Source organism: Polypterus senegalus, chromosome 16 (genome assembly GCF_016835505.1).
Source record: "Polypterus senegalus isolate Bchr_013 chromosome 16, ASM1683550v1, whole genome shotgun sequence".
Classification (NCBI taxonomy): Eukaryota; Metazoa; Chordata; class Cladistia; order Polypteriformes; family Polypteridae; genus Polypterus; species Polypterus senegalus.
This window is the reverse complement of record NC_053169.1, coordinates 93142601-93286779: the sequence shown is the minus strand read 5'-3', so window position 1 is coordinate 93286779 and position 144179 is coordinate 93142601. Positions and strand designations below refer to the sequence as shown.

Below are 144179 nucleotides of genomic sequence, written 5' to 3'. Positions count from 1 at the left end.
GTCTCATCTCATGGGATGTGAGTTCTTGATATTTTTTAGTTTATAATTTAAAAATGTAAATGAAAATCTAACAACATAACATAAAGTTCAATAAATTCTGAAAAGAATGATACCAAACATATATATGTAGGTTTTAAAATAAGCCCGATTTAAAGTGTGACAAAAAACGTGACATAAAAACATCACATAAAATCGTTGCACTTTTCGGCTTAGGATTATAAAAGGATATATATATATATATATAATCTTCATTTGGATCTTGATCTTTGTTTGTCTGTGAATGAATTAGAAGAAGAAGCACTAGATGGCAGTAGAGAGACAGCTAAAACATAGGCATTGCATTAAGAATCTCCTCCAGGCTTATACTACTGAAGACTGTAGTACTCCAGTCACACCTCAAAACACAGACATTCAAACTAAACAAATTGTTGTGCTTTAAATTAACTAAAGAGATCTTCATTTAGATCTTGATCTTTGATTGTCCGCGAATTCCATGCATGTGTAGACCACCTTCCAGTTTAGTACGTTGTTGTTACTCACGGATGACAACAATGTGCTGGAATAACGAAAGGGGTGGTGGACAGTGTTACACTGGTTAGCTCCTGAGGCCTGGTTAGAGAATGAGATTGCCGAAGATAAAAGGTACGTGCCTACGTAACATATGAATGAAAGAAAGACACTGGGTAAAATGAATGGTAACGTAACGGCACGTTCCGGAAATTATTATTGTTACGTTGTAGCCGGCGAGTGCTGCGCGTCTCACAGTTGTACTGTGGCTTGCTCATATGTCAGTGAAGTAATCCTTATTTATGCTTTAAAGAGCCTGGATACCTATGTGTCCCCGTTTTATAACCATTGCTCCGTGTATATTGCCTTACTCTTTGGATTGCCACAAAGCAACCTGCGAGATTAGAGAAAAGTTGAGAAGACATCGTGAGAGGAAACGATAGAATCGTGAAAATGAGACGGACTGTGAACGGACAGAAGCAGAAATGCTCCTACACCACCACATAATTATGATTCGAACAGTGATTCTGAGTAGGCCGTTCCTATTGAATCAATGTCCAAGGGTTTTCTTTTTTTAATTTTGTTTCCCTTATAAAAAAACATAATGCTGTGCGACGAAGGGCCCAGTTCACGACTGGCAGCCGCGTTTAAACAGGGAGCCCTTCACAGACAACTTTAACACGCACAACATAGTTGGGCGTACATGGCTAGTATATATATATATATATATAGTACTATATATATATATATAGTAGATAAGAAGCACGGGGCGGCACGGTGCCGCAGTGGTAGCGCTGCTGCCTCGCAGTTAGGAGACCCGGGTTCGCTTCCCGGGTCCTCCCTGCGTGGAGTTTGCATGTTCTCCCCGTGTCTGCGTGAGTTTCCTCCCACAATCCAAAGACATGCAGGTTAGGTGGATTGGCGATTCTAAATTGGCCCTAGTGTGTGGTGGGTGTGTTTGTGTGTTTCCTGCGGTGGGTTGGCACCCTGCCCAGTATTGGTTCCTGCCTTGTTGGCTGGGATTGGCTCCAGCAGACCCCCGTGACCCTGTATTTGGATTCAGCGGGTTAGAAAATGGATGGATGGATAAGAAGCACAGAAGATAAAGAGTTGCAGGTATTTCTGTAGAGAAACATCTTTTCAGGTGCGAGTGAGTCCATTGACTGACGAGATGCTGAAGCGCTGGCCTATTTAAGTGCTCCCATGGCGGAAGGGGTGGGTCCAAATCGTGACATCATTGGTCATCATGCCGACAGTCTTCAGGTCTGAGGGGAAAAAGGAACAGGTGAGGCAGTAAGTGGCAGCGCCAACCTGTGGTCCGGGGTGGAATTCCCAACAGATGAGCCCTGAAGTTTCCTTCCGATCCTTAGTGTGTGACACTGAATTGAATTTATGTTTATTATACAGGGAGATTCACTTGAAAGAGGCCCCGAATATTCTGTTGTAACTCCTGATGAAGAAATCTGAACCAAAAAAAAATACGCGATAACCCTTCACGCATGTGTAACCGATTGCATTATGTGTGATGACGGAAGTGGTTTCTGTTTTCTGCATATTTTAATCTTTCTAGTTAGCCAATCAAAGGGGTCATTTTTGCTTCACTTCTCACTAATATGTGAACAAGACAGAAAAATGTAGGCTACCTAGCAGGAGGCTAACAGATCAAGAAAACCCAAACTTAGCCTGTGCTATTGTGGATAGTAAGATCGGCTACCATCTATTCGTCGTTATTTATGGAACTTGTTGCAGGTCTAAATAAAAGGTTCTTGAGGAAGATTCATTTGCGAACCAAAAATGGTTCCCCGATGGCAGGGGTGGCCCACTCTGATCCTGGAGGGCTGCGGTGGCTTCAGGTTTTCATTCTAACCCTTTTCTTAATTAGTGACCAGCTTGTGCTGCTAATTAACATCATTTAATTAACTCTTTGAGGGATGAATATTATTTCCATAAATGCAGTTTTCTGAAAAGCAATGGTTTCACACATAAATCAGCATAAAATGTCTGTTGCTGCATGCCGTGGCTGCTGTCGGTGTTTGCTCGGCGTCTCTAACAGCAGCGAATGCACAGCAGGAATGCATGGCGGGCCGGCTGCCTGGCTGTCATCACTGGGCAGGTGGGTGGTGGTGACAGCCACACTGCGACACAACCTGGTTTGTACCTCTTGTCATCGTAAGTGGTGGTCATGTAGTTGGCACACCAGCTACGCAAATGTGTTCAGCGCCACAATCAGCTGGGAACTGATCAGCTGATGCTGGTACCTCACCTTCGTTTTCAATCTCCATCTCCAGATCCCATGCATCCAAATTGGAGTCCGACAAGTCAGAGTGTGATTTGGGAAATCGAGATCAAATCAATGAAGCTAACCTTCCTTCTAGCACAGAGAGTCAAACTAAAATGTAATGGCGACTTTTATCGCAGTTTACAGCGCATTATCATCCTCTACCCCCGAATTTTGACAAAAGTCAACATCTGCCTGGAAAGAGTTAAGACTCAGACCCTTTAAATCAGGGCTGATCAACGTCAGTCCTGGAGGGCCGCAGTGGCTGCAGGCTTTCATACTAACCCTTTTTTTTAAAGGTGGCACAGTGGTAGAGCTGCTATCTTGCATTAAGGAAACCAGGGTTCCCGTCTCTGGTCCTCCCTGCCTGGAGTTTGCATGCCGTGTCTGTGTGGGTTTCATCCTGGAGGTCCAGTTTCCTCCCACAGAGTGAACTGGTGATGCAAAATTGACCCTAGTGAGTGGGTGTGTGTGTGCCCTGTGATAGACTGGCACCCTGTCCAGGGTTTGCCCCCTGCTTTGTGCCATATGGTAGCTGGGATAGGCTCCAGCAGACCCCCCATCATGACCCTGTTCAGGTCACAGTGGGTTACTAAATGACTGCCCCCTATTTTAATTAGTGACTAGTTTTTGCTGCTAATTAACTTCATTGAATTGATTTCCTATATTTTAGACCCTTTAAATGAGGGCTGAACAATGTCGGGCTCTGGAGGGCAGCAGTGGCTGCAGGTTTTTGCGCCAACTCCGACAAGTCATTTATTGCTGATGAAGCACATATTGCTCAAGTGCTTCATTTTAGTCGTCTCGCTTGTTAACATTTCTGAACCTTTAATTGCTTATTAAGGTCTTAAACAGCTGCATTTGCTGTTTTTATTGACTCCTTATTAGCGATATGATGCAAATAACAAAGGAACCCGCTGTTGTCCATCTAGTGTGTCTCCATTTACAGTCAGTCACTCATTGTCCAACCCGCTATATCCTAACACACGGGGGTCTGCTAGAGCCAATCCCAGCCAACACAGGGCACAAGGCAGGAAACAAACCCTGGGCAGGGTGCCACACACCAAGCACAATTTAGGATCGCCAATGCACCAAACCTGCATGTCTTTGGGAGGAACGGGGAGAAGATGGAAACTTCATGCATGCAGGGAGGACCCAGGAAGCAAACCCGGGTCTCCTAACTGCGAGGCAGCAGCGCTACCCACTGTGCCACCGTGCCGTCCTGTCTCCATTTACACCTGTGGGCAATCATCGCAATAATAATAAAGCACTCCAAAGCAAACCGAAAAGAAAATGAAGAACTGAACAAACTCATCCGTTTGAGGCTTCAGATCACTTGGAAGGTATCATTAAAAAGAAAAAAAAAACCCTGCAATGTAAAAATAACCTGAACTTGGCAGACTGAAAACACTAACGAATAAGTAAGGATATTAAATAAAACCTGTTCTTGGGAAGAATTGTTACCTAATAAAGCAACTGGCCTGAAATCTGAAAATCCTTCAGGACTGGAGTTGGGCATCCCTGCCCTTTGGCATCGCTCTGAAGATCCGCTTTGGTTTCTTGTTTCCTGAGAACAGAGGCGGACTGGCCATTAGGGCATTTGGGCAATGCCCGGTGGGCCGCAGACTCTGGTTTGGTCATTGGCCGGCCGTTTCATGAAATACATTAAATGTATTTGTTACTGTTTGACATTAAAATTAATTTTCTAAACTACTAAACATTATCTGCGATTTATATATTCCTATAAAATATATCGCATTACGTCGTCAAATTGTTTTAGTTGTCAGTACACAACGTCGCAGCGAAAAATTCGGTCAAAACTGCCTTTTGCTGGTTTCAGTACCGCTACATTTCGGTTAGCATATACATTATTGCAATTTATTTTATCTCATATCTAGCATTTAAAGCACTTTGAGCTACTGTTTGTATGAAAATGTGCTATATAAATAAATGTTGTTGTTGTTGTTAAATTCTTCGGTACTAATAATTCGTTTGGAATTATGTATTATGCATTTTATTGTTCTCTGGTCGTCGGCGTGACCGATAATTAATGGTTTTCAGCTGCGATTAATAGTATGATGATATAAAATTATAAAGCACAGGATAGGAATTTGTCATATTAGGACGGAACATTTATAGTTTATCGTTAAGTTTCAATCGTGTGAGGTTTTCATTATAACCTCGGTTATAATTTATTCCATTGTAAATGAGCAGCTACTAGAGTAATGACACTTGGACATGATATTAACATTTGACATGTACTCTAATAACGTGTGAGCCGTGTTACTAAATTTTTATTTTTCATTACATTTTATTTCTAAGCATGTCGTCAAATTTAACGTTGTGTCTCTAAACAATGGTGTACAGATTAAATTTTGCAACAGTTTAGACAGAGTTCATATCATAGGCTCATGGCAAGTAGCGAGCCGGGTACTCATCACCAATTTTAAGAAAATGACTATGAATAACGGGCCGAGTGGGTCGACCTCGTCACCTCACTCGGTTTTGAGACCCAGTCCGCTTCTGCCTGCAGAGTGTTGGGTTTACAAAAGTGGGCCACATTTTTTTTTTGCCCAATCTGGACCCCCAGTGGAGAATCGGAGAGTCCCACCCAACATGGAGTAAACCCGTAGCCTCCACACTGGGTGGCACAACACGTCACACCCTTTATAAGTATAAAAATATCTGTAAGATGAAGTAAATCGAGAAGGTCGCGCTTAACAAGTTGTAATATCATCTTGTTTACGTTCACCTTCGGAAATGAACGGTCCGATGAGCTGCAGCCAACCTGACCAGCCGCTTTTATTTTTTTATCTTTTGATCTGCGCCATGGCACCGCTAAGCGCGTGCGTTGGGTGACCACGTGCCCCGCCTGCCCGCACTTTGTTATCTTTATTCAGTTAATTGCCGCTTTCTCGCTAAAATTCCCCCTCGACATGGCACTTGATCCAACGCGGTGACGACTTGATGGTTGCTTTCTTGTTCGGGCGCAGAAGTCCAACTTTTAATGTTCAAAAAAAAAAAAAGAAGCACGTCGATCATGGTACTCACCCCGCAGGTCTCTCACTCGGCGCTTAAGAGGGGCATGAGGACGGAACCCAGACTGTGATTGAATGGGGGGCATAAACAACTCTCCGCCAGGATTACGGTTGGTGTGTGGACTTCATTTTCATACACACTTGTCTTGGGAGCGTGTGGTGTGAGGGGGCTCGTGGTTTTCGCAGCAGCGCAGGAGGAAGCCGCAGATACGTGAATGAGCATCTACAAGTACTTGCACTGCAGGGTGTGTAAAAATGTGTTACGCTAACTCACGTGTTCTTTACAGAACTGAGGATTTAGAAAAGTAGAGAGAGATAGACAGAGACTGCGCTTTATGTTAAGCTTAGGCATCAATTATTACTAAGACATCGTATGGAGAGAGTGAGAGAGAGAGAATGTATTGACTAATTGAAATATTGCACGCTAAGTAATGCTTATTTCAAAAAGCGCATCATGTCAGTGCCTGATCAAAGTTTGATAGATTACGTGATTTCATGAATCACTACCATAGTATAAAAAATGTATTTTTCAAACATCGATCAATTAGAGGGGCACTATGCACCATAGATAGAAATCAAAGCGGTACCTATGATGAACGGGCATCTAAAGGGCACCGAAGACACTCCGTTTATAGATAAATGACATGTTTATGGGACTCGCATTCAAGGGTCGCATTTCTAGGTCACACACGCACAACTCTATGTAGAGGATGCACTTAAGTCAGTCGGGTGCTGGCTATTGTATTTTGTTCCATGTTTTCTCGCTCCCTATTGTATTTTATCACTGAGGTCGTTTTCTGCTGACAGGGTTCAAACGGGATTATGGGCAGACCACATGTCCTCCGCTTTTGTTTTTGGCTTTTTGCTGTGTTTTTTTTTTTTGTCCCGCCTGAGTAAAATGGTTAAGGCTTCAGTGATAAAAAGAGAAATATGCATGGACAAGGGCTTTCAACAGCAAAGGGTCATTTGGAGCCGCGGAATCAGAGGCGAGTTTGCCTGATGCCAGCAGATTGGCAATGAAGGGCAGGCCTCTCCAAAATAATTGCTTGTGGACAGCTGCTGCCAAGCCATGTCTTTAAACTACATCAAGAATTTTTATGAAGGATGTGTAAGTATGAGATTACTGAAAAAAAAAGAAAGAAAGTGTCAGCTACACTGTTGATCAGCAGGTTATTGTTTTAATAAAAAAAAAACAAAAAAAAAAGGGAGGAGAACACTTTAATTGTGCAGTTAATCCTGCTTAATGGATGAATGTGTGCAGACGCTACTAAACATTCCATTTGATCCTTCAGGTTTGTATTTTAGTGCTCTTCTGTTATTTGCTGAATATTTCATTGTATTTGTTTTGAAAAGCTCACATTCAGGTAAATTATGTGTCATATTTGTGAAGAAATGTGTTTTGTTTTAACATTTTTAGTATTGTAACAGTTTTGTCTCATTTTATTATATTCTACCCTTTTGTAGTTCATCTTTTATAACCTGCGTTGTACACTGTGAAAAAAAAATCCAATCAAAATACATTATATCAACTTTTAACAGATAAAATAAAACGTTAGCATAATTAATAGCTTAAATAATGATGAAGATCTATCTATCTATCTATCTATCTATCTATCTATCTATCTATCTATCTATCTATCTATCTATCATATAGTGCCTTTCATTTCTATCTATCTATCTATCTATCTATCTATCTATCTATCTATCTATCTATCTATCTATCTATCTATCTATCTATCTATCATATAGTGCCTTTCATATCTATCTATCTATCTATCTATCTATCTATCTATCTATCTATCTATCTATCTATCTATCATATAGTGCCTTTCATATCTATCTATCTATCTATCTATCTATCTATCTATCTATCTATCTATCTATCTATCTATAGTGCCTTTCATATCTATCTATCTATCTATCTATCTATCTATCTATCTATTATATAGTGCCTTTCATATCTATCTATCTATCTATCTATCTATCTATCTATCTATCTATCTGTTAAATGGGTAAACACATGTAAGTTGTAAATGTATAAAGTGCTTTAGCTCAGCGTTTCTCAACCTTTAAGTATTTGCAACCCGAGTTTTCATAACAGTTTTAATTGCGCCCCCCTAACATTATTTTGAAATGTAGATATATATTTTATTATACCTACTTACCTTTTATCAACATTTATCTAACTCTATATTTATTGTTCTAGTATCAGAATGTAGTTTAAGTTAATTTGTTTTGGTTTCAACAGATTTTTTTTTTTTTTCACATTTTTGATTCTTGTTTTCTTTTTTTCACATCTTCACGCCCCCCTAGCAGGGCCCGCCCCACAGGTTGAGAACCACTGCTTTAGCTGTCACTATCAATTGTTTCAATGTGCAAAACTATTTGATGAATAATTCTTGCGTTGCAGTAAACTCATAATGGTACGGAATTCTAAATTTGCATAAAGTGAGTATATTTGCATAAGGGAACACCCACTCTTCAGCAAAACTGTAAATTTCTCTGTATAACTCTGTTATTCTTGCACCGTGAGCAAAAATGAATTAATGATGGTTAGCAACAATATTTTTGCATGTTTTGAATGTTTTTTTGAGATTATGAAAGCTGACTTAGGCTGTGTTATTTTTGATAAACTGGTGAAACTGTATGTGAAATGTATGTGTGTATGTGAAACTGAAACCCTACATCAGAGAGGCAACTCTTCCTTCTCCAATGAACAACATAAAATTGCATTGCATCCAATGACTATAGTAAAAATGTACTTATAAATAATAATAATAATAATAATAACATTACTATTACTATTATCCATCCATCATCCAACCCTCTATAACCTAACACAGGGTCACGGGGGTCTGCTGGAGCCAATCCCAGCCAGCACAGGGCACAGGGCAGGAACAAACCCCGGGCAGGGCGCCAGCCCACCACAGGGCACACCCACACCCACACACCAAGCACACACCAGGGACAATTTAGAATCACCAATGCACCTAACCTTCATGTCTTTGGACTGTGGGTGGAAACCCACGCAGACACGGGGAGAACATGCAAACTCCACGCAGGGAGGTCCCGGGAAATTAACTCAGGTCTCCTTACTGCGAGGCAGCAGCACTACCACTGTGCCACCGTGTATTATTATTATTATTATTAGTAGCATTATTAATAATAATAATAATAAAAATAATAATAATAAGAAGAAGATGATGTAGGCAGTCAATTAGTACAGTATATTTTGGTGTTGTTAAGTGATGTCAATCTCATGTTGGTAATAGGCCGATGTTTGGGTCTATTTTCAATTAAATTGTTTAACTTGAGATGGTTTGGTTTGGTAAAATGGTAAGATATAAATTAAAAACAAAATGAAACCATTGAACTCACAATGTAAGAGTGATAATTGTTGGCTGCGTTCATTTCACATTCATTTCATGCTCCTTGATGGTTCAACGACAGGCGGGCGGCTCCTCTTTGTTTCTTTTCACTGAAGCTTTGCGGTAGCTTCTGTAGTCAGGTGACACTTCAGAGTCATTACTTTTGTGAAACTCGTTCACTAAGATACGCTTAATTAATCTCTTTTGATGTCCTTGTTTGTGTCGATGCTACAGAGGAATATTCAAATTCTGTCAGTCTGGACCCACCTATAAATGTTCATGTTTTTGATACAAATGGATGTCTTTTAACTTGATTTAAAATGACATTACTAGTGCTAATGGCCATTACTGCTTGAAATGCGTTGATTTGTCATTTATTATTCACGCTTGACCACAAAGCCCCACTTTCATTCCTTCAGCGTCCTAACGGTCAGCTCCCTTAGCTTATCCTCTGTGTTTGCCCCCCGATGGACTGGCACCCTGTGATAGGCTTCAGTACCCCCTGCCCGAGACCCTAGTCTGGATCAAATGACTTACCATGAATAGAAGTCTTCTGTGCTACAGGTGATCAAGAAACTGAAGATTTCGTACCATGGCGTCCATTGCTGTCTTGAGACAAGAGGCAGAAGGGCAAGGCCCAGATACACAACTGCACAAGAGGAGAAGCACATCTGAGTGTGTGGCGTGAGAAACAAACTCCTTTATGGCAGAATCATCCTAACAGCATTATAGGCCTCCGGGCAAAGCAGTGCACTGGCAGAAATAGAAATGTAAGTGGTCGATAAAATGAAACATATATTTATGGTATTGGTACTTCCAACAAAATCATTAAAAACATGCTGAACATCAAAGATTAATCAACAGAAACATTTCAGCCTTCAACATATGAAGAACACTCAATTGGTAAACCATACAGACGGAGATGACCCAGTATGAAATGACTATGAAATATTTATTATGAATCAAATGTTCAACACAAACATTTGTGAAATTTCTTTGCAGAAAACCGAGTTGAAGTGCCGTTAACATGTACGCTTTGACGTGATGTCGTGCGTGAGATCCGTACACATACAGGCACGTGAGGTGACAGAGGTGACCGTGATACTAAATCAGAGGCGAATGTCCACTTGTAATACAATAACAAATATCTATAGTTTAGTAGAGTATTTTACTTATTTATTCACAGCAAGTCACACCATACATAGATTGGCGTGGGGCCCCCAGGCAACTGCCCAGCATGCCCATGCGTTAAGACAGCCCAGCCTTATGGGTCCTCAGTTGACTTCTTCCTTAAATACACGCCAAACTCCATTGCCATCTACAATGCAGAAGGAGGGGACTCCTGGACGCTGACCATGATACGCTTTTCCAATGTCTGTGTTCGTTTGCCCATTTTCAATTCTCTCTTTATTTGCCAGTTTTAGAAATGGCATTTTCTTTGACACTCTGCCTGGCAGAACCTGCATTCCGAAATCATCTCCTGTTGTCACTCGTATTTGGTGGGCATTTAAAAGAAGAAGCCAACTGAGGACCTTTAAGGTGTCTGTTTCTCAAAGCTACCGACTCTAAAGGTGCCATAACGGAGCGGTTCTTCAGAGAGAGATGACGTAGGGGAACCATTGTGGGCTCCCGAGAGACACATCCACATAAAGGTTCAAGAAAGACCCTGCATTAATTTCCATCTATACAGTAAATAACCCAGAAGAGAAGGCAACAGACTTGTGAAATACCAGTGGATCACAGTTTTCAACGCATACATCAACACGGGCCAGCCCCAGGTTTCTTTAACTCTTTGAGGGCTGAATATTTTTTCCAAAAAAACATTTTCTGAAAAGCAAAGGTTTCACACAGAAATCAACATAAAACATCTGCTGCTGCATGCTGTGGCTGCCAGGCTGTGTTTGCGTGGCTGGGTCAAAGTCACAGTGCAAACATAGATAGATAGATAGATAGATAGATAGATAGATAGATAGATAGATAGATAGATAGATAGATAGATAGGCACTATAGATAGATAGATAGATAGATAGATAGATAGATAGATAGATAGATAGATAGATAGATGAAAGGCACTATATTATAGATAGATAGATAGATATATCACTACTAAAAGATAGATAGATAGATAGATAGATAGATAGAGATAGATAGATAGATAGATATGAAAGGCACTATATATAGATAGATAGATAGATAGATAGATAGATAGATAGATAGATAGATAGATAGATATGAAAGGCACTATAGATAGATAGATAGATAGATAGATAGATAGATAGATAGATAGATAGATAGATAGATAGATAGATAGATAGATAGATAGATAGATAGATAGATAGATAGATAGATACTTTATTAATCCCAAGGGGAAATTCACACACTCCAGCAGCAGCATACTGATTAAAAAGAAATTAAATTAAAGAGTGATAACAATGCAGGTATAACAGACAATAACTTTGTATAATGTTAACGTTTACCCCTCCGGGTGGAACTGAACAGTCGCATAGTGTGGGGTCTCCTCAGTCTGTCAGTGGAGCAGGATGGTGACAGCAGTCTGTCACTGAACCTGCTCCTCTGTCTGGAGATGATCCTGTTCAGTGGATGCAGTGGATTCTCCATGATGGACAGGAGTCTGCTCAGCGCCCGTCGCTCTGCCACGCATGTCAAACTGTCCAGCTCTGTGCCTACAACAGAGCCTACCTTTCTCACCAGTTTGACCAGGTGTGAGACGTCCCTCTACTTTATGCTGCCTCCCCAGCACACCACCGTGTAGAAGAGGGCTCTCACCACAACCGTCTGATAGAACATCTGCGGCATCTTACTGCAGATGTTGAAGGACGCCAGCCTTCTAAGAAGTATAGTCGGCTCTGACCTTTCTTACACAGAGCATCAGTATTGGCAGTGCAGTCCAGTTTATCATCCAGCTGCACTCCCAGGTATTTATAGATCTGCACAGTCACCTCTGATGATCACAGGGTCCATGAGGGGCTTGGGCCTCCTAAAATCCACCGCCAGCTCCTTGGTTTTGCTGGTTTCTACCTGTTATCATTGTTAAATGGGAGTCCTCCCTGGCGAACATTGTCAGTACAACGATTAGGTGGGGACTAATCCGCTGAAGCTGGAACCTCACATTCATTTTCAGTCACTTGTATCAAAATCTGAATTCGACAAGTCATAGTCCAGTTCAGAGATAACAGGCAAAACGTCATCCATGGAGTGTTTTGCTTTACGCATTCACTTTGATCTCTCACCAAATGTCAGTGCCATTTTTGCCATTTTTGCGCCTTGCCACTCACACGAGCGCAGGAAATCTCAGTCAAACCAATGAATCAAACTTTTCTTCTAGCAACAAGAGTCCAATTAAAACAGAACGGTTGGTTTTGTCAAAGTTTACGGTCGATTACCATCGTCATCTCCTCCATTTGACAAAAGTCGACATCAGCCCTGAAAGAGTTCATCTCTTAGTGTCCTTCTAGGTAGCCCATCATACATTAAAGATTTCAATTTGTTTGAAGCATATTAGGAAATTTTTCAAAGCACAAAGAACCAACTTCCTATGCAAAGAAGCCATCCCAGAATGAAATGATGCTTTATCACCCAAATGGTTCCATGAGGATCCACACAACCCAGTAAAGAACCATCAAGTGCTCATTACAGAGCCAGCACCAAGGGTGTACCTGACCTCTCGTGCAGCTAAGCTTCATTTTCAATCCTGGTTAGATCTACTTGGTCGCCATCTCTCAAGACAGTAAAAGGAATGACATCTTCAGTTTCTTGACCATCTGTCCCATGGAATAGCCATCATTAAGATAAGAGATAGACGGACATGCTTCTTGAGAAAGTTGTTTCACTTTGGCCATTTGAACTTTAGGTAATGCCTTTGAACTCAAGTCGCATTAGCACTGCTGTTCACTACAGAGGTTTATCTAATAACCAACGAGCGTATTTATATGACATGTTAAAGATGAGCTAAGGGAGCTGACCATTAGACCTTGAAGGATGGCTGCTGAAAATGGGGCTTTGCAGTCAAACGTGAGTAATAAATTTAAAATCGTTTAGCAACACTAGGAATGCTTTGGCTGTATACAGTATTTAAATCGGTAATAAAACAAAGATGCCGCTTTGTATCAAAAATGCGTTTCTGGGTGTGCCCAGACTTTTCACTGGTAGTGCATTTAAATAAAGCAATACAAGAATAATATAATATTCTCAAACCCGCTAATCCAGTTTGTGGTTACAAAGTGACCAGCAGCATTTGTTGATTGGCAAGAAAAACAGCCCTGGACAGGATGCCAGTCTATCACAGGACCTACACACACACAGGGGAGAACCTGCAGAGCCCACAACATCCAGATGTCGCATTTAAATTCAGCACCCTGGATTGATGAGCTGGCAGTGGAGTCTAGAAATGTGAAAGTTAATTCCAGGCAGAAGAATAAAAGAAATGCATAGGTTTATCAGTGTGTCCGCCAATTTTATTTTTCAGAATGCTATTGACCTAAATTCATTTTTTTCCCTTGTTTCAGATAAGCCTGTTTTTGTTTCTGTGGGTATAAAGTTTATATAGGAAGAGAAAAAGCCTACTTCAGAGTAGGCAGCACAAGTATACTTGTGCTAAGAATAATATCTGTATGCCTTCTCGTCTGATTGGCACAGTGGCCTGGTTGTGTTGCTGCTCTCATTAGTTTGACTGCACCTTAATTGCCAGCTGCGTGGGCTGGACTTCAGGACCACTCAGTTTATCACTTGTCATCTCAAGATGTATAGCAGCATACATGACATAATGTGACGGAGTGAGTGAGTGAGTCTTGTCATGGGAAAGTGCCCCTTCTTGGATTGGGTCTGAGCCTGTGCCCGGTGTTCTTTGACTGGGCACCAGCCCTTTAGCACCTTACTCTAGATATGTCTGCTTAAGACGTGCATGCATTGAAGGGCTTTGTGGCCTTGGATGAGTCACTTTCTAAGACGGAATAATAATATGTGTAGTATGTGGGTCATTTCATAGAAACAATGATGTACATAGAATGTCAGCCGTGTACTTTTTATGAATTGGAATTTGGATGTCTGCTGCCTTAAAAAATCAACTGTTCAGAATTCTGAAGACATGTATAATGCATAGTTAACTTCACTATTTTCTTTATGATATCATGTTATTTTAGGAAAACCTATATCTTGCAACAAAATAAATATATATGTCTTTCCTCCTCTTTCAGCTCAGGCCTCCAACAGTGATTGGTCAGTTTCACACCCTCTTCTTTGGCTCTGTGCGCATGTTCTTTCTTGGGGTTCTGGGATTTGCAGTTTATGGCAATGAGGCTTTACACTTCAGCTGTGATCCTGATAAGAGAGAGTTAAACCTCTTCTGTTACAACCAATTCAGGCCGATAACACCTCAGGTAAAACTGTAACATTGTGTGAATGGGGGGGGGGCACTTGAGTTGGGGTTTGTCTTCTTTTGTTACATACTTCATGGGAGACACAGAGAGAGGGGGGGTATCTTTCTGACTATAGAGGGCCTTCCATGTCTGTCTGTCTATCTATCTAATCCTGCCAACTACGCTATCTATCTATCTATCTATCTATCTATCTATCTATCTATCTATCTATCTATCTATCTATCTAATCCTGCCAACTACGCTATCTATCTATCTATCTATCTATCTATCTATCTATCTATCTATCTATCTATCTATCTATCTATCTATCTATCTATCTATCTATCTTTGTCATATAGTGCCTTCCATATCTATCTATCTATCTATCTATCTATCTATCTATCTATCTATCTATCTATCTATCTATCTTTGTCATATAGTGCCTTTCATATCTATCTATCTATCTATCTATCTATCTATCTATCTATCTATCTATCTATCTATCTATCTGTCTTTGTCATATAGTGCCTTTCTTATCTATCTATCTATCTATCTATCTATCTATCTATCTATCTATCTATCTATCTATCTATGTCATATAGTGCCTTTCATATCTATCTATCTATCTATCTATCTATCTATCTATCTATCTATCTATCTATCTATCTATCTATCTATCTTTGTCATATAGTGCCTTTCTTATCTATCTATCTATCTATCTATCTATCTATCTATCTATCTATCTATCTATCTATCTATCTATCTTTGTCATATAGTGCCTTCCATATCTATCTATCTATCTATCTATCTATCTATCTATCTATCTATCTATCTATCTATCTATCTATCTATCTATCTATCTATCTATCTAGTGCCTTTCATATTATCTATCTATCTATCTATCTATCTATCTATCTATCTATCTATCTATCTATCTATCTATCTTTGTCATATAGTGCCTTCCATATCTATCTATCTATCTATCTATCTATCTATCTATCTATCTATCTATCTATCTATCTATCTTTGTCATATAGTGCCTTTCATATCTATCTATCTATCTATCTATCTATCTATCTATCTATCTATCTATCTATCTATCTATCTATCTATAAACTGCAGATTGTTTTAAGGATCTTTGTAATGTTGAAGGAGGAAGGTTCAATTTGTTAACTTAAAATGTGTTAAGAATTTCTATTAAAAAATGTGTACAGTGTTTTGTTTAAGGAAAAAAGTTAACTCCAGGTATTATATTATATTATATTATATTATATTATATTATATTATATTATCAAACCTGATTAATCCAGTTCAGGGGCAGAAAGCAGGAAAAATTCCTGGATAGGGTAGCAGTTCAGTGAATTATAATATAATATAATATAATATAATATAATATAATATAATATAAATCCATTATCCAACCCGCTATATCCTAACACAGGGTCACGGGGTCTGCTGGAGCCAATCCCAGCCAACACAGGGCACAAGGCAGGAACAAATCCCTGGGCAGGGCGCCAGCCCACTGCAGATAATATAATATAATATAATATAATATAATATAATATAATATAATATAATATAATATAATATAATATAATATCCATTTTTCAAACCTGCTTATCTTTGACAGAGTTGCAGGTCACATCATGTATTGGGCAAAAGACAGAAACAACACCAGGATAGGGTGGCAGTCCTTTCAGGGTTACAAGGCAGGAGACATCCCTGGACAGAGTACCAGTCCAGCTCGTATTATTATTATTATTATTATTATTATTATTATTATTATGTTAGATTGTTGCGTGTTGTCTTCAGGACAAAAAACAACCCAAATACTCCTTGGCAGTCAGTTTTACTTTATTCGTGAACTTGGAGAGGCGTCAGCTAACCTCTTAAGAATGACCCGGTGCAGAGGATGTGGGTCCACCTGTGCTTGCTGCCCCACTGGCTTTCGTAAGAAGACACCTTAAGGTGATACCTTATCTTAGCCATATCTTAGCCTATGAGTCCTATTAATCTTTGTCTCGAGAAAACACCTCCAGATAGACAATGTTTTTAGTGAAAACTTCAAGCCTCGCCTTCCATTGCTGAGGTGATTCACTTGTATGTTGTTCATCTGTGGCGCTCGCTTCATTCTGACGTTGTGTCTCTTCGTCTTTGTTGTCCGACAGCGTTTGCTGGACACAGGTCTGTTGTAGTGAGTGATGAATTTCACCAAATGCAAGTCACACTTGTGTAAGCTTGTACATAATCTGTAGAATTCACACCAACTTCTGTGGCTGTGGTTAGACGTGAGCAGAGTGGACTACTCCAAATACACACACACACACACACACACACACACACACACAGGTCTTTCATTTATATATGTCTAATTATATTATAGGAAATGTAAGCAGTACAATGAGGTGTACTGTACAACCTGGTTGGATTCATTCAGAGGCCTAGCTAGGGTTTTCAGTGCCCAGGGACAACTGAAGATTTCGTGCCCCCTCCTGTTTGCCAAAATGCAATGGGGAAGCAAAAGAAATAAAAAAAAAATGTATTTAAAATAATAGTATTTTAATAAAAAAAATTCATATAAGTCTCCGAAAATGATAACGCCAACCGTGTTCTTTAAAATCTAAATCTGTCATTAGTTTATGTAGGAAAAAATTTGTTTTCCGCATTTAAAAATGATTTTAAAGAAAGTATATAGCAAATTATAAAGCAAAATAATTATATATTTATAAAAACTGCATTACTTACAATTTATTCATAGGAAAATATGATGGGGAAACGTCTAGACTTGCAGCCATCTACTAGAATACTTCACCACAGCCCAATCAATTTTCTATCAAACACATAAACACAAATCACTTGGCACAACTTAGACAACGATACACTAATGCCTCATGTCAGTCGTGCGACCTTTTTAATAACGTCAAAAATGTTTCTGGGTGGGAGTCAAGCATGTTAGAGTAGTGGAGGGGATAAATTATTATCTGTTGGGTATACAGAACTAATACGTGCTTCGAAATCAGAAAGAGTCAAACAGCACAGGAAAAAGATCTCCTCATACTGATGGAGTGACGGACTGAGTATGCAAATGTTTTTTATTTACTTTTTAGTGCATTTAAGAATGGAAAACATTTCATTCTAAAATTTTGTAACATCAATTTGGTGCCCCCTGGATGCTGCGCCCAGAGACAGATGCCCCCCTTGCCTCCCCCTAGCTATGCCACTGGGTTCATTCAGTCTTCATTCAGTCCCAGATGACAGTTCCCAGATGGCCCAGTTCCTTAGTTACAGATTATAAGTCCTTAATTGAAAAATGAAAAGAAGGAGCTCCTTTAACTAAATAGCAACAGATGGCCAGCTCCATTAAGCTGACAGCATCAGAAAAGCAACTAAAAGCTCCGTTTTTGGAGCATGGTGGCACTGAACCGAGAGAGATCTTTTTGAAAACAGTTCTAGTAAAACATAGCCACTTTCCTTGCCACTTCTTGCCCTAATAAAGCGCACACACACCCAGGTTTCTTTCCACTAACAGAGCAGTCAAACTTGATTTCCATGGGAATCAAAGGGTACTCGAAGCTGCTAACAGATTAGTTATACAAAACTAACCTTTTAGCAGCGGTAAGCTGCTGCTATCTCGGTGTCTGATTTAAAGTCCTCTCTAATTATTTTTGAGAATAGTTCAGCTATGAATTTCACTGGGTTTGGACTTTCATGATTCTCAGGTAGACCTTCGATTCTAATATTATTCCTTGTGCATCCATCTTCCAGAGCAGCAAGTCTGTCTGAGTTTTATGCATTCGGAATTCGCAGCTGTTGCTTTTCCATCTGCGGTGGATGACAAATGTTTGGCTGTTTCAATTTGAGTCGTGAATGCTTTAGCTTTAGATTTTGTTTCTTTCTGAACCCCTTTCTTGACGCTCATGTTTATATATGCTTGCATATACTGTAATAAAACCTCCTCGGGTTGGGTAGATATAGGATACCTCGGGATAATAAGAAATAAGAGAAAAAATAACACCGCTGCTAACGGAGCTCCACTTCAGACATCCATCTCCCATAATGGAGTATGCAAGTATGCATTTAATTACTACAAATGTTTGTGATGAGCCATCTGTTGGAATGACAAATACAATGCATTTAATTACTATGAATGTTTGTGATGTGCCATCTGTTGGAATGACAAATGTAGTGCATTTAATTACTATGAATGTTTGTGATGCGCCATCCGTTGAAATGACAAATGCAATGCATTTAATTACTATAAATGTTTGTGATGCGCCATCCGTTGGAATGACAAATACAATGCATTTAATTACTATGAATGTTTGTGATGCGCCATCCGTTGGAATGACAAATGCAGTGCATTTAATTACTATAAATGTTTGTGATGCGCCATCTGTTGGAATGACAAATGTAGTGCATTTAATTACTACAATTGTTTGTGATGTGCCACCTGTTGTTATGACAGAGACACAGCAACCGAATGGACACACAGATACTCAGGTAAACAGACACTTGTTTTGTTAAGGTGGAAGGGCTCGCTGGGATCGTGACATTCTGCTCTACAGGTTGCCACTACTTACATTTATTTATTCCAGAACATATCCAGTCAAGCTTTAAGACTAAGTTCAAAGTTTTGGCCCCATTAGTTTGTGAGTAATGGCATTATAGATGGACAGACATTAGAATTATATATATATATACTAGCAAAATACCCGCGCTTCGCAGCGGCAAAGTACTGCTTTTAAATTTTTATTAAGAAGAAAAGTAAACCTTTTTAAACTGAGGGAAAATATACCAATAATTATTTGTTAAGGATCTCTTTGTATACCACGTTTTCAGCTTGGCACACCGGTTGTAATATGACCAAGCTTACTCTTGAGCATGCAACGTATAGTTGGCCATGTGAAAAGCAATCTTGCCTCAAATCAATGGCAACCTTTTGTAGGTTCTGTCCCTGAGACTTATTAATTGTCATTGCGAAGCAGAGCCTTACTGGAAATTGGAGGAATTTGAATTGAAATGGGAGATCAGAGGGTATAACAGGAATGCGAGGAATAAAAACTCTCTCCTCTAAGCAAGTGCCAGTAAAAATAGTTGCCTTAATTAGGTTCTTTTGCAGACACGTGACCTGAAGTCTTGTGCCATTACAAAGTTTCGGTGGCTGTAAGTTTTTCAGTAACATTATTGGTGCCCCAACCTTCAAAATTAGATTATGCTCAGGAGTGCCTGGAGGATTCAGAGTGTGGAGAAACTCTAGCGACAGCGTGTCTATTCACTTGTGGATTTTTCTGTGAGTATTTGGCGACAGCGTCACAAAGTTGTTTCCGCAAGACCGCGTTAGCTGCGGAGCTCAGCTCGGAGCGAAATGAGGTAAATGAAATGAGGTGAATGGGAGGGGAGATGATGACGTGACTCCCCCACCCGCCTTAACTCTCCAGCCCTCCACAAACACAGATTCTTGAATCTCAACTCTCCTTTATATAAATCAGTAAAGGAGAGAGGAGTAAACACTAAGGAAAAAGAATGGCAAGACCGCGTCAGCTGTGGAGCTCATCTCGGAGCGAAATGAAGTGAATGAAATGAGGTGAATGGGAGGGGAGATGATGATGTGACTCCCCCACCCGCCTTAACTGTCCATCCCTCCACAAACACAGTCTCTCGGCATGACAAATGGCAGCGGCAGCGTGTCTATGAACTTAATTTAAAGATATGCTTTACACCTTGCTTTACTATTCGTTTGCATAAGCACAGTCCTTCACCAGCAATTTTAACTCCGTTACAAAGTGATCAAAAGTCTCGTTTATACCCTGCGTCTTCTCATTAAACTTGTATCTCGCGAATATCGTATTCGTCTTAGGCATGACAAACGACAGCGGCAGCGAGTCTATGAACTTAATTTAAACTTAAGCTTTACACTTTGCTTTCCTATTGATATGTCCTCAAAGGCTTGTTCAGATTCAGAGGGTTGTTCCTTTCTTACTGCATCAATAAACAGCTCGTCTTCCTCTTTATCTCAGACATCACACCCTGCATGCACGGGTTTACCTTTCCCGGTCCTGCAAACTTTAGCGAAGTGGTTCAATTTGCCACATTTTTTACACTGTCTTCCTTTAGCTGGACATTGACTTTTTCCACCGTGTGCTTTGTTTCCACAGTAGCTGCACTGATGAATATGCGTGTATGCGTCACCCGCTTCATATTCTTTTGCTGCCTTCTCAATTGTGTAATGCGTTTTTTTGTTCAGCGCTCTTTGGAGCTCTTACTTGTTCTCTGCATACTGCATTCAAATTCAGTTCACGTGAGCCGCTCGGAGTACATGCATCAAAGGTTCTCAGCTGTGCTTGTGCTATCTCGTGCGATCTTGCGATGTCCTCGGCTTTATTTAATGTTAGCTCAGACCCGGCACTTAAAAGTTTCTCACGTACTTTTGCTGAGTTTGTGCCAAACACTAGTCTATCCCTGACCATCTCATCTTCGTTTGCATAGGCACAGTCCTTCACCCGCGAATATTTAGCGGCAATGTGTCTATTGGATTGCTGCTGACGGACGACCTTATATGGGCAGGCACTCAATTATGTGGGAGGCGTGACGATGAGGGACGTAACTCCGCCTCACACAGCGACCGAGCTGCAGGCTATGGCCGTATATATGTATGTAAGTAGGTTCCAGTTATGACCGTTATGCGTAGAATTTCGAAATGAAACCTGCCTAACTTTTGTAAGTAAGCTTTAAGGAATGAGCCTGCCAAATTTCAGCCTTCTACCTACACGGGAAGTTAGAGAATTAGTGATGAGTGAGTCAGTGAGTCAGTCAGTCAGTGAGTAGTGAGTAGATCAACTGATTAACTAAAAGCTTTGTCCTTACACTCTGCTCCCAATTCACCACCATGGACCAGTACAAGACCCCCCAGTACAGCCATAGCCACTCCATTATGGTTGCTGACCTCGAGTTACACGAACAATATTCTGAGATACCTGAGTTCCTCCACTAAAGGGTTAGCTGATCCTCCCCTCACCTGGAGAGAGCGCTCTACCCTCTTCTGAGAGAGAGATCCATGACCTTGGAGGTGCTGATTCTCATCTCCTTGAGCGCTTGCTGATCAAAGAGGGAGAACATCTTCTGCGTAGGTCAACGATGCCATCCCCTAGCCTCCCCAACTGGCCGCCATCACGTCCTCGGCAGCTATGCTGTCCATGAAAACCTCCACAGGCACTGTAGAATATCTCAGCTGCTCTTTTCATGTAGAATTAACACCAAGTATTGTGGACTACCTCCCGAATAACATGGCTTGTATTTGTTGAATTCCTTTTCAGGTATTCTGGGCACTACAGCTGGTCACTGTGTTGGTTCCCGGAGCTGTGTTTCATCTCTATGCTGCTTGTAAGAATATCGATCAAGAAGAAATCCTCCAGCGACCCATCTACACTGTGTTTTATATCATTTCTGTACTGTTAAGAATCATTCTGGAAGTCATAGCGTTTTGGCTTCAGAGTCACCTTTTTGGCTTTCAGGTTCACCCAATTTACATGTGCGATGCCAGCGCCCTGGAGAAAAAGTTCAACGTCACCAAGTGCATGGTGCCCGAACATTTCGAGAAGACCATCTTCCTCAGCGCCATGTACACGTTCACTGTCATCACGGTGGTGCTGTGTGTCGCAGAGATATTTGAGATTCTCTGCAGAAGACTGGGATATTTGACAAGTCAATGACGGCAACCAGTAGTCAGAGCAAAGTTTTAGACAAATTCAATTATTTTTTTTTTGTAATCTAGGCTTTAAAAAAATGTTACGAAAGACCGCATGTGAAATACCGCTGTTCTTCTTCTTCATCTGGGGGTATATTCTGGCCATTTTCTTTTCTAGCATTTTAAATAGTTTTGGTAGTACAGTTGGGCATCTCATGTTTTGGTTTACCTTTTTTATTAGTTTATTTCTTTCTTTCTTTCTTTTCTCATTTTTTTCTTTCCCACATTAGGGTAAGGAGTCCTGAATATCAATACAGTCAAACGCTTTTATCACCATGGAGGCAGATGCAGAATAGTAAATGTACGAGAACGCACAGCCTTGTCGTTTGCCAGGCACCTCCACAGGAAAAAAAAAAAAGAAAGAAATTGGTAACTTTCCATATAAATGCATAAAGTTTCATTTTCCATCTGGCGCAGATATTGAAAAGTTGAAAGGAAAATGAAGAGAAAAAATAGAGAGAGAGAGAGAGAGAGCAAAAGGAGCTTTACCGTTATGTGTGAGCCATCTTGAAAAGAATAATACGGGCTTATCCTAATGAGAGTGTGCTTTTCTTAATTTCTATCGGGAAATACTCCTCGACTGAATCTTTAGCTGGTATATAATTATTTAAAGGGTAGAAAAATAACCTTAAACTGTGCACAGAGGCTGCAGAATTACAACGGTACCCCTCGGTTTACTTAGCAAACCCACCGTCCTGCTTGAAAGGTCACGGCAGCATCCTGGTTATTATTATGGAAGAATAGGCAAAGTTCATCAAATGTCACATATAAAAAGGTAAATAAATACAGTTCACGTTTAACATTTAACGTTCTGATTGTTTATCAGCTCCTCGTTATAATGGACAGCTGCAGTGCATCATCCTCATCATCTCTCTCCTTCAGAGAAACTCGCTTCATTCTACCCAGCTTGCTGTCCTTTTCTTGGAGCTGTTAATTCTCTTTACGTTCATACAGGCAGGAGCAAAATTATATTTGGAAAAGGACACATTCATTTGTTTTTGTAATAATAAGTCAGTCAGTCAGTCATTTTCCAACCCGCTATAACTTAACACAGGGTCACGGGGGGTCTGCTGGAGCCAATCTCAGCTAACACAGGGCACAAGGCAGGAACAAACCCACCGCAGGGCACACACACACCCAGCACAATTTAGGATCGCCAATCCACCTAACCTGCATGTCTTCGGACTGTGGGAGGAAACCCACGCAGACACGGTGAGAACATGCAAACTCCACGTAGGGAGGACCTGGGAAAGCGAACTCAGCGCTCCTTACTGCGAGGCAGCAGCGCTACCCACTGTGCCACCGTGCCGCCCGTTTTTATAATAATGTTAAAAAAAAAACTAGAGGGGACTGAGTGAGACATTTATATGGAGATGTGCGTTTTGAAAACTGTGTAAAAACTATAGCTTTCCTTTTTATTATTTACCTGCTTATATTTTGATAGCTAGATAGACTCGTCATAAAAGACGGTGCAAGTTATAATATTGTACAGCCCACACTCGATATGTCATACTACAAGTTTCCAAATGCAAAATCATTTTTTCCCTCTTTAAGGAAAAAAAAAAAACAAAAACTAAACACATGAAGTCACACTTACACTGCAATTTCCAAAAGAGAAAACAAAACACTTTTCCTTTCAATAGTTTAGCTAACGATGTTTACGCATTACAATGGCCTGCCGCTTAAGCTATTTAGCTCAGAACAATTGATGCGTTAGTTTTCAATGTACTCAGAAAGAATTCCAGGGAGTATTGTGTTGGAATGACAACTGTGTTTATTTGACCTTGTTCTTTAAAACTCATCCACACAAAACACTATTGTAACAAAAGAGTGATGAACCAGTCACCGTGTGGTGGCCAATACCAAAACAAATACCTCTGCCATTTTGTTTCGCAGTATCTGTAAGGAACTATCAACCATCCATCCAACTTTTTTCTATGGCTCTCAGCTAAGTGTATCATCTCAGGTACAATATGCCTTATTATGTGCAGGTACATCTGAAGTCAGATCACCTGGCGTGTGTTTTTGGATTCTAATTCTGGTGCTCACTTATTTGTATGTATCTCCTTGTTTTTAGGATCACATTTCATCAAGTTTACACGTTTATATTTGTCACTCAATAATAGTTACAATAAAATGATTCTTTATTACGATGTTGTAGCATGTTCCTGAGTCATTGTATCATTTCTCTAGATGTGGACAAGGCTGACTGCTTGTGAAATACTGACGCAGCAGAGACATCGGGGTCTCCAATGACATGTTCAGATGTGGCATGTTGTGCAATCAGATCGTCTGGGAGGAGAGATGGTGATCATCAGTCCGAGCGTCTGTCTATCTATCTGTCTGTCTGTTATATTGTCTTTCCTATCTGTCTATTATATAGAGCCTTCCACATCTATTTATCTGCCTATCTATCTATCATAATGTCCTTCCTATCTATTATATAGTGCCTTCCAAATCTATCTATCTATCTATCTACAGTGCATCCGGAAAGTATTCACAGCGCATCACTTTTTCCACATTCTGTTATGTTACAGCCTTATTCCAAAATGGATTAAATTCATTTTTTTCCTCAGAATTCTACACACAACACCCCATAATGACAACGTGAAAAAAAGTTTACTGGAGGATTTTGCAAATTAATTAAAAATAAAAAAAACTGAGAAATCCCATGTCCATAAGTATTCACAGCCTTTGCTCAATACTTTGTCGATGTACCTTTGGCAGCAATTCCAGCCTCAAGTCTTTCTGAATATGATGCCACAAGCTTGGCACACCTATCCTTGGCCAGTTTCGCCCATTGCTCTTTGCAGCACCTCTCAAGCTCCATCAGGTTGGATGGGAAGTGTCGGTGCACAGCCATTTTAAGATCTCTCCAGAGATGTTCAATCGGATTCAAGTCTGGGCTCTGGCTGGGCCACTCAAGGACATTCACAGAGTTGTCCTGAAGTCACTCCTTTGATATCTTGGCTGTGTGCTTAGGGTCGTTGTCCTGCTGAAAGATGAACTGTCGCCCCAGTCTGAGGTCAAGAGCGCTCTGGAGCAGGTTTTCATCCAGGATGTCTCTGTACATTACTGCAGTCATCTTTCCCTTTATCCTGACTAGTCTCCCAGTTCCTGCCACTGAAAAACATCCCCACAGCATGATGCTGCCACCACCATGCTTCACTGTAGGGATGGTATTGGCCTGGTGATGAGCGGTGCCTGGTTTCCTCCAAACGTGACGCCTGGCATTCACACCAAAGAGTTCAATCTTTGTCTCATCAGACCAGAGAATTTTGTTTCTCATGGTCTGAGAGTCCTTCAGGTGCCTTTTGGCAAACTCCAGGTGGACTGCCATGGGCCTTTTACTAAGGAGTGGCTTCCGTCTGGCCACTCTACCATACAGGCCTGATTGGTGGATTGCTGCAGAGATGGTTGTCCTTCTGGAAGGTTCTCCTCTCTCCACAGAGGACCTCTGGAGCTCTGACAGGGTGACCATAGGGTTCTTAGTCACCTCCCTGACTAAGGCCCTTCTCCCCCGATTGCTCAGTTTAGATGGCCGGCCAGCTCTAGGAAGAGTCCTGATGGTTTTGAACTTCTTCCACTTACGGATGATGGAGGCCACTGTCCTCACTGGGACCTTCAAGGCAGCTGAAATTTTTCTGTAACCTTCCCCAGATTTGTACCTGGAGACAATCCTGTCTCAGAGGTCTACAGACAATTCCTTTGACTTCATGCTTGGTTTGTGCTCTGACATGAACTGTCAACTGTGGGACCTTCTATAGACAGGTGTGTGCCTTTCCAAATCAGGTCCAGTCAACTGAATTTACCACAAGTGGACTCCAATGAAGCTGCAGAAACATCTCAAGGATGATCAGGGGAAACAGGATGCACCTGAGCTCAATTTGGAGCTTCATGGCAAAGGCTGTGAATACTTAGTGTATGTACATGTGCTTTCTCAATTTTTTTATTAATAAATTTGCAAAAACCTCAACTAAACTTTTTTCACGTCATTATGGGGTGTTGTGTGTAGAATTTTGAGGAAAAAAATGAATTTAATCCATTTTGGAATAAGGCTGTAACATAACAAAATGTGGAAAAAGTGATGTCACACACACACAGACATATACAGTATATACTCACACATAGTCTGTTTTTTTTTTTTTCAGCATTAGGAAGTGATGTCCAAATTTACAAAGTAAGTTAGTTGGCCCTTTTCCTGATTTTTTTAGAAGCATTTCTTGTTTATCATGGCATCGTTCTTCCATCAAATATAACAGTGCCACCTAGTGTAAAAAACTGAGCATACAGCAGACGCATCATTACAGTTCAAGTATACATTAAAAAGGTTATGGTCCAGAGTCAGAGTAACTGACATCTAAAATCAGTAATCTGCACCATTCCGTTATTTTTCTGCAGGTAATTTTTGAGAAAGTGGATTTTAATGAAATACGATGATTTTCCTTAAGCTTTAATATTTTTAAACATCATTTGAATAAAACTAAAATGTGGCTGAAAACAGGGCAGTGCTCAGTTTATATTGTTTGGATATCTAGAGATTCTTATTGCTGTCCACTTTCGCTCTTAATGTCAAATGTCACCGCGAACAATGACAATCGCAAAGTGGCCGTCGCTATAGTCACAGAGCAAGCTTCCAAGTGCTAATCTTTTCCACCTAACAAACCTTAATGGAGGTCTCACCTCTGACTAAAGCCGCGACGATAAAAAATGTCTCTTTCGCGATTAAAGTGGAACTTTCAACTTAAATCTCGCAGTTTATTTTTGTCATCAAAGTAGATCGCCGTAAACGTCATCTTAAAGCCGACCCACTTGTTATTCGCTACGTGCTGCCGGCAGAACACATGAATTTATGAATCCTATACTTGATATCACTTTAACACACTTAATAAGTGTGTTAAAACATGTCCAATATGTTAAATTGTACAGGTAAATCGTTAACTTAATTTAAATAATTAATACTGTGGGGGCAGCGCGGTGGCGGAGTGGTAGCACTGCTTCCTCGCATGGAGTCCTGTCTCAGGTGTCCCCTGCTTGGAGCTTTCTGGTGTTGTTCCACAGTGTGCTCCGGCTTCCTTCCAAAGACATGCAGGTTTTGGGGATGCTAAAATGACACTAGTGTGTGTGTGTGTGTGTGTGTGTGTGTGTGCGCGTGCTTGTTGTTCAGCTTGCAATGAGCTGATGTCCCGTCCAGGGATTGTTTCTGCCACCCGCCCGATGATTGCTCGAATGGGCGCCTCCCTGGATTGATGGATGTAACCGTTAAACACCCATCCTATTCAGAGATAATGTGGCGTGGTGTCCTGGGATTCTACTGGATGGATGTTTGAGGCAATTCACAACACAGCGGAGCCGAACGTTGTTTTCTCACCGTGATGATGTCTCGCACTGCCACCTGGTGGAATCCTCCAGATTTACGTAAAGTACGCGCGCAAGTACAAACAGTACAGCGCTAGCGCAGCAGTAGAGTCCGTGTCGCGTGAAGTATAAACCCGGCCTTATTCTTTTCAGCACACAAGTCATAGACAAAATATAGGCAATACTGGAGTTTTTGTAATGGACGCACACGGAAGAAAGAACTTGTCACACAACACCTTATGATAGGTGGCACCATCTGTCAGATTGTTTTATACATGTGGGCGCAGTGTGGTTGCTGTAACAGGTAAAATTTCACAGCTGCCATCCATCCATACACCCCCTCGACTTTGACAGGTAAAACTAGCAGCGTTCACTTCAAGGCGTGTTGTGTTCCTAAGAATTCACTTCAGTAGTTTTCATCCAGTGCATCTTGTTCCACCGGTATGAGCAAACCTGCACATATGATAATACAATACCATTTGAATCATCTTGATGTTTCGTTATGCAGAATGTTGTGTTTTTTGGGGTTTCCCCCCTATTTTTGGCATCTAGACCTGAAACATTCATCCATCCATCCATTATCCAACCCGCTATATCCTAACTACAGGGTCACGGGGGTCTGCTGGAGCCAATCCCAGCCAATACAGGGCGCAAGGCAGGAAATAAATCGCGGGCATTGCGCACACACACACTAGGGACAATTTAAAATCGCCAATGCACCTAACCTTCATGTCTTTGGACTGTGGGAGGAAACCCATGCAGACGAGGGGAGAACATGCAAACTCCATGCAGGGAGGATCGGAGAAGCGAACCCAGGTCTCCTTACTGCGAGGCAGCAGCGCTACCCACTGCACCTCCGTGCTGCCCTAGACCTGAAACAACTCCACATTTTTAGGTCATTTTTGGACCATATTTTGTGCCGGAAACTATACTGCTCAAAAGAATTAAAGGAACACTTTTTAATCAGAGTATAGCATAAAGTCAATGAAACTTATGGGATATTAATCTGGTCAGTTAAGTAGCAGAAGGGGTTGTTAATCACTTTCAGCTGCTGTGGTGTTAATGAAATTAACAACAGATGCACTAGAGGGGCAACAATGAGATGACCCCCAAAACAGGAATGGTTTAACAGGTGGAGGCCACTGACATTTTTCCCTCCTCATCTTTTCTGACTGTTTCTTCACTAGTTTTGCATTTGGCTACAGTCAGTGTCACTACTGGTAGCATGAGGCGATACCTGGACCCTACAGAGGTTGCACAGGTAGTCCAACTTCTCCAGGATGGCACATCAATACGTGTCATTGCCAGAAGGTTTGCTGTGTCTCCCTGCACAGTCTCAAGGGCATGGAGGAGATTCTAGGAGACAAGCAGTTACTCTAGGAGAGCTGGAGAGGGCCATAGAAGGTCCATAACCCATCAGCAGGACCAGTATCTGCTCCTTTGGGCAAGGAGGAACAGGATGAGCACTGCCAGAGCCCTACAAAATGACCTCCAGCAGGCCACTGGTTTGAATGTCTCTGACCAAACAACCAGAAAGACTTCATGAGGGTGACCCAAGGGCCCCATGTCCTCTAATGGGCCCTGAGCTCACTGCCCAGCAGCATGCAGCTCGATTGGCATTCGCCATAGAATATCAGAATTGGCAGATGCACCACTGGTGCCCTGTGCTTTTTACAGATGAGAGCAGGTTCACCCTGAGCACGTGACAGAAGTGAAAGGGTCTGGAGAAGTCATGGAGAACATTATGCTGCCTGTAACATCATTCAGCATGAGCAGTTTGGTGGTGGGTTAATGATTGTCTGGGGAGGCATATCCATGGAGGGTCACACAGACCGCTACAGGCTTGACAAAGGCACCTTGGCTGCCATTAGGTATCAGGATGAAATCCTTGGACCCATTGTCAGACCCTATGCTGGTACAGTGGCTCCTGGTGCACGACAATTCCTGGCCTCATGTGGTGAGAGTATGCAGGCAGTTCCTGGAGGATGAAGGAATTGATACCATTGACTGGCCACCACACTTTCCTGACCTAAATCCAATAGAACACCTCTGGGACATTATGTTTTGGTCCATCCAATGCCACCAGGTTGCACCTCAGACATGCCCTGGTCCAGATCTGGGAGGAGATCCCCCACAACACCATCTGTCATCTCATTAGAAGCATGCACCGATGTTGTCAGGCATGTATACAAGAACACAGGGGCCATACAAAGTGCTGCGTACAATTTGGAGTTGCTGCAATTAAATTTTGGCAAAATGGACTAGCCTGCCACATAATTTTTTCACTCTGATTTTTGGGGCGTCTTTGAATTCAGGGCTCTGTAGGTTGATCATTTTCATTTCCATCAAACGATGTGGCATCCTTTCGTTCCTAACACATTACCCAGTCTATATCAGTATAGATATCCAGGAGGATTTCTTTTTCCCATTGAGATCTGATGTGTTTTCAAAGTGTTCCTTTAATTTTTTTGAGCAGTTTATGTACACCCTCATGATAAAGAATTGTCTGATAGGTGACTTCAGATAAAATGATCGGAACGACTTGACGTTGTGAAAGCCACATCAAACGAACCCAGGGCATCACCCCCTAATGGGATTTAAGGGGTATCACTGTTATTCTTTTTCAAAAAACATTTACATAACTTAGAAGAAATGGGAATGGTACTATAGGCATGCGTAGTGTCATTTTATTTTACTTTGAGGTTGCTCATCATGAATATGAAAAGATTTGTATATCTGATTCTTTACCGATGATCCTACACCTCTAACAGCTACAAGATTAAAAATCACAAATTTCAAACATAAGAGTGTGGGGTATCGTTTTAGACTATTTCAAGGTCAGTGATTATGGAAATGATGTTATTTTGATTTTCGACCCTTTGCTAGAGAGCTCTAGCCCTCCTTGGACCTTTATCAGAGGGTAAAAATGACAATTTGTCAATTTACTTATTAATTTATTGACATACTATGAGTGAAGTTTATCCTTCACCTTAACTAACCATCTTTATCATAATAAGAAAGAACCAGGTATAACTCACATAAAACATACGAATAAGGAAAAGTGAATATAAATAACCTGAATAAAAACGAACTCAAGCTCATGCGCTGATGGCTGATGGCTGATAGCTGATAGCGCACCGCCGCACCCACCTGGATTGGGACCTGAGTGCTCATGAAATATAAAATAAATTATTTAGGGGTAAAGGAACAATTAAATAGCCATGTAAGAGCAAAAATCCTTTAAGTTAATGTTAATAGTAAATTTTCCTTAGTCTGCTTAGTTTGAACTTGAATATTAAATATATACGAGGTAGGCAAAAGTAGGTTTACAGAGTTTATTGTTATTTATGTATTTATTATTGTATTATTTATTTGTATTATTCATCTTCTTCTTCTTAAAGCTATTGAGTTAATAAAGCTATTGTAATAATCATAATCTGCATGTCTTTTTTCACATGAACAACTATAAACGTATTTTTGCCCACCCCATATAGCCATCCATCCATTATCCAACCCGCCATATCCTATAACTACAGGGTCACGGGGATCTTCTGGAGCCAATCCCAGCCAACACAGGGCGCAAGGCAGGAAACAAACCCCGGGTAGGGTGCCAGCCCAGCACACCCCATATATATGATTTATTAAAGTCACAAGATAAAAAAAATCAAATACCTTCAGTTTTAGCAAATATTTCTCCAGGAAAATGATGTCAAAAAAATTTCGAGTAAAAAAAGATTTCAGCATTCTGATCTCAATAGTACAATTGAAGCGTCCAATGTCTATAGCTTGTAGACCACTATGCTTACAATGTTTCATTTTCTGTATATATTTTTTTATCCACCAAATAAATTAACTTGATTTAATTATTTGAGCAGTTTTCATTTTTGTGAAATAGCTAACGAGTGACCTGGATTGATACATCTGAAGAGTCGTTCCGATTTTGTTAAATACACTCGACGTAATATTAAGCCTAGAGTTAAATTAATAAAATGTGCTTTAAATAGTTAACCTTTCACTTAAATCCCTGTCTTTGATCATTTGTATTCCCAGATATTTTACCGTGGAAAGAATCGATTAATTAGCATTCATAAACTGGCATGAGTTCACATTTCTTAAGAGTTAAAGTTAGACTAGATGGTTTTCAGAAAAATTAATGGAAGTATTTAAAGGGGACTGCGGTGGGTGCCTTGTGCCCTGTGTTGGCTGGGATTGACTCCAGCAGACCCCCGTGACCCTGTCTTCGGATTTAGCGGGTTGGAAAATGGATGGATGGATGGATTTAAAGGGGAGAAAAAAAAATCCAACCCACGCGCATGCGCTCTGTTAATACTGGTCCTACTTGGTTGCTCCGCCTTGCCACTAGATGGCAATAGACGGATCTTCGTGCAGACCCAGTCATGTCCAGGAAGCGGAAGAGCACCCTGTCATTGTGTTTTGGCGTTGCTCTGTAATTGTTGTATACCGGTAGGTGGACAAAACCAAAGCAGTTTTGGAGATATTGGTCAGCAAGTATGGCAGCAGCTATCCCGGCGCCGCTTAAAGCCATTCAGCACCACCTGCGGACCGCTCAAGAACTTGAGAAACGCGACCCCGTAGTCGCTTATTACTGTAAGTCTCTTGGGCTTTTGTTATATTTAGAGGCATTCCAGGTGTGTAATGGGCGGCAGGGTGGCACTAGCCGCAGAATTGAGACGTTTCCAGGATGTCTGCATAAGACCTAACAGTTGTCACGAGTCTTCCAGCTTTGTTTTTGTACAGAGCCTTCTTTTAGTTTCTTTGAAGTTTGAGTATAAAGGTGTCCTGTCCTGTGATGTTGATTGTACTTCAATGTCAAACGTACAGTACGACTTATTTATCAGCTCGATTTTTGTGATGGTGTCATCGAGGAAATGAAGTAAAGACGCTTTTTATACATTTAATTCCAGGGATTTCTAATATTAAGCGATTTTCACAGTAGGGTGTCTTTATATATTAATTTGCCCATCTGCACAATTTTGAAAAACATTTGGTTTCAAACTCTGATTTACATAATGGAAAAACTTATTAAGTGTTGCGAGAAAGCTAATTTGTTTTGTTACAAGGAAGTTTGGCTCGAATGCATGAGCGAGCGTGTCTTGTCGTCATTGAAACTCGTGTGCAGATCAAAGCTGGCATTGTGTTCGGGAGTGCCCAGCCTATGCCAACAACACTGATTATGATAAAGAACGTTTTCATACAGAGGATGCCTCAACAAACAAAATATAAATAACTAGAAATGAACAACAAGTTAGAATTGGATAAAAATGAGAATTATTAAATGGCATACCAGAACTAGTAGATAAAAGTAAATTAGGTCCAATTTACCTAACCTATAGGTTAATAGAAAAATTAGAGACCACCTTTACAGATTCGTTTTTAAGTCTCTAAACATAAGTCTGAAGTTAGGGATCTTCCAATCAGGTTTTATAAGAGCTGATCACTGATTTCATGTTGCTAGAATTGGCTTATTGTTCAGTGACCATAGAAAAACATACTAAAATGAGTACAATATCCTTAAAGCAAAGCATGAAGCATGTATTAAAGCATGTGCAGAAGCATGTATCCACAATATACATACCGTAAAGGACAATATACATTTTTGCCATTATGACAAGCCACAATTCAAATAAAATGTACATGTTTATCAAGACAATACTTGGCTACCATGCTTATTAATATGCTTACACACAAAATGAACACATTTGACTCTTAAGCTAGCAGGTCTGTTGTTTACGAAGCAGCGAGGGTAACTTCTTCTTTATCTGTTCTTGTACTAATTAGAAATGTGGGCTGTTGTACTAAACACAAGCTCGAGCAACAAGGAGTGTCCATTTAAATTACAAAACGAAAAGGTCTGAACCACGGGCAGCGTCAGTATTGCGCCCTCCTCTTTGGACCACCCTAATAATAATAATAATAATAACTTTATAAAGAACCTTATTATTCGTTTGCATCCACACACAATGGCCTTTCCACAGATTAATCAACAAAAACAAAGATAGATCACATTTACTTGGATTGTTATAATTAATTATTACTATGATAATTTCTAATAAATGTAAGTATACTAAATATAAAATCATCCAGGTATTGTTAAGAAAAATGTAATCTCTAAAGTGCAAAATAAATCTTCACTATTATCAGAAAGATTTTCTTTTTTTTTCTTTATTTTTTATTAATTTTATTACAATCCATACAAAGCAATCAAGTTTTTACAAAGAGAAAAATATTTTCTAATTAAAATATTTATACATTAAGGTTGGCAATTGAACAACCAGATCTAATTAAAATATATATATAAAATAAATATATACAGTATGTATCTCCATTTTACCAATATTGTTATATTTATTATATTATTATTATATTATATATAGTATGATTAAGGTCGACAGTAGAACAACCAGATCTAATTAATATATATATATAAAATAAATATATACAGTATATATGTACATTTTGCTAATATTGTTATATATTATTATTATATGTATATTATATGATTAAGGTTGGCAATAGAACAACCAGATGTAATTAATATATTCATCTATTATCCAACCCGCTGAATCCGAACACAGGGTCACAGGGGTCTGCTGGAGCCAATCCCAGCCAACACAGGGCACAAGGCAGGAACCAATCCTGGGCAAGGTGCCAACCCACCGCAGTAATTAATATATATAAAAAATAAATATATACAGTATAAATCTACATTTTACCTATATTGTTATATTATTTATTATATTATTTTACCTATAACTAAGGTTTTTTTTTTCTTTTTCTTCTTTAAATGAAAATTCAAACAATCTAAGCAAGAATAGTCCATTCAGCCCTACAAAGCTCATCAGTCCTTTCCACGTAAATCCGCCAACATAACATCAAGTCTAATTTTGAAGGTCCTTCAAGTCCTGCTGTCTACCACAATACTTGGTCACTTATTCCGTGTGTCTCTGTGTGTAAAGAAGAACTTGTTAATGTTCCCTAATGTTCACAAGTTACCAACTGTGTCGCCGTGTTTGTTGTTGATCTCATTTTAAAGACAGTGTCTTGATCCACTGGACTAATTCCTTTCATAATGTTAAACACTTCAGTCAGGTCTCCTCTTAATCTTCTTTTGCTTAAACTGCAATGCAAACTCAACCGAAATGACCCCTTCTATTGGCTAACTGGACGGATGACATTATGCAGGCTTTCAAGGTAGCTCAGGCCTCGTCTTCAGGCAGTCTTCTTAAACTGAGAAGGCGCCGCTCTTTTAGTCTTTCCTCATAACTCATCCCCTGCAGTCCTAGAATCGGCAGAGTTGCTCTTCTCTGGACCTTTTCTAGTACTGCTTTGCCCTTTTTTGTAGCCTGGAGACCAAAACTGCACCCAGGACTCCAGAGGAGGTGTTAACAAGTTTGGTTTACCTGTTGTAGGCCATTGCCTAATTGACGTGTATTCAACAATCCTCACCCTGCTTAACATTTCAGTGGAACCTGTAGCAGCCTAGATCAAATTAATATTAAAAGAGAGAGAGAAACAGATTTAATGCAAATGATATGTGATACCTAATTGCCAGCTTTAACTGTTCAGTTATATAATTCAACTAAAACATAAGTAATAAAGAAAGTACTATTCTTTTAAAAATTCAGCAGGGAGGACACAGATATCTTCACGGTTATCTCTCTTTCTTTCAGATCTCATTGGGTTTTTATTTAGATTTTCTGCTCAAACTTTTGTCACAGCCGGGACTTTTCCTGCTCAGCGGGTGTTTACATCTTATGAAAAAGACGATTTCATTTTGTGTCTATTAATCCCTAACACATAAGGCTAAAATACATATCTAGTTCTATTTTCACATCCATTTGTCGTAATTTTTATACTTATTATGGGAAAACATTATTATAATTAATCAGTTAATTATTTCAGAGTATTATACTTGAGCAATAAAACCACTTTGTTCAAGAGTTCAGTTTTTCGCTCAACTTGGAGCATAATAACTGAGTAATAAAACCACTTGGGTCTAAAGTTCAACTTTCTGCACAGCACTTAGTAGAGGAATTGTTGTTTTGTGTTTTCTATCTTGTAAACTAATCCCTGTTTTCAGCTCATTGCCTAATTTTTTAAAACAATTTCCAACGTAAATCAGGGCTTTACATGCCAGTCTCAAATTTTTTGATATCTGAGCTCCTTCAGTCACTTTTTGACCAGATTTGGTTTTTAGGCTGTGCTTCCTCAGGTGGGCCAGAGGGGTCTGTTTTCTCGACGGTAGAACTAGAACTGGTTTTCTGCCTACTTGGTATGCTAATATTTTTAATGCCTTCTTCTATCATATCAACTGGGACATTATTAGTAGGTTAATGTCCCATGTTTGGTTTACATCTCACGTCACTCATGGCATTAAGAATTGAAGGTTCCCCAGTCTACATGTCTTGTTTCCCGTCATCAGTGCAGTGTAACCTGAGAACACCTTTTCAGAACATATGCGGCTCATCTCCAAACTGACCCTTCTACAAGACAGCATTACAGTAATCATCCCAGCCAGTGCCAATTATATACATACAGTATTATCTGAATTTTGGTGGGAGTCCTTATTTCCAGCAGGAGGCGATAGCTCTTTGGTCGGAATAAGTTCTTTTGTAATTGTGTCAATTTTAAGTAACCCGAAACTATATAGTGTAAAAGACTAAGCAAGAGGCAACAAAAAGGTTTGGGGTTTTCCGGCCCCTTATATTGTCGACACTCCAGAATTCAGATAAATAACTCAAACGGTCAGACATAAACAATATTCAATTCAGCCGGAAGTGCAGGAATGCTGGGAAGGAGAGTGATGGATGATGGGAGTAATGACGTCATCAAAGATGGCGGAGGGAGGGCGGAAGTAGTCGTACTGCGGGCAAGGTCTTTATGGCGGAGTGTCTTTGGGTCTGGAAAACAAAGAAATAAGGTTAGTACCCGCCATTCCCCGCCGGCGAACATCCTTCGATTTGTTTTAGGATCCGTCCGCGATCTCCTACTCGCGCATGCGTGACAATAGATATAATGTAAAAAGGCGATATCCCTCCCATAGTGATATGGCGGTCAGAAAGCCGAACCCAGTTCGGGAGTGGGGGCCCAATGTGTAGAGTCTGCCATTTCCGTCGCTGGGCTGGAAGGATTTTCAGGATTGGATGACGTTCTCTCCCATCCATCCGTCGGCTTCAAAGGTGTGCCGGGCAATGTTCCAAGGCTTTATTTTAGACCTTTTCTCCTTGTGCAGACCCCTGCTTGGGTAAATCATGCCATTCCAAACAAGGCAAAGAGAGGATTCAATTTCATGTCACGCAGAAATAGTAGAATGCCCATTTTCTTAGTTGTCTCTTTCTCTCTTCAAATGCTTGCCTAGCAGTTCTAAATGCTGAGCCCCTCTGTGCTAAATCTGGCCTGTACATGTGAGTGGATTTATAAAATAATTTTTGTACTGAACTTCTATTCTGATTACAGTTTTTTAAATGTAGAGCTGAACGGCTTCACTTGACATTGCCGAAGCTGACAATCCCCCAAGGAATTTTTAAAGACACATATAATTTTCTTCTTTTTAAGTAGTTGTAAGAATGATTTCATTCATATGTTTTTGGACTCTTGATTTCAGTTTCACTCTACACTTTAGATTCGGCTGTTAGTCACTCAGGGATGTTAGAATCTGAAACAGTATTAGGATTGAGCACAGGTAGCGTCTGTTTATCATATAGCTTCTTTGATGGTAGTTTGTGACAGCTGGACTCGTTTAATTTAGTTGTCAGACACTAATTTATCCAATGAATATTCAAGACATGCATTATGCCGCCACTTTCTTTAGATGGCTTACCTTGAAGCTAATGAAAATGTAATTAATAAACAGGTGACTTGGAGCCTGGGACCTGTTTCATCCACACTCTAGGCCAGTGTTTCTTAAATGTTTTTTTTTTCTTGTAACCCAGTCTTGCCCTTCTTAGTGTCTTTGAGACCCAGTCCATGACGACCATCAGACCAAGAGGGGGTTTGGGGTGTCCCCCTCTAAAAATTTTATCCCATTGTTTCAGAAGCTATGTTCTAGGGCAGTGTCTCTTAATCTCGCTGCTGACAGCTGACCCGGGTGTATGTGGTCTTTGTCTCCATGACAGATCGCCGCCGACAGTCATCCCCAATGTTGGTTTAATCTCCCTTGGTGTATCGCCACAGGCAGTCCTCCCCGTGGCCCCTTGAATAGTAGCGGAGCAATGGCATTTGCTTAAACGGCCTGTGGCGACCCATCGCAAAACACTCTGCAAACCCTTTTCCGTTGAGAAGTATGGTGAATCAAGACCCCGCGCAACCCAAATTCAGACAACACTTGGGTCGTGTCACATAGTTTAAGAACCAATGCTCTAGGCTAATGTAATGCTCAAGTGTGTTTACAATGAAAGATGATCAGGTTAGATCAGGTCAGGTCAGGGAACATGCACTGGTACAGCGTATTGTCACACCCACCACACGATGAAACCACTTGGTTGACAACGAACGGGCGGACACGTGGTCCAGTCTCACCCTCTGGAAATGACTCTCTATCTGCCGCAACCAGCCTGGTTCTAAATAGTAGCTGTTAACAAGAAAATCGTGCTGGCAAAAGGAGCAATTTAGATCAAATTCTGTTCAGAAGCTGTTATGTTGTGTTTTACCCACCTGTTCACTCAACAGCAAGAATAGATGTAAATGTGCAGAATATGTAAAGATAATTGCAAAAGAAAACACTTAAAAGTATGATTACAGACTGTAAATAAATAACCAAATAAGAAAATTTACAAACCCTTTAAAGCACGGGTTTCAAACTCCAGTCCTGGAGGGCTGCAGTGGCTGCAGGTTTACATTCTAACCATCTTCTTCATTAGTGACGTGTTTTTGCTGCTAATTAACCTCTTTTGCTTTAGTTTTAATTAACTTGACTCGGGCCTCTTAGTTGTTTCTTTTTTCTTAATTAGCAGCCAAACAACGAGACACAAAACAAGGCAGTTCCCCTGTACCCATCATACAATATATGAAAAGTGAAGGTCTCAGTAATGTCTCAGGTCACCCAAACATCTTGACGGTGTTCTTAGAAAAAACAGAAAAATCAACAGTTTTGGAAATGTCTGCTGTAGCAGAATGAGAGAAGCAACAGGCCAAGGAATTGAATGACAGGCTTAATTAACAGCAAGAATCGGCTTCTCATTAAGAGATTGGTTGGAGTGAAATTGGTTTAGCTGGTCACCTGTTGGCTTGTTTTACGCCTCATTTCTGTTTGGCTGCCATTTCAGGAAGAATGGAATCAATTCAGGGGACTGAATCCTTAAAAACTGGGCTATTAAAATGAAGGGGAAAGGAGTTAATTAGCAGTGAAAACTGATTAGGAAAAGGGTTCGAATGAAAACCTGCAGCCACTCTGGCCCTCCAGGCCTGGAGCTCGACACCCCTGCTGTAAAGAATGGGTGTCCAAAAGAGTGGTTTACAAGGACTGAGTTTGGGAATCGGTGAACCCCACAACACCTCCAAAAAAATAAAGAAAAGAAAAAGCTCAAACTCTAGAAAGAAAACTGGCTTCTGTGGAATCCTGACACTTTTTCTTTATGTTAACATTCAAGTGTATCCTCTACCTGCTTTCCTGCATTGCTTCAGACATCCTTGGTAGCAGACAGAGGTTAGACCCTCCCGATTGTTAGTAAAAATTACAAGAATAAGTCAAGGAGTATGTACAGTACATTTATTAAAATTGGATCACCGAACAGTACAAAACATGGGCACAGTTGTTTTTCATTGCTTCTAACACACTCCCTAGTTTCCACGCACCTTTTGACCAGGTAGCATACACAGTTTCATTCAACGGATGACAATCGGTGAAACAGTGCTTATTAAAATTTGTTAGAGAGGGCTGGTTCTTGCACCCTGTTTGTTACTGCTGAAATATGCTGTGGCTTTCTGTCTCCCCTAAATATGCAAATAGTTGATATAAAAATGTCCTGAATGGAAAGGTGAATGAGACGTAGCAGATTCCTTCCATCACCAAAATCCTCATATGTCAGCATTGTTGTAAAGAATTATGCATGATGGTAATCCATACAGTATCAGTGATGCATGTTGTAATAGCTAGCCTGGCCACCGCAATGGCCACAACTCACATGTTTATTACACTACTGTTTACAGACAACTATTTACAGTTTGCTCAGTCCTTCGGGCCGCCTCCACTCCCCTCTCGCAAGCTCTGTCCACTTCCACCCGACTCCGGCTCCCCGAATGGAGTGAGGTGGCCCCTTTTATAATGCCCCGGATGTGCTCCAGGTGCTTGATGATGAACTTCCGGCAGCACTCCCCAGTGTGTGCGGAAGTGCTGCCCTTGCACCCGGAAGCACTCCGGGCATACACCATCCCTGGTCTGTCAGCACTTCCTGGTGCACCGGAAGCGCTGTCCCCCAGGGATCAACGACCGTCCAGGTGCCCAGGGAAGGGAAGTGCCGCTCTCCCGGTCCCTCCTTCCCCCAGGTGTCCTGGCGGGGCAGTTCCTGGCCGTCTATCACAATTTATAAAAATGAATAAAGAAAGAAATTATAAGCATACACAGTTCAAGCTTTTTAGTTCGGCTTCTGTATGCCGTCAGATGATAAGAAGGAGTTAAGCTGAGCCGTAAGCCAAGTATACCCTGCTTCCTTCATGACCTTCTCAATGGTGACTCAGCGACCTCTTAAAGTGTCTTCAAGTAGATCAAAATGGTGGTAGTCTAAAGGAGTGGTGCCTGAACTGTGCAGAGGATGCTCTAAAACAGCGATTCTTAACTTTCTTTGAGTCACGGACCTCCTGATGAAAGCTATGGACTCCTTTCCCCAGAAATATTCACATGAACAGTGAATGTAATGTACTTTATTTATCGAGATTTGATTGTTTCATACATATATGATATACACAAAGTATCATTAAACATTAAAGTAAAATTAACACTTCCTTTTTTATGCAAAAAGTAATGGCCACTCATTATAATTATGAAATACAATCCACTTGTGCAAATTAAAACAGATCTTACTGCTACTACGTTTTGTACAGCCATTACTACTACAACATCTACTCTAAATCAACAGTACCGGGCTGTATAGTAAATATATTTATATATATATTTTTTTTTTATCTGACACTCATGGACACCCTGAAACCCCTCCATGAACCCCCTAGGGGTCTGTGGACCTCAGGTTAAGAACCCCTGCTCTAAAATCTCAAACTTCAGTTTTTGAGGAGTTTCAAAAGCCTCTGGATTGCTGTATGTGGTTATGTGTTATCCTGCAACAACACTACGCCTTTATCTGCATTGTCTGGCATGAGTTTGTCCTGCAGTATCTCAAAGTAGCGGACTCTGTTGTCTTTTGAACCTCTCTTGACATCGTTTTCCATTCTCCGGTCCTAGGAGTTAAAACGAAAGTTCACTTTTCCTGCTGTCAGTTGTGTCCTGAATTCTTCCTTGACATGTATTATAAGCTACTTCCATCCCAGGCCTTGGTATTTGTTCTCTGAAATTTACTTGAGGAGCCATGTTGTCTCCCCAGTAATGATGTGTCTCAAATTCATCACAAAAGTGCTTCAAAAGGTGCTGAAAGCTTTCCAAGTAATGTTGTCTGAGTCCATTTATTAGCCGTATTGCAATCTTATGGAAAAAGATCAGTTCTTCCCAAACTCGATCCTGGGGCCCCACTGTGGCTGCAGGTTTTTGTTCCAACGATATTCATAATTGATGACAACACCTGTTAACACTGAGCTCATTTAATTTGTTTTTATTTTTCTCTTATTCTACATTCAGAAAAGCACAGCAGCATGATTTTTACGTTATACAACATTTACAAATACAGAGGGTCCTCGGGTTATGACGCAGTTCCGTTCCTACAACAGTTGACGTAACCCGAATTTTGGTGTAAGTCAAAAAACACCCTAGCCCAGTCTTGGCACATTTGCAAAATCATAATCTAGAACATAAAAACACCACTAAGCCGCAGAAAAAGGAAAAGGACATAAATATACTGTACTGTACACTGCCCTGTAGAAACAGAAAAAATGACAAAAAATTAGTGTAAAAATAAAAATTACTTACCTTTATTCCTTCTGATCTCTTTACAATGTCTAATTTCACTTCCATTGTGATGGCTTTCTTCTTTTTCGAAGCAGTACCATCTGAAAACTCTAGACTTTCCTTTAGAAGGCCATGATAAGGGCCAAAAAGTCGCCAAACAAAGCAACACAAATGGAACACTTGTGCCACGCGCAACCAAATTAGTTTGCCAACTCCCTCACTCATACGCCACGTTACTGCGTATTCTTCCGCTGTGCTCAACCAAACTAGTTTGCCAACTCCCTCACTCATACGCCGCATTACTGCGTATTCTTCAGCTGCGCTCAACCAAACTAGTTTGCCAACTCCCTCACTCATACGCCGCATTACTGCGTATTCTTCTGCTGCGTATAACCAAATTAGTTCGCCAACTCCCTCACTCATACGCCGTGTTACTGCGTATTCTACCACTGCGCGCAACCAAACTAGTTCGCCCACGTAGTCTGTAAGTACGACGCTAACAGTGTAAGCCGAAACACTCGCATCTCAATTTTTTAAAAGTTTTTATGGGAGTGAGCGTTGTAAACTCGAAACGTAATATGACAAGACGTTGTAACCCGAGGACCCCCTGTATTTCTACTTTTGCTACAGATTTAAATGCTTTCTTTTGTTAATTTCATTATATTTTGCCCTTTCTCTGTGCAGTTTTTCCCCTTCGTTGTATCTTATTAATGATAATTAAAAACGATCAGAGCAGACACCCAGGCAGACAACACTGAATAATCAGAGGCTGCAACTACTTTAGCGTCAGACCCACTAATTAGTAAAAAAATTGGATTAAATAAACAGAACACTTGGAAAAAATTAATGAAAATCAAGATGAAAATATTGTTAAGGAGAAAAAAAATATTCCCATATAATACTTGGTACATTTTAATATATATTTTTTTTTATTTAACCAAACTTTCTAATTTCTATATTGTTCCCAAAACACAGAACTTGGGAAATAACACATCACTTAATAAGCCCAGGAGTTCAATTAAAAACAGAAGCTGGTTGGAACAAAAACCAGCAGCCACAGTGGGTCCCGAGGGCTGACTTTGGGAATCCCTGTTCTGGATAATTTTCTAATCAGAAATGTGACCAATTTGCAAATGGGACAGTACTTCATCAGTGACTACACATCTGTTTGCTGAATCAATGTCGCAGACACGTTCAATATATTGTTAGCAGTAGCACATAGAGGGGGCCACATTATGCTTCACCTGTGCCACTTGCACAGCCATTCTTGAATGTTTTTCATTCCATTTGTAGACACTTTGCTGAGGCAAAGAGTTGTCCCCGTACAATGCCAAAAAGGTCGATGATGGATCTTTCTCTGCTCAGATATACCTACGGTCCTCAACAAAGTCTGTTTTTCTATCAAAAATGGAAGTAGCCATCTTAACAACCTTATAACCTGCCAGCAATTAACCCGGTAAGTTTGGGTATGTGTCACATAAACTTGTAGCGGTCCGGTGCCGCTAAGATTCACTCCGTCAAGAAGATGGTGATTTATTTATTTTTATGGAGGAGATCCCAGGGACGCTTTTAATATATGACATACCTTATGGAAACAGTAGTATTTCAGCAGTGACATTAAGTTTATTGGATTAACAGAAAATATGCAATATGCATCATAACAAAATTAGACAGGTGCATAAATGTGGGCACCCCAACAGAGATATGACATCAATACTTAGCTGAGCCTCCTTTTGCTCCTTTGAGCCTCTAGACGCTGTCCTCCTATAGCCTTTGATGAGTGTCTGGATTCTGGATGGAGGTATTTTTGACTATTCTTCATACAAAATCTCTCCAGTTCCATTGGATGGCTGCCGAGCATGGACAGCCTACTTCAAATCATCCCATACATTTTTGATGATATTCAAGTCAGGGTACTGTGACGGCCGTTCCAGAACATTGTACTTCTCCCTCTGCATGAATGCCTTTGTAGATTTCGAACTGTGTTTTGGGTCATTGTCTTGTTGGAATATCTAACCCCTGCATAAGTAACTTCAACTTTGTGACTGATGCTTGAACATTATCCTGAAGAATTTGTTGATATAGTGTTGAATTCAACCGACCCTCGACTTTAACAAGGGCCCCAGTCCTTGAACTAGCCACACAGCCCCACAGCCCCACAGCATGATGGAACCTCCACCAAATTTGACAGTATGTAACAAGTGTTTTTCTTGGAATGCGGTGTTCTTCCGCCATGCAAAGCTCTTTTTGTTTTGACCATATAACTCAATTTTTGTCTCATCAGTCCAAAGCACTTTGTTCCAGAATGACTCTGTCTTGTCTAAATGAGAATTTGCATACAACAAGCAACTCTGTGGCATGAGTGCAGAAAGGGCTTCTTTCTCATCACCCTGCCATACAGATGTTCTTTGTGCAAATTGCGCTGAATTGTAAAATCTGCAGTGAAATGTTCTTGCAGGTCTTTGGAGGTGATCTGTGGGTTGTCTGTAACCATTCTCACAATCCTGCTCATATGCCGCACCTGTATTTTTCTTGGCCTGCCAGACCTGCTGGGTTTAACAGCAACTGTGCCTGTGGCCTTCCATTTCCTGATTCGATTCCTTACAGTTGACACTGACAGTTTAAACATCTGAGATAGCTTTTTGTAGCCTTCCCCTAAACCAGGAGACTCAACAATCTTTGTTTTCCGATCTTTTGAGAGTTGCTTTGAGGATCCCATGCTGTCTGTCACTCTTCAGAGGAGAGTCAAAGGGAAGCACAACTTGCAACTGACCACCTTAAATACCTTTTACCACTTATGATTGGACACTCCTGTCTATGAAGTTCAAGCCTTAACGAGCTCATCCAGTCAATTTGATGTTGCAAGTAATCAGCATTGAGCAGTGACAGGCATTCAAATCAGCAAAATGACAAGGGGACCCACATTTTTGCTCAGCCAGTTTTTCACATTTGATTTAATTTCATACAACTAAATACTGATTCACTAAAAATCTATGTTCGGAAAACACCCCCCAGTACTTGGACGTTCCTAGGAAAAGAAAGACACACCGCTGTTATCTTTTTTTTGTTGAAAGGAGAGTCGATTATTATGCAGGCTGAGAGGGGTTCCCAAACTTTTTCATATGACTGTATATGGAAAATCATTTCAAAGTCCTAATATTAGCTTGCATTAGCTGTATTATTATACATTTTTTCAGAGCAGAAAATTGTATGAACAGATCAATTCATTTAATTTGTGGTGGCAACAGCTACTTCATGAAGTTAAAAAAAAGTTCCAAAATGTCAAACACAACAGTAACTCTTATGCACAAGTAATACACTTATTGATATTGTCAGTTATTACATCATCCCCTCTTGTCTTTGAGTGTTTGGAAAGCATGCAGTGGCCTGCAGAAAGTTGCTCAATTTCACCCTTCAGCATTTCATGCCTAAGAGGAGGTGTGGTTGTTGGCTGAGTGTATATATCAGATGCCGTATTCATTTAAAATATTAAAGAATCAGTTTCCAGAAATGTATTGTAAGTTACTGATCACACCAGTGAATACAGTATCAGTTTGCAAATGTGAAAGAAGAAAAAAAAGACGACTTCCAAGCTACGAAGGGTTAAAAGCTGTTTTGCTCTAATGGCAGGTTATTCATACAGACAGGGTGCAGTAAGCTGAGCCAGGACAATTTCCAGTTTCTTTAGGAATGCATCTATTTGACACAGGAATGATGACCTTTCTTTCTTTAGGGTCAATTTGACAAGTAAAAAAAAAAAAACGCTTAAGTAAATATGTTTTTTTTTTATAAATAAGGGGAAGGGGGAAGAAGGAGAAATTATAAAAAGCCAATTGAAAAATTGAACTTTGCTCTTCTGCCTTGCAGCACAGTATCCATGTGCTCATCTGTGACTGAATAAAAATCTTAATTGGTTGAACTATTCCGGTCTTCCTCGGGTTTTCTTCCACACTGACATTAGTCCTTTAAGTATAGGATCCACTAAACTCCGCATTCATGCAGGTTCATTTTAATTGATGGCATTCCCACTTAGGACTCATTTATACTTCACACTCAGAATGCATATGTGCTTGCATCATGGATGCCACACTTTCCCAGCATTCATTTGACGCGTCCTCTGAGCAGGTCCTCAGAAATTAACGCGACGCGTGCGCGAGTTGTAGTATCAGCAAAAAGTCGGGAGGGACAGTGTGATTAAAGTTGTAATGTGACGTCAGAGTCTCTGTTTGCTATCTACATGTGACAGAAAGCTGCTATGCGGATCCTATGAGGTCGATGTGCCCGCTTCAGTGTTTCATGAATGGTTCGATGTGGTGAAGCAAAATACAGATGCATTCGTGGTGCTTTTATATTCAAGCGTCGCACATTCCCGATCGTAATGACACGACGCATTTTAAAAGTCTCACCATCTTGTGTGCCGTCTTCTTTTTTCTGGGGGTTCCTCCTGACCTGAGAGCAGCGGCAAACAGCAATAGATCACCACACAGAACACATTAAATTTATGATTTTCCAACTTTCTGCACATTTAGAATCCTTAGATTTACACTTGAAAATCACTTTCATGATGAAATCCGTTAAAGTATATATGTTACATTTTACAGATAAATCGTTAATTTTGTTTAAATAATGAACACTGTTAATAATTACCCACATGGGGGTGACACGGTGGCGGAGCAGTACCACTGCTGTCTCGCAGGGACACATCCCTGGTATTCCCTGCCTGGAGTTTACATGTTTTCCTGCTGGGTTTCCACGGTGTGCTCCGGGTTTCCTTCCAAAGATATGCAGATGTGGTGACACTAAAATGACAGCAGTGTATGTGAGTGCTTCTGTTCACCTTGCGATGAACTGATGCCCCATCTAGAGATCGTTTCTGCCTCGTGCCCAATGCTTGCTGGAATGGGCACATCCCTGGATTGATGGATGTAATCATTAAACATCCTTTTCAGGGATATTTCGGTAAGGTGTCATCGGAATTTAATGGGTGTTCGAGTAGTACTAGGGTGTTGTACCATGTTAGCCGTTATGAATGTAGTGAAAAGTCAATCAAAATGACACCTTTTATTGGTTTCCATGTAGTAGCAGTACATTTCGGTGTCTTGTATTTTGCTTGACTTTTCACTACACGGGTGTTCCAGGCAATTCTCAACACAGTGAAGCCGAACCTGTTCTCACCGTGAGAATATCTCGCACTGCCACCTGGTGGATTCTTCCAGATTTATGTAAAGTACGCGTGCAAGTATAAATAATAAAACACATTTGCTTAGCAGGAGCGTCCGCTGGAGCACGCGTCCTGTCTCATGAAGTATATACCTGGCCTTACAATCCAAGGCAAATAAGCAGGAATCCAAGAAGGTGCACAAAAAGTCTTTAACTGCCAGTTTTTAAATGGGTATGTCAGCATTAATGGATAAATGATGCATTTATTATTTTTAGTTATTTACTTATGGTTTTTTTTTTGCAAACATGTCACAAAGTCCTTTTTCACACAAAGCAGCAAGAATCCAAATGCATTTTTAATGTCTCCGACTGGTAACTGCCATACTTCCTCCCTCATACGTCTCAAGTTTAAGTTTATTGTCACGTGTACAGAATGCAGAAAATTGGCTCCAGTAGCACCACAGGACATTACTCCATTTGCCTGAAGGAAAGCACTTAATTTAGAGGCGAATGTTCTCTTCAATCTGTTCATTGTTTTGAATTTTACACTCTCTCATATTTTGTGATGGCTTTAAGAATGCTGACATAAGCAAACAAAATAAGAATCCTCGAAACAGTCAAGTTATTTTTGCAGAGTTTTACATTGCACAGCTTTCTCATAATTGGCTCACTTCTGCTTTACAGGTTAGGTAGGTAGTATTTTGCTTGTCCCAAGAGGGAAAGTTAACTTTTAACAGAATCTCAGAAAATATAGTGACAATAACCCCCCTCAAACACAAACAATAATCACAAAAAGAAGAAAACTAATGACTTGGCTAAAGTTATGAGAACAGTCACAGTGTGGCATTATAAAGGCATACGGCTGCAGGTATAACGGATCCCTATTAGTACTTTCCTGACACACTTTTGCTAAATAATTCATTGACTGAAAATGCTTAATGACAATGCTTTACCACTTTAAAGGTCTCCACGATTAATCTTGGTGGTCTCCAGCTTTTTTTGTGAATATTTTTACTTAAAACTCTCCCAACAGTTATGCTAAGTCTTGATTTGGAAAACTGAGAAGCCAAGTTTCCCAGAATCCTTCATTCTTATGTTGGTCACACATGCCATCAATCTTTTTCCAAAGAATACATATACACCAAGGCATTGAAATCATTTATTTTTAATTATAATTGCAAGAGATCACTTGTTTTTCACTTAAATAAATGGTTATCTATATTTTTTTCTTCTTTCATTTTAGGCTTTACACCAACAAAAGATGAAAAGTGTGCGCACCTTTGTGCATTTTGAATAGCCAAGTGTTCTGATTTGCCTTGAAGCAAATCTGAATGAGAGAAACATCTGAAATAACAAAACGTCCTCAGTGCTTTAGTGCTTATGAAGGACACTTTTATGTATTTATATTTTATTTTTTTATTTAAATAAACTGTCATTTTCCTTTCTTCCTCAAACACCTGAAGGCATTTTCATACATTTGTAAAGGTGGCCCTTTGTGTTTTTCCAGCATGAATGCTTTCAGGATTTTATTTGGCCAGAAGTACAAAAATAAGATACAGCTTTGCTTTTTCTGTTAAATTCTAGATTGTGAGCATTCGTCTTTAACATCGTTAGTCAGTTTTCAGTTTAATTAGGGGTTTCTGTGATTTATTAGACAAGCCGGGAGAAAGCTTGCTAAGTTATTAGGGCACCTGTGTTCTAAAAAGAGAGATTTAGATTTTATACTCCAGGATTGCTTCAGTTTTCTTTTTTTTTTTTCCTCTCCTATAGTAATGGCCATTGTAAGCTGCGCACTTGTGTAATGTTGGTACTAAAATGATTTATTAAATTTCTGTTTAGAAGTAAATCTGTATTCATCGTGATTAGTGAGTATGCTATTTTATTTTGTGCTGTACATAGACATGGCTGAAATATGAAGAAACGTTATATTAAAATTACAATAATTTATTCTGTGTCTCCGATCAGATTAATCAAGTGGTATTAGATAGTTTTTAACTGATAAAACCGTCACAAGGTGCTTTATTGTACATTTTTTTTTATTTTTTCCAATTAAAAAAAAAAAACATACTATAAGTTGTTATCTTCATTGTAAAGTTTCACCTTAACCCGGTGTCACCTTACACATTAGTTCTAGTCAGTGGGACAGTCAAACTTGATCATTGTGGTTGCTGATCTTGTTGTCTGAAAATGTCAGATTATGTAGAAATCGCTGGCCATGGCAAATTATGAACTTTGTGATGACTTTCTAGTAGTTTCACATTTCTGAAATATCAGGAACGCACCTCTTTTTCTGATAACCAGTAACACGCGACCTGACAGTGCTGGTGCTCTCTGAATGTTTTCTAGGTATGGTGAGTTTGGCCACGATCTCTGGCCTTACTTTTCCCTTTATTCCACTCCTGGTACATATAACTCAAGGCATCAGCCAGATAAGCCATTCTTCTGTTTGCAAGGTCCAAAATACCCATATTCCTTGTTCTTCATAGCTGCATTAAATGCATTGTACTTAAATGTTATTATGGTATACTCATTGATTATTGTCTTTTTCATACACAAAGCCTTCTGCTACAACTTAAGATAATATCAAACATATTTGGCAGAATGATAAGGATGATTTGCAGAGGATGTCATATATATATATATATATATATATATATATATATATATATATATATATATATATATATATATATATATATATATATATATAAAATAAATAAATAATATAATAAATATATACATATTTTTATTAGATATGTATGTGTGTGTATATATATATATATATATATATATATATATATATATATATATATATATAAAGGAAATCTTGGGATGAGACGTGGTTTTCTTGGAAAGATACTTTGACGTTTCACAAGGACTTTTAACATGAGATTCTTTCAAGTCCCGCCCTACTTACAGACAATTTTAAATAAGATCACAAACATCCTTGGAAATAGGAACAAATCGCAGGGTGCAAGGTCCAGGGAGTTTTAGGAAACTGTTGACATCTCGTTTTTTCATGAGAAACTGCCGCACACTCAATGCTGTGTTGTCCTAATGCAGAAGCCATAGAATTCATCCATCCATCCATTTTCTAACCCGCTGAATCCGAATACAGGGTCACGGGGGTCTGCTGGAGCCAATCCCAGCCAACACAGGGCACAAGGCAGGAACCAATCCTGGGCAGGGTGCCAACCCACCGCAGGACACACACAAACACACCAACACACCAAGCACACACTAGGGCCAATTTAGAACCGCCAATCCACCTAACCTGCATGTCTTTGGATTGTGGGAGGAAACCGGAGCGCCCGGAGGAAACCCACGCAGACACGGGGAGAACATGCAAACTCCACGCAGGGAGGACCGGGAAGCGAACCCGGATCTCCTAACTGCGAGGCAGCAGCGCTACCACTGCGCCACCGTGCCGCCCTGCCATAGAATTCCTGGTAGAAAATATGCAGTTTACTTTAAATACTAATGAGGAGTTCAAAATCTTTTTTTTATTACTGTTAACTAGTGATCTACGTCCATGTTTGTATTAAACAATCAAACTGTGAAGAGAAGATTTTAAGTTCTAATTGTTGTGAAGATTACAATATGCAAGCTTTCGAGGCGACTCAGGCCCTTGAGTTGCCTCAAACGCTTTTCATATTGTAATCTTTTTAGTTGCCAATAAAAGCTGTCATTTTGCTTTATCGAGGCCGAGTGGTGTCTCTGAGGCTAAGGATCTGCGCTGGTATCCCGAGGGTTGAATCCCCATCACTGCCAAAAGAGATCCTACTCTGCTGGGCCCTTGAGCAAGGCCCTTAATCTGTAATTGCTGCAGGGGCGCTGTACAATGGCTGACCCTGCACTCTGACCCCAAGGGGCATGCAAAAACTAACAAATTCCTAATACAAGAAATTGTATAAGGCGAAATAAACAACAACAACGACTTCTCACTACATTCATAATGGCTAACACGGTACAACACCCTAGTACTACAAAGTTCTGATTGAATTTAGTTTTATGTGTGCCAGCATACTACATGTAGTGCCAAACTTGCCATCCAAAGCTGCTCCCTTTTAGACACTCTGTTATGACAAGAAGTGTATTTGTTGTCTTTACATTGCTTTGGATAAATCATTGTAGCCTTTTAGTCTGAAAGGAAAAACCTGAGCAATCATCTAGTGAAACAGACTTTTATTATACTTCACCACAAGAGGTCAGTAGCTTCCCTATTTAAATAATTTTTTAATAATTTCCATAGAATTAATCTGGGGATCCTGAGTTGATTTGTCATCCGGTGGATGCAGCAATGTGCCGTATCAGCGTGTGCTCCTAACCTCTCTCTCTCTTTCTCATAGAATTTAAAATTAAATAGTTGTCATTTTTATCCTTTCCAGTGGCTGCAGGTTTTTTTCCAACCCAGTTTCTTAATGAGAAAACAATTATTGCTGATGAAACACTTATTGCTTAAGTGACATTTTGATGCTTCATTTTAGTGGTCTTGCTTGTTAAGGTTCCCCACCCTTGATCGCTTATTTCAATCTTAAAGAGCAGCATTCAGTGTTTAATGGCTCTTTATTAGCAATAAAATATAAATGACAAAGCAGCCCGCAGTTCTCCATCCAGTTTGTTTTCATTTACGTCTGTGTGTGTGTGTGTGTTCATCATGCACTGTTTGACTTAATAAAACATGTAATAGAAAATGAGACAGACTGAAAATGATCTGTTTTAGGCTTCAAATCAGTCAGTCAGTCTGTCATTGTTCAACCCGCTATATCCTAACACAGGGTCACGGGGGTCTGCTAGAGCCAATCCCACCCAGCACAGAGCACAAGGCAGGAACAAACCCCGAGTTGGGCGCCAGCCCACCACGGGACAAACACACACACACACACACACACTAGGCACAATTTAGGATCGCCAGTACACCTCACCTGCATGTCATTGGACTGTGGGAGGAAACCCACGCAGACACGGGGAGAACATGCAGACTCCACGCAGGGAGGACCCGGGAAGCAAACCTCAGGTCTCCTTACTGCGAGGCAACAGCGCTATCACTGCGCCACCATGCCACCCTCTTCAAATCATTTGGATGATATCTTTGGAGAGGAAAAAAATCTATGATATAAGAACCTTACATTGCAAACCAACAAACCATAAAATTAAATAAGGTGCAAGACTGGCAATGATTGGCTTCTAATTAAGCAGTTGGAATGAAAACCAGTAGCCACTGCGGGTCGCCAGGACCAACATTGTCCACCCCTGAGCTATGACAACCCCTAGGATTTCAGAGAGTTCTAAAGGTTTATTCAGGTGGTTTATGCTTGGTACATTAAGGTGTACCAAGTCTACTTTATTGCAAAAAAATATTCAAGTAAAGAGTTATATTTCATTCCTTTCCAATATTTCTGACTTTTCATGACTTTATGGCCTTCTGACCCTGGGACTTCACTGCTTGCAGCACTTCATCCAAGAAGACCAAGAATTCCAAAGGTCCAGTGATTTGGCCGGTGTAACAAATCTTTATTTTTCTGTAAGCAGATGTAAGTCGGGAGGTGTTTTTTTTTTTAGCTTTGAATGAGTCGTGTATCAGCAGTCTGAATGAAGGCAAACACGCCTGATTCATAGTGGTGTGCTCCCCGTTCTATAATGAGCCATACGATAGTGAAAGAGAAAGCCTTTTTTCTTTATTTTATCAAAAGTAGTGTTTTTAGCAACAATTATTTGCAATCTCAGTGGAAGGATTTTAAAAGCAGAGTGACGAGGAACCACATCACATGCAAGTGAGTCTTCTGAAGCGACCCCAGTTGAAGCTCTTTGGACGTATCATTACACGCTTAGTTGGCAACTGTCAGAGTCTCACAGTCTTTATTAACATCTCCCTTGATGTCTTCATTAGGAACAAAATTCCCCATTAAGAGTTTCTTGTCTGCATGGCCTGCTCTGCCCTTAGCACAAGGCTACCATTATGTCGAGCCTGGGGGAGGGGGGGCTAATTTGAAAATTGGAGACCATCCAGATGACAGAGGAAAATTACAAGGCCAGGCAGTGGCTTTTCTGTACATCCGTGTTTTACAAAAGTCGGCCAAAGCTGAATTTATAAAACAAGATTTTATTTAGGTGAGACATGAGAATTGTGCCTCTTTTCTTTTTCCTCTTTTGTCTTTTTTCAGTTGTAGGCGCTTTATGTAAAAGTACAATTTATATATTTCACATAAGTACATGTAGAATGGGATGGATTTTTTTTTTTTTTTTTTTCCCTCCAGTGTTTATTTAATCATCCAAGAACTGTGTAATTTCTGTTTTTACATATTTTTCTTTGACACTTTTTGGTGTTTGTTATGGTGTATCCCTGGGTAGCTACACTTTTAGATAGCAGGCTGGCAGGCAAGAACAGTCATGCAGATTTAGAAGCAAATCGATGTACTGTAGATGTGTAAAAATGTAGGTGTAGAGGTGATACACGTTCATCCTGCACATATGCGTATAACGTACCCTCAGTGCCCATTTTATTAGTTACAGCTATCAATTATTAGGGTCAGCTGCCTTTCCTTATCAGAGCAGCTCGTCTTCTTCAAGGCAAGGATTTAGTGAGGTGATGAAAGCATTTCTCTGGGATTCTGGTCCATTCCAGAAAGCAGAACACATTTTCAGCAGATTTTCTTTTTCTTTTTCCAAAAAAAAAAAAAAGTAGTCCCGTTTTACCTCGTCCCCAAAAAAGTTCTACTGGAATGAGGTCTGGGAACGGTGCAGGCTATTGGAGTAGAGTGAGGCTACTGTCATGTTGGAGAAATCCAGTGTGAAATCATGCATTCTTAGCATAGCACATCACTCCAGCTGTTTTAATTTTTCACACCGTTCTCTGTGCACTCTAGAGACCGCAGCATGTGAAAATCTCAGGAGGGCAAAGAGTAGAGGAAGTTGCTGCCATATGATTCGATTTTTGGAGGAAAGCTGCCCTAATAAAAGTAGTCACTAAGGGTTGTGGCGGACTGCCGGGTCTCATGCTCGGCCGGGACACCCCTTTGATACTGGATCCAGAGGAGCAGCCATGGGATGCACACTGCATTCCCCAGAACATTTGTTGGCAGCCCCCTTGGTTGCCACAATGGTGGAACACTGGAGCTCATCCATGTTGGACTCCATGGCCTCGGCCAGCGGGAGATGCATGGCTTAACGGAAGTGCAGCCTGAAGTAGGTCAACGAGCACCTGGCGCACTTCTAGGGGTTCTATAAAAGGAGCCTGCAGCCACTACTCTAGGCGCCAGAGTTGGGAGGAAGAAGAGTGTGGTTTGGGGTGTTTTGGGACTGTGTCGGGCCTGTGGGACACGAGGAAGATGTGCCCCACGGCTGAAGAAAAATAAGTTCTTTTTGTTTATTTTACACGTGCCTCCGTTGTCAGTCTGTGTCGGGTCGATGCCTATATAGCGCCTTTGCCACAGGGTATATGTACAGTATACACATTACGAAGTCTACCTACACTCTTAATTGAAATCTCAGCATTTTCTCATTCAAACAGACTGAAATCGCGACAAATCTTGTGAAACTGTTTTTCACCTTTAGTAATGCCCGGTGTTTAATTAAAAAGACACCAGTGAATCTGTTTTGAGAATAAAAAAAAAAGTATCAATTTCATTGATTGCTCCTCTTACCGTTTATTTTTTTCATAATATTCGAATTATACTCCATGCTTTTGTCATTATGTAGAATGCAAAGAACACAGAGGACCAACTTATCAGTTTAGGATACACAGAAATTAAATTTAAAAAATTAAAAATGACTGCCCTGCGTCTGTTGTTGATTTAAACAGACTCCAGGTCTTCATAACTTGTGCCGACATCTACCTGCTTTTAAGTGGGCTTTGTTGCTCTCTGCCGTGTAATTAACTTATATACTTTATGTGCATTTTTGAGAAAAGCTGTCATTAATACATTGTGACAACTCTAGAGGGTGTACCAGCCTACCAACCCGACACAGGAGGCACACTGATAAAAGCACAAGCTTTTTTATTTTGTTTCTTCACTTTTGGGCAACGACTTCCCCGTTACCCACAAGCCACAATACAGAGTCACAAAGCACAAACACGATACGTTTTCTTTTCTCCTCTCTCTCTCTCCTTTCTCCCCTCCACTCCTCCTCGACAAGCTCCATCTCCCTCCTTCCGACTCTGGCTCACCGAGTAGTGTCTGCTGGCCCCTTATATAAGGCACTTTGGCCACAGCATTCCTATGTTGTTTTAAATGTGCTATATAAATAAATTGACATTGACACCCAGAAGTGCTCCAGGTGCTCGTTGTCCCACTTCCGGCAGCACTTCGGGGTGTAGCGGAAGAACCATCCACATGGGCTCTGGAGCAGCTGCAGCACCCCCTGGCGGTGCCCTCCCAGATCCCAACTGGGAGTCCGAGGCACCGCTGCCACCCAGGGGGGCTGCCATCTAGCGTTCTGGTTACAGGTAATGCTCTGTCCACACTTTCTCCCCTGGTCCTTCCAAAGAAGAGGCGACCCGACCGGGCAAGGGCCCCGGCCATCCATGACAACATTCATTTTACTCATGTTAGGCCTTGTTTGATGTTTGCTAATGATTCTTTTAGCCTACACTAAAATTGAGTATTTTTGGAAAAATATTTAAAAACAATAACCTTCTAGTGCTTACTTCATGGCAGCTCCATTTGTTTTTTGTATACTGTATAGCTTTATGCCTGCCTTGCTGGCATCTGTGTCTGCCAGTCCGTAAACACTGCCCCACCAATCTCTGTTTGACGGTTATTTAAGGAGAGATAAAGCCCATGATTTATTACCGCACTAGTCACAGATCATAATACATGTACATGTATACAGTGGGAGAAATAAGTATTTGATCCTCTGCTGAATTTGTAAGTTGGCTCACAAAGAAATGAACAGTCTCTATTTTTTATTGTAGTTTCATTTTAATGGAGAGAGGCCGAAACTCGACCAAAAATCCTGATAAAACAAGTTACATAAAAGTTATAAATTGTTTTGCATGTCACTGAGAGAAATTAAGTATTTGATCCTCTACAACCAGAATTCTGGCTACCATGTGGCACAGAGATTACAATCAATCAATCAACTCCTGATACTCCTGATCTCGACTTGTGATGTGTATAAAGCACACTTGTCCACAGCATCAACTTCTTCCATTCCAACCTCTTCACCAACATGGGCAAGACCAAAGAGCTGTCAAAGGACATCGCGGACAAGACCTGCACAAGGCTGGAATGGGCTACAAGATCATCAGCAAGAAGCTTGGTGAGAAGGTGACAACTCTTGGTGTGATTTTTCGTAAATGACCATCAATCTCCCTTGGTCTGAAGCTCCATGCAAGATCTAACCTCATGGGGTGAGCAGGATCATGAGAAAGGTGAGGGATCAGCCCAAAACTACACGGCAGGAGCTTGTTAATGATTTGAAGGCAGTTGGGACCACCACAGTCACCAAGAGCACCATTGGTAACACACTATGCCATAATAGATTGAAATCTTGCAGCACCCACAATGTCCCCCTGCTCAAGAAGGCACATGTACAGGTTCGTCTTAAGTTTGCCAGTTAACATCTGGGCCTATAAATACTTATTTCCCCCAGTATATATTAAACAGTTTATCTATGTATTTTTTGGTAATTTATATAAGTTTTAATGGTTCCAAATTATGCATTTACATATATGTCATTTTTTTTCTTGCAATCAGGCAACTTGAATTTTGCCTCCAGTGTTCTTGACAGCTTCTTGCATTCATCTTACACAGCCAGTGCCTTAACAGATTCAAAGGTCACCAAAACAGGATATTTGTAAATTTTAATGGCAAAATGAATACATTGAATGAATATTCATGAATACATGAATGCATTGCGTCTTTGTGGACCGGGAGAAAGCATATGACAGGGTGCCTCGAGAGGAGCTGTGGTATAGTATGAGGAAATCGGGAGTGGCAGAGAAGTACGTAAGAGTTGTGCAGGGTATGTACGAGGGAAGTGTGACAGTGGTGAGGTCTGTGGTAGGAGTGACGAAGGTGGGATTACATCAGGGATCGGCTCTGAGCCCTTACTTATTTGCAATGGTGATGGACAGGTTGACAGACGAGATTAGACAGGAGTCCCCGTGGACTATGATGTTTGCTGATGACATTGTGATCTGTAGCGATAGTAGGGAGCAGGTTGAGGAGACCCTGGAGAGGTGGAGATATGAGAGGAAAGGAATGAAGGTCAGTAGGAAGAAGACAGAATACATGTGTGTGAATGAGAGGGAGGTCAGTGGAATGATGAGGATGGGAGTAGAGCTGGTGAAGGTGGATGAGTTTAAATACTTGGGATCAACAGTACAGAGTAATGGGGTTTGTGGAAGAGAGGTGACGAAGAGAGTGCAGGCAGGGTGGAGTGGGTGGAGAAGAGTGTCAGGAGTGATTTGTGACAGACGGGTATCAGCAAGAGTGAAAGGGAAGGTCTACAGGACGGTAGTGAGACCAGCTATGTTATATGGGCTGGAGACGGTGGCACTGACCAGAAAGCAGGAGACAGAGCTGGAGGTCGCAGAGTTAAAGATGCTGAGATTGGCATTGGGTGTAACGAGGATGGACAGGATTAGAAATGAGGACATTAGGGGGTCCGCTCAAGTTGGATGGTTCAGAGACAAAGTCAGAGAGGCAAGATTGTGTTGGTTTGGACATGTGCAGAGGAGAGATGAGGGGTATATTGGGAGACGGATGCTAAGGATAGAGCTGCCAGGCAAGAGGAAAAGAGGAAGGCCTAAGCGAAGGTTTATGGATGTGGTGAGAGAGAACATGCAGGTGATGGGGCTGACTGAACAAGATGCAGAGGACAGAAAGATATGAAAGAAGATGATCCGCTGTGGCAACCTCTAACGGGAGCAGCCGAAAGAAGAATGCAAAATTAATACATTATACATTGAATGCTCATTGTTGCAGTTAGAAAGCTCAATTCACCTGCTGAGCAAAAATACAGACTTAAAAGAGGAAAATAAAATGGTCAGTAATGCAGTTTACCCCATAAGTCAGTGAAAGGCAACCTTTTTCAAGTTGCGGCGCACTATAAGTCCAAAAATTTTCTTTCGCGGCGCACCTGAGGGACTGCCCATAAATAAAGTCGTGACGACACAATCTATGGACAATCGCCAATAATAACAGTTAATTTTACAAGTTTGAAAGACATTTTATTAATAAAGGAATCAAAGGATAAATCTTAAATTTAATTAATGTGAACGTTGAGATTGTTTTCCAGCACATACGAGATTGATGCAAGGATCAATTTTCGAAAGACAGACGCGCATTTCCTTTTTGATCATTTGAAGTCTCTCGCGTTTCTTAGACTTCATTTCCGTAAGTGTTCCGTTATCTGTTTTTCCAACATAAAGTATTTTTTTTAAACATTATCTTTTTAATCAACCAACAGTTCAAAAACACTAGCAATTTTTAATATATTACAAAAGTTTTCGTGGCGCCCCAAGAAAATTCCTGCACCGGTTGCCCAACAATGCCATAAGTGATACTTGAAAATTGAATTATTCACACAAATGGAAACTACCAAAGATGCTGTTTTTATTTCTTCTTGTGGCATTTCAGTATAAAGTCTAGACAGTGTGAAATGGATGGATGAGGGCTTATGGTGTGTGGATTTCTCACGTTTGGTATTTTTTCTTTTAGTAATCAGTTTAGTTATTATGACCTGTGGCAAAGTAAAAGTATAGTATTTTTAGGGTGCAAGTTAAATCAGCAAAATTGTGTTTTGTTGAAATATGGTAAGTCACTGCAGCTCTTCTCTCCTTCCTCCTTCTGCGTATTCTCTCATCCAGTATGAAACAGAACAGTGAGTATTCTGTGGTACTTTGCTAAGAAGAGACCCGTTTTTGTCTACAGCTGAACTAACTATACCTACCTTTTGTAAAATTTTCCTCTTCTGATCCCTGCTCAGTTTTTTTGTTTTTTGTTTCACGCTCATCACCACCAGTTAACAGTGGTAATCAAACTTAGAAAAATCCCCCCAAATTTTCCAGATTCTAATTACACTTACTTAAATGGCTGACTCCTTTATCCAAGGCGACTTACAACATTTATGATACAATTGGTTGGCAGGTCCAGTGACTTGCTGATGGTCACACAGTGTTAGTAGTGGGATTCAAACCCACAGCCTCAAGGTTTCGAAGTCCAAAACCTTAACCTCTCACTACACCACACTACCTATTTAATGTTCAGAAAAGGTTGTGGGGAATTGAATAAATAAAGATTGAGATATTTTCTTTTGCATATTAACTCTTCTTAAATATCAAATGGAATTGAAAGTTGAATGCATTGCCCAAGTCTGCCATTCCTCCCCACATACCCTTTTTAAGGCTTGAACATTCTCCTTATGAAAAAAAGAAAAATAAATGTGGTGGTTATTTCATGGACCAAGTAACAGGTTGATTTTCTATAAATAAGTAGTTTTTCAATTAAGTATAAAAATCCCAACTTGTTATGTACTCACCTTCATGGAATAACCACCCAAAAAGTGTTTCAAGTTTTAAAAAATGGCTCCAAGCCGCTGATCAGTTTTTTTTTTTCCTTTTTGTGTACGAAGTATAGGGAAAGTATTGTAATTGTCCAAAAATTTGATGTTGAGATTTTGATTAATCTGGTTGTTTTAGACCTCCCTGACTTTCTTGTATACAAAGTGTAGGGAAAGTATTGGAATCCTCCAAAAATTCAGTTTTTTTAGACCTCCCTGAATTCAAAAATATAATTTTTGGAATTATGTCTGTGTGCCTGTCTATATACTGTGAACGTTGGCCCCGGCACAGACAGATGGACAACATTTTGTCACCACACACCATTTATTATGTACTATTTACAAGTTCAATAGTCACGTGCACTCACACAAACCCCAGTGATGCTGGCACTGAATCCCCCAAAGTCCAGGGCCCACAGTTTCTGTGCCTTGCTTCCTGGCCGCCTCTAGTCCTTCCTCAAGCTCAGTCCTTCTGCCTCCCGACTTCCACCAATGACTGGAGGGAGGCGGCCCCTTAAATAAGGCTCCCGGATGAGCCCCAGGTGTTCTCGGCATTCCCTCTTTAGCCACGCCCCAGCGTGGCGGAAGTGTCGGCTGTCTTCCTGGCAGCTCTCTGGGCGCTACATAAAGTCTTCCCTCCCGGGATAATTAGGCACTGGGGCGCCGCCTGGCGGTGGCCACGGGTCCCTACAGGGCTGGGCTTCCATGCCCTGTACCCGAGGCCCCCTGCCTAACCAGGACGGACGCCCCCACTCGGTCTGGAGGAGGCACTCGCCCTCCTCTGATCCTCCAGGCGCCCCGGCGGGCTCCAGCCCCGGCCGAGGACCGTACGGAATAAACCGGCATCGGAGCGCCGCCTGGCGGTGACCACGGGCCCCCACAGGGCTGGGCTTCCAAGCCCTCTACCCGTGGCCCACAACAGAACCAGGACGGACGCCCCCTCGTGGTCTGGAGGAGGCACAAGCCCTCCTCTCGTCCTCCTGGGCGTCGCCGGGGACCACAATACGTATGTGTAAACACGATAACTTGAGTACTCTTTCACTTAGGTTAACCAAATTTTGCATACAAGTATTAGGAACAAAACGTAGATTTCTATCAACTTTTAGGCTATTTCTGCTAACTGGGTACTTTACCTTTTTTCCATGCAGCTGCAGAGTCTTGATTTATTCAGCTTTACTTTTATAATAATTGTTCAATATATTATTAATTTGGTTCTTTAATGTACATAAAATAAACATATAATCATTGTCTTGCGGTTTACTCCTCAAATATCCATCCCCATATGAGAAAGTCGAGGAGAGACCATGTTCGATTTTTTTTTTAATAACCAATTGTATTTAAAAAAAGAAAATTTTAGACTTAAGCAAAAGTTAAATATGACTGTATTGTTATAAAACACTCTTTTCAAGCATTGCAGTTGCCTTTAGCTGAGCTATATAGCTTTAGCAGGAAAAAGGTTACCCTCTAAATTATTGGGGTTTTTTTTTCTTTGTTTTTGTCGTTCCAAATTCAGTTTCTCCATTAGCTGATCAACTGGCAGTGAGTGGAAGATCAACTAGTCAATGATGACTGTGTGGCAGCCCACTGCTTTGGGTATAGCTTGAGTTGGGTTATTCTTCCTGTACTGTTTCCTCCATACACTCCAACAGGCTGTTTGATTCCACTTTCTTATCTTATCTTATTGCATTATATTATTGCCTGGTTTTAAAATTGAAGGAAGTAGGGGTAAATTTCAGACCACATGTATAAAAGAAAGGTCACACAGTATTTGGCTGCAATTAAATAACTGGAAAAAATGCAAAATGACTCTTGGAGTCCCTTGCAATATGTTATCCAAGACTAGAGACAAAAATAAATTAAGATGAAAGTTAGGAAGTTTCAAGCTTGAGAATGCCAAGTTTTTTTTAATAATGGAAAAAAAAAAAATAAAATCAACAAAAAGACCCATCAACTTTAGAAACATCTTCAAATCAAAACAGTACATATGAATAAAAACATATATTCAACACTTTATTAACTATTTGAGGGCTGAATTTTTTTCCAAAACATTCAGTTTTCTTAAAAGCATACAGTACAGTATTTTCACACAAAAATCAACATAAAACACCTGGTGCTGTGAGCTGTGGCTGCCAGTTTGCTGTCTCTTGTGGTTTGAGCCGCTCACGGGGGCAGTATAACAGTTGGCAGGAATGCGTGGCAGGTTCGCTGCCAGGCTGTCTTCACGAGGCAGGGGTGGCAGCAGAGGTCATGGTTTCAGTGCAGTGCAATCTGGTTTGTACATCGTGTCAAGTGGCGGTCCTCTCAGGTGAACGTTACTGTAGGCGGGTCGGCTACACGTGATCAGCTGATGCCGGTACCTCACTTTCGTTTTCAATCATTTTGATCTCCATATCACTTGCCTCAAAATCAGAGTCCAACAAGTCGGATTCCAATTCAGAGATAATATGCAAAATGTCGTGCATGGAGTTTTTTGCTTTGTTTTGCATTCGCTTCAATGTCTCGCTAGATGTCGATGCTATTTTTGCCGTTGTTTGCTCTTCGCTATTCATACAAGTGCACAGAATCTCAGACCACTTAACGAAGCTAACATCTAGCACAGACAGTCAAACTAACACGTAACAGCGAGTCTGCTTTCTATTTACCATTGTTGATCGCCCTCAACCTCTTCTGTTGACAATAGTCGACATCCGCCCTAAAAGAGTTAATTGTTATAATCCAAATAAGTAATCAAAGGAAACGGTCATTTAAAAAATGCTATAGAATAGATAATCATGCAATTTTTTTCTATCTAAGGATCAGGCTGATGTTGAAGTGGTTAGCATTGCTCCCTTAAGGACCCCAAATCCGGGTTTTTCAGTTCCACACTTGGTCTGTAGTCACCCCAGTATTTTCTTTATCCAGGTATCTTGGTATCCCACGTCCCAAAGATAAGTTAGTCGGTACTTCAAAATTGGTTCCATGTACGTGTATGAATGGTTCCTGCAGTGGGCCAGTGTCCTATCTGGGATTGGTTACAAGGACAAGACAAAACCTTTTATTCTCCTGGAATCCTTCTAGGCAGGTGACCTGCAAGACCATTGAGAAGGGTGGGGACTAAATTGAGAAATGACATTATCTGTTTAATTAGGATTTGTTCCATTTTCTCATAAATCCCATTTTCTAACATCACCTTGACTGCCTCTTGTGCATTCTGTTTTGTAATTCCCTTTGTGACATTGCTTCAGGCAGGGCTGTGGAGTCGGTAGATGAATCCTTCGACTCCCAACTCCTTAGTTTCTGGTACTTCTGACTGTGACTCCCCGACTCCTCTGTATTTAATACGCTAATGTATTTTCCATGTTGATTGAAGGAAGGCCACATACACATCATTTAATCACAGAACTACTGGCTAGGAAGCTGACCCTCCACTGTATTGGCCAGTTTAAACAAAAGACAAGAACCCCTGAGCACCCATCAGGCCATAGCACACACCTCCACCTTCATCATTACATAGGGCCGGGCGATTTGGCCTAAAATCAAAATCTCGAGTAATTGAACATTTTAACTCGGTTACGATTAATGAACGATTATTTGATTTATTTTTTTGCCCTCATAGTTCACTGACAAGTTTTGTATAGTAAATATGCTCACATATTACAAGTGAGAGATTTTTGAATGAAGGGTGCATTACTTGATTTTAAAATAGTTGAAGGAAGCACACTATCTGTGATTATTTATTGAACATCAATGTTGAACAACTGAAATTAAAGCACACATTGCCTAAAATGAACAGTCACTTTGTTCTTATAAAAAAAGTAAAAATAAATAACTTGCACTTTTGGAAACAAAAGTAAATTAGTTTCAATGTTTTTCTTATTAAAAGTAGAAAATAAGCAGCATCTCTTCTAAATAAAATTACTCTTATATATCCTGTAAATAATATTTTAAACAGTGCATTTCTTGCATCTTCTGTAAACAAATATTTTAATGTGCAATGTATCAATGTAAACAACAGATTGTTGTAATGAAAAAAGAACTCTCTAAACACTGTTGCATGAGGTGATCTTAGCGATCTTGTCATGTCAGTATATGAACATGAATTTACTCTAAGTTCTTACTAAGAAACACGAGCTTGTTAACCTTTTCAGGTTTCTAACAGCACCTGAGGCATGTAACAATGTTTCCGCCCGAACTGAAAACCCGCTCTGATGGGGAGCTAGTAGCTGGTATGCAGAGATACTTTTTTGCCACCTTACTTAGAGTGGGAAAGTGTACATGATGCTTCCTCCACCAGTCCAGTGGATTTGTCTCACTATCCAGCATGGGGGACACCAAATAGCTGCTCATCTCTGCACCGTTGTCTGTCATAATGGCTGAAAGTTTTTCTTCCGCGAGGTCCCATTCAGAAAGCATATCTTTCAGACCTTGCGCAATCATATCTGCCGTGTGATCGGCTGGAAAATATGCCGTCTCAAGGCATCTCTGGCACAGCTTTCAATCGTCGTCAATGTAGTGCAGAGTAAGGCTCAAGAATGGGTCCATCGTCCTACTTGACCAGAGATCAGATGTGGCTGCAAAGTGCTGAACACTTTTCAGTTCAGCAGCTACATTTTTACAACATGTCTTGTATATGTCTGGCAGCGCAGTTTTAGAAAAATGTGATCGCGATGGCACAGTGTATCTTCTGTCGAGAGTTTTAACGAGGTGTTTAAACCCGCTTCACTCCACTGTAGCCAAGGGAGTCATATCCTTTGCGATGTAATAACAAATAGCGTCAGTTATTTCTTTCCATCTTCTTGAACTCTTCTCATACTGTGTGGCGTTTGTGAACGCTTGTGTTATCGACATCTGCTTTGCGGAGGCACTTGTTGCTGGGCGCTTTTCAGTCTCTTTTTGTTTTTTTGAGCCATGCACTGTTCATATTCAGTAACATGATTGTGCTTCAAGTGTTGAAACAAATTGGTGGTGTTACTTTTGGGCGTCGAAACTGTTTTTCTGCAGTGTCCACATCTGACTTCATTTTGTTCGATGTCAACCTTAACTGAAGCCAAAATGTGTCCAAATGACGGAGACTGCGTTTTTCTTTGGTACAAGCTGCTCTTGTTGCTCAGTTGTGTCAGTGTTTAAGCTCTCCATGCTCGACATGTCGGCAGAATAACGTAACGTAACGGAGCGGGGTCACGTGACTCCACACGCAGTAGTGTTTTTAAAGGGAAAGTAATCGAAATAATCGACCTGGAAAAATTTGATCGATAATAGGTTCTGAATGTCGATTTCGATTACTTTTCGATTAATCGCCCAGCCCTATCATTACACTTGTTTACACTCAAATGAACTGTTTAAACACATTATATCCTTTAATAAAATGAAAACACTTTTTGTATTGTACCATAATCCAGATTAAAATATGTGAATGTCAGGTTGTATAATAGCTCAGCTGAACTTCACACTAGTAGTAACATACCTATGCGCTTGGCTTTATTCTTACATCAGAGCAGTACTTAATTATGATTATTGTTTGTGAAATGGTACATTTGAACTTCCTGTATTTTTTTTTCATTACAATTTAAATTTATTAAAGGTACCCAGAATTGTCTCCGACTCCACAGCCCTGGCTTCAGGTGCTTCGATTAAGTTCAGTTCTTTCATCCTTTCCATTTTTTTTTTCATTCTCATTAAAATCCTTGTAAATCTGAAGCTGAGTTAAAGCCCATCCTTGTAGGACTTGGGTGTAAAACCGTTACCTTGGACTGGGTGACGGTCCACTGTAGCACACGCTCAACGGTTTGTCTTGTTTTGTTTTCTTCTCTTCTTCCAGACTTCCTGTGAACACTTCCTGCTGTATGTATTTCTTTATTACTGTGAGTCACCATTCATTGGCAATTAACTACATTATTCTACACAGAGCGGTATATTCTTAGAAAGCCAATTTTCCTTCTGTGGATTTGTTACATAATTTCCTAATTGGTCCGGTGAACTGAATCACAGTGTGTGATTTCTATGGTTTTGTGCGTGTATGTTTTTGTAGCAGATATGGAGTCATTTGCATGTATTTTAACAGAAGTTTTTGTAGTTTTATAAACCACATTTCAAACTATTGACTTTGGAGATTTATTAACTTTAGTTTTAATTTTTTAACTTTTTTTGTAACTTCTTTATCAATACAATTATAAAACATGCAGGCTTCTTTGTAATTATACAGTGACATTGTGTAAGGACTTAAACCCATTTTGTTTCAAGTTGAATCTTCTCTTTCATGCTAAACACCGTTGCTTTATGTGTTTCATATTATAGTCTTCTAATAATTTAAGCCTTGTACAGTATGGCATTAAATACAGTTGGAAATGAAGTAGCTTTTTAGGGTATTTTGAAAAACATTCTTACGGTTTGATTAAAACAAAGTGGCAGTCGAAATTCATCTAGTGACTTCAGACCACTATGTGTATAGTAATCGGCATTCAGAAAGAATCAGATTTTGAATACACTGTGTGCACAATTATTAGGCAAGTGAGTATTTTGACCATATCATCATTTTTAATGCGTATATTCCAACTCCAAGCTGTATTAACTTGAATGCTTATTGGATTTAAGCACGTCAGGTGATGTGTATTTGTGTAATGAGGGAGGGTGTGGCCTAAGGAGATCAACACCCTATATCAAGGTGTGCAGAATTATTAGGCAGCTAGTTTTCCTCAGGCAAAATGGGCCAAAAAAGAGATTTAACTGACTCTGAAAAGTCAAAAATTGTAAAAAGTCTTTCAGAGGGATGCAGCACTTTTGGAATTGCTAAGATATTGGTGTGTGATCACAGAACCATCAAACATTTTGTTGCAAATAGTCAACAGGGTCGCAAGAAACGTGTTGAGAACAAAAGACGCAAATTAGCTGCCGCCAAAGATTTGAGAAGAATCAAACGTGAAGCTACCAGGAACCCATTATCCTCCAGTACTTTCATATTCCAGAGCTGCAACCTACCTGGAGTGCCCAGAAGTACAAGGTGTTCAGTGCTCAAAGACATGGCCAAGGTAAGGAGGGCTGAAACCCAACCACCACTGAACAAGAAACATAAGTTGAAACGTCAAAACTGGGCCAAGAAATATCTGAAGACAGATTTTTTTCAAAGGTTTTATGGACCGATGAGATGAGAGTGACTCTTGATGGACCAGATGGATGGACCTGTGGATCAGTAATGGGCACAGAGCTCCACTCCAACGTGGAGGTGGGGTACTGGTATGAGCTGGTATTTTTAAAGATGAGCTAGTTGGACCTTTTTGCATTGAAGATGAACTCAAAATCAACTCCCAAACCTACTGCCAGTTTTTCGAAGACACTTTCTTCAAACAGTGATACAGGAAGAAGACCATGATTTGTATGCAGGCCAATGCTCCATCACTTGCATCGAAGTTCTCCACTGCATGGCCAGCCAGTAAAGGCCTTAAAGATGAAGGAATAATGACATGGCCCCCTTCCTCATCTGACCTAAACCCTATCGAGAACTTGTGGGCACTTCTTAAACGCTAGATTTACGGGGGAGAAAAACAATACACCTCTCTGAAGAGTGTCTGGGAGGCTGTAGTCACTGCTCCACAAAAAGCTGATCGTCAACAGATCAAGAAACTGACAGACTCCATGAATGTAAAGGCTTATGACTGTTATTGGAAAGAAGGGTGGCTATATTGGTCATTGATTGATTGATTTATTTATTTTGAAATGTCAGAGATGTTTATTTGTAAATTTTGAGGTGTTTGTTTATTATTCTCACTATAACAGATGAAAATAAACAAGTGAGATGGGAAAATTTTCATTTTTCCTTTAGTTGCATAATAAATCTGCACACTAATAGTTGCCTAATAATTGTGCGCACATATGTATTCCCCTGATGATGTTCACACTCACATTTCCGTTGTGAAACATTCAGGTTTCAGGTTTATTAACATTTTGGATTGACTGATAGCACTGTGTTTGTTCCATTTTAAAATTAATCCTCAAAAATACAACTTGCCTAATAATTCTGCACTCCCTGTATGTATTATCCTGTATGGTATTTATACATTAGGAACTGTAATAAGTGTTTTCATTTTGTTTTATTATGTTTTGTAGGTAAGCTTTATGCTGTGCAGACAGGAATGAAGCTGGATAGTAAAAGCCCGGAGTGCCGCAAGTTCCTGATGAAGTTAATGGACCAGTTAGAATCGGTAGGACTGTAATCAAATATGCATTTGATTTGTTGTGGTGTTTTTGTTTTTTTCTGAAAATGTGTGTTTTAAATAATGGTTGATACAGTCACATTCATTTGTATAGTCATTGTAAAAGCCATCTTACTTTGTAAAAATACTAATAAAGATTTAAAATTAATGTTCAAAACTGAAACTGAAAACAATGTTTTGGTTTAAAATTATTGGAAAGCTTTGTAGATTTGACATAGTAAGAAATTATAAAACTTTAAAAATCAGTTGAACATAGAAATGTGTTAGAAAAAAAAAGTAATATAAAAATTTCACTTGTACAGGAAGATTAAAAAAATACATGTTTATGGCATTTATTCAGAGCAGTGAAACATTGTAAAATAAATTATACTGAATGAAAATGTACATAATTTTAAAAATTTATAAATATTCAAATATAGATGAATATTGATCAAATTATTAGAGTCAGAACAACAAAAAAGATAAATGCGGAAGTTTTTAAAGTCTGCAGAGAAAACAGACAGCTAATCAGGACCTCAAAAGGAATAGAAACGGATTACTTTCCCTAAAGAACTGTCACTGACAGCAAGCGGATGTGAATAAAGGCAGACTGGAAGACAGAAGAATAGGAGGAAAGCGAAAGCAGATTAAAAGAGAACCATATGGAAATCCTAGGAAAAGCAGAGTTTTGTTTAGAACAGGCTTCTACAATTTTTCCACGAAAAGCAGCCTCTGGAATTGCTTTTTGTTTTTGAGGATTTGTAACCTTTAAAAATGGCACACCAGTTTCCTTTCACAATCCAATGACACATAGTCACAAGTAAACAAATAATAGTTACTTACATAATTTCTGTCTATAGTGCACACAATCCCAGTTTGCTCTTTCTCTGTCTCTGTCACACACACACACAGTTTCTCTGTGTTTATAATATAGAGAGATGCAACATAGTTGCAAGTACTGCTTCCTCACAGCTCCATAGTCCTGCATGTACATCCTATCCAGAACACTGTTTGCGTGCAGTTGGCTTGTTCTTACTGAATACACACAGTTTTTTTCCCCAGATAATTTCATTTTTATTTCTGTGCCCCAAAATGTTAAATCTAATTGACCCTGTTTAATTAAGTGAGGATACGCAAGTACTGGTTTGACCTAAAGGTTCCTGTCTTTCATTCAGTGCTGCTAGAACAGGTGTTTGCCCCTGCAACCCTTAACTAGGTTATGCAGATTTGATAATGGGTAATCTGATGACGTTTTAACGTGCACTATTTACATTTTGTTTCTTACTAAATAAAAACTGCCTTTTGCTACATTTACTACCACACAATTATGTTGTTTTTATAATAATTTCTTACTATCACCATACATTAACAGAACACTGAGGGAGCAAGCCTGGTCAGGACAGTACCTCTCCCGGAACGGTAGATGGCAGCCCCCCTGGGTTGCATCGGGGCCATGGGCATGGGGTTTTGGAACTCAAGTATGTTGGCGTCCATGGCCACCACCAGGGGGCGCTGCGGTGGCTCCTGAGCCTGTGTGGATGGTTCTTCTGTCACACCTTGAAGTGCAGCTGGAAATGGATCATCAAACACCTGGAGCACTTCTGGGTGGGCTATAAAAGGAGCTAGCAGTCACCACTCCGGAAGCCAGAGTCGGGAGGATGGAGACGAAGCTTGCCAGGAGGAGTGGTGGAGGAGAGAGAAAGAGAAGGAAAAAGAGTTGTGTTTTGGTGCTTGTGTTTGGAACTCTGTTGCTGTGCTGTGTATATATGTATATATATATATATATATATATATATATATATATATATATATATATATATACACATACACATATATACATGTATATATATATATACACATACACATATATACATGTATATATATATACACATATATATGTATATACATACATATGTATATATATGTGTATATATACAGTGGTGTGAAAAACTATTTGCCCCCTTCCTGATTTCTTATTCTTTTGCATGTTTGTCACACAAAATGTTTCTGATCATCAAACACATTTAACCATTAGTCAAATATAACACAATTAAACACAAAATGCAGTTTTTAAATAATGGTTTTTATTATTTAGGGAGAAAAAATCCAAACCTACATGGCCCTGTGTGAAAAAGTAATTGCCCCCTGAACCTAATAACTGGTTGTGCCACCCTTAGCAGCAATAACTGCAATCAAGCGTTTGTGATAACTTGCAATGAGTCTTTTACAGCGCTCTGGAGGAATTTTGACCCACTCGTCTTTGCAGAATTGTTGTAATTCAGCTTTATTTGAGGGTTTTCTAGCATGAACCACCTTTTTAAGGTCATGCAGGTCATAGCATCTCAATTGGATTCAGGTCAGGACTTTGACTAGGCCACTCCAAAGTCTTCATTTTGTTTTTCTTCAGCCATTCAGAGGTGGATTTGCTGGTGTGTTTTGGGTCATTGTCCTGTTGCAGCACCCAAGATCGCTTCAGCTTGAGTTGACGAACAGATGGCCGGACATTCTCCTTCAGGATTTTTTGCTAGACAGTAGAATTCATGGTTCCATCTATCACAGCAAGCCTTCCAGGTCCTGAAGCAGCAAAACAACCCCAGACCATCACACCACCACCACCATATTTTACTGTTGCTATGATGTTCTTTTTCTGAAATGCTGTGTTCCTTTTACACCAGATGTAACGGGACATTTGCCTTCCAAAAAGTTCAACTTTTGTCTCATCAGTCCACAAGGTATTTTCCCAAAAGTCTTGGCAATCATTGAGATGTTTCTTAGCAAAATTGAGACGAGCCCTAATGTTCTTTTTGGTTTGCGTCTTGGAAATCTGCCATGCAGGCCATTTTTGCCCAGTCTCTTTCTTATGGTGGAGTCGTGAACACTGACCTTAATTGAGGCAAGTGAGGCCTGCAGTTCTTTAGACGTTGTCCTGGGGTCTTTTGTGACCTCTCGGATGAGTCGTCTCTGCTCTTGGGGTCATTTTGGTCGGCCGGCCGCCACTCCTGGGAAGGTTCACCACTGTTCCATGTTTTTGCCATTTGTGGATAATGGCTCTCACTGTGGTTCGCTGGAGTCCCAAAGCTTTAGAAATGGCTTTATAACCTTTACCAGACTGATAGATCTCAATTACTTCTGTTCTCATTTGTTCCTGAATTTCTTTGGATCTTGGCATGATGTGTAGCTTTTGAGGTGCTTTTGGTCTACTTCTCTGTGTCAGGCAGCTCCTATTGAAGTGATTTCTTGATTGAAACAGGTGTGGCAGTAATCAGGAAATTGAACTCAGGTGTGATACACCACAGTTAGGTGATTTTTGAACAAGGGGGCAATTACTTTTTCACACAGGGCCATGTAGGTTTGGATTTGTTTTTCTCCCTAAATAATAAAAACCATCATTTAAAAACTGCATTTTGTGTTGTATTGTGTTATATTTGACTAATGGTTAAATGTGTTTGATGATCAGAAACATTTTGTGTGACAAACATGCAAAAGAATAAGAAATCAGGAAGGGGGCAAATAGTTTTTCACACCACTGTATATGTATATATATATATATATGTATATATATGTATATGTATATATATATATATATATATATATGTATATATGTGTATATATGTATATATATGTATGTATATATGTGTATATATGTATATATATATATATATATATATATATATATATATATATATATATGTATATATATATATATATATATATATGTATATATATATATATGTATATATATATGTATATATATATATATATATATATATATATATATATATATATATATATATATATATATATATATATATATATATATATATGTATGTATATATATATGTATGTATATATATATGTATGTATATATATATATATATATATATATATATATATATATATATATATGTATATATATATATATATATATATATATATATATATATATATTATATGTATATGTGTATGTATATATATGTATATGTGTGTATGTATATATATATAAACTGCTCAAAAAAATTAAAGGAACACTTTGAAAACACATCAGATCTCAATGGGAAAAAGAAATCCTCCTGGATATCTATACTGATATAGACTGGGTAATGTGTTAGGAACGAAAGGATGCCACATCGCTTGATGGAAATGAAAATGATCAACCTACAGAGCCCTGAATTCAAAGACGCCCCAAAAATCAGAGTGAAAAAATTATGTGGCAGGCTAGTCCATTTTGCCCAAATTTAATTGCAGCAACTCAAATTGTACGCAGCACTTTGTATGGCCCCTGTGTTCTTGTATACATGCCTGACAACATCGGTGCATGCTTCTAATGAGATGACAGATGGTGTTGTGGGGGATCTCCTCCCAAATCTGGAACCAGGGCATCACTGAGCTCCTGGACAGTCTGAGGTGCAACCTGGTGGCATTGGATGGACCAAAACATAATGTCCCAGAGGTGTTCTATTGGATTTAGGTCAGGAAAGTGTGGTGGCCAGTCAATGGTATCAATTCCTTCATCCTCCAGGAACTGCCTGCATACTCTCACCACATGAGGCCAGGAATTGTCGTGCACCAGGAGCCACTGTACCAGCATAGGGTCTGACAATGGGTCCAAGGATTTCATCCTGATACCAAATGGCAGCCAAGGTGCCTTTGTCAAGCCTGTAGCGGTCTGTGTGACCCTCCATGGATATGCCTCCCCAGACAATCATTAACCCACCACCAAACTGCTCATGCTGAATGATGTTACAGGCAGCATAATGTTCTCCATGGCTTCTCCAGACCCTTTCACTTCTGTCACGTGCTCAGGGTGAACCTGCTCTCATCTGTAAAAGCACAGGGCACCAGTGGTGCATCTGCCAATTCTGGTATTCTATGGCGAATGCCAATCGAGCTGCATGCTGCTGGGCAGTGAGCTCAGTGTCCATTAGAGGACATGGGGCCCTTGGGTCACCCTCATGAAGTCTTTCTGGTTGTTTGGTCAGAGACATTCAAACCAGTGGCCTGCTGGAGGTCATTTTGTAGGGATCTGGCAGTGCTCATCCTGTTCCTCCTTGCCCAAAGGAGCAGATACTGGTCCTGCTGATGGGTTATGGACCTTCTATGGCCCTCTCCAGCTCTCCTAGAGTAACTGCTTGTCTCCTAGAATCTCCTCCATGCCCTTGAGACTGTGCAGGGAAACACAGCAAACCTTCTGGCAATGACACGTATTGATGTGCCATCCTGGAGAAGTTGGACTACCTGTGCAACCTCTGTAGGGTCCAGGTATCGCCTCATGCTACCAGTAGTGACACTGACTGTAGCCAAATGCAAAACTAGTGAAGAAACAGTCTGAAAAGATGAGGAGGGAAAAATGTCAGTGGCCTCCACCTGTTAAACCATTCCTGTTTTGGGGGTCATCTCATTGTTGCCCCTCTAGTGCATCTGTTGTTAATTTCATTAACACCACAGCAGCTGAAACTGATTAACAACCCCTCTGCTACTTAACTGACCAGATTAATATCCCATAAGTTTCATTGACTTTATGCTATACTCTGATTAAAAAGTGGTCCTTTAATTCTTTTGAGCAGTATATATATATATATATATATATATATATATATATATATATATATATACACACACACACACACACACACACACACACACACACACACACACACAGTAGAACCTCTGGTCACGAATGTTTCCAAACACGTACAAATTGGGTTGTGACCAGAAAGTTCCATTTTCTTTTCTTTGGGTATGCAGGGCCTAACAAAGCAGCTGATGCTGCAAAAAGAGTTACAATGTTAACCAAGCAGAGGCCTCAAGTGCTGGAAGAGGTAGAAAAACTTTTGCTAGTGTGGTTGAATCAGAAGCATTAGCATTAGATAGTTTAAGTGAGGCGATCATATGCAAGAAAGCCAGGAAGATTCATGGAGATTTGCTACAAAAAAAAAATCCTTCTTCTATTGGCCAAGCTGAGTAATTTAAAGCCAGTAGAGAATGGTTTGAAAAGTTTTGCAAGAGAAGTGACATTTAATTTTTTTTCTCTGTGCTTAAAACTAATAAAAATAAAAGTTACAGCGGGCAGTTAGTAAGCATCTAGCACAAACTCTTACAATGTTAGTTTTCTCTGTTGTTCAAGGGTTTGTCTGTGTTATGCAATGTTTTTACATTTAGTTTACTATTAAACTGTGCATTCTTTGGTATAATTAACTGTTTTTGTACAAAAAAAATATATATTTACATACAGTTTGTATGGTCTGGAACTGATTAATTGTATTTACATACAATCTTATGGGGAAATTGTTTGAGTCGGATCCAGAGTTTTGGGATAAATTACGGTTGTGACCAGAGGTACCACTGTAGATAGATGGATATATAAATATTGTGGCATCCGGCTGTGGGTGGAATCCAGCTAGGACGCCCAGGAGGACTGGAGGAGGGCTTGTACCTCCTCCAGACCGCGAGGGGGCAACCGCCCTGGTTGTATTGGAAGCCCAGCCCTGTAGGGGCCCGTGGCCACCGCCAGGCAGCGCCCCAGTGCCTGAAGAAACCTGGAGCCCAGCATTTCCGCCACACCAGGATGTGCTGGGGGGAAGAAGACAGGGGACACCCGAAGGGCTTCCGGGTGCGCAGCCGGTACTTCCGCCACACTGAGGCGTGTCTGCGGAGGAATGGCGGCAAGCAGCTGGAGCCCATCCGGTTTCCTATATAAGGGTCCGCCTCCCTTCATTTAGTAGCGGAAGTCGGGTGGAAGAAGGACGGAGCTGGAGAGAGGACTGGAGGCAGCCAGGAGAAAAGCAGTTGGACTGTGACGCCTGGACTTTGGGGGATCGGTGCTGGAGGCACTGGGGGTGCATGTAAATATTGTACATAGTGTATATAATAAATATGAATGTGTTGGGTGCAAAAACAATGTCTGTCTGTCTCTGTCCGGGCCATCTACCACTATATATATATATATATAGTTTGCTGATCTTTATTTTTTTTTACTGCAACCAGCATAAAATTATAATGTAATCCAGTCCAGGACCATAAAAGAGCTCGGTGCATCTTACGTTTCTCTCCTCTATTAACAGTTGGCTTTTTACTTTTAGAGGGTAGTATGAGGTAGCAAAAAAGCCATTTGGAATGAACACCATCAAACTCTGGAATTTGCTTCTGCATTAAATTCAAGGATATTATTTTTTTAATGGCAGACTTCATTCAGGTTTGTTTGACTGGTGCTGCATTTTGTCCACATTGATTCTATTAACATCTACCTGAAATTTAGAGTGGAACACTGACAATGTTTGTCAGTAGGGTAGGGTATGGTGGGGTATTTTAGGGATGATTTTACTATTCATGTGAAATAATTAATAGCTTTTAAAATGTTATATTTTACTGCAAAATTTTAAAATATAGTCTTCTGCAAAATTGGGAAACTGAATAAATTGTATTTTTAACATCTGAAATAGCAGACACTTTTTCAGACAAAAACACAAAAGAATGATAAATTAAAATTATATCCTGCCAAGAATTTTTGTGGAAGTGGCTGCTGTGGACAACTTGCAGTTGATATTCAGGTCAGAAGAGGTGTAACCAGTTAGGCTTGAGCTTCCTGTGGTTTTTTCTAGCCATAAATTATTTTTGGATTTTATTTTAATTATTTATTTTTACAATTTTGTCAGTTTTCAGCAGTGACTATACTGTAAGACTTAATTTAGAGTGTGCTAGCAGTAGTTTTAGTTGCCTGTATTTTAATTTTCTAATAAAAGTCAAAACGTTTTTTGTCTGACAGAATAGGCTTTTGTGAAGTAACCAAGTTTTAGGGTAATTTCCCTGTTCAGAAAACAAAAAAAGGCTCTAGTAAAATGTCACAGTAGTCTTCCAAACTCGAAACAAGAGCTCTCTATTTGTGCCTTCCTATTCCTCCAGCTTGGAATTCAGGATGGTTATCCTCTACCCCGATTTTACAAAAACTGTAATGTCATGAGAGAGAAATCAGCAAGCGCTTAAATTCACACTGACAGCTATGCTATTCAATAATATATCCTCACACATCGCATGGACGAACTAGAACAGAAATATTCTTTTTTTATGACTTCAGATTGTGCTGATTATTTAAATGATGCCAGCCATTACCACTTGGAATAATAGTGAAAATTGTTTTGTAGCTCAGTAAATCATTCTTTGCTTAACAAAAAAGACTTTTTTTTTGTCAATGGTAGATACAATAGATTATTCAGACCGTCTTGGGAGTTCATTGCGGTAGTTAATAACCTTATGTCCTGAAACTGCCCTTCCTCGGCATCATCCCATTGCTTTTTGTGTGAACTTCCATTTCCTGCAAAAATAAACGTGTGTGCAGTTTTTCATTGCTGTGTTTTTTTTTTTTTTAATTTGACCAGTGAATTTAAAATACTTGCACTATTCAAACTATTTTGTTCTGTTAACCCATTAAATAACACCTTTTTTTCCCGAATAATCCTATCATTAAGCTTGAGATATTAAAAAATGCTCAGGTTTGGTACGCAGACTTATCCTGATAAACTGGAAGAACCCAAACTCTCCTCTTTTAAGTCAGTGGAAAACTGATGTGTTATACTATTTGAAATTGGAAAAAATCAAATACTCAGAGGATCTGTACAGACTTTATTCAAAACATGGCAGGATCTAATCAGTAATATTTTAAAATAATCTTATAAAGCACAGAGAATCTATTAATTTAGGTATGTCTACAGGTCTTAAATTTTGTGCTGTTTTGCTTGCTCTCTCTCTTAGGGTTGGGGATCGATTTCTTCTTAACTCGAATTTTCTTCATGTAAAACAATTTATTTGTATGGAATGCAATAAAATTAATAAAAATAATTAAAAAAAAAGAAGAAAAATTGCTGAAGTTTTGGAGTTGCCTTTTTTATCATGTGAAGCACTTTGAGCTACATTATTTGTATAAAAATGTGCTATATAAATAAATGTTGTTGTTGTTTATTTGAACTTTACATTTTATGATAGGTTCGCTTGTTGACAGTCTTTTCTTGATGGTATTTTATTTTAGTTTTATATGTATTTCTCTTAAATGATGTTTCTAATCAGAAAATACTTCTGGACTCTTACCATGAGGAAATCATTGTCGTAATTGCCCGTCTTTCTTTCCCATTGACATTCACTCTTAAAATCTTATTTTCGTCTGCCATCATTAAAACTGTTATCAAAAATTCTTTTGAACTCTGGGATCTGTCTAAACCAAATTTTACATATGTTTGGGGATATGGAATAAAACCCCACGTTCACTTGAGGAAAACGTGCAAACTCCATATGAACAAAAACCGGGTACAAGTCCATGAAGCAGTAGTGTTAACCATACCCGCTTACATAGGAGTTACTCATCTACATGGTACAGTCGGGCATCGATTCATGGATGACCAAGTCGAGGCCATATTCATACTTAAAGCTGAAGGTCATAGGAAAACTATAGAGTAATCATGTTCTAGATATTGACAAAACCAGCTGCTACAGGCCACACACCTTTTGTTTATCACGTATTTGAGGCAGCGCTGCCAACCGTGGAATCTCTCGGCTCTGTACCTTTCTGTACTGAAACTGCAAGCAACAAATAGCCACAGGTGTGTTCTTGGAATGAGGAGAAATGCATCAATCCTTTAACTTTCAACGACAGTGGCAATGGACACTATCTATAATGACTGAAGAATGTATCATATCAAATGAACGAGCCACCCCCCTTGGCTTCGCCCGCGTATTAGTGAAAGAGGACAGCGAGGAGGGCCCAGCCTAGCTCTCTACTCTTGACGTCACTCTTCCCCCTTCACTCAGCCCATAGCCTGTGTCTCGGATTAGCGCGAATATGTCGCTTCTGCAAACAAACTATGATTCTTAGCACAATGAGAAAAGTCGAAAAATCAACTGGAATTTTCAACAAATTATAGAAAGGAAAAAAAAGTTCTAAATCCGTTAAATAGTTCTTTCATTCGCTAACTAAGCAAAGTTAAGGTACACGCCCCAGACGGACATGTGACTGAGGATGGCCTGCCTGCTCACCGTAGCCTGATGATTCTCTATCGGATTCACGCTAATAAATTGGTACCGAATTCTAGAAAAAACCTGCTCTAAATCTGTTAAGTAGTTCTCTTATGAAAAGCGGACAGACATAGAAATGGGTCTAAAAAAACTATTAAGAAATTTTGTGTTTCAACCACGAAATTTTTAAAACTGTTTCTTAGCGAGCACCTATGGGCCAGGGGTAACCTACATTCCAAATTTCAAGTCCCAAATCCTCATGATTCAGGAGATTTTGTGATGAGTGAGTCAGTGGTATTTGGCTTTTATATATACAGTGGGTACGGAAAGTATTCAGACCCCCTTCAATTTTTCACTCTTTGTTATATTGCAGCTATTTGCTAAAATCATTTAAATTAATTTTTTCCCTCATTAATGTACACATTATCTTGGAGTTTGCTAAAAGACACCTGAAGGACTCTGAGATGGTGAGAAATAAGATTCTCTGGTCTGATGAGACCAAGATAGAACTTTTTGGCCTTAATTCTAAGTGGTATGCGTGGAGACAACCAGGCACTGCTCATCACTTGTCCAATACAGTCCCCACAGTGAAGCATGGCGGTGGCAGCATCATGCTGTGGGGGTGTTTGTCAGTTGCAGGGACAGGACAACTGGTTGCAACCGAGAGAAAGATGAGTGCGGCCAAGTACAGGGATATCCTGGACAAAAACCTTCTCCAGAGTGCTAAGGACCTCAGACTGGGCCGAAGGTTTACCTTCCATCAAGACAATGACCCTAAGCACACAGCTAAAATAACGAAGGAGTGGCTTTACAACAACTCTGTGACTGTTCTTGAATGGCCCAGCCAGAGCCCTGACTTAAACCCAATTGAGCATCTCTGGAGACACCTACAAATGGCTGTCCACCAACGTTTACCATCCAACCTGACAGAACTGGAGAGGATCTGCAAGGAGGAATGGCAGAGGATCCCCAAATCCAGGTGTGAAAAACTTGTTGCATCTAAAACCAAGAAGACTCATGGCTGTATTAGCTCAAAAGGGTGCTTCTACTAAATTATCTAATCAACCAATCACATGGCAGTTGCTTCAATGCATTTAGGGGTGTGGTCCTGGTCAAGACAATCTCCTGAACTCCAAACTGAATGTCAGAATGGGAAAGAAAGGGGATTTAAGCAATTTTGAACGTGGCATGGTTGTTGGTGCCAGACGGGCCGGTCTGAGTATTTTACAGTCTGCTTAGTTACTGGGATTTTCACGCACAACCATTTCTAGGGTTTACAAAGAATGGTGTGAAAAGGGAAAAACATCCAGTATGCGGCAATCCTGTGGGCAAAAATGCCTTGTTGATGCTAGAGGTCAGAGGAGAATGGGCCGACTGATTCAAGCTCATAGAAGAGCAACTTTGACTGAAATAACCACTCGTTACAACCGAGGTATGCAACAAAGCATTTGTGAAGCCACAACACGCACAACCTTGAGGCGGATGGGCTACAACAGCAGAAGACCCCACCGGGTACCACTCATCTCCACTACAAATAGGAAAAAGAGGCTACAATTTGCACGAGCTCACCAAAATTGGACAGTTGAAGACTGGAAAAATGTTGCCTGGTCTGATGAGTCTCGATTTCTGTTGAGACATTCAAATGGTAGAGTCAGAATTTGGCGTAAACAGAATGAGAACATGGATCCATCATGCCTTGTTACCACTGTGCAGACTGGTGGTGGTGGTGTAATGGTGTGGGGGATGTTTTCTTGGCACACTTTAGGCCCCTTAGTGCCAATTGGGCATCGTTTAAATGCCACGGGCTACCTGAGCATTGTTTCTGACCATGTCCATCCCTTCATGACCACCATGTACCCATCCTCTGATGGCTACTTCCAGCAGGATAATGCACCATGTCACAAAGCTCGAATCATTTAAAACTGGTTTCTTGAACATGACAATGAGTTCACTGTACTAAAATGGCCCCCACAGTCACCAGATCTCAACCCAATAGAGCATCTTTGGGATGTGGTGGAACGGGAACTTCGTGCCCTGGATGTGCATCCCACAAATCTCCATCAACTTCAAGATGCTATCCTATCAATATGGGCCAACATTTGTAAAGAATGCTTTCAGCACCTTGTTGAATCAATGCCACGTAGAATTAAGGCAGTTCTGAAGGCGAAAGGGGGTCAAACACCGTATTAGTATGGTGTTCCTAATAATCCTTTAGGTGAGTGTATATATATAAACTAGCGACTGGGAGCCTGATCGAATCGGGCTACATATTCTATGTTTGTGAAATCCATACTTTCTCTGCAAAGAATTATTTGTTTTTTTAGTCTTTGAAGTGATTTTGTTATCATGGCACTGATTTGTGCTTAAAATAGACCTTTTCGGCTGATGTAATGAAGAGCTGCCTGTTTAAACAGGGCTGCGAGACGTGAAGTCAGCTCTTCGGCGCACCTCATTTGATTTTTTCCGGCAAACACATTTTCAAAACAAACCGTATTTTATGATTCTAATCAGAGTCAGAGTAATAATTATGTTGCCGTGGTCATTTTAGATCTGAGATTAGCTAAAATTTAAACAATGACCGTTGTTAATACCCAGCCGTCATTACTCAGTTTGCCAATAGATGTCAGAAGGACGGATGCCAAAACCGAACTGCCCAAAGATAGATTTCGACGTACCAAGGAAATGGCGATATGTTCTAAATTACTTACGGTTCCAGAACTGTCGAACGGTTTAAGTTGATCGACAATGTTAGTCCTGGAAAGTACGCCCCACCAAAGCAACGTTCCAAAAACTAACCAAACTTACTGTTATCTGCTCGAACCAACACCGACTTACTATACTCGGCCGTCCAGCGGCGGCATTGTAGCATTCTAACATTCTTAGCCAATCATGGAATACTGCGTCCGCGTTTGCCACGTTATGTTCTTAATACAGAGGCAGAGTCCCATTGCATGGTTCTAACTTGTATTAAGTCGAGGTATTGACTCAAACACCATACATACGGATAGTTTCAAATTATATATACAGATAGGTAGGGAGCTATTATTTTTGCCTGCTGCGGCAGCAGAGCAGAGACATTGCCTAAGTATATCATGAGGTTTGGAAGCATACCCGGAGTGTTTTTGAACTATTTCTGTAGACAGAATTCGACCTGTTCCTTCGTCTTAGGTCTGTGATTTTGCACTGCTTACATCAATTGGTCCTGCAGTTTTTCACTTTGGTTTCAGTGCAGTGCCCAAGATATTTATTGCAAAGTACAGATTTTCCACTTCACAATTTCTTTGTCAAATTTTGCGTTGTCATTGCGGAATATTTACCTGTGATTGCAGTGTGTGTGTATTGTGAGTGTTTGGGGGGCCCAACTAGTTGTTTTGAAATAGCCTATCTTAAATTTTGTTTATATACTGTGTGTGTGTATATATATATATATATATATATATATATATATATATATATATATATATATTGTGTATGTATATATATATATATATATACTGTGTATATATATATATATATATTGTATATATATATATAATTTTTTTGTAAGTAGAGTTATCATTTTTGTGAGAGCGTCTATACAGCTCTCTCTTACTTCTGCATATTCTTGGAGTCAGCACTGCTCGAGTGCCATTTTGTAAGTCATCAGATTACATTTATTGAATTATTTTACAATGCAGAAGTGCTGATAGAAGAATTTATATTTGTATTGTACTGATGGTGGATCCAGAAAGCTGACTTTTGGCCATAGCTTGCAACCATTCTCTTTGTCTCAGTCTTGTTTTGTTTCTGTCAGTACAGTTCTACAGAGTGGTGCTACAGACATCACATTCCTGTTTTGATGATTGCATTACTAACATAGCATTTGCTACATAGATTAAAGGATTTCTTTCTGCACTCTCAGCATATAATGAAACGCATGAAAAGTTGGCAGCTATACATTTTTCTCTTTTCATAAAAGCAGGAAACAATGCAGTCTGTGAGGAATGCCTTCTGTTACCCAACATACACTTGGAAAGGCAGATTCACAAGTGACTTGGGATTTTGGAACATCAGAGCCAAACACTTTATTGCAACTTCTTTGGAGTTTATAAGGTGTCATAGCAACAGGTTGCCATTAGCTGACTGTGTGTGTGTGTGTGAGTGTGTTTCATAAGCCTACTACAGTATTTCTGAGTCTTGATCTTTCAGGATCTCTGTGACTTCAGCTTTTCACACCCACAGCAACTTACACAAACATAAAATAGGAAAATCCATCCTTCAGTCCTCTGTTGGTTTTTGTTTTTACTTCATTTTCCAGTGCAGGCTCATGGGAAGCCAAGGCCCACTCAGCAACATAAGGTATAAATCAAGACCAAACTCTTGATGAACCACCAGTATATTGCAGTGTATACTTTTTGCCCATGGTCTCATTTGTTCCTACAGACTCTATTTACAATAGTGTCAGCAGTTAACCAGACTTCTATATCTAATAATGAAAGGAAACTCAAGAGAAAACCCAAATGACTACAAGTACAATTTTCATATTGCACAAGGACTGTGATCAGGCTGGAAGATGAACCTGAGTCTCTGAGGCAGGCCAGTGATGTTAGATTGAAAGTGAAGGCCTAAAGAAAGGCAACATACTTTTAAGTAAAATGTGTTCGTAAAGCAAAACACAAAATAACAAAACTTTAGAAACTGGTCTTGATTGACATTCGTAGCTCTTGTATTTTTTTATGACCAGGATGTCCAATTAGGGGGTGAATGAAGCAAAGCAGACCACTAGTAACGTCTAATTATAACAGCTTAATGTACAAGCCAGACATTTTACCTCTAGTGTAAGTTTATTCATTTTTAGGAGCTCAGATTAATGTTCTATATTTTATAGAATTATATATTCTTGCATTGCTATATAAACCTTGGCTTCCACGTGTGTCATTGCATAGTCTGCTGTTGTTAGTTGAATTAAAGATGAGGAAATCTGATGTGTAGAGAACAAACCTGAAGTTGAATAGACTGTTTGTTTATAACATCAATATAACTAAGTTTGTACATCTGTCTACAGTATTATAAAAAAAAAAAACCTTGGAAGGAGACGAGACATGATTGTCTCAGAGACACTTTCATGTCCCACGAGACGACAAGAGCTTATGGAAAGAGATTTGGAAAAGTCCTGGTTGGTTATGTCAGACACAGTTCGTGTAGAGAGAAAGAAACGACATCTATTCACGGGCAGTTATACGTTGCGTTGTCACGATGTAATTCCAAACACAGAATCAAAATTCAGTGCAATATTGATGAAAAGGTAAAAGCGAAAACAGATCAAATATATGGACATATGTGATATGACAGAAGTGTGCTGCGCAAAATGCAGATCACGCGGCACGGCAGTGGTGGCTGATCGAGCAAAGAGGAGGTAAAAAAAAAAAAAAAAGCTGTATGTGTTTCCCATTGTATCACCGTTTAACAGGGGGTTTCAGAGGAGCAACCACGTCTCCTTGGGGTGTGTTTAGCCTCCCTCTTCACAACGCGAGCGGCAGAGACACATAGTGGTTGCCGTGTAGCGCACTGGGGTTTGGTGGGCGAGTGAAGCCCCCAAGTTTAGCTAAAAAAAAAAAAAAAAACGGGAAAGTTGGGATATTCTAGTTTAAGTAAACCTATCATAATGCACATGTGTTTTTGTTGTGAAGAAACTGTAGCTGTGTAATGGAGTTCTGAGTCAAGCAACAAGAAATATTTACAATTTTTGTATAGCCCAAAATCACACGAGGGGGTGCCGTATTGGACTTTAACAGGCCTTGATTTTTGACAGCAAGTCTTGAGTATTTGAGATGACAAGAAAAAACTCCCCCCAAAAAAAAACCCTTGTAAGGAAAAAATGAAAGAAATCTTGGGAAAGGCAATTCAGAGAGAGAGACCCTTTTCCAGGTAGGTTGGGCTTCGAGTGCATGTCAGAAAAATTGGGTCAGTACAACACATAGAACAGAACTCAAGGGATGCTCAATGCAATACAACAGTACAGTAGTAACAGTACAAGTACAGAGCAAATTGGAAGAGCTGGCCCCCTTAAGCCATTCAATAGCTGAGTCAGTGCTGGGCCAGCCAGTCAGATGAAAAGACCCTTCTCTCTGATGATTCCAGTACTCCTCTATCAGAGATGACTTTTCCTTAAGCAGGCAAACAACTTGGCATTAGGGCACTGGCACCAAGTGCCACATTTGAGTACTGAGAAGAGAACATGCCAGGATTAGAAAAGCTACATAACTCAGACTAAGAAAATCCTGAGTGTTATTTATGCCTTCAGACATTTTTAAATTGTCATATAATTGAAATGAGGTGATAAGTTTGGTGGGCCAAATGGCTTTATCTTGTTTGTTATCATTTTTTTTTTTAATCCTGCTTGAGTGATTGATTTTTTTATTTTATTTTATTAATACATGGTTTATTTTGTAGTGTAATGCATTAACACAGTCACTTTTGAAATCCAAATGCTTAACACATGTTAGTATGGAGAAATGGGAGCAACCCTATTTATGATTTATTTTAGTTGTTTATGTGTGTGTACGCATGTGCACATATTCATTTTTTTTAATACACACCCTTGACTCATCACCTTCTTTAAAGATGTGTCTTTTGTGGATTTTGGCTTCCCTGTCATCTTAATGTTTAACACTGTTTATTAGTGTTCTTATTTTTCATTAAAAAAATAAATAAACCTGTGTTTTTCAAAAAAAATACATGAAAACTGAATTCAAATATAAATTTTCATTTCCTGCACTTTTACGGTGCCTACTGTTGCTTCAGAGAGCAATAAAATCCTGCTGAAGTTGCTAGTTAAGATGTTAAATGAGCCCAAAGGGGAAAATAAGCACATTCCAGCTTAAACTGCCTTTTATTTATTTATTTTATTTTGCTTTTTTGACTCTTTTGAGAGGAAAGTTATGTAGAGATGAATTAGTTGCTTCCAAAGTTGTTGTGAACACTGTTAGCACTATTATTTTAGGGAAAGAACACTGATATTCTACCTTAAATGGCAGCCTTTAAATAGTTTCTTTATGCATAGAGCAGAAAAGTTTCAAAGCAAGCAGCAAAACATTTAGTTCTCTGCGTGTTTGGCTTGATCCATTGGGTTTGGTACATCTTCCAGATAATCTCTCTCTATTACAAAAAATATCTTGGAAGGAAACGAGATGTGATTTTCTCGGAGAGACACTTATACGTCCCGTGAGACGAGTCCATGCCCAGGGCCAGAAATAAAGGACAAAGAGTAGATGACAAAGTAGAACGTCGTAAAGAATTAAAAAATGTTGGTGCGATACACATGTAGAGCAGGTTAAAGATGATGGAAGTACAAAAATTCGAAAGTCTCAAAAAAAGAATAGGAAAGATTGCATTAGTGCAAACAAACGGAAATTATTACTTGATGAAATAACTGAACAGTGAAAAGAGATTGAATATATTGTTCGGATTTATTTTTAAGTCAGAGACTTGTAGATCGTCTAATTCGTGTTGCCACCAGGGAAAAAAAGTAGTGTTTCTTCTCAATGAAGAGGCGTATCCGCAAGAGTTAAGCGATTCCAAAAACGTTGGCATGGTATGGAGACTTTTAACGTGAGATTCTTTCAAGTCACGCCCTACTTACAACTATTTTCAAACAAGACCACGGTCATCTAACCTCAGTCGTGTGAATGCTTTTGTCAGACACACTTCCTGCATTCTCAGCTCTTAGAAATTGCATCAGGAGAATAATTGTACACGTTCTAGATGACACGTCAACGACTAAGCAAAGAAGAGGAGAGCTTGGACAAACATTCAAAAAAGTTTTTTTATTTATTAGAGAGAAAGAAACGATATTCACTCACGGGCAGTTAGTTATACGTTACGTTGTCACGATGCAAGTCCAAACATGGAATCAAAATTCAATGCGATCTTGCAGAAAAGTTAATGCCAAATATTGTTTTTACTAAAGTTTTAAAGTAAAAGTGAAAAGGATGCATATGTAAGAATTCCCATGAAAATAGCAATCTCTTAAAATTGTATATCCGGTTAACCAAACCCGGGGGTGGGCGAGTGAAGCAAGCAGGGGGAGGAGACCTCTAGTTTTAATGTGGAAAAAAGTTGTGGTTTGCAGTCGATTTGTCTGAATCAAAATTTTTAGGTAGACAAAAAATGATCATATTTAATTATTTCCTGAAAGACTCCATTACTAAGTGCATCTACCCAATACTGAGTCAATTATCCTCTTGCACTTTACACATTTTGAATTAGTTGGATTAGCCAAGGGTGGCCTTGCTGTGCAGTGGCTTATGCTGTTATCTCACATGTCCAGCGTCTTGGTTTGTGAAACTGGAGCCGTATCATTGTTAATGCAGTATTTGCATGTTTCCCCTGTGTCTGCCTGTGTTCTTTTCAAGTTTTGAGTTAATTTGGCATTTATGTGAGTGTATAAGTGAGTTCAGATTTTATTGGTGCCTTGTTTGGTTTCTGCCTTTTGTTTGATGTTGATTGGATGGGCTACCCCAAACTCATGAATAAGAATGGATTTTGTGTTGTGTTATGTACATCATGAGGTGTCAGAGGTGTAACACAGGGATGCTGTCCTGTGTTGGTTCAAATGATACAAATGCTACATGTTATCTGGTGAAAGATTTCTATTTTGTGCAAGTGATGCTGTCAAAAAGAATCACCTGCACCTCTGTTTTCTTAGATGCCTCAGGGCTTTGAGCCTGCCCTCCAGATAGTAAAGAATGCCTACGTACTTACCATCTAAATTATCCTGACAGGAAGTTCTACCGCCTGGTTTGGAAACAGCATGCAGAGAGTGGAGCAGTCAACTGATCGCATCAGTCGGTGTGAACTCTCTTAACATTCACACCAAATGATTTCGCACGGGGTAAAAGAAAATTATCAGGGATGCCAGCCATCCCAACAATGTAATCTTCTGTGAACTACATTCAGAGAAAGGCCACCGCTGCCTGAAGACTAGTTCAGAAAGACTTTGGTGGTGCTTTTCTCCATAGTCTCTCTGCATCCTAAATGGGGACAGTACCTAGAGTGACATGATGCACTATTTTCATATGTTATGTGTTTGTATACTTTCCTTTTTTTGCTTATGCAATATTAACATAATTCATGATAGTGCTTCATTGTATGTATTGAGGTTTATAGAGTTGTGTATTTATTGTTTTTTTTATATTCTTCTAATACACAGCCTTGGAGTTCAGCAACTAGCCATTTCAATACATAATATACTGTGTATAATTCTACATGACAAATGAGATTTGTTTTCTCCATCTGTTCTGAACTTGTTTAGGCGCACAGTGGAGTCTGGTCTCACTGGCTGCATCACATCTCGGTATGGTGTGTACTCGCCACAAGAACATAAAGCACTGCAGTGCAAAGTTTAGTAAAGTCTGTGCACTGAGCTGCCTTTTCTTCAGGACTTATACAACACTCAAAGCCTTAGAAAGGCAAATAGTGGGTGTGTGTGTGTGTATATATATATATATATATATATATATATATATATATATGTATATATTATCGGGGTGCCTCTTCCTTCACTACAGGACATATTTTACAAATGCAGTGTCTGCAAGGCCTGCAGCATTGTGCAGGACCCCCTTACACCCCTCACATGGACTTTTCACACTTCTGCCATCCAAAAGAAGATACTGCAGCATCAAAGCCAGATCTGCCAGGCTGCAGGAGAGTTTTTACCCCCAAGCTGTCAGAGTCCTTAACACCATGCTGCCCCCTGGGATCTTCCACACTGCTTCAACCACCTCTAAAAACAGAATTTTTATACCTGCAAGCCACATTCCTGCAAAGACGAGTGAGCATGTAGAAAAGAACTGAAAATCTCATACTGACCTTTAAGTATTTGGACATTCTTGATATCATTCTGCTGTAAAACATTCTGACCTGTCATTGTTTACACATGTCTTAAACAACTATTATCATACACTGATAATGGCTGTATTATCTATATCTATTATTTATTACATGTCATATTTATGTATTTAGATTGCAAATACCATACATTGCATCAATGTTCATATTGCTAACTACACGTCAATATTGCTGCTACTGCTTTGTTTTGTCTTTGCACAATGTCTTGCCTTGTTTGTGTTTTAATTATAAATTTAAATTTTAATTCTATTTTTAATTTTAATTTATTATTTGCACGTCATGTTGTTACACTGTGTACCCTGAGCTTCGCAGTTTCGTCTATTTGTATACTTGTATATGTTTGAGATGAAAATAAAGTTCACTTTGACTTTGACTATATATGTTTATGTATGTATGTATGTATGTATATATGTATATGTGTCTATGTATATATATATATATATATATTTGTGTGTATATATATATATATATATATATAGTAGATTAGCCCGGCTGCAGACAGACACACAGACCAACAATGTCCAGAACAGACACGTTTATTGTTCTTTGGCATAGCACAATGCACAAATCCCAATAAAGCTCTGTCTTTTCGTTCTGCCTCCTCCATTCCACTCCTCTAAGCGTTGTCCACCTTCTCCCGACTCAAATCCCTTTGCTGGGATGAGGCGGCCGCTTTTACACCGCACCCTGAAGTGCTCCAGTTGCTCCTCGATCAAATTCCGGCAGCGTGCTGTAGACCACAACTCTGGAACTGTCCAGGTACCCCCTGGTGGTGGCCATTGGCCCGCGCAGGGTTGAGCTTCTAAGCTCCAGTCCCGTGGGCGCGATGTAAACCGGGGGGCTGCCCACTCGTGTCCCGGAGGAGGTACCGTTGGTAATATGTCCACTCCCACGGTCCTCTTCTCAAAAGGGTGTCCCAGCCGGGCAAAGTCCCCGGCTGTCTTATCACAATACATAAATACTACACAGGGATGTTGTGACGTATAACTGCAACTTCTAAGTGCATACCACCCATGTCCCATCACTCAGTCACTTGACTTCTCATCAGGATGGTGGTTTACAGTATTGACCAGGTCTTCATGGTGTAAACCTCTTGTGTCACCAATTTGTGATGTCAGAATCAACTGGATGGTCGTGACTCAACAGAAGGTTACTTCCAGCAAGATGTAACACATTCGCAAGGAGCATGGCAGAAATTGAGTCCTTCTTCAGCAACAGGGTTATTTCAAAGGGGCTTTGGCCACCCTGGTCACTGGATCTGACACCAGCAGACTTCTTTCTTCAAAGGAAAAGCCTATCGGAACAAGCCTCACACTGTGGAAGATTTAAAGGAAAACATCCAATGTGAAATTGCTGCCATTCAACTGTTGCATGATAGCCTATACTTTACAATTTATTTATTGATTGGTGGTTGTTGGTGAACACAAATAAACCACCCTTTGTCTATTTTGTTAATTTAAGTAAATTTTAGTTATTTGATTTTAATTTTTTTACAGACTGAATTGTAAATCACCATTTCCCAGTAGAGTTGTTTATGTATTTCTACACAGTGTTTCATTCATTATTTTATTCATTCCAAATACTTCTGTAAATTAATTATTTATTAGAATATTATTGCAAGATACTGCTTAGAGATTACTGTCTCTTAAAACCTTGGGTTTCGTTAGAGTAAAGCTCTGTTCTTTGTTAGATCACATTTCCTTAAGCAGTGTCTTTCCAGAGTGTAAAACCCACACTGCTGCCTCTGCAATGTTTTTACACCTGCTGCTTTCTGAAAACACTCTGATGTTTACATTTTTCTTAATAGTTTCCATTTTCTGTGTATGTGACAGAGTTACTACTTGCCAGTGGCCTCTCTAATTGAAAAATAAATATATATGATTTATCTTAAATGGCAAAAAGCCAGCAGAGTTCACTCAGTGTCTGTTAAGTAATGAGTTTTGTTTTTATCAACGGCAGAGGGCAGTATAGTATATAAAGAAAAAAAAAAAAAGATCCTTGTTGAAAAATGAATATTGACATTTTTCCATTCTCTGTGTCTGTTTTTTTTTTTCATGTTTACCGTAATGCCATTTTTCAGGGTTATTACCACTGTTTATGTAATGACAACAAAATCACAAAAAATTATACAGTAAAATGAAGTCCCGACTTATCAGTGGGATAACTAAATTAAAAACTGTTTTGTTGAAAGTATTGTGTTTATTGAGATTTATTTTTGCTATGGAGTCCTTGTTTAATCAAAACTTTCCCAAAATTAAATATTTATATTCCTACCTTTTATGGTCTTTGGAGAAAATGGTGCATGTGATATGAAAAATAGTTAAGTAGTAGAAAATTTTTATATGCAAAATAATAAGAAGTGGTCAATTATTCTTGAGCAGTAATGGGAGAAGCAAGTATTTTCTGTAGGTAATAGTTAACATCTGCACCATCTAGTTAACCTGTAGAAGTGCTGGAGAGTTTTTGAAGACATTACACAGTTAAGGTTGCACATTTGCATGTTGTTCCTCCAAGCTCCAAATTTCTACCTGTTAATCCGTTCTTTTGTAAATTTGCTGGAATATGTGAGATCAGTGTAATGCCGGGGAACATTGTGTAAGTTTCAGCTTCAATCCATATACAGTACAGGAAAGCTGACATTCTTCTCAAGAGTATTTAAGTTTATCTCTGAATCCCTTCTACAGTATGATGAAGAGCTATCCAAATTCATGGAAGAATGCAACACAAGAAGAATGAGCCCCACTCTGATTACTGGCATTATGGGTAATGTTAATTGTTTTGTGTTAGGTAGTGTTCCATCATTTTTGCCAGATATGATTTATAATAATCAGAAAATTTAAATGTAGATGTTACTTTCTAGATTGCAGTCTTCAGAAATGTGTTGGATCATCCAGTTCGTCTTAAAAAGTTAATACGAGTAGCAAGGTTATATTTTTTTACAGAAAATATTTTTTTTTTCCCCAAAACATTGGTAGATATAAGCCCTTTCTTCTAGTAAAGCAAGTTTTTTTTATTATGTTTGAATTTCGAAGACCTGCACAAAGGGTTCACAAAATGTAAAGCAGCACAATTTATTAAAAATATTATTTAATGTCAACGCTCTATACAAATTATGCATATTTGTATCATGAAATGACACAAATATTGAAATAATAGTTGACATTTTTCTCTAATTTTGGTGTCATGCTTTTTTCACTTGTTTTTTATTTATTTATTTTTATTTTATTTTTTGACAAAATTCAAAAATTGTGATGTGTAGAGCAGTTTGACATTATATATATATATATTTTAATTCTTTCAAAGAGACCTCCAAGGAGTGCAAAGAATATAATCGGTATCCATCATCCTGAAATAGGCATGTGTACTTTATTGAATGAGGCTTAAGACTGAAGGCATTTTTTTTTACCCCCCCAATCTTCACGTGTGCTGCCGAGTACAAGAAAAGCAGTGTGTAGCGAATTGCTTTATTCAGGAATCACATGAGATTTCATTAAAAAGTGAACAGTGGATCTTTTCAGAATCTGGAACCCACCTGCTGAAATGTAACAAGTATTATTTGCTTTACTGATTTTATAAGGAAACCTGAAACGTTCTTGTCAAACTATTAGCAATTTTCAAAGAGCTCCCTTGTCTTGCAATGAACCTTCTTACTCGAGTAGTTTTGAGCCTTTGGCTATTAACAGAGTAAAGGGGTTAGTTGAAGATTCAGAGATGCTCAATCGTTCAGTGATATGCAAAGTTTGTTTTTGCATAAAATAACCCACACTGTATCTGATGTATACAGAATACTCCTGCTAAGACATCTACGTTGTAGCAAACTTCACTTCAGGCTCAGTGAAGTTGAGAGTTTGAATGGGTCTGTTACCCTCTAGTGTATGAACCTTGTTCTGGTTTTTCTCGAATATTAAAATGCATACTGGTTGCAGTTTGTGACAAAATAGAAAGTTATTTTGGGAACAATTAGATGTATGTGTAATATTAAACAGCATGCTCATTAGCCAAAAGAATTGGTTTTGAATTAAGCATTTTTATGATGGAAAAGCTACTTCAGTAACTTTTGTACAGCCTGTTAGAACTTTGTCTTTTAGAATTGACTAAAACCTGCAGATTGATTCTGTTCATTTTTCACATTTATTTTCATGTAGCAACCTGTTAAATAACCTATATAGTTTGTATGCAAATATTTTTTCCGAACTACTGTTAAACAGTTGCAGAGTCACATACTTTATTAATCTATGCATCATTTCATTTCTTTCTAAGTAAAGGTAATACTTTTTAAGTCATTTTTTGCACTGTTCGTATATTCCTTATTCATGTTTTAAGTTAAAACCATGGAATTTTATATCCTTGTCGGTTTAAGGGACATTTGCTTAAACTGTTTGATTTGTTAAACATAATAACATTTTTTTATTTTTCTATTTTCCTGCTGTGTTTCAGATGAAGAAAGAGCTTTCTGATAATGAATCAGTTTCTCAAGAGCTAGTTGGCCATGCCCACATTGAAAACTATGCTTTGAAAATGTTCCTGTATGCAGATAATGAAGATCGATCAGGGCGGTTTCACAAGTAAGCCTTACTTTCTTGACATATGTTCCATCAAACTGATTCTTACATGTTTTGAAAATGTTGTAACCCTGAAAATTTTTAATTTAGATATTTCATTTAACTAATTGGGCCACAATAATTGTGCTAGGTTGTAAATATCTTCTGTTGCATGGTTTGTTACAGCATTTACATGTTTTGTTAGCTTTGATTTACAGTAGGTTTTATTTCTAGCACCATCTCCTGTGGCCGGTGGTCCATTTAAAGAGCTGATGACTTAGTTCACAAATGCAACTACAGGTAAAATTCCGTGACAACGAATATCTTTACAACGACATTTTCATTACAACAAAGTATTTTTATGGTCCCGACGGTTTCCCCATATGACACGAGTCTATAAAAATCTTGTTACTATGAAGTACATTCAGCAGATACTTTCATTACAACAAAGTGCCCAAAAGACCTTGAAATGCCTGAATGAATATTCCACAGAGCAATTAGTTCTGTGGCCGCAGCTCAGTTGTGCACAATGATCCCCAAACAGAAACACTGTGAAAAAAATTTTTCTTTCTTCGAACTTTCCTCGTACTGTTTTTTTTTTTTTTTTCTGTTTTTGTTTTCACCGGTTTTCAGTGATACCTGTACCTTTTGCTTATTGCTTATCAACATTTGAAAAATATCCATTGGAATTTAACTCATTGTCACCCTACTATAGAAACGGCAGACACAAAAAAAACGATAACAGTTCATATTGGGAAAAAAAACTTTCAATTTTTGCAGTTCTCGATTGTGACAAAAACAAAAAAGGCATTGCCAGTGAATTCGGAATTTCGCCATCGACACTGTCAACTTTCTTGAAAGACCGAGCAAAAAAAGAAGAATAATCTCGGGTTGCAAATGTATGCAAACTGCTGCATTTGAAGACATTCGAAAAAGCTGTTTTTATGTGGTTCATTGATACTCGTTCAAGAAACATTACAATTAATGTGGTACTCATTCAAGAAAATGTGAGGTTTCTAAACTCTCTTGGGACCGCCCCCAAGTGGACAACACACCGAAGTGCGATCACCGAGTCTGTGGAAGACTGTTTTATCTGTTGCCGGGGCAACAGCAGGCTCACAGCTTTTCTGTGGCTCGGCACTGAAGCAAACGGAAAAGATCTCAATGGGTGATGCAAGGAACATTGTAAATGCAAGGAACAGTATTACATGGCCACTAACCTGGTCACAACCCTGTCTGACTGCTGTGTCTGTGTATAGGAGAGTGACAGATCATGCTACAATAAATAACTGTACTGTTCCTGTTTCAAGCTGAATAAAGATGGTTTTGCTAAAGTACTGAGACTCAGCCTCATGTTTTGGGATGTAGGACAGGGATTTATAGCGTGCCCACAGTCTTTTAGGATTCTTTTCTGTGGTGCCTCACTGTACCGCTGTGAGCCTGCTGTTTCCCTGCCCTGGCAACGGACAAACAATCTTCCACAGATGTGGCAATCGCGCTTCGGGACGCACTTCAGCGTGACTTTCCCGTTGGGTGGGGGAACCCAAAAGAGTTCAGAAACCTCACAATATGAAGAATAAGAAAAGGATGTATTTGGCTTCTGATTGATAACTGTGCTTCCCACAACATGCTTCCGCCTTTAGATAATGTTTGCGTTTGAATTCCTCCCACCCAATTGCACAGCAGTGCTTCAGCCATTGGGTTTGGGCATCATTCTCACCCTGAAAGAGTAATATCACAAGGAAATGTTGAGAAAAATTCTCGTCAGCATAACTTATAGACAGGAGAAGGTTAAAATTAACGCAAAAGAAGCTTTTCAAATGATTGCAAATCAAGTTAAAGCACTATAGTGACAAATACAGAATCTCATTGCAACAAAATATTATTTAGGTCCCTGGCAGTTCGTTGCAACGGAATTTTACCTGTATTATCCGATTAAAGTTGTGTCACCTAAGGGAAACTTGGCCAGGTCAGACAGGTGACAAAAAGGAAAGATCACACCTTTTTTACATTGTAACTCAGTATTAAAAACAGTGTCCTGCAAACTTTTATTTTTCCTCAAGATGGCGACACAGGTACATACCTATACAGTAGTTGCAAACCTTACCTTAAATTAGTCGATCCTTTCTTGTAGCAAGAATATCTGTATTACATTGAATTTACTAGAGACAAATAAAGCAGCTTTTATGTTATTGCAAGGGGAAGTAATTGTAATCAGTGTTCTATGAGCCACATGTTTCTGCTTGTCTCACAAATTCTTCTTAGTAGAATTCTGAAATGTGGAAATTGAATCTTTGACCATTAAAGGAAGACTTTGAAATCCTGTTGATTTTACTGATTCAGCTTGATAGCCACATATTACCATTCACTTGATATTGACAGATTTTGTTTCATTTAAGCTTATTTTCCACAATTTAGATCTAACAGAAAGAATCTGGTGCCTTGGAATGCTATTGCTCATTTTCTTCATCCGTTTCAAAGAGAAGATCTTTATCCTGCATCAGCTCATGCAGATTATTAACTGACATGTTTAGTTTATCCTGTTGCCCAAAACGTGTGAAATATATTTATTTATTTTCTTTCTTTCTTTCTTTCTTTCTTTCTTTCTTTCTTTCTTTCTTTCTTTCTCTTCACTTTAACTTGAGCAACCACAAGTGTCACAGTCGGGACAAAAGTCCCAACTTAAGTGTTTTAATAAGCATTGTAGTTCATTGTACTGAATCTAGGTAGGATGGAGACCATATTAATCCCACAGTCTATGACAGCACAGTTTTCCTCATTAAAAGCAACAGTCACATGTATGCTTTGTTTTTGAAGTAAACTGAGTTATTGCTGTTGTTAGGATCAGTTAAGGTAATATCTAAGTTGGTCATTTTTAAGTAAGTGACTCCTAATAATATACCCATTTTTTTCCTGTGAGCAAGTCAGATAAACTGCTAAAATGTTCCTCGAAGTTGTGCCTTCGGACATGAAGATTTCAGATAGACAATTCACAATGTATACAGTATATCCATTGAACCAACAGAAATGTGTGTTTCTTAGACTTGAACCATTTTGAATATGAAAAAGTCACAATATTGAAATGGGATCTGAGAACATTGCCATGACTTTCTGAAAATATATTTAATTGTAAATGACAAACCACATCAGACATGAGTACAGCTTGCATAGTTCCTCTTGCAAGAACGCTTCCTGCCAGTGGTGGTTTTTCAAGCTACATTTATACGAATTGGACTGCATTAGTAAGGCTTTGTTTGACGTTACTTGATGCAAACCATTAGTTTCAAAACTGTTAAACTGACAGTGAAGAAGGATTTCTTCCCAAAGTCAAGTCGTTGTTGAAATAATGAAACTTACAAATAAGCTACTTGTATGTTTGTGGCAATTTCATGTAGAAAGTACTTTGTGTTTGTGTTGTGTGTGTGTGTATGGCAAAAATAAGAAATCACTAAAGAGTTTTGAAACCATATTCTAAAAGATTGGGTTTAGTGAAGTGCAATGTCTGTATGGAATTGGCATATCCAAAGAGAGCAAAATTCAACCAATCAATGCTGAAACTATATCTTTTATTAATAAAGTGTTACTATATTCATCAAAAATGTTTAGGAATATGACAAGTTTAGCCAAACGCATCTGAAGAAATGTTTATATCTGCAGCACATGTTAAATTCTTATCTTGAAAGTGTTCTGTATGTATATATATATATATATATATACACACACACATATACAGTGGCTTGCAAAAGTATTCGGCCCCCTTGAACTTTTCCACATTTTGTCACATTACAGCCACAAACATGAATCAATTTTATTGGAATTCCACGTGAAAGACCAATACAAAGTGGTGTACACGTGAGAAGTGGAACAAAAATCATAAATGATTCCAAACATTTTTTACAAATAAATAACTGAAAAGTGGGGTGTGTGTAATTATTCAGCCCCCTGAGTCAATACTTTGTAGAACCACCTTTTGCTGCAATTACAGCTGCCAGTCTTTTAGGGTATGTCTCTACCAGCTTTGCGCATCTAGAAACTGAAATCCTTGTCCATTCTTCTTTGCAAAACAGCTCCAGCTCAGTCAGATTAGATGGACAGCGTTTGTGAACAACAGTTTTCAGATCTTGCCACAGATTCTCGATTGGATTTAGATCTGGACTTTGACTGGGCCATTCTAACACATGGATATGTTTTGTTTTAAACCATTCCATTGTTGCCCTGGCTTTATGTTTAGGGTCGTTGTCCTGCTGGAAGGTGAACCTCCGCCCCAGTCTCAAGTCTTTTTCAGACTCCATGAGGTTTTCTTCCAGGATTGCCCTGTATTAGGCTCCATCCATCTTCCCATCAACTCTGACCAGCTTCCCTGTCCCTGCTAAAGAGAAGCACCCCCAGAGCATGATGCTGCCACCACCATATTTGACAGTGGGGATGGTGTGTTCAGAGTGATGTGCAGTGTTAGTTTTCCACCACACATAGCGTTTTGCATTTTGGCCAAAAAGTTCCATTTTGGTCTCATCTGACCAGAGCACCTTCTTGCACATGTTTGCTTTGTCTCCCACATGGCTTGTGGCAAACTGCAAACGGGACTTCTTATGGTTTTCTGTTAACAATGGCTTTCTTCTTGCCACTCTTCCATAAAGGCCAACTTTGTGCAGTGCACGACTAATAGTTGTCCTATGGACAGATTCCCCCACCTGAGCTGTAGATCTCTGCAGCTCATCCAGAGTCATCATGGGCCTCTTGGCTGCATTTCTGATCAGCGCTCTCCTTGTTCGGCCTGTGAGTTTAGGTGGACGGCCTTGTCTTGGTAGGTTTACAGTTGTGCCATACTCCTTCCATTTCTGAATGATCGCTTGAACAGTGCTCCGTGGGATGTTCAAGGCTTTGGAAATCTTTTTGTAGCCTAAGTCTGCTTTAAATTTCTCAATAACTTTATCCCTGACCTGTCTGGTGTGTTCTTTGGACTTCCTGGTGTTGTTGCTCCCAATATTCTCTTAGACAACCTCTGAGGCCGTCGCAGAGCATCTGTATTTGTACTGACATTAGATTATACACAGGTACACTCTGTTTAGTCATTAGTACTCATCAGGCAATGTCTATGGGCAACTGACTGCACTCAGACCAAAGGGGGCTGAATAATTACGCACACCCCACTTTGCAGTTATTTATTTGTAAAAAATGTTTGGAATCATGTATGATTTTCGTTCCACTTCTCAAGTGTACACCACTTTGTATTGGTCTTTCAAGTGGAATTCCAATAAAATTGATTCATGTTTGTGGCTGTAATGTGACAAAATGTGGAAACGTTCAAGGGGGCCGAATACTTTTGCAAGCCACTGTGTGTGTGTGTGTGTGTATATATATATATATATATATATATATATATATATACACACACACACACACACACACACACACACACACACATATATACTCAGCCAAATAAGAAACGTCCCTTTTTCAGCACTGTGTATTTCAACAATAATGTTTTAAAAATCCAAATAACTTTACAGATCTTCATTGTAAAGGGTTTAAACAATGTTTTCCATGCATGTTCAATTAACCATAATCAATTAATTAACATGCACCTGTGGAATGGTCGTTAAGACCTTAACAGCTTACAGAAAGTAGGCATTTAAGGTCACAGTTCTAAAAACGCAGGACTCTAAAGAGACTTGTCTACTGACTGTGAAAAACACCCAAAGAAAGATGCCCAGGGTCCCTGCTCATCTGCGTGAACGTGCATTAGGCATGCTGCAGGGAGGCATGAGGACTGCTGATGTGGCTAGGGCAATAAATTGCCATGTCCGCACTGTGAGACGCCAAAGACAGCGCTACAGGAAGACCGGAAGGACAGCTGATCATCCTCGCAGTGGAAGACCACGTGTAACAACACCTGCACAGGATCGGTACATCCGAATATCACACCTGTGTGACAGGTACAGGATGGCCACAACAACTGCCCGAGTCACACCAGGAACACACAATCCCTCCATCAGTGCTCAGACTGTCCGCAATAGGCTGAGAGAGGCTGGACTGAGGGCTTGTAGGCCTGTTGTAAGGCAGGTCCTTACCAGACATCACCAGCAACAACGCCGCCTATGGGCACAAACCCACCTTCGCTGGACCAGACAGGATTGGCAAAAAGTGCTCTTCACTGATGAGTCACGGTTTTGTCTCACCAGGGGTGATGGACGGATTCGTGTTTATCGTCGAAGGAATGAGCGTTACACCGAGGCCTGTACCCTGGAGCGGATCGATTTGGATCGATGGCTAGGGCCATTCCCCCCAGAAATGTCCAGGAACTTGCAGGTGCCTTGGTGGAAGAGTGGGGTAACATCTCACAGCAAGAACTGACAAATCTAGTCCAGTCCATGAGGAGGAGATACACTGCAGTACTTCAAGCAGCTGGTGGCCACACCACATACTGACTGGTACTTTTGATTTTGAGCCTCCCTTCATTCAGGGACACAGTGTGAAACATTTTTAGTTTATGTCTTATGGTGTTTTAGTGTTCATACAAATATTTACACATTAAGTTTACTGAAAGTAAAAACAGTTGAAAGTCAGAGGACGTTTCTTTTTTTGCTGAGTATATATATATATACACATATATATATATATATATATATATATATATATATATATATATATATAGTATATATATATATATATATATATATAGTATATATATATATATATATATATATATATATATATATATATATATATATATATATATATATATATATATATATATAAAACACACACATATATAAAATATAGTTAGATAGATAGATTACGTAATTAAGAACAATTTATAAAATCTAACAGCTCTACATTTTTGAATGAACCCAGGCAACACCTTTATTTCTGGTAGTAATAGTTTACATAATGGTATAATTTTGACTTGAGCATTTTTTTTACTAAAATGTTAATCCACCTAAATTACATTTTCTGGCTCTAGTAGTTTGGTTCTCTTAGTGGTAGTTGTATAGATGGGCGACTCTTGTTTTTGTTACTGTAGGAGGACAAAAGTTTTTTTTTTTTGATGATCCTGTAAGTTGTGGAGTGAGTTTTAATATAATTCTTATCAGCTCCATATTATTCCTGTCATTGGTATAAGCTCTGATTGCCCATTCTGCAGAATATTTTCATTACTAGAGAAATGCAGCCTTCTGTTCCTATGCCTTTTTTTTTTTGTTGATCTCACATTAGAGTCCCTTTCAGGTTTCTGTGTCAGGTTACCGACTTTGAAGGGGCAGTTTTTTAATATGGCAGACAGCTTCTGCTTTTTGATTACCGAGCCACCAGTGCTTAATAGGATATCCCAATCTTGTGCTATTTATGTGTCTTTCTCCTAATCCTTTGGGTAAAAATGAATTGCCTTTTAATAACTTAATTCCTAAATTCCGCAAAAAGCTTTTTGAACTCCATTGTTATGCCTTTCCTCCAAATCCCCAACCTGACCTTTAATACTTACAAATGGTATTTCTGTATTCAGGGCCAGTGGGTGGTTGCTCACAAGATGTTAGTGTTGTGCAAAATAAATAATAATATTTCCATAGGAGCTTAACAAATTATTAAGCATTTAGCTTCGTATTTTTAATTTCTAATTTTCATTCATATCCTATGTAATTTTTTATTAAAAAATATTGCTTTTTGCATCAAGCTCTCTTTACATCTTCTACTATTGTCCCTGTGGCCCTGGAATGTATTTATTTGTTGTTTTTTTTGGCAATAAAAGTTTTTTTTGCACTTCTGGTTCAGGCGTTTCCAGGTCAAGGTTATGCAGCGCAAGCTAACTAAGAGCTGTGAGAAAGTCCAGTGCTATTTCCTCTGTTACAGGTAGCCAGTAGTAATTTGGGGAAAAAAAGAAAACGGATCAATGTCTGGAATCCTTCGAACACAAGACATTATGGTGATCAGAATGAAGATGAAACTGTCTTTTGATCTTCAGTCACTCCCAATACAAAGAAGGGCAGTCACCTGTGCTAGGCACAATTTTTGAAGAAAAAAAATAAAACCTACAAGGAAGCTGTTTTCCTTCTAGAAAATAAGCCTGCAAAGGAGAACCCCAACTGAGAAAAGTATGATCTTCTGTTTCAAGGAATTACAGAGACTGGTGCAAATATAATGGAAATGCAAGAAAATATTTTTTCAGGTGCTTGCCAGGCTAGCAGCATAGTGAAGAGGACTGATACTGGATGTCTCAAAGTTTTGTTTCAAATTGTGTAATTCCCAAGTAACTTTGGTTTGTCCTTTGCCACCTCAAAGCCATTCCATTCAACACTTTTCATATTGCTTTAAAAATGTAGTTTATAGACAGCAGATGGTTGTGACGCCGTCAGTTTGCTAAATATTTAAATCTATTTTACTAGATTTTGTCAGATGACAGTAGCAGAAGGTATCACAATAATACAATGCCACTTGCAATAAAACATTCATTAAATAAAAAAGGGGAATTAAACAGTCACCTGTTACCTGGTGAGACAGGCCAGGATTCAGCATCTGACTTTTGAATTCATTTTTCCGTGAACTTGCATGTTTCATTAGTCATTAGTTAAAGACTCTCCCATTAAGTCTGCAAACATGAAAGAAAGGTGTGTCAAGTTTCCTCTTCAAAAAGTTGTATTCCTACTGGATCGATTGAAGTTGCTTTTATGTCATATTAGAATTGCGGCATTTACTACATGAATATTAATTTCTGTTTTGGATGTCCTTATGCCGAGATGTGTTGATTGATCTAGATTATGGGATATATTTTTTTTTTTTACTTCCTTTTTTCTCAATGGCTTAAGGTTGCTGGATGTCATGGCCGGCCTGTACACTGGTAGTGTGAGTGCTGTGCAGAGAGGAGGCAGAACCTCTGTGTTTTTCCCAGTTAAATTTGGAGTTCATCAAGAGTGTGTTCAGTTCTTGTATGGACTGGGTGTTGGGCAGGGTCGTGGGGTCCAGCAGCTGCGGGGCATCTGCTTGTGAAGAAAGGTTCACTGATCTTGACTTGGCCAACGATGCTGTGACCTTTGCAGAGTCAATGGAGGCTCTCGAGAGACTGAGCAAGGAGTCTGAGTGTGTGGACTTGCAAATGCCCTGATAAAAACCAAGATTGGGGCCTTTAACTCTTTGAGGGCTGAATATTTTTTCCAAAAAACTACATTTTCTGAAAAGCACACAAAGCACTAGTTTCACACATAAATCAACATAAAACGTCTGTCTGTTGCTACTTGCTGTGGCTGCTGTTGGTGCCTGTTCGGCATCTCTGGCAGCAGTTGCTGCACAGGGTTGGCTCAATGGTCAGCAAGAATGCATGGTGGGCTGGCTACCTCTACCTTCACACAGCAGGTGGGCGACGGTGGCAATCATAATGTGATGCAATATGGTTTGTACCTCTCGTCATCACAAGTGGTGGTCCTACTAGGCAAACGCTGCTGTAAGCGTGTCATCTACAAGAACGTGTTCAGCACCACCATCAACTGGGGACCAATAGGCTGGTACCTCACTTTCATTTTCGATATGTATCTCCAGATCACTTGCATCAAACTCAGACTCCAAAAGGTCAGAGTGCGATTCAGTAATAATATGGAAAACGTCCATGGAGTATTTTGCTTTGCACATATGCTTTAGTCTCACCAGATGTTTGCTCTTCACTTCTCATGCACGCGCAGGCAATTAAGGTCAAATCAACAAAGCTAAATAACTTTCCTTCAAGCAAAGAAAGTCAAACTAAAACATAAGGGCGAGTTCTGTCGAAATTTAGATAGATACTTTATTAATCACACGGGGAAGTTCACATTTACAGCTGATTACCATCCTCTATTGCTGAATTTTTGACAAAAGTCAACATCAGCCCTAAAAGAGTTAATGACCTCTTGGGCACAGCCATCAGCAGTTTATCTGTTTGCGGAGGGAGTGTCAGCCTTGTCTAGAGGTTTACTTACCTTGGCAGTGACATTCATGTCTCTGGTGATGCTTATTATGAAGTCAGTAGACGGATTGGGAGAGCATGGGGGGTCATGAGATCGCTGGAAAGGGGTGTGTGGCGCTCCCGATATCTCTGCAAAAGGACGAAGGTCCAAGTCTTTAGAGTCCTGGTGCGTCCTGTCTTGCTATATGGTTGTGAGAAATGGATGCTATCCAGTGACCTGAGACCTCTTGGGACCATCCTTGGGTACCTCTGGTTTGACTTTGTGTTGCTCATGGAGTCCTGCGTGAGGCACATTAGCTGCATTGTGAGGAAGTGTCAGTTACGGCACTGAGAGTGATCCAGCTCACAGGATCCTCATTGTTGAGGACCCGAGTGGCTGGACCAGGCCAAGGGAATGCCCACATAACATCTGGCTGCAGAAAATAGAGGGTCATTTCCGGAGGGTGGGACTGAACCATGTGTGTGCCTGGGGGGTTGCCAACCAGGATCCCGAGCTGTTTTGTCATGTGAGGTATGCGACAACATGCAATACCAGTGCCTGGCCAGACCTGACCTCAATGGTGTTATTAAGCTATACATTTTATTATCACTGGTTCTGCTTGTGTGAGTGTGATTCGGTTCAGTGTTGTATCTCCAAGGCATGAATACTTAAGCAGATTTTCTTGCATAAGTCTTGTGTGGTCCCTCTAGAATTGTTTTGTTAAAAGTGCCGTTCATGCTTATTAATAACTGCTGTAATGGAACCCAGACACAGATAAGTCACTGAGTTGTATGGCTTATTTTGTACCTAAATTACCAGAATTATATAGTACTAGGTTGTTGTACCGTGTTAGACATTATGAATGTAGAGAAAAGCCAAGCAAAATGATACCTTTTATTGGCTAACTAAAAAGATTACAATATGCAAGCTTTCGAGGCAACTCAGGCCCCTTCTTCAGGCAAGATGTGATCATGTAATCATGTAATCAAGATTACATCTTGCCTGAAGAAGGGGCCTGAGTTGCCTCGAAAGCTTGCATATTGTAATCTTTTTAGTTAGCCAATAAAAGATGTCATTTTGCTTGGCTTTTCTCTACAGAATTATATAGGAATTGTGAAAAAGTATAGGAATTGTGAAAAAATTTGGCCTCGAGATTTTGATGAATCTTGATGTTTTAGAGCTTCCTGAGTCCGAAAATACCATTTTTGAAAGTATGTCTGTCTGTGTGTAAACATGTTAACTCAAACGCTTTGACCTCGGTTAACGAGATTTTGTATTTCCTGCTTTATATCAAAAACTAGCAAAACACCCGCGCTTCGCAGCGGAGAAGTAGTGTGTTAAAGAAGTTATGAAAAAGAAAAGGAAATATTTTAAAAATAACATAACATGATTGTCAATGTAATTGTTTTGTGACTGTTATGAGTGTTGCTGTCATCACGGATTTGATTATCATTATTTCTTTCAATCAGGTTTGTATTTGGAGGATGTGTTGTGTTCAAGTTATATTCCGTGTTTGTCAACCGTTGTGAAGATAACAGGTTTCTTTCATTGAAGTGTTCACTACCCAAATCGGTACTCGTGAATCTAAGATGTTTAACAGGCATTCCCGGTATTAAGTTGTGGATTTGCCTGCGAATATTTAGCGGCAGCGTGTCTATGAACTTAATTTAAACTTAAGCTTTACACCTTGCTTTCCTATTGATATGTCTACAAAGGCTTGTTCAGATTCAGAGGGTTGTTCCTTTCTTACTGCATCAATAAACAGCTCGTCTTCCTCTTTATCTGAGACATCACACACTGCATGTACGGGTTTACCTTTCCCAGTCCTGACTTTAGCGAAGTGGTTGAATTTACCACATTTTTTACACTGTCTTGCTTTAGCTGGACATTGACTTTTTCCACTGTGTGCTTTGTTTCCGTAGTACCCGCACTTATGAATATGCTTGTATACGTCACACGCTTCATATTCTTTTGCTGCCTTCTCAATTGTGTAATGCGTTTTTTTCTCAGCGCTCTTTGGAGCTCTTACTTGTTCTCTGCGTACTGCGTTCACAGTCAGTCCACATGAGCCGCTCGGAGTACATGCATCGAAGGTTCTCAGCTGTCCTTGTGCTATCTCGTGCGATCTTGCGATGTCCACGGCTTTATTTAATGTTAGCTAAGACCCGGCACTTAAAAGTTTCTCTCGCACTTTCGCTGAGTTTGTGCCAAACACTAGGCTATCCCTGACCATCTCATCTTCGTTTGCATAAGCACAGTCCTTCACCCGCGAATATTTAGCGGCAGCGTGTCTATTGGATTGCTGCTGACGGACGGCCTTATATGGGCAGGCACTCAATTACGTGGGAGGCATGACGATGAGGGACGTAACTCCGCCTCAAACGGCGACCGAGCTGCAGGCTATGGCCGTATATATGTATGTAAGTAGGTTCCAGTTATGACCGTTATGCATAGAATTTGGAAATTAAACCTGCCTAACTTTTGCAATTAAGCTGTAAGGAATGAGCCTGCCAAATTTCGGACTTCTACCTACACGGGAAGTTGGAGAATTAGTGATGAGTCAGTCAGTCAGTCAGTGAGGGCTTTGCCTTTTATTAGTATAGATAAAGAATCCTTTCAACTTTTGGTCCAATTCTGGCAACTGGAAGTGGTACTTTAACTGAATACTTTTCTGAATTTTCAAGTAAACTTTGGTTATAATTACAGATCGATGATTCAGATTTTGTATAGATGTTTATAGTGAGAAAAAGCAAACAGGTATGAAATTTGAGAAAAGTTAATCAACCAGAAGTAGTATTTTACTTAAACAACCTTCCAAATTTTCTGTATAATGGGAATATAAATGTGTAAATGATATTAAAAACTGTATTCAATATAACACATTCTTTCAGTAAGTATTATTATTTTTTTTTATTTTATACATCGCCTGTTTAACAATAATATGTAAACGTGTGGACTACTGCAGGCTGGAAGAAAGTCTTATGGACCGATGACTCCAAATCGGATATCTTCAGTTCATCTATACGCAGTCGAGTTGGTAACAGGATGGGTCCTCAGTGTGTGACACCAACTGTCAAACATGGAGGAGGAGAAGGTGTGATGGTCTGGAGGAAGAGTTGATGACTTACATAGAGTGACTGACATCCTGAATCATAAGGGTTTTACCACAGTCTTTTTTTGTTAAACCAGCAAAAGGTGCAGGCTGATTTGAGGAATCCATAATCAGAGTAAATTTTTTTACACTTAATGATTCTTTGACTTATTTATTTTGTTTTATTTCTCATTGTTTATTTGTTCTATGTCTTGATTTCATGAAACAGTAAGACATTTAATGGCATGCATTTCCATAAAAACTGAATTGGGTATTGTATAATAACAATGAGAAACATGCAGAAGTGTGAGTCGTTTTGTAATTAATCCTGTTAGAAAGCATTTCGTACAAATACATTACATCTCAGTGTTTGATCATTATAGTTTTTCTTCACTGACAAGGTTATTTTTTAATTGTAAAGTTACTGAAACATATGCCAGTGAGTTGTTTCACAGAGTTAAACCTGAACTTTAGTAACATGCCATTTAGCAAAAAAACATGAGAAGAATAGTTTTAATGGGTGGTTGTTGAAATATAAAAGTTAAACCTTTTCCTGCTGGTGCCATGCTAGGTGGTATTTCTTCTGGGTTTGCAGCTTCAAACAGTTTGATCAGAAGAACAATGTGAATTGTGTGGCCAAAGTTAGAGCCTTATCAGGCCCTACACATAAAGGAAATGTTTTATACAGGGGTTCTGAAAGAAAATGTGGGATTGACTCCAATTACTCTCTCATACTATAAAAGGTTTTTTTTTGCTTTACAAAATCACACTTTTTTGGTAGTGGTGCGTCAGAAAATAGCTTAAGATTTTTGCATCAGGTTTCAGAGATTTTAAATATAATCTTTTAGATATATTTAATTATTACCACACATTTCACACTGCTTTACTTTTTAAAAACAAAAACATTTACACACGTCATTGCACACATCTGTTCCTGCAGGACAGATTTAGGTTAAGAAAAACTTAGTCAGTTATTCAGTGAACCTATTCCTAGCTTGCTTTTTATTCACACAGTTTACTTCAGTTTATTTTTATATACTGTACTGCACTTTCCATTTGCATTGCAAGAGTGTGGTTTACATTTCCAAAATAGTTCACATAAAACTAAAAAAAAAAAACAAAAAAAAAACTAGGTAACCGACATTTTAAATGAAAATTGTGGTCTTAAAAATTCACAATCGTATTCAAATAGGGTAAATTTGCAGTTTTAAGTTAATTCATGTATGGAAAATGTTTTCTTGTATGTAAAAAAACTAATATGTAATTTTTTTTTAAATCAAAAATAATTTAAATCTGAAACATGAATACAGGTAGTCCCCGAGTTACGGACAGCCAACATACGAACGGGGCCGCAGCTGCTCCTTCATCTGTCTGGGGGATGCGACACAGGCTCCTCAGTAACTGCTGCTCCATCATCTCCAGCCTGGGGACGCTGCAAGCAGTGGCTGGAGGCGGGCAGTTTCGCTGCTCGCGCAATGTAGTGTTCCTTGGGTAACCCCGGTTGACAAATGGGGTGGTGGGGGCCCAACCCCATTCATTCTCAGTGGGCGGCTGGGTGAGCGGCCAGTGCTTGTGTGCAGGATGGAGGCTTGATGGGGGGAGAGGGGCGGTTCGCTGCACACCCACCACGCTGCCGCAGCTACTGCTTCTGACTGGACGGCGGCTGGATGGAGCAGAGGGGGGCGTTTCAATGCCCGTCCACCACACAGCCTTGCAGTTCCTCTCGAATGGCTGCCCCGTTCGTTCTCGGTGGGTGGCTGGCGATGCTGCAAGTGGTGCACCTGGTTGTGGCTGAACGGAGGCTACTGAGGGTGAATGGGGCGGAGGGAGGCAGCATTGTAGTGTGCCTCGGGTGGCTTCCTGTTGTGGTGCGATTCAGTACCCGCCTTTGACTGCACCCTGTTCGCGCTCGGTGGGCTGACGCTGCAGGCAGTATACTGTATGCAAGTAGAGGTGACTGTGGTGAGCGGGTGGTGAACCGCCCCTCGCTGACCCCATTCATTCTCAATAGCAAGCCTACTTGTACTGTTATGTTCCTAACAGGAAGTTGTCACTCGTTCAGTACGCCAGATGTGCTGATGAGGGGTGCCTTCCTGCTGTGATAGTGTGTACAGTGCTGTGCAGAAGAGCTCACCCTTACTTTTTGTCTTCACCCTTCAACAATGTCTCTGAAACACAAATCTGATGCAAGTGCTGGTGATACAGTAAAGAAGAGAAAAGCCATCACCATGGAAAATTAAGTAGAAATAATAAAAATTTCAGAGAGAGGTGAAACTCCATCATTCATTGGCAGAGCACTTGATTACAGTCAGTCAACAATAGCATTTATTAAAATAATGTACCTGATCCGACTTACATACAAATTCAACTTAAGAACAAACCTACAGTCCCCATCTCGTACGTAACCCGGGGACTGCCTGTATAATTAAGGCTTTGTAATTTCATGATTTACAAAGCACCACGACTAAAAGATTTAAATCTATAATGGACCATTTAATTTCCTTAACCTGGTTTTTCTAGTACAGAAAAGGTCAGAGATGATCAAGGCTGGAATCGGCCATGGAAAAGGATCCTCACTCTCCTAGACTCTTTATATAGAGGCAGTTGATGGTCAACCTTAAATCCAAATCTTTGGCATATATTAGAAACTGGAGAAGAGACGTCCATAAGTGAGAGCCCAGGCTAGTATTTTAAGCTAGTGGTTGTGAGCCTTGCGTACAAACAGCCCAAAGTCATTTTCATATTACAGAATTTACAGTAGTTTAATGCACATGTTGGACTTTAAAGCTTGAGTCATTTACATGCAAGTTTATAATTTTTTCCCTTGGAATGTATATTTGTCCAGCATATTGAGAGTATTGCTGTTAATTATTTTAATAAAGCAATGAGAAGTAATGAATGTATTTGTCAAGAGTAAGAGTCTTAAAATTGTGTAAAGCTTAATATGAAAGCCAATAAAGAGATGGAGCCATATAGTTGTACTTTTTGGTCTAGTTGTCATACTTGCTGTTGTATTTTTATTACCTTAATGGTATTAAGTGAATGATATTGACAACTCTAAATTACAATAGTTTATTCTTCTCAATATAAATGAACACATTATTTTCTAGGGTATATCCTGCATACTGTGAAACATTTTCTGTATTCCAGCGAAGCAGGTTTCACTAGTAGAAATGTAACTACTAATGATAAGTGCCAAAAAAATACAAAGTATTTTTAGATTTTCAGATATGTGCCTCAAAGGAACAGAATGATTGTTGCAGCATGTGCCATTTACTTTGATCTGCTAATGTATCATACACCATCAAATAAAGGACAAACTCCTATATTAAACTTAACAACTACACACTGATGACTCATAGGTGTTAGAAATAAGATGGTTATAATTAATAACCATGTCAACAGTTTAGATATTTCCAAAATAGACATGGTCTGTAAAGATTGTGTAAAAGATTTAATGTTCTGGTAGGTAATACTAGCTTTGTCATCAGGCTTAGGAAAGAGAATACAAAAATAGTATTCAGTGAGTTTGTGATCAGAGATGGCAACTAGAGAATTGAAGACCATGTTATCATCAAGACAAAGGAACAGATTAAGTCTTTAATTGTAACAATGAAAATGTGTAGGAAAATGAATGTGCTGAGTTAACTTCAAACTTTCAAGAACAGCCAATGATACATTACTAAAAGGACAGTTAATGGCCACATGTATGTTAAGAATCCAAGCAGAACCCCAGCAGGTCACACAATTGTGGTATCTGTAAGTAGTTTAATAGTTGATTGAAAAATTTGCAGTAAATTTATTTGGATTTTTGGGTATAAATTAAAAAAGTAATAAAAAAAATAATAAAAATAATAATAAAAAAAAGAATAAAGCAAGGTTACATCGTAAAAAGCAACCTCCTTAACCTTCAAATTGCTTCAAAACATAGAAATTATACCAACATCTTTTCCTTTCAAATGGGGTTTGGTTATAAATTTATGCCCCTTGTCAGCATATTTAAATGCATTTAATCTTCTAGGTTTGTTGGCAAGTTTTTGAGATGAAATTTTTATTTTTGGTATGATTTGATCGTTCAGGAATAGTGACATGTTAGGACTCGTTTATACTTCACACAGAACGTGTACGCACATGCATCATGGCTGCCACGCATTCCCAGTGTTCATTTGACGCGTCCTCTGAGCAGGTCCTCAGAAACTAACGCGACCCGTGTGTGAGTTGCAGTATCAGCAAAAAGTCGGGAGGAACAGTGTGATTAAAGTTGTAATGTGACGTCAGAGTCTCTGTTTGCTATCTACATGTGACGGAAAGCCTCTATGCGGATCTTAAGGGATCGATGTGCGTGCTTTGATGTTTGATGAATAGTTTGATGTGGTGAAGCAAAATGGCGACATATAAATGCATTTATGGTGCTTTTATATTGAAGCGTTACATATTCCCAATCGTAATGACACGATACATTTTAAGTCTCACATACCATCTTTTGTGCCATCTTTTTTTTTTTTGGGGCTTCCTCCTGACCTGACAGCAGCGGCAAACAGCAGTAGATCACCACACAGAACACATTAAATGCATGATATTCTAACTCGCTGCACAATTAGAATCCTTAGATTTATACTTGATATCACTTTCATGATGAAATGCATTAAAGTATGTATGTTACATTTTACAGATAAATCATTAATTTCATTTAAATAATGAATACTGGTAATAATTATACACATGGGGAGCAGTAGCACTGTGATCTTGCAGGGAGTCACGTCGCTAGTTTTCCCTGCCTGGAGTTTGCAATGTTTTCCTGCTGGGTTTCCACAGTGTGCTCCGGTTTCCTTCCAAAGATATGCAGTGTCAGGGATGCCAGGGGCAACGACCCGGCCGGGACGCCATGAAGGACCGGAAGAGGGTCAAAGCCCACCCTGGATCACGTGGGGGCCGCCTTCCTGGTTGCTCTGGGGGCCACGGGTTGAGGGTATGGAAGCCCTACCCTGTAGGGGCCCGTGGTCACCGCCAGGAGGCGCCCCAATGCCTTGGGGACCTGTTGCCCCAGCACTTCCGCCACACCAGGAAGTGCTGGGGGGAAGACTTTGGACAACACCCGGAGAGCTGCCGGGAGAACAGCCGGCACTTCCGCCACGCTGGGGCATGGCCAACGGGGGAGTGTCGGAAGCACCTGGAGCTCGTCCAGGTCATGTATAAAAGGGGCCGTCTCCCTTCATTCGAGGCTAGAGTCGGGTGGAAGTAGGATGAGGCATGAGGAGAGTGTGGAGGCGGCCCGAAGAGAAGGCATTTGTGGCCAGGACTGTGTGATTATTGGGGTTTGTGCACTTTGGACTGGGTCTGTGTGACCATATCATTTGTAAATAGTTTAAATAAAATACGTGTGGTGGTGAATTACAACATGTCCGCCTGTCTGTGTCCGGGTCGTTTCCACAGCAGATTTGGTGACACTAAAATGACGCTAGTGTATGTGTGTGCATGTGTTCACCTTGCAATGAGCTGATGCGTCGTGTAGGGATTGTTTCTGCCTCGTGCCCACTGCTTGCTGTAATGGGCACATCCCTGGATTGATGGATGTAATCATTAAACATACTTTGCAGAGATATTGCAGTAAGGTATTCTCGGAATTTAATGGGTGTTCCAGGCAATTCACAAAACAGCGAAGATGAACCTGTTCTGACCGTGATAATATCTTGCACTGCCACCTGGTGGATTCTTCCAGATTTACGTAAAGTACGTGTGCAAGTATAAACAGTAAAACACTTGCGTAGCAGGAGCATCTCCTGGAGCATGTATCGTGTCCCGTGAAGTATAAACTTGGCCTTAGAGAGTGAAAGCAGATCGGGCATGTGTGACACCTGCAGAGCATCATAGCGAGGGGCTACATTATTTTCCTAAGAGGTCAGATAAGGCCATATTCAGTTCCACAATTTAAGGTCAAATGTTGGACATCCATGCTATAAGACCCAACAAAAAGTAAATAGAATTAGCCTAGGAGCAATTTATGTAAAAATAGCATCTTGGGGGATGATTGACATCAAAGAATTCTGTGAACCTCACAAAGGTCAAGCGTCACAGTCTAGCCAATGATAAAAACTTACACTTATAGGCTGCTATTGGTGATTACCAAAGCACCACATCAGAGAGGAAGCTGATATACCCTGGGAATATTCAGGAAACTCCAACACCTCGCATAAACATACGGCAACAAACACCATGTCAGCCACAACCAGCCAGCCTTACACTTAGCAGTCAATTGAGAGGAGAGGAAATCCTAACCATACAAAGGATTTTGGATCCAGATTAGTGAAATTCGGAGACTTGCTAACAAACAGTGCCTAACTTGCACTCTTTGCTAATGAGATGCTTTCACTCCAAGGCAGGTTATTTTGCCTTATATTTGACTAAGTATACAGGTGTAATTTGTGATAATGTGCTTTTCTACATCTTTTTATTCTATCCATTAGCTGACCAGAGATCTTTTGTGTTCCTGCAACCATTTTTAATGGCATAATAACCATGAAGGAAGTTTTCCCATATCCTCTGGTGTGCACTATATATTCTGGTTTTATTTATTTCTGCTCTCCTTCTGAAGAAGTAGAAACAACCCTTATTTTATGATTAATAGTAATAAAGATATTCAGATGGTGGACAGTGGTGGTCCTACTGCTTTATATAATAAAATAAGCAGCTGGTAAAAATGAATGATTATAATGTATATTTGCCACATTTTTATTATATACATGTCCAAGTATGTCTTTATTTTCTTTTCATATTCATAACTTTTTAAATAATAAAATACTCTGTTTTTTTTTTAATTTATAAAAATCTGTCGGTCCTGGTGCAAATTGTACTGGATCCTAGTCCTAGGTTTTTTTTTATACCAGTGTGCTAATTCAGACGTTGCTCAGTATATATTTTAAATTAACTCCTCAGGCTTACTGTAAAGAAGACACATTGATATAACTTAAAAGAAACACTTTTTGAAAGCAAATGCCTAAATACTTAATTTTTTTTTTTTTTTTAAATACTTACTTTAAATAAAGTAGTGGACTGTAGGTGAAACCACAGATGGTATCACGAAAGAGGTTGTAGAGCCTAAGAAATTATGTAGTGTCTTACTGACATTTTTCCTTTCATTAAAGGCATTTGTTTGTCTTAAAACTAAATGCAAAAATTCATTATTTGCCACATTTTGTATTCTTTTTGTCAAATTTTATAGAATACTAGCTATGGTACCTGTTGATGACAGGTAGTAGAATAAATTTAAAATGTTTACTATTTGATATCTCTTTTCTTATGTGTACCCTCAGGGTTCCTCCTGCACCTCTCTTCTGTATCCTTGTGTGTCTTAACCTTTCTTGCTTGGTGATTCTTCTTTCGATCACGTACCTGTAAAGCTTGCTTCACAGACTATGTCATTTCGAGACGCCGTGGTCACATCCTATGTGCTTTTTGACTAGCGCCAATAGTAGATAGGCAGCCATCACACGCTGCGAAACCATCCTTCAGATTCTTGTGAATAGTTCTTGTCTATTTTCGTCTTTTCTTCGTAACCCTTTGTTTGGTATTCTTGTGTCTCATATATAATATATATACAAACCGGATTCCAAAAAAGTTGGGACACTATACAAATCGTGAATAAAAACTGAATGCAATGATATGGAGGTGCCAACTTCTAATATTTTATTCAGAATAGAACATAAATCACGGAACAAAAGTTTAAACTGAGAAAATGTATCATTTTAAGGGAAAAATATGTTGATTCAGAATTTCATGGTGTCAACAAATCCCAAAAAGTTGGGACAAGGCCATTTTCCCCACTGTGTGGCATCTCCCCTTCTTACAACACTCAACAGACGTCTGGGGACCGAGGAGACCAGTTTCTCAAGTTTAGAAATAGGAATGCTCTCCCATTCTTGTCTAATACAGGCCTCTAACTGTTCAATCGTCTTGGGCCTTCTTTGTTGCACCTTCCTCTTTATGATGCACCAAATGTTCTCTATAGGTGAAAGATCTGGACGGCAGACTGGCCATTTCAGTACCCGGATCCTTCTCCTACGCAGCCATGATGTTGTGATTGATGCAGAATGTGGTCTGGCATTATCTTGTTGAAAAATGCAGGGTCTTCCCTGAAAGAGATGACGTCTGGATGGGAGCATATGTTGTTCTAGAACCTGAATATATTTTTCTGCATTGATGGTGCCTTTCCAGACATGCAAGCTGCCCATGCCACACGCACTCATGCAACCCCATACCATCAGAGATGCAGGCTTCTGAACTGAGCGTTGATAACAACTTGGGTTGTCCTTGTCCTCTTTGGTCCGGATGACATGGCGTCCCAGATTTCCAAAAGAACTTGAATCGTGACTCGTCTGACCACAGAACAGTCTTCCATTTTGCCACACTCCATTTTAAATGATCCCTGGCCCAGTGACAACGCCTGAGCTTGTGGATCTTGCTTAGAAATGGCTTCTTCTTTGCACTGTAGAGTTTCAGCTGGCAACGGCGGATGGCACGGTGGATTGTGTTCACTGACAATGGTTTCTGGAAGTATTCCTGAGCCCATTCTGTGATTTCCTTTACAGTAGCATTCCTGTTTGTGGTGCAGTGTCGTTTAAGGGCCCGGAGATCACGGGCATCCAGTATGGTTTTACGGCCTTGACCCTTACGCACAGAGATTGTTCCAGATTCTCTGAATCTTCGGATGATGTTATGCACAGTTGATGATGATAGATGCAAAGTCTTTGCAATTTTTCGCTGGGTAACACCTTTCTGATATTGCTCCACTATCTTTCTGCGCAACATTGTGGGAATTGGTGATCCTCTACCCATCTTGGCTTCTGAGAGACACTGCCACTCTGAGAAGCTCTTTTTATACCCAATCATGTTGCCAATTGACCTAATTAGTGTTAATTGGTCTTCCAGCTCTTCGTTATGCTCAAATGTACTTTTTCCAGCCTCTTATTGCTACTTGTCCCAACTTTTTTGGGATTTGTTGACACCGTGAAATTTTGAATCAACATATTTTTCCTTTAAAATGATACATTTACTCGGATTAAACGTTTGATCTATCATCTACGTTCTATTACAAATAAAATATTGACATTTGCCATCTCCACATCATTGCATTCAGTTTTTATTCACAATTTGTTTAGTGTCCCAACTTTTTTGGAATCTGGTTTGTGTGTATGTGTGTGTATATATATACACCCCAATATATATATATATATATGCCAGCTGTGGACTAATGACATCTCCCCCACTTTTTTTTTTTTTTTTTAACAGGAACATGATCAAGTCATTCTATACTGCAAGCCTTCTGATAGATGTCCTCACTGTGTTTGGAGAATTGTCTGAAGAGGTATGTCAAGTGTAATGTATGTAACACTGTAGCTAATGTTTAAAAGTATGTCACTCTGATCTGTTTAGTTTATTTCATTTTATCTGATTTTATTTATATGAGCGGAAGCCAGATACATTTAGATAAGATGGCTAACAGATAAAGATATTTGTCTCTCACATACCACACAAGGCAAGCTTACTGACAGAGGGGGCAGATTTACTAGGGTTAGCAATATGGCTTGAAGAGAAGCAAAAAAAACCACCTTTTTGCTGCCAAGGTGGGGTATTCAAGGAAAGGAGGAGTTTGCAGTGACCTAAAAGTTCATTTTCTGGTTTAAAGTGGGTGTTCTATTTTCTGTGAGTGATGAAACAGCAAACCAGAATATACCCATGTTTGAAGCATGCATGATTGTGTTTGACTCTTGAACTGTAGGAAATGTATAAATGCTTAGATATTGCCGAGAACAGCAGACCTCACCTACAGACGCATGTAAAACATCGCTCCTGCCCATGCCTAAGACAACATGCTTTCCCATACTCTGTCTTGAAGTTGGATAAGCAGGAACCCTCCACTGTATCATGATTTGTCCAAGTAGTGTTATATATTTGTCTTAAGCCTATATTAAACAGAAGTTAGTATCATTTTCCTGTAGTGTTACTGATTCTTTATTCCATTTAAAATCACCACCATACTGCTAGGGAAAGATATAAGATATACGTCAACAAACACAACAATTTATATTGTTGGGATAGTAATGGCTGCAGTCTCTAACGAACCTCCTCCCAGGGTGCTTGCGTTGTGTTTTTTTTAAGTGGGATAAGACAGAGTGTAAGAGTCAGGTGGAGAACTCTGTTCTTGGTGCAGAAAGAATTGTTTGGAGCTTAACAGCAATAAAATTAAGGAAAGGTTATTGGCTTTTTCTGGAAAAAAGAGCCTTAATGCCCAGTTCCTATTAAAGAATGGATATAGAGCTATGACCTGACAAATACCATTATTTGCTTAGCTTCCAAAACAACCCCTGTTATATGCTATAGATCAGGGGTAGCGAACACCAGGCCTGGAGGGCCGCAGTGGCTACATGTTTTCATTCTCACCCGTTTCCTAATCAGTGACCAGTTTTCACTGCTAATTAACTTTTTCCCCCATCACTTTAATAGCCCTGTTAGAAGAGTTCAGCCCTCTGAGTTGATTCTTTTCTTCATTAGATGACAGCCATGCAGAAATGATATGTGAAACGAGCTAACAGATGACCAGCTAAATTGGGGTTCCAACCTCCAATCACTTTCTCAATGAGAAGCCAGTTCTTGCTGTTAACTAAACCCGTTATTTAATTCCATGGCTTGTTGCCGCTCTCATTCTGCCACAGCACACATTTTGAAAACTGTTGTTTTTCTGTTCTTTCTAAGAGCACAGTCAAAATGTTTTGGTGACCTGAGAGATCAACCTTCCCGTGACCATCACCTCTCTTTAATTTCAGATATTGTGTAATGGGCATGGGAGCAGCCACTACGGCACTCTAGGCCTGGAGTTCGCCACCCCTGCTGTAGAGGCTATGTTTTGTACAGTACTGCAGACAGACCAGTAATAACACTTGGATGCTAATGTAGTCTGATGCAACATCAGCTACAGGCATACAAGCTAGTAACAGGGTTTTGAATTCGGTCCTTGAAGATGCAGGGAGCAAGTATACACTGAGCAGAACCGTCATTACGAGCTCACTGTTGTGAGTCTGAGTGAGGATTCTGGCAGCAGAGTTTAGAGCTAACTGAAGCTGAGATAACAGATTAGGAGCCGTCTTCCATTAGAGATTTATAGAAGTTAGTCCAGGATATAATGAAAGCATGGACAATGTTCACTAAACAATAAAAACAAGCGGGTCATTGAGATGCTCTGAAGGCGGAATAAAGAAAGTTTCTTTGTGGTACATATGCGAGTTGAATAATACAGAGAGGATTCAAAAGTGATGCCGAGGCCCTTCCAGAACGAAGAAGGTATGATGGTATTGTGTCTGAAAGCTCATTTTTTAGTGCTAATTAGCAAGAACTCTTTCTGTTGAATTTGTAAGAAGTTGTACGCCATCCAGTATTCAGTTTCTGAAAGGCACTTTACTAGCCATGAGCCTTGTGGTGAGTATATACTTTTAACAAATCTGAGTGTCATCTGCAAAAAAAAATAATCAGAAACCCAAGATTGAGAATAAAATGGCTCAGTATAGAAGCATGTACCGTATATACTCGCGTTTTTTTACAGTATAATTTCTGGTATGTTCTAATGTCAGTCGTATAAGTCAAATGCGGAAAACTCACGCTATTGGTCCAAGGAATTATGATATGCTAACGCTCACCTGACAGAGTAACTACGGAGCACATGGCCTTTTTCTCTATGTGGGTGCAGCAATGCGCTGTATCAGCGTGTGCTCTTAATCTCTTTCTCTCGCTCTCTATTGTGCCTACATGACCACAAGGTAATTCCCGAACTATTCCTAAGCGATGTTTGCACTGTTTTGTGTTTTTTTGTATCTCACACCCTCATACACATTTATCGCAAGAGCATCCCTTATCTATGATGGAATGTTCAGTCAGAAGAAAATATGAAGCTGGCTTTAAATGAAATGTCATTGAAGTAGCGAAAGAAATTGGTAACCGCGCAGCTGCAACAAAATTCAACGCATCTGAGAAACTGAAGCGAGATTGGAGGAGGCAAGAAGATGTAAAAAAAATAAATAAATAAAACATTAAGTGTCACATTTCTGAACGGGCGTGTAAGTTGGAGACTGATTTTATGGTTGATTTTTTGGGTTTCAAGACCCGACTTATACGTGAGCATATATGGTAGATGTGGAAAAGCTAAACTGGGCTAGCTATCGACATTGCAAGGAATATCTTACAGTCACAATGAAAGCAGAACGAGATGAGTGTTTTTTTTTTTTTATTAAAATTTTTTTTATTATCTAACTGGTACAGTTAAACTGTTGAGCAAACAATGAATATGCCAAAGCAGAATAAAAAGTCTGACCACCTATCACCCCAGTTTGATCAGCTGGTCACATGTGCAGGTAAAACTTATTAATGAAACGATAAAAAAGGTAGCATTTCTCTCATGAATGAGCTTGTTGCAAAGAAAGTCTGTAACTTGAATTTAATTGTTTGTACTTGGTTTGGATATAAAAGAACTGGATGCTGAACAAGCTAATGTAAAATGTAAAGTTTGCAAAGTGATAATAGCAGTTGAAAGGACCAGCACATTCATTTTATTTCGGCATTTTAAACAGAAATTCTCAGTGGAATGAAATTATCCACAACTCTGGTTCAGCATGCGTCGCATAAGGCACTCTCCATATTATATATCCCGTTAGACAGGTTTGTTTATGTTAGGAAGAGAACATTCCCTGTCCAGTGGCTGGCAGAAGAATACACCGGAGCTGCCATCATATTTTCGTATTCCTAAGAAGGATACAGTTGTATTTTAAGGTGGACAGCCTTCTCGTTTTTTTATTTATTACGTTTTTGTTCTTTTTCAAGAATAGTTAAAAGTCATTTTTTTAGGTTAAATATTTAAATAAGTTGTGAATCGTACACTTTTTTAAAATCGAGGTTTTATTTCTTTGCGTTATCACCCAGCCCTAAATGACAAATTCACTTTCCAAAGAATAAACACGTTGTTATTTGTTCGTTTGTGTTCATAGTTTTGCTGTTCAAGTGACAGGTGCTGCTAGTTGTCAGTCTTCCTTGGCTGTATGTTTGGAGTCAGACTAGTGGACAAGTTCTTACCTGACAGTTCATTAAACATCAGTTAATATTAAGCTGTTAGAGAGTTTTTGTTATGTCAGTAGAACCCCATTTCCTTATTGTCCTCTTTGGTTGTACAGGACAAAGCAGTAATCCTCAGTGAACATTCCGGTGAGTTATCTTTGTTAATTAGCTACGTTACCTTTTATTTATGCTCAAGTAGAAGAACCTAATGCCACTCGTTGCTTTGCAGTGGCTTAGTAACTGTTTATACTGTCTGCAATTTCTTTTTTTTTTTTAATATGGCAGACATTCTTAGATAAAGATGCTCTTTTTCAACCCCTAGAGTGATCTGATCTTTTTCTTGCTCGTTGCTTCATGATATGTTACCAAGTATTAGAAATAGTACAGTGTATATTGTGCAAGTAATGCAAATGTGTTACTGTATTGCTTCTCTTTTTCAAACGTACACGCATTTAGTGTATAAATGAATATAAATAATTGCATGTAAACGATTCGCCAAAATCTGTTATATGTAAACGATACTGTTTAAAACGTTGTTGTTTTTTCATCAGAAAATCCGGTTTCCACGTCTACCTGTATTAGTTTAAATGACACTTTTACCACTGGCAATAGGACGGACGCGCTGACTTATCATGTCGACTGGGCAACACAATGAATGTGGTGTCTATCTATCTATGTATAAGTTTTCCGTAGCCTGCTACAGGAAGGTACTCTCTCGACCACTTTCATTGGTTTCGCTCCTTGCTATTTTCGTTATACTGCGACGGTGGTTTCCTAAGCCTTTGTTATACTGAATTCCTTTCTCAACTTTTTCCGTTCCTATTCTTACACCGCCGTATGCTACGGCGGGCTTTGGCTAGTTATAAATAGCTTTCCAAAACTATGCGTGCACTTGATGTAGTCAACTTTATGGTTCATATCTTCTTTAATTATGTAGTAGGTTTCACTTGTCCTAAGGATTCTTTTTTAATATTACTTAAATAATAATTTTGTGATATCTTTCAATTGATTTTTTTTTTTTTTTAAACTATTCATCACTAGTCTTCATAATCTCTTTTCCTTTGTTTGTTTTATCCAATTACTTTCAAACTTATACACTAGCTACACAAAAACAAGGTTATGTTGTAAGGTGCTTTATTTATTTATTTATTTATTTGTTTGTTTGTTTGTTTGTTTATTTATCTACTAGGGGGGTTCGCCCCCTGCTTGCTTCACTCGCCAACCCCCCCGCCAGACTGCACTAAGCACCAGCCACTTCACATCTCTGCCACTCATGTTGTGAAAAGGGGGGGGGCTGAACGCACCCCAAGGAGACACGGTCGCCCCTCTGAAACTCCCACTTAAACGGTGATACAATGGGAAACAATTTTTTTTTTTTTAAATATAACCTTCTCTTTGGTCGATCAGCTGCTGCTGCTGCCGTGCCTCATGATCTGCATCTCGCATGGCGCTTTCAACATTTAAAAGCCTGTACAGGAGCTGTCCTACTCTTTGTCTTTTATTTCCAACCCCGAGCCTGGTTAAATCTCTTGGCACAAAGTCCCGTCTCACGGAATGCGAGTTCTTGGTATTTTTTTAGTTTATAATTTAAAAATGGAGTAAGAATCTGGAAATCTAACAACATCACATTAAAGTTTGGTGAATTCGGAAAAGAATGATACCAAGCATATATATGTAGGTTTTAAAATAAGCCTGATTTAAAGCATGACAAAAAACATCACATAAAATCATTGCACTTTTAGGCGTAGGATTTCATATACAGGTAGTCCCCAGGCCACGGACATCCGACCTAAAACTTACGAACGAGGCTGCAGCTCCGACACTTAACTGCCGCTCCATCATCACAAAAAATGTCACATAAAATCGTTGCACTTTTATGCTTAGGATTTTATATATATATCTACATCTATCTATATATATATATATATATATAGATATAGATATAGATATATATATTCCCAACCAGTGACAGTTCAACTTTATATCCAACACATTTATTTTGGAGTGTCATCAATAGTACCACTTCCACAAGACGTGGCTTGGCCTCCAAAGGTACAATTGTGCATTTCTTTGTTGCCAAGTTTGTTCATTTTGTCATATCAGTTGTACGATTAACTACATTTTTTTTCTGATTTTTTTTTATTAAAGGTCTTTGTTACTCTCCTAGAATTATATTGCTTATAGCCAGCCCCTTCATTTCATAGATATTACGCAGTTGTCTTCATCAAGATTGAACTAATAATCAATATAAACCTCTATTATTATTAACGGCAGTACAAGTGCATGTCACCGTTGATGGTTTAATTTATTTCTAAAGGTGGTTTTATCCTCTTAACAGCACAATTCTGTTAAATGGTATTTCCTATTCTATTTGTTACTGCTGTTTTATTTCATGATAAAAACTGAACTTTGTGTGAGCCCTTAGGAATTACACATATCTATAAATATCTTGATTTTGTGCTATTATACATCTTGTCTTCAAACTGAAATATGAAATTACATTTTTTTAATACACGGTCACTTCATTTTGCTTTCTGTCCTTTATTGATCTTACTTTATTAATTTAAAATTCCATATAAAACATTGTTTGATAGCCTGAACTGTCTGAGATTTTTTAAGAGGGTCTTTTAGCAATGAGTGAAGTAAGATATACAAAAGCTTAGACTACAGTACTGAAGAAATACTAGTCGCTTGAAATTTACACCCATCTGAGAATGTAACCCTGTCGCCTAAACTTGCATTTTAAACACTTCTTCTGTCCGCTCATGCTTGATATATTGTAGTAAAGCAAGAAGTGACCTGTGTCAAAACACAGACAATGTTTCATTGAGCAGTCCGTTCTCCCCAGGGGGTAGGCATTCTCTTGTTGAACAAAGCTGATTGGACGATGCATTTTAACACTGTGCCTTCATACTGTAACATTAGCTCCAAACAATGAGCCCTCACAGGATCGTATGATTACATCGCTGCTAGGAAAAAAGCTTAATGATGAATGGCTGGAAATTAAATTACTTGCAGAAAGAGCTTTCAACACTTGGCTTTAAAGCTTCATTTTGATGCAGGCATTACCACGTCTAAAATTAAAGATTCAAAGTGTGATGAATCAATTTTCATCAGGCATTAATTTTAAAGTATGCCAAAACAGCAGTGATATCTTTTAAGTTCCAGATTCAAATAATTAGCATTAAGTTTTGATTATAAGGATTTTAATTACTGTATATAGTTAGCAAAGAATGTTTTAGCAGCAAATGATTAACAACATGCTATTTTATAATCTCTATACATGAATTGACTTCAGTCAGATTCATTCTTTAATTACATTTATTTAAGCATTGTTTTCCAAAATGAATACATTTCGCAGGTTAGGTTCTTTTATTTGCAATTTTTCCATCCAGTATAGTTTGTTTGATGCAGCAGTTCGTGCTTTATTGTGACTTAAGAGTTTCCAAGATTTATGTGTCATCTGTCTTTCTTTTTTGTGTAATTTTAGGTTGGAGATCATTGAAATCATTCATTTTTATTATTATTATTTTTTCTTAGTTTAAATATACATCCAAGGATGAACAGTGACATATTTCCTGGGGTCATCGGGCATTTCAGGTCTTACGACACCAGACACCCTTGCTTTGGTGACCCAGCCGGGGTTGATCAGGCCCAGGCTTGTATCCCAGCATCAGTAGCCCACGATTCGGACCTCCTGATCCAAAACCTCCTGGAGGCCCTGTCTGCCATCTCTATGATGGACTTTATGGCTCTCCTTTTTGCGGCTCCTCTAATGCCAAGAAGGGTATGCACCTTGCATAAAGAGCAGCCAGCAAAGCTCTACACCCCACCTCTGTGGGCTCACAACAAGCATTCCAGCCACTCCATCAACAGTGCTCCACCAGCTCATGATACCTGGACTGCTTTTGTTCATTAGCCTTTTTAAAATTGATTATTTATAAATATTAAAGGGGCCTCACAGTGGAACAGTAGTTAGTGCTGTTAGTTCAGAGTTGAAAAGCCTGTGTTATGAGTAAAGCAGAAACCACACCTTCATGGGGCACATAATGAAAATGTGTGAGAATTGGAAGACTAACGTGATTAATCCAAGAATACCGTTTTTCTGTGTTTTGAACTCTTCATTGAAATACTTCCTGTTTTTCTGTCTAAGTCACCAATACAGCGAGATACTGAACAGAAACTCATAATAACTTAAGTCAATAATGATCCTTGTCATTTAATTCTCTTCAAGTATAATCACTTAAGGTTACGTCAGTATTTTTCCCCTCGTTGTCATAAATCTGTATACTTAAGTCAGTCCTTATTGGTTCCTATTCAAAAAGTGTCTTCGCTTTATTATTTTTTTTTTTCTTGGTAAACCTGTGATTAATATAAAATAGGAATAATTATATAATTATTTTCTTTTTTTATTCCTACTACAGAACATCCAGCACAGGAAGTATGCTAGATGGAAGGCAACATACATTCACAACTGCCTGAAGAATGGAGAAACACCACAAGCAGGGCCTATTGGAGTGGAAGGGGAAGCATATGGTAAGAACAGATATTTGCTATCAGTGACATAACTGAGTCACTGATTCCACTTATGATTGTCATTTTCTCAAGCATTTCAGAAGTAGCTTCAAAGTATCTTAAATGTACATGATGTTTTAGTAAGTAAGATGAACCAAAAACCTTGAAATACAATTCTAACTTCTTTAGGATGTAATATATCTGAATTATATCTGATGCTACATTGTATCTTTCAGTTTGTTTGTTTTTTGTTGTTTTTTTTTCACTTAGTGTGTTAAGATAAAAGAAAAAAAACCTGAACATCATTCTCTTCTTGTGCTGTTAGTATAGTCAGTTTTTCTCAGTTGCAGCACCTTTCATACTGAGCCATAGAACAACTCTGTTAACAATTAAACAAGATAAATAGTTTGATTGATTAACAAAATACTTCCTTTTAAATTGGCATTTCTAGGCATGGTGATGGTAAAGCCAGCAAGAAGTGTTTTATAAGATTTATTTCTTGAAGTCATTGCTGAAGCTTTTAATGGACATTAAATCATTTTATATTGTAAAGTTTGCTTTTGAGTGCTCTCGATATTCCCTTAAAATACATATTAAAGTGAATACTGTGTGTGTGTGTGTGTGTTTTTTAATTAAATAATTGATAAGACATATTTTATATTTGTTTCTTTAGAATGTTTTATGAATATTTTTCATTTTCTTTACTAACCTCCATAATGTTATCGTTGTACATTGTTTATTTTCTTAAAATTTGTATTTTGTATTGTAGACAGTCTGGTGTTACCACTCGTAGAGATGTGCAGTGTCATCTTTGCTTTCTTAGTCCTTTCTTTTCTAGCTCTTGATTACGTACCAAAGATCTTGTCAGGAGGAAGTCGGTCTTAGGAAAAGTTGAGCCACACTCAGTTTATGTAGTTGACAGTTCATACTGTATATTGTAATGTAATTACCAATGCATATTATTAATTGCTTTTATACTTCAACCTAAAAAAAATTAATTCCGAAATTCTTTAAATATGTAAAAGAAAAATTAATTACTATTTAACGGAGTAAAAATCATGAAATGAGAATAAAATATTTACTCTCTTACTGATTGGATTATTCCCATTAAACTGAGGTCCGTTATGCCCAATGAGTATTTATAAGTGACTATGATACCAAACATATATATGTAGGTTTTAAAATAAGCTTGATTTAAAGCGTGACAAAAAACATCACATAAAATCATTGCATTTTTAGGCGTAGGATTTCATATACAGGTAGTCCCCAGGCCACGGACATCCGACCTAAGACTTGCGAACGAGGCTGCAGCTGCAACACATGCACGTCAGTAACTGCCGCTCCATCATCCTCGGCCCGGTGGACACTGCAAGCGGTGACTGGAGGGAGGCAATTTCGCTGCTTGTGCAGTGTTGTGTCCCTCGGGCGGCTCCCGGCGGCAAGCGGTTTCACTGCCCGCCCATCACACGCGGCTACCCTGTTCGTTCTCGGTGGGTAGCTGGTAATGCTGCAAGCAGTGACCCAGTTGTGGCTGAACGGAGGCCATTGAGGGTGAACGGGTCGGCGAGGGGTAGCATTGTAGTGTTCCTCAGATGGCTGTCTGTTGAATTGGTGCAGTGGTGGGCGATTCACTACCAGCCATTGGCCGCACCGTGTGAAATACTGGTATTTCAATCGAAATGCAGTAGGTATTCATTTTCAGGAGCAATATAATCACCGGCACAGCAAAATTGTTCTTCCAGACTATTGTTGGTAAGAAATGCCAAAAGGTGCAACTTCCTTTAGCACATTTCAAGTTAGGTACACTCACAAATGCGAATTGAGGCAAAGTTCTACAGACAACATCATTTTTACACAAACTGTCCTGGATTCTGACCCATCAGTTTGTTTTTCCATAGTTCTCACACAGAACTAAAAGGTTAATCAACACGGCCCTTTACTTTAAAATCATTAAGCTCATCTTCAAGTGAACTTGCAAGGCACGTTGAATACGGCAGTCAAGTTCTTAACTTTTGCCATACTGAAATACATCGAGTCTTTTATTGTAACTTCCAGCTCAGTGATTGTTTTTTCAGAATCTTTAAAGCCTGAGGAAAATGGCTTCCATTTAACTCAAAGTGAGCGTATTTCTTAGCCTTGCTCATTTCTCAAAGTCAATTCATTTGTCTTATTCAGAGCTATAAGTTAAGAGATTATCATTTTAAATTTGTACAGCATATAGTTTTAGTCTCTTTTAAAGCTACCATCACTGTAAACTGTATCAATGAAATATTTTCCTCTGTTTTGTTATGGAAGATTCAGAGTATTAGCTGTACGTTCTCTTATGATTGCCTCATCAAGTTTCCAGTGTCTGTCTTTGAGCTGTGTGGACATTTTTCCATCTCGCCAATATTCCTGAGAAAATTGTTTGAAATCTGCAACAGAATTTTCCCCGACTTAACCATCTCATTTCACTTCGTAGGCTTCAGAAATCTGTTTATGTAACAACATGAAGTGGCTGTGTAATATCCGCTGACTTTGAATTAAGTTGACCACCTAAAGCCACATGATCTCTTACTCTTAGGATGTCTCCACCTGCTCTTTTGCTGCACAAGGGGTTGAGCGCATGCACTTATAGTAAATTATACAATTAAAGCTTAATAAATGATGTTAGTTCATCATTTCACTGACAAGATCTTGCCGTTCATTGCAAGTGTACCATCCATCGTGACAGATACTAAGGTGGAATGATGGTACCGTTATATTTTTTCTGGCAAGTTCTGTTTTGGAGTGAAATGATTTTAAAAATATTAAATCTCAAGTTTCAAAAATTTCACAAGTGTAGTTAATTACATTCGGCCCAAAGGCAAAGCTGCATTACAGTCTCTTTGTCTAAAGCGTCATCTTTTGCTGAACTCCAGTGTATGGTTGAGACAGTTACAATTTTCTCTTCTATTTTGTCATGTTCTCAGACACGTCTGCATTTCATGAAGTTACTCTGGCATTGCTTAGTTGTAAACTCTTTCTCTTGAGAATTATTTTGTTATTGCTTCTCATGTCCGCAAGCAAGTACCATGCTCCAAGAAAGCAGCTGTTTACTCGTATCTTGTTGCTGAGCACATTGCTCTGTTTAGCTAATAGTCATAAAATAGCCTGGGACGCTCACACCCAGGGTTGCCTCGAGCTTAAAGTACACCACTGAAGACTGCTATGCTTTGAATTTGGAAATAAATGCTTCACTAAATCTTTGTTAGCTGTTTCATTGCTACTTTTAGAACTATGGCTTTTGCTAACAAGTATCTGTTCCCTTTCTACTTTCTTATCATTCTGGCTTTTTATTCGGCTGTCCACTCATTGACCTTGAATATTATCTTTGTTTCATTGTTTTCTGCTGCACATATCTCTCCATTATCTAAACTTCTTCTTTTTTTAATCAGTGCCTGCATGCTTTATTGTGTGCCTACTGATATAGGTTTCAAATAATTAACATGTTTTTTGACGTAATGTTAAATCTGCAGTGTATCTTTAATATAAAACTGTAAAAAACATAGTTTCAGTTCATTTTTGGTCTTCATAGTCCTTTTTCTACTTTTTGAACATGTATCCATTGCTCTTTTGTGTGCTAGCAGTTTCAGATGCATTTTACTTTGCTACTAAAACTCTAATAGAGAATGGACATGCCCAGTAAACCAATTTTATTTTATTTAATGGATAGTATAATGTGTCACTTCTGTGCACTTGGGGCAAATTATTTTGTACTCTCCCATAGCCCTAAAATGGTTACGTGCTTTACAAAATGTAGCATGCATTTTGACTATATATTCTCGCCAATGTATTAAAGGCCATTCTGGACAAAGTTATGGCTGTTATAGTCAATGTCAACTTTTTTGTTGCATTTCTTTTATTCCAGTACCCAGTGATGCAAGTCTGCAATATACCATATGGCATTTTTCCTTTCTCCCTCTCAATAAAAGCATCATTGTCTTGTGGATGCTTACTTGACTTTTCCATTTTCAAATGGAACTGCTAATGATCAGGACAAATAGACTGGGGAAGTACTTTTAAGTGAATTGGTTTAATGCAGTCATCATAGTTCACTGAAATATTTTCTAAAACTATCTTTTTCCAAATCTCTCATGTTAAATAAAAAAACAGTAAAAACTTTGGAAACCAGGTTCTAAATTTTGAAAATATTTTTATATATGACTTTTTATCATTTGTGCCTTAAAACCAGAAAGAAATCTCAGTAAAGATTTATTTTGAACAGCCTAGCAGTTAAGTCAAGTTATGTAAATTGTATTCAAATTTTACAGATTGGTCCATTTTAGGCGGATATTAACAAATATATCATAACCTTGTAAAATGTATGACAAATGCAAAACTATAGATGAGATTTATGTTGGGCTTTTACCAATTTATTGGATATGACATCTTTTACATGTTGCCATAAAATTAGGGAAATTCCTTGGTAAACATTCCTTTTGAATAGCCTACCAGTTAAGTGTGTTATGTAATTTGTAAATAAATGTTAAAAATGAATACCTTTTAGGAGGATATTAACATCATAGCATTCTAAAACATATGACAAATGCTAAACATTTAAGGATTTTAACACGATAATGGATACTTTTTTAATTTCAATGTCAGTTACAAAAATATACAGTACTATAAAAAGCCCAGGGTCCTAGAAACTATTGAAATCGTCAGAAAAAAAATTGAGATGTCAGGTAATTGAAAGGAACTACTCTGGGCATCTCTCTCCTAGGTGGATTTGTTTTGCCGACATGTTTGCATCGCTTATGCATTAGCGGCTAAGCGACTTTGTCTTTCTTCTGAGGTTTTGTTTTGCTGACGTGCTTGCATCACTTATGCATTAGCGGCTGTGCGACTTTGTCTTTCTTTAGAGGTTTCCTTTTGCCGACGTGCTTGCATCTCTTTTGTATTAGCGGCTAAGCGATTTTGTCTTTCTTTGAAGGTTTTGTTTTGCCTACGTGCCTGCATCGCTTGAGTATTAGCGGCTAAGTGACTTTGTCTTTCTTTGGAGGTTTTGTTTTGTCGACGTGCTCACATCGCTTGTGCATTATTGGCTATGCGACTTTGTCTTTCTTTGGAGGCTTTGTTTTGTCGACGTGCTCACATCACTTGTGTATTAGCGGCTAAACAACTTTGTCTTTTTTCTGAGGTTTCGTTTTGCTGATGTGCTCGCCTCACTTGCGTATCCTCGGAGGTGAAGCCCTTGCTCTGACTCCACCTCTCAATTCTGGGCCAGACAGACAGACAGACACACACACTTCCACGTGTAGACGTTTATATACAAGGCATGCCTACAATATGGCCTAATCATATGAGAAAAATATCTATAGAAGTTTTTATATTATTTTCAGTGTATATAGTTGTGTAAGAAGATCTTTCCGGATATCATCTGCAGCTGTTTTTATTTTTTCCCTTGATTTAACTTAAAATAGGCAAGTAATCAAAATGTCTCTTATTTGTCTGTTTTACTGTCAGAAGATGAATATGATACAGAGGTTGGGACCCCCTCTCAAGTTCTAAAACCAAGTGATCCTGCCAGTGAGGGAACGTCTTCAACACATAGTACGACAAACATACAAATCCCACCAGGTGCGCATGCACCTGCCAATACCCCTGCTGATGTGCCTCACAACACAGGTATGTAAAAAACCTTGTATTATTCTTTTAAGCTTATCCTTTAATGAATGAAAAGAGATCTTTTTCTAAGTATTGTTGACTTAATTTTCCTCACATAAATGTTCTTTTTCCTTATTGAGGCTTTAATGGACATACAAACAGGAATCATTTCAACACAAAACATATCAGTAAAGGAAGGAGACGTTAGACAACAAAATAAAGAAAGACACGAAGAACTTTGAACATGTTCTCTAAAAATTATTAAAATGTGTTTATTTGGTGCTACATAAAAAAAATAGTGTTCAGTAATAACTGATACTTATAGCTTTTCACATTACAGAAAATAAAGGATCTTGCTAAAGTATTAATCTAATTTAAAAAAAAACCTATCGGCTCATTTAGCTTACAATTTCTGTTGCTCACATTCATAGTTCTGCACTTCAAAAGCTGTCATTATGTGAAGTTTTAACATGTATCCAGGTAATGCAGGATTACACTTCATGCTTAAGATGGATTTCACTTACATATGCTAGTGGTTGAAGTTATCCATAAAAATAACAAGGAGTTCCCCCATGGATATGTACATCGGCAAGGATTACTCTGTTCTGACAATTGCAAATAATCATGCCTGAACAGATGCTTTTACTGAATTATCTTCTGTTGTATTCTCTGTGCATCTGAGGGTGGTTATTACTGGGTTAGAAATAATCTTGCTAGCTGCACTGAATAGAAAATAGCTAATTGTTGAATAAAACATTCTGTGTTTTATCAAAATGTGTGCATTATAATCAAATCAATTTTAGGAATAGTCCTTGGTTAGTTATTTTTACTATTAAGTTAAAGTTAAACCCACTTAATTGCTTTGGTGAGTTACCTAACATTAAAGCAGAAGCACAAAATTTGAGAAACTAGCACCAGCATTTTGAAGCACTGAGAAAAAAATACAAAGATCCAACAGATGTTTACATCTGTGAAATGCTTTAGCATTTTACATAGGTGTGAAAACTCTTACTGGCTATAAACTTTCCAATCTTTAAACAAATACAGTTGTGCTTGAAAGTTTGTGAACCCTTTAGACTTTTCTATATTTCTGCATAAAAATCATCAGATTTATACTTAAGTACTAAAAGTAGATAAAGAGAAACTAGTTAAACAAATGAGACAAAAATATTATACTTGGTCATTTATTTATTAAGGAATATGATCGAATATTACATATTTGTGAGTGGCAAAAGTATGTGAACCTCTGCTTTCAGTATCTGCTGTGATCCCCCAATAACTACAACTAAATGTTTCCGGTAACTTTTGCTCATTCCTGCACACCAGCTTGGAGGAATTTTCGCCCATTCCTCCATACAGAACAGCTTCAACTCTGGGATGCTGGTGGGTTTCCTCACATGAACTGCTCGCTTCAGGTCCTTCCACAACATTTCGATTGGATTAAGGTCAGGACTTTGACTTGGCCATTCCAGAACATTAACCTTACTCTTCTTTAACCATTCTTTGGTAGAGCGACTTGTGTGCTTAGGATTGTTGTCTTGCTGCATGACCCACCTTCTCTTGAGATTCAGTTCATGGACAGACATCCTGACATTTTCCTTTAGAATTCTCTGATATAATTCAGAATTCATTGTTCCATCAATGAAGGCAAGCCGTCCTGGCCCAGATGCAGCAAAACAGGCCCAAACCATGATACTGCCACCACCATGTTTCACAGATGGGATAAGGTTCTTATGCTGGAATGCAGTGTTTTCCTTTCTCCAAACATAACGCTTTTCATTTAAACCAAAAATTTCTATTTTGGTCTCATCTGTCCACAAAACATTCTTCCAATAGCCTTCTGGTTTGTCCACGTGATATTTAGCAAACTGCAGACGAGCAGTAATGTTTTTTGGAGAGCAGTGGCTTTCTCCTTGCAACCCTGCCATGCACACCATTGTTGTTCAGTGTTCTCCTGATGGTGGACTCATGAACATGAACATTAGCCAATGTGAGAGAGGCCTTCAGTTGCTTAGAAGTTACCCTGGGGTCCTTTGTGACCTCGCCGACTATTACACGCCTTGCTCTTGGAGTGATCTTTGTTGGTCGACCACTCCTGGGGAGGGTAACAATGTTCTTGAATTTCCTCCATTTGTACATAATCTGTCTGACTGTGGATTGGTGGAGTCCAAACTCTTTAGAGAGAGTTTTGTAACCTTTTCCAGCCTGATGAGCATCAACAACTCTTTTTGTGAGGTCCTCAGAAATCTCCTTTGTTCGTGCCATGATACACTTCCACAGACATGTGTTGTGAAGAGCAGACTTTGATAGATCCTGTTCTTGAAATAACACAGGGTGCCTACTCACACCTGATTGTCATCCCATTGATTGAAACACCGGACTCGAATTTCACCTTCAAACTAACTGCTAATCCTAAAGGTTCACATACTTTTGCCACTCACAAATATGTAATATTCGATCATTTTCCTCAATAAATAAATGACCAAGTATAATATTTGTGTCTCATTTGTTTAATTGGTTTCTCTTTATCTACTTTTAGGACTTGAGTGAAAATCTGTTGATGTTTTAGGTCATATTTATGCAGAAATATAGAAAATTCTAAAGGATTCACAAACTTTCAAGCACAACTGTAGATCACTTGATATGTGCCTGTATTGAATGACATTAACTACCATCTGGAGATTCACATCATTCGACAGGTGCCACCAAGACCATAAAACGATGTCTCAGAATACTTTTTTGTCAAGATCAAACATCTTAGAATTTGAGGGTGATAATTGACTTTTCCTATATAAATGATTTTTTTTTACTGTCCAAACTGTTAACTTTCACAAATATTCTTTTGTGATCTTCCCAAAGATTGTTTTGTATGTCTATATGTGAAAGACATTTTCTGTATTTCCATTTTTCCAGTTTGTCTAGAAAGCTTTCTTCTCAGACTTGTAATAGAGGAAGCAACCTCTCCACCCACATGTGTATTCAGAAGTAATATTCGCAACCATGGAACACTAACAAATAAGGGAAGTACATGTATTTAGATATTTAGGCTACTGGCTGCTAAGAACATCGCCATAAGAACAAGGACAAAAGCCAAAGGAAATGATAGTGAAAATGTTCCACTCTCTAGGACTGATAATAAACTGACAAGAGCCGCCCCTCCCCTCACTGCACATTACCCAACCCTGTAGTAGGATTAACCGTGTTAGTCAAAGAAGCTTCAAAAAGCTTCAAAAAGACAGACACTAACAGTACTTGCAAAAACAGCATCCTACTACAGAAAAGCTCATATAGCAAATTGCTTCTACAACACTACTAGTGAAAAATTTGAGGTGGCAAAATAGATTAGTCTTTAAATTCAGAATTAGGTTCAAAATATTCTTTTCAGACATTCACCGTTTCTACCAAGAAAAAGCATTCCATATAAAGGAATCTGTCATGAGAGGTAGAAGAGGTACTTGTCTGAGAGACACAAACTCTTGACTACAGTTGTTAAAACAGACCTGGGAACCAGTGATGAAAGCATATGCAATAAACTAGACAGAGCTATTTTAAGTATACAAACGACTGGCAATGTTTGCAAATACCTACAAGGGAAAATATTACAGATATATATACACAATACCACAGTGGTATGACACCTGAACTGCCTTGGAAGCATGAGATCCAAGTCTCTGGGCTTTATTATGATATAAACTTTGTTGTATATAAAGTATAGCATATCTACAATAGCAGAACATACCACCTAGAATACAAAACAAAGTTGGAAATTAATTAACTCTCTCTTGCCTTACAAATGCATATTTAATCAAAGCACGCCAAAGATAGACCTGTTGGTAAACGAGACAAATGTAAAACATCCCTCTTCCACTCAAGAGCTTTTCATAAACAAGCATTCATATTGAAGGCTTAAGTTTTGCTTAATGCATGATCTTCTCTTTCCATCCTCTTAATTTTTTTTGTAGTACTCAAAGCAAGACTGAATTAATTCTGACAGTCTTAACAATACCAGACTGGACAAGACTCATTTAGGCTGTCACAGCTTTAAGTGATAACAGCTTAGCTGTGAGAAATACCACGAAGTATCCTTCCTTTCAGATTCTTGTGAAATAGTACACACTAAACATGAGAAAGTCTGTCTTTACTGAGGCAGTGCTGCCTTCCTCAACAAGCAATGAATGACCTGTAAGCCTGAGAAATACTTAGATATCTAGAGCAACTTACATAAATTGTAGTCTGTATTGGAAGGTAAAGAAAGGTACGTTTGCTTACTGAAAATTAGGGTTCTTCCATCTTTATGAAGAGTGTCACACTCCCACTTTCCAGCTTCACGTTAAGTCAGTCTTGTGAAGCAAGCAAACAGTGACCAAATGATAGATGTCTAAACCACAATAAGAAGCTTGAGGAATATGTCACCTGAGAAAATTCTACTAGTGTTCCAAATCTGTAATAACCATGTGTGAGCCAAGAAATATAATGTAAGTGAGGTTTATCTAAAATGGATGACACATGTACAACTAATTAGACCCACTTTCTCATATATGAAACACTGTGCTTCCCTCTTTTTTAATTGGCTTTTTATTGCAAATGTTGAATGTGAATAACATGCATACATACAATAGTATAAGACTGTTGACAAGATATCTTAAGTTAAGGACTTCTAATTTGTTTTTTATTATTCAAAATATTCATTTTAGATTGACCACATAATTGTGTTTGTGTTTCAGTTCTTTTTATCCTCATTGAAAAAGTGCTGTTTTTATTCGTTTTTTCCTTATATTCAATTCTTGAATGACACTTCTTTGGAAATGTACAACATGTTGGCACCATTGTTTTGGAAATCAACATCAGATCTTTTTTTTTTTTTTAAGAAATGATGACAACTTAGATCAATTTTTATTTAATTATATTTTTTGGTCATGCATAATTAGGATGACATATAATAAATTAGACAACAAGATGTTTTACAATATATGTTCTTTGAACCTGCCAAGCCACATTCTTTTTCCTCAAAACTAACCGTATTTTTAAACTGTGCGCCTATAAAATGATCTAACATAGATCTCTCTACACCTGTTTTTAAAATTCTCCTCCCTAAATTGAACACTAGACATTTCAAGTGAAAGAATACACGCACAGCATAATTAGAAGGTCTCCGTCAGAGTCACTAGGCAGTGTTTGTCTGCATTTAGAAATTGTACATAAAATGTTCTCCTTAAATCTTTTAGTTCTTTTAATAAAAAAAAAAAAACTTTTCTGCATATTCAAAAGTAAGGTAAATGCAGAGGTAAATGCAAAGATATAAGGACTCTTCCTTTCTACTATTGTTAGATCAGTTTTATGTAAGTGCATATTGATTTATTTTTCGTATGTTATTTATTCATTTTAATTCTTACATAACTTTAATTTGTTTTTCTTTCCTGTTTTTTGACACCTTGTAAAGATCTTATGTATGAAAATGTGCTATAGAAATAAATGTTGTTGCAACATGTTTATGAAAAAGAATGCAGGAAGAATACAGAATTGACTTGAACATCGGCTTAGTGTCCTGGGCTATTATCGCACTTAGTCCAACGCTATATGCCAGACCCCTGCCATTGCCATGTTCAATACTGACAGCAGTAATGGATCGTTCATTAGCCGTGACTCTCATTTTTGAAGCTTTCAGTCCACTTTGCTGAGACATTTTTTTTTTTCCGTACTGTGCTGAATGTTAGCAATGGATTTTCTCTTGATGAACCTTCAGCCCACAAAAAAATAAAAGAAAATGGATCGCAACATGCAGCTATTCTTTGGTGTGTATGGAAAGGGGAGCAGCAATCACACCACATGCTGACTTTGGTGTAACTAACCAGCGATTAACCAGAACAATTTGTACCTGTGCAGCTGCAACTCAGACAGACAAAGCTCTGACACACTTTCACAACCACAGCCAAATGTATAAAGAAGTTAAAACATTAATTGTCAATTATTTTTGACTTGCCCTTAAATGACTGTTGTGAAGTGTATTTGTCCTTTTTATGTCACTGGTTTTCTTTATTTTGTTTTGTAGAGAATGTAAGTCATCCTGTTCAGCCCTCTCCTCAAAAAATCCCCCAAGTAGACCCATCATTATTCAAGGCTGGTCAACAAGGTGAGAGTAAATACTTTGCATTACATCCTTTCAATGTTCTTTTATCTATTACAAGTAGTAATTTCTCAATTTTGTCTTTTATTTTTTGCCATGTGAAATTTTAGAGTATTAAAGCTAGCATAAATTCTTTTGGCATCCTGTACTGTTGTAAATAGAATTGTGAATTTTAAATGATAAGGTTGATATTTTTCAATATGAAATTATTTCTTCACAAACATGGTATATATGTATTTGTCATGTGAAACAGTGTTCTAAAGTTAAAGATTTAAAAAATACCTTACCCACCCTGGCATTTCATAATGGAAGCTATGGGACATGGAACACCACCAGAAAAAAAATTGTGTGACAAATGTATATATACATTGTTTGTGAAGAAATAACTGAGTAGAAATATAATAAAATAATACCAATACATTTTAAGGATTGACTAATTGGAGAAACTGTTCCATTGAGTTTCTTAATGATTCCTTAATTCTTGACTTTGTTTAGTGCACAACTCCTCCAAGAAGTGGTTCATTTCCTGCTCTATGCTGTAATATACATTAGTGCTGCCATCTGAAACCTAAACACTGTGTGGTGTCATCCCTAACTCCCACTTCACCATGAAATTCATTATCTGTTTTATGTTCTTCTGCCGTGTCATAAAAATAGTGCTAAATGTAGTGGACAGATAGCTGTGTTTTGGAGGAACTAATGTATGTTTCTCTATTATAATAAAAAAAAAAAATACTGAGACGAGACTTTTTAGCCTGGGATGAGACATGACTTTTTAAGAGAGATGCTTTCACGTCCCGCGAGATGAGACTTTGTGCCAAGAGATTTAACCACACCCGGGGGCGGAAATAAAAGACAAAGAGTAGATGAAAAAGTAGAATGTCGTAAAGAATTCAAAAACGTTGGCGTGATACACATGCGGAGCAGGTTACAGTAAAGATTGCATTAGCGCAAACAAGTGGAAATTATTACTCTGTGAAATAACGGAACAGCGAAAAGAGATAATGAATGTATTGTTCGGATTTAAACTTTAAGTCCGGAGACTTGTAGATCATCTAATTCATGTTGCTATCAGGGAAAAAAAGTTGCGTTTCTTCCCAATGAGGAGGCGTATCCGTGACAATTAAAAGATTTGTTATTTGGTTAAAAGTGAAATCCACATACTCGAGCGGCAGAGACACGAAATGGCTGGCGTGTAGTGCAGGCCAGGGGGATTGGCGAGCGAAGCAAGCAAGGGGAAAATCCCCCTAGTTATGTAAAATAAATTTAATAAGGAAGAGTAAACTCCTGTGCAAAAATAAGCAAATCACAAAGTTGATAAGCCTTTTCAAAAAGCTAAGTATAAGCAAGTGCTGCAGTAATTGGGTATCTGGATACCAAAGTTTCACTTCCTTTAATTTGAAAACATAAAAAATACAGTGTACCGTGACATTATCTAAGACCAACATATGACCTTATGTTTATGAAACAAAACATTCTGAAATTCATCAGATGTACTGAGAGATAAACAACAAATGGGTAAAATCTAAAAGTCACGATTCTCCCCAGATTTGGTCATTCTTCAACATTATCACACAGAGCAGCCTAAAAACTCATTCAGAATGTCCACAGGAGCTTCATCCAGTGATTTTCAGGCCCCTCTTGACACATTTATTGTTTCAAGTCCGTACCTCAGTAGTAAGATGCAAGCAAGACTGGATTATTAAACGTAAACAGGAGAAAAATATTTTCTCTTTTAAAGTCAACATGCTTACTTAATATGGTGGGAAAAAAGAGAGGATTTGATGTCAAAATACTAAGCTAATGCATCTTACAAAAGATAAAAATCCGGTAGTCCTGTGCTTAGTGGATCTAAGCCGTTTACTAGACAGAAGGAGAGTGAATAGGGAATGGGTAGGGTGAGAACATCTAAATAAGATTTTTAGGGGTTTGGTTTTTAGTTTGGAAGACATGGATGATTCCACAGAGAGCAGGTGGCATGCTTTGACTATTTTCACATGCTACAAACTGCACTCTAAATGTTTTCTGCCCTTGGCAAATTAACTACTTAGTAACAGAAAAGTTTAAAGCAATGTCAGTATTCAGAGACTAATATTTTAATTGATTGATGTGTATTCCCCCTCCATATCCACATTACTGCCTCCAAGTGACTGTTATTTTTGAAAGATGTTGTTACTGGCAGACTCCATCTCACTTGCCTTTCTATTCAGTATATTATTTATGACTGTTGTTAAATGGTGGTCAATAACCAGGAACGTCACAGCTATTGCAGCAAAATTTAAACTGGAAACTTTGTACGTTTTAGTTAAACAAAAGTCACATCTCTGTTGATTAATGAGATGAATTGAATTCTTACTAAATTTTATTCACTCATTTGACCGCATGACCAGAAACAAGTCACACAAAATCATCTTTTTCACATTAAACAGCATGTTTACATTTACAATTAAAACATAAGAAGTAATATATTATGTAAACTGATTTAACAAGGTGAGACACAAGAATAACCGGATTGGTAAATATTGCTGAATTCCAGCATTCTAAACCTTGTCACCTTCTATATGCTCCCCCCTCCCGATCTCTACACCACTCCATACGTATCTTCCATTGATTGAAGCAGTGCTGGAAGTCTTCTTGCTTGAGGCTCTTCAACAGGCTTGCCGTTTCTGTCTTCACTTTATCCATTGAAGAAAAACGTGTTCCCTTCAGCTCACTTTTTAATTTTGGGAACAAGTAAAAATCACAGGGAGCTAAATCGGGTGAATAGGGATGATGATCGAGGACAGGAAAGTTTTTGTCAGTCAAAAACTGCTTTACGAAAAAAGCATTGTGCACGGGAGCGTTGTCTTGTTTGTCTCGCTGTTCGCTTTTTTCACCCGACATTGTCGCGGCAATTCATGTAACGATTCTTGTGCAAATACTGACTGGACTATTCACAGGTTATACCTAGCCGGTCAACGATTTGAGACGGCGTGTAGGAGGGGATATTGTTCTATAGTTCACATCCAGCCGACGTCCAGACGGTTTTCCATGAAAGCCCCAAGCCCAGTCCAGTTATTTTTGTGTCTTAATTCATATACAAGAAAATGGCATATTGTCCATGGACAAAAATAAATTTTATACAGAGTAATGGTAGGTATTGTACATTTTGAAATTATCCACCTTTTGAAAGCTGTCTATTGTCAGTACCATTTACATAATTTAGGGACCTGTCTGTTTTCTGTCTTTTAATTTGAATTGCATTTTAAAGTTTTTAAAAGCCCCCTTTACTTTGTTTATTATCGGGATTGAATTTATATTGTAGTGTCATACATTATTCAGTTTTCCTGGGTAGTGAAGCACAACTGTATAATTAAATCTGCCATACCTTCCCTATCCTTTACAATGCAGTATTCTTTAAGTCATATTGATTAACATGACAAGGTCCCCTATCTTGATACATTCCATTAGAGTGTTCCTTATGTGCTATTCACATCAGAAGTGTGTTTACACTGAAATGTGGTGTCTGTTACCAGGAGCCATCTACAGTTAAGATAGTTGTGTACAATAAGCACATATCAAGTTAAAGCCAAACAAGAAGTTGCCATGGTACAACATGGTAGATGGAGTGGTAAATTAGAAAACACAAATGCAGATGCTTCATAGAAAAGAGTAATGTTACAATTGGAAAAAATTTAGGGCTGGTATATAATCATATTGGAAATGCTGAGCCCTTATGATTAGGAGTATTGTTGTAATTTGATACAAGCACAGATGAGGAATAGAAATTTATCATGTACATCTTTTTTGTGTACACACCGAATATGACATATTTTAGTTTGTTATGCTTTATATTTAGTCTTTCATACCCAGTTGTATTGGTGTACTATCATTGTGTGATATGTCACTATGTCTGAAAAAGCTTTGTAAAATTCTGCATCTTTATAGTTGGGTGCCATGTGGGAGTACAGTTGGCCTCAAATTTAATGGAAGTTTGATTAGGCCTGAACTGAACTTGCAGTTTTAAGAGTCAGTTCCCTTGGGAATCTAATGACAGAACACATTTCCTGTGGTATCTGAATCTTGAGATCACAAGTAGACAAGTATCATTTGGGTTTTCACATAAACAGGGAAGTAAAGTTAACATCTCAGTGAGCCTTTAATTTATATCTATTACTTGCTAATCTATGGTGTTGAAGCGTGGAGTTCATTACACAAGGATATAGTTTTAAGATGTAGGTTTTTATATATATATATATATATATATAATTTTCATGTCATGATTGTTATTACTTGAGGTCACTGGGTGTTTTGGATCTTCCAACAACAGACTCCCTGTCACAGAGGATGTATCCAGGGCTGATCGAATCCCAGCTTGTGTCAATAGCTTGCATGCACAACAAATCAAGTTATCTTGAGACCGTCTCCTTTGACTCAATGGTTGTTTTGATGGCGTACCAAGAACAATGAATGTTTGATATTGAGAGAGACTCTGATCTAAAAACATACGAAGCTCATATCGATTGGTACACACCAAGCTTGTCTTCATTGCCTATGGCACTCGTTTATTAGATCCTTTTATCTTAGCCTGTTCCATCAATTCTCCCCAAAGGACAGTCAGATACAGCCTGGTGATGTGCTTGAATGTTTCAGATACCAGTATCCTGTCTAGTCTTTGGGTTGTCACTACAGTGGTATCTGAGTATGAGCAGTCTCCCTGAAGCCAACAGCACAACACACAACTTCTACTCAGAGGGTGTGTCCAACTTAATGCCTTCAGTTACTGATTCATCATCTTAAAACTGTTTGATTATGTGACTAGAAATCACGGGCTGACAACGAGCAGACTTTTCAGTACAGTTTCACATTTCCAAAGTGTTGCGAGCTTTCTGCATTCTGACAGCGAATAATGTGCAGCCTGTCCGTGCCAGTACTTGTACAAAGATTTTCCAGGTATGGGAGATTGAGTTGCAGTCTTGACCCTTTTATTTGATCAGGCAGTGGAGCCTATCTTCTGTTTGTGCCATTCAAAGCACCCCACGTTCCCCCTTTCCTCAAGATGTCATTATATCCATTTTTCTTTCAGATTAGCACTCATTGGTGGTCACATGCAAGTCTACACCTACAATTTAAGACAAAATTAGTTCTCTTTCATTTTGCTGGGGCAAACCACAGAGTGGTCTGACTTGAGTCACTGGGCATTTCAAAGTATACAAAAGGTAGTCACAGGAACACATCACAACTGCCTCCATCTCACTAAGATTAAGTAAATGAAGTCTGCAACTGAAAATTGTTGGAAAAGTGCTGTGTGGCAGAGGCTTAAGACAGTGGCGTAGCGTGGGTGTCAGCCACCCGGGGCGGAGGAAAATTTTGCCGCCCCCTTATTTAGGTATTTAAATTTAAAAGACTAAAATATACAGTAATTCTTTGCCGCCCCCTAAAAGTGCCGCCCGGGGCAGGCCGCCCCCACTACGCTACACCACGCCACTGGCTTAAGATGACTTTTACTAGCAAGTCCTATACCATCCTGTAGAGTTCTTCTGACACTTTATGCTGGGGCTTCTGCTTCACCTCCACTTAATTCAATATATTCTTATTAAGTTATCTTTCACTTGTGAGCCCAATGTGTTGTACAGGCTACAAATATAATAGAAAAAAATAAATATAACAAGCACAAAAATATTGTGGCAACAAGTATAGAAGCATCATGAAATAGATACATAAATATTTGACTGCATAATGACAATTACATGCAGAGTGCAGGTAACACTGTCTCTCTGCAAACCTGCTATAATGTCTTATGAGTGAATTAACGATGCAGAAAATTTCACATTGTGCAGTCTGAATCCAAGTAAAAAATGAAGGAAGTGTTTTTGTTTTAAGTTTTAAACTTGGGGAATGGCTTTTCTGGCATACGTTTCTGAATGTTGTGAAAAAGAAAAATCTGTTGAAGTCAGATACATTTACAACAATACATTTTGTTGTGTGCTTCAGGTTTTCTCTTTGTTTTCCTTGGCCGCAGAGCTTTTATTTCCTACTTGGAAACTTCAGCTAAGGAAGTGTACAGTTAATAAAGTCAGAAGGAGCCCAGGTTGTTTTTTTTGTTTGTTTTTTTAAATAATTTATATAAAAAAATAAATAAACAAATAAAATGATACCTTTATGTGTACTTTGAATATTACTGGTAACTCCTATTAACATTATATTTCCTGAAAATTGTAAACAGTTTAATATACTGAGAAATGTAACTGTCACTTAAAAAGTTCTCACATTTGTTTATTGGAAAAAAAACGCTTATGATTAATACACATGTATTTAATCGCCTTGAGCATGGGAAAGGCGCTATATAAATAAAATGTATTATTATAATTAATGTTAGTTTTATGAAATATGCTCATATAAATGACATACATAAGTATATAAATACACATAATAATACATCATGTTAACTTATGGACCAATAATCCTTTCAGACTGAAAATCCAAAACCTGTACATTACTACCAGACAGTAGTGGGGCTATGCCATAACACTAAATGATATGGAAGTACATTTGCAAGTTACTGGTTTGGATACAAGGCTTAGCACTGTTGCCTCGTTGAACTATCATCCTTGGTTCAAATACCACGCCTCATTTTTATTTTTGAAGTTTGCACGTTCTCTCCATATCTGCCTTGGTTTTCCTAGTAACCATATGTGAAGAGGCAGAGCAGACTTGTGTTCCTTCAGTGTGGGTAGCGACATCCTTTTGCATGTTCTACAACTCTGTGATGGCCACTGCAGTTTTCTTCGCTGTGCTGTGCTATGTTAGGCCAATAACATCACTTCAAGGGAGACCCACTGAATCAAAAAGTTTGTTAAAAGGGTAGTCTCAGTTGAGAGACACACTGTGGAGCCACTCGAGGTAGTAGTGGAGGAAGAATGAAGACAAACGTGACAGCCATCATCAACATTTCTGCACATCCTTTCTCTGACACGCTAGCATTATATACCTTTATAAAACCTTACATTTTATCGGTGCTCTTTTTATCCAAGTCGGAAGCTTTGTTCACTTGTGTTTTTGTTTGTGTGTATTTTAGGGGAATCATTTTGGTTAGTTTTAACATTTCTATGTTTCTTGAGCTTCTGTAATAAGCTAAATATAAGTATAAGCTAGAAATATAAGTAACAAGCTGGTTAAGTTTGCAGATGATACCAAGATGGGTGGATTAGCAGATAATTTGGAATCCGTTGTATCATTACAGAAGGACTTGGATAGCATACAGGCTTGGGCAGGTTTGTGGCAGATGAAATTTAATGTCAGTAAATGTAAAGTATTACACATAGGAAGTAAAAATATTAAGTTTGAATACACAATGGGCAGTCAGAAAATCGAGAGTATACCTTATGAGAAGGATTTAGGAGTCATAGTGGACTCTAAGCTATCGACTTCCCGACAGTGTTCAGAAGCCATTAAGAAGGCTAACAGAATGTTAGGTTATATAGCGCCTTGATGTGTGGAGTACAAGTCCAAGGAGGTTCTGCTCAACCTTTATAATGCACTGGTGAGGCCTCATCTTGAGTACTGTATGCAGGCTACAAAAAGGACATAGCAGCACTAGAAAAGGTCCAGAGAAGAGCGACAAGGCTGATTCCAGGGCTACAGGGGCAGAATTATGAGGAAAGATTAAAAGAGCTGAGCCTTTACAGTTTAAGCAAAAGAAGATTAAGAGGTGACATGATTGAAGTGTTTAAAATTATGAAGGGAATTAGTCCAGTAGATTGAGACTTGTATTTTAAAATGAGTTCATCAAGAACACGGGGACACAGTTGGAAACTTGTTAAGAGTAAATTTCGCACAAACATTAGGAAGTTTTTTGTTACACAAAGAACGATAGACACTTGGAGTAAGCTACCAAGTAGTCTGGTAGACAGTAAGACGTTAGGGACTTTCAAAACTCGACTTGATGTTTTCTTGGAGGAAACAAGTGGACAGGACTGGCGAGCTTTGTTGGGCTGAATGGCCTGTTCTCGTCTAGACTGTTCTAATGTTCTAAATTGCAGTCATGGCACAAGTAAAGTACAAACTATACGTCTGTCTGTCTGTCTGGAAACCAAAGACACAGTTTATTTTATTCATTAAAAATATCCTGAAGTGTATTTTTTCTCTTGGTACCCTCAATGTAAATGAATTGTGCTGACCATTTTACAAAGAAGATATTGTAAATGTGAGTTTAAGAACCAGTATACATTAAGATGACAATTAAAAAAGCATCGACCTCTCATTGCATTCATTCAGTTACGGTTTGTCTGCTGTCAGGATCTTGTCCATTAAAAGAGTATGTTTAGGAGGTCTTTCTTTTTACAAGTCTTTTAATTGTAACTTGTGAATTTCTTTTACCAGGAAATGTGCATCTAACACCAGAAGATTTTGCTAGAGCTCAAAAGTACTGCAAATTTGCTGGAAGTGCCCTGCAATATGAAGACATAGACACAGCGGTACAAAACCTACAGAAAGCACTCAAGTTACTTACTACAGGCAGAGAATGAGGCCTTTGTCTTCCTGATTCGTTTATCTTGCCAAAAGAACTAAGAGCGCATTACTCCACCCTCAGCTGTATTAGAAGAATGGAATTCTGTGGAAGTCCTTTAATTCACCATAAACAACAATGAAATCTGTGTCTCTGAATTTGCAGTTCTGCTCTTACATACCATATTTAGTTGACTCTCTTACTTTCTTTCAGCATTAGGGGGCAGTTTGAAAGTAATGTCTTTAAAAGTTAAAGCACGTCCCGTTAAATTGCAAGTAAAAAATTGTCTTCAAAGGAAAGAAAAATGCAACTCTTCCATCTGATGGTATCGTTCTTAAACTTCTTATTTTACCACCGTGTCTGCATGTTTTTTTTTTTGCAAAATTTGTACACTGAAATATTTTTAAGGTGACTCTCACTGTACAGTTTGACAATGCTATTTAGTTTGTTTCTATGCTTGTTACTATTTAAAATTTAATTTTCTTTCCTTAAAACTGTTGTCTTTTGATGCGGTCATTTCTCTTCCCCCAACCAAGTCATTTGTACGCAGTATCAATATTTTTTTGTTTTGTTTTCCTTCCATCCATCCATCATCCCAACTACAGGGTCACGGGGGTCCGCTGGAGCCAGTCCCAGCCAACACAGGGCGCAAGGCAGGAAACAAGCCCAGCGCAGGGCACACACACACACCCACACACCAAGCACACGCTAGGGACAATTTAGAATCGCCAATGCACCTAACCTGCATGTCAGTTGGGACTGTAGGAGGAAACCCACACAGACACGGGGCGAACATGCAAACTTCATACAGGGAGGACCCGGGAAGCGAACCCGGGTCTCCTAACTTCAGTGCAGCAGCGCTACCCACTGCGCCACCATGCCGCCCTTGTTTTTTTTTTTTTATCTGATCAGAAAGACTTCTTCAAATATGTAAGATGGGGTTGAAGAGTATATTCACATTATTATTAAAGGAAAACAGGAAATTGCATATAATGAATAGTTGTATGGAAGGGAAAAAAGGAGTTAGTCTCAGTCAGAGCTGTCCAGTACAGTGAATCGCGAGAGTGATATTCCACTCTGATGTTTGCTTAATCAAATAAAAAGACAGCCAAATGTGAGCAGTTCACATTTCTACAAGATGAAAAAGTTCACGGACCGAGTGAGATTTCTTAAGGAGTTTGGTGACGTTTAGAATAAAGGGCTTTTTAAAAAAAAAAAACGGTTCTTAGGTAGACCTTTAGGAAGGATATTTTGAGTTTCATTAGTCTGAGGAGTTCAGGACGCATTTAAAATGAGATGAACCTTCTGCCAGGCTGTACTCATATATGGCG

The 144179-nt window shown here is 39.0% G+C and overlaps 2 protein-coding genes across 3 annotated transcripts; both read left to right on the top strand.

Annotated features, from left to right (window-relative positions):
- Positions 1 to 6892: 6892 nt before the first annotated feature.
- Positions 6893 to 22453, top strand: gje1 (gap junction protein epsilon 1). Its single transcript, XM_039738900.1, has 3 exons — positions 6893 to 6931; positions 14405 to 14587; positions 21880 to 22453. The coding sequence occupies exons 1-3, from the start codon at positions 6893 to 6895 to the stop codon at positions 22273 to 22275; spliced, it is 618 nt and encodes a 205-aa protein (XP_039594834.1). The 3' UTR covers positions 22276 to 22453.
- A 9603-nt stretch (positions 22454 to 32056) lies between these two features.
- On the top strand, positions 32057 to 143342 carry vta1 (vesicle (multivesicular body) trafficking 1). 2 transcript variants are annotated; one of them, XM_039738384.1, is made up of 8 exons: positions 32057 to 32276; positions 67486 to 67580; positions 91899 to 92026; positions 114284 to 114359; positions 122518 to 122629; positions 128099 to 128257; positions 134286 to 134366; positions 142722 to 143342. In XM_039738384.1, the coding sequence occupies exons 1-8, from the start codon at positions 32180 to 32182 to the stop codon at positions 142865 to 142867; spliced, it is 894 nt and encodes a 297-aa protein (XP_039594318.1). In that variant the 5' UTR covers positions 32057 to 32179; the 3' UTR covers positions 142868 to 143342. The 2 variants fall into 2 exon arrangements, with proteins under 2 accessions (XP_039594318.1, XP_039594316.1); XM_039738382.1 differs by having other exon boundaries at positions 32058 to 32276; positions 128096 to 128257.
- Positions 143343 to 144179: the final 837 nt, after the last annotated feature.

Coding starts and splice junctions, on each gene's coding strand:
- vta1 (XM_039738382.1), top strand. CDS start 32,180: ATGGCAGCAGCTATCCCGGCGCCGCTTAAAGCCATTCAGCACCACCTG. Junction 32,277..67,485: donor CCCCGTAGTCGCTTATTACT/GTAAGTCTCTTG, acceptor TATGTTTTGTAG/GTAAGCTTTATGCTGTGCAG. Junction 92,027..114,283: donor CGATCAGGGCGGTTTCACAA/GTAAGCCTTACT, acceptor TTTTTTTAACAG/GAACATGATCAAGTCATTCT.
- gje1 (XM_039738900.1), top strand. CDS start 6,893: ATGTCTTTAAACTACATCAAGAATTTTTATGAAGGATGT. Junction 6,932..14,404: donor AGAATTTTTATGAAGGATGT/GTAAGTATGAGA, acceptor CTCCTCTTTCAG/CTCAGGCCTCCAACAGTGAT. Junction 14,588..21,879: donor TCAGGCCGATAACACCTCAG/GTAAAACTGTAA, acceptor ATTCCTTTTCAG/GTATTCTGGGCACTACAGCT.